The following is a 121,896-nucleotide window of genomic DNA, read 5'->3' on the forward strand; positions in this document are numbered from 1 at the left end:
AAGAGCAGCGAGCTACCCACCACCTACACACACACAGAGAGTGAATCAGAGCCAACACACACACACACACACACAGTTATAATGTTATTCTAACTTAATTGTTTCCACATTATTTTTACCCAGGCAGTCATTTGAGATTAACAACTCTGTGGCCAAGACGACAGCAAATAAACAAACCTAAAAACTCACCCCCTTGTTAAAGCTTCCTATTTTAAAACTCACCTCGTGCGATTTAAAGAAGTCTGATTTTTCTAATGCTGTTCGGAGTTCTTTCAGTGTCACTAAATATTTTTTCTGAAAAAAACAGAATAATAAAATTGCCAGTGAAATTATGAATCGAGGAGAGGGAGAAACACACAAGCAGTGACGGGAGATATTCTGACGTGTTTGTTTTTAGTAAGAAATTGGAGTTAAATTGTACATTAGGATTCTTTAAATCTGGTGGTACTTACTTACAGTATTTGTAGATAGCAAAATAAACCCATGAATCTGATTTGCACTTCCACATGCAGTTTTGAAAGCCCATGTTGTAGCACACATTTGAACAAAGTAGTTTTGCTGTAAAGCATATCTGGTAGTACAGTTAGAGAAAGCTGTCAATCCTAGGACACCTCAGCAGTGTCTTCTGGATCATGTTACGGGCTGAAAGCATGTCAGCCAACAGAGGGAAGCAGCTGATTGGTTAATAAAGAAGCCATTGTATGAAGTACAACACTATCGGAAAGCATGGCTTGATCATTACTTTTATATACATGGTGCAGTACCATGTGTTTCTTTCAAAACTACACGTGTAAACGAAAGGCAATGCACAGCAGGTCAGGCTTGTGGCGCAGTCTTGCTTGTTACTGGTCTGGACAGTCTTCCTTGCTCCTCGCTCACACTCACCAGGACGCTGGTGTTCCCCTCCACAAAGTCCTCAAATGCCTGCTGCACCTGCTCTCTGTGTTTGGTTTTCTTGAAGTTCGTGTTGCACGTGCCATCTGCTTTCTGCAAAACAGGAAGCGTTTCAGTAGGCGTGGTCTTCACACAAACCAGCTGGGCTCTGATCAGCACAGCTCTTAGTAGATAGATAGCTGACAGGTTACTGAATAAGAGCCAGGGCTTCGTGAGGGGTTGCAAAACTGCAATATTTTGAGAACTCTTATAGACTGAGCACATCTAAACATTCATTGAAGTAAATATAAAAGCACCACACTGCAGAGTATCCTACACATTCCTAAATTCATTTTGACCTGCTTTGTTTAGAAGTGAACCTGTGCGTTTATTTCATGATTGTCCGTAAATAATGATGTTTTCATCTAATTTGCTTTTGGGGATGATTTGTATAAAATTGCACCAACATTGTGAATTTTACATCCCTAGGGCTCAGAAGGTGCTTTCTCCTCCCTCTTGGCCCAAGCTTGTAAGTCTCATCATAGTCTTAGCAAAGCACAGTATAATGGCCACTGTGGGAGTAAGAATGTCTGTGTTTGTGTTTTATTCCAGTAACCAATTCTAGTCCTGGAAAAGGTCAAATGAAATCATGAACTGCTGTGGGATCTGAATGGATAATTAATTAGTTCAAATAAACAGCTTAGAATATAGAGCATAGAGTAAGAATGCAGCAATGTCCTGTCTGTGTATCTCCCTGCCTGTCTCTCTCTCTCTCTCTGCGTATCTCCCTGCCTGTCTCTCTCTCTCTCTGCATATCTCCCTGCCTGTCTCCCTGCCAGTCTGCGTGTCTCACCTTGATGCCCTCGATGCGGAAGCCCAGTGTGGCGGTGGAGCTCAGGGTCTCTCTCCACTGCATGTAGCGGGGTTTGAGCACGGCTTGCTGGCTGCGCTCCTGCGGCGTGGGGGCCTCCGGGTCCACAGCGATCATCTTCTCATACATGTCGGGCCGCAGCTTGGGCTTCTGCCGAGCTTTCACCAGCTCCTCCTCCAGATAGGTCCTGGAACACAGCACACCCTGCTCAGCACAGCGCCCGGACACTGCGCACCCTGCTCGGCACAGCGCCCGGACACTGCCGCCAGATCTCCCACCTTACTGCTTTTCCAGAGATACTTTTGCAGCCATCGCTGGTGTTGTTACATGGATGGAATCTAGCAAGCACACATGCGAGCCACAGTAAGGTTCACTTCATAGCCCATCTGATTTGAATCTACTTCCACTCTCCCCCACTAGGTGGCAGAAGCAGCCTGCATTTTAAAAAAAATTCTCCATATAAGCAGGGGAACACTTGCATTGCAATACTAAACCCAAAAATCTCTCTCTCTATTGGTTGGTAATATTAAGCAAGGCCAGGTCATCTAAACAAAATAATTTAATCTATTAAACATTCAATAGTGCTACATTTAGAAATACTTTGTCTTTCTTAAACCAACTAAAACCACTTGTTTTATCTGTAATTATTTACTTTATCCGTTTGATATAAAATCATTTTATTTACATTTCCTCATTTCCACTTATTTCCACAGAAACACTTTTCCCAGTGAATTGCGGGATTGCAGTCCTAGGCAAAATCTAACCTCTGAATAAACTTGGGAAAGAAACGCATCTCGCAGTACAGACAGCAGGAGATTACTCGGTGATTAGCTCTTAAGGTAGGGCTGAGGACAGGTCGTGTGTATGATGAAGACACAGACTTTGATTCACAACGTTTGTCATTGAATTTATTGAGTTTCTTTTAGTATTTCTATAGAAGACACTGAGAAAGACTTCTAGTGGAAACGCTTGTCATTGAATTTATTGCCTTTCATATTTATTATTATTTGGCAGATGCCTTTATCCAAGGCAACTTACAGGTCAGTAAAGGGTTACAATGCAAGCTTAATATATACACTATAGTTGCAAACTATACTACTAAAATACAATATGAACTAGGATGCAACAAGTTAAGATTACAAACAGGTGTTTCTAAAGAGAATGACTTTGTGTCAAGGCCCATGGCCAGGTTCTCACCGTGTGCCCATCTTGCAGTCCATGATATTGGGGGAGTCGAAGTCAGCCAGCAGGTCCTCCATTTGATTGTAGGTCTCTCCCTCCTTCTCCACCCGCCCGTAGTACCCCGGCACGTAGGGGCGCAGGCTGTCCAGCATCAGCCCCTCCAGAGAATGATGCTCGCACTCACAGTACTTCTTCAGGATCTTCCCAAAGTCCCCTGCCTTGAAGTTCCCTGCACAGAGCCCAGTAGAGACCATTAGCCATGCAATCACCGCCTGCTGGAGGAATCCGCTCCACCACCGCTCTCTGTTCAGGGTTTCAGTGGGACTCAGGAGCACTCAGATTCAGAAACACCCATTCCTCACGCCCCCGAGCTCTGCACACTTGAGTTTGGATTCAAAACCGTTCCCAAAGGATCTATTCCTTGTGCACGTAAACATATGACATTTTCAGTTATAGTCCTTCCTCTCTCAAACACCTTTTTCCCCTGTCTGATGGCATTCTGCTTTTTCAATAAAGCCACACCACTGTCCCCCGCTGTTCTAAGTGACTCTGCAGCTGATGCATAGTTCACACACCCTAATCTCTGCAAGTCACCTTGGATAAAGGCATCCTCTAAATAAAGAAATAATAACACATGGAATCTGAGTAAAGCAACTCTTTAGAATGGAAGGTAATTGGTTTGCTAAGATGGTACGAGTCTTGATGGGCTAAATGGCCTCTTCTCATTCCCAAACATATGTTCTTATGCAAGCTACTTGACTTGATAGTCTTTTCGTCTACAGTATGATATAACTGGCTGCTGTTACAAGGCACCTGCCTGTGATTGGCTGGGTTTTGCCAGCCCCTGCCTGTGATTGGGCTTTGGTTTACCTGCATGCCCTGCCAGCTGCACCCAGGGGTATCTCTTCTTGAAGGACACGACGAAGGGGGACCAGTGCACCATGGTTTTCAGCTTCCTCCACGACTTATTCTACAGAGACAAGAAGAAACACACACGCCCATCAGGAACACTGCAGCACTGGACAGCCCTGCCTCCAGCACTCCGCCCCGCACTCGTTACAAAACACACACATCCTTCCTGGCTCTTTCAAGTCAAAACAGACCTTGCTTCTGGCTGCTGGCAGCAGGAATGTCATCTTTCTGCTTGTTCAACTTGGGAATGCAGCTCATTAAAACACGGCTTCAAGTAATGCGCACAACTGCTGATACCAGTGAGACTTGACAAACAGAACACATCAGTCACTGCACCTTTCAGGCACCAAGAATGCCATTCTAATGGTCTAGCTCTGTCCTACAGCACAGGAAGAGATATGGTAAGGGATAGAGAGAGAGAGAGAGAGATAGAAGATAGAGAAGGGATCTCTCTCTCTAGCACTGCACCTGCCTATATGGCAATCTGAAATAATGTTTATATAATATTTTCATCAAAAGTTAAAAGGTGTCCAGTTGTATAATACAGTGCTCCCTCAATTCACACATTTTGTTAATTCACAAGTACTATATTTTACTGTACAAGCTCACAAGCGTTCTGTATTGCATTGTTATAAGTCAGATTGTGAAATAAACAAGCAGCGCCCAGAAACGTCCCTTTGATAATTAAGCAACAGGAGCGACGTCATTCTCCTAGTTATGTCGTGTGGTCACACTTTGTTTTCTGGGCATGTTTTATAGAAAAACAAAAACAGTAAATCTGACCCGTTATCATTCTTACCCAGGAGTTCACAGCTCCAAAGTCCTCCAGGTTTTATCATTAAAAATAAACTGATGAAGACCTGGTTCAGTTAAGCAGTTTAGTGATCAAGAACTCCTCACCCCTTCTCTAATCTGACCCCAAGCTCGGACCATGGCAACACTGCTAAGGTAGCAGCTCCCGCTCCTGCAGGCAAGGTGAGAGTTAACAGCAGAGGGAGCAGCATGGAGGCTGATCAGCACAGGCGGAATGTTATCTCCGAGAGCATTTCGATTTATGGGCTGCGCTGTTGAACAATCCCCAAGGACAGGCTGTTCTGTGCAAAAGGATTTTGATCAGATACACAGACACATACAGAGACACACGCACTTCTGTTGCTAAATTGAACATGCACAGTCATTAACTATCCTGGTACAATAGAACCTCAAAGTCAGAAGCACGTCAGGAGTACAGAGTTTTTAATGCAGGTGCAGAAGTACTGCACTTCTGTAATTCAAGACTACATTTGATCATCAAAATAATAAATATCATACCAATACTGTATTGTTTAGAATGCTTTCCATGTAGGTTTTGCTAGTAAAGGGATGTGACACAGTGGTTAAGACATCAGCCAAAAACTCAAGTTTAAACAAGGTGAGCTTTGTTGATCATTGCATCATTCCTGAAGGCTTGAAAAAACAAGTCAAAATCTATCTGAGAAGAATGAATCAACCAGGTGAGCTGTATTTAACTGGTTAAAACACTGCAGTCCCAGTTCATGCTCTTTATATGAGTTTTGCAGACTGGTCTGGGGCTTGACACACAAAGCCTTGCTGCACCCACTGCGTGATTTCAGAGCTACCTTTAAATTCTATTATTGCAATGATCAGGAGCCGGAGATCGATGTTAAGTACCTTATATAAAAATAGGAAAAATCTGGTAGAAAAAGTCCTCTAGGGATGGTAATAGTTTAGAGTTTGAATGTTTAAACATTAGCCAAGTGTTTCTATACCTGCAGTACAGCCCAGTTCATTTTATAACTCGTATTTCCCTGTCTTTTCTGTGTACGGTTCGATGTGTACACATGCAGTCTCACATCTAAAAAGGGATGCAGGGTTTCTCATGCTTGTTAATCTTTAAAACATTTTAAAAGTTGTTGAATCCAAAAGTTTAAAAGTTTAGCAAATGAAAACTGAAACTAGCACCCCTAATTTACTAAAAATAGAAATTCGCCTGCTCCGCTGTTTCCAAACTCAAATTTCAATAAAAACAACAAAGTGTTTTCTGCAGAAAAGCAAAACTCTCATTACAACGTTCAGTTAACCATATGACAAGAATCACTGTTGTCCAATACAAGTGCAAATGATCAAATGTACAGTCAGGCCACTACAGCAAAACAAACCACTTACCTACTTAAGCAAAACTGGACACAGCAATACAGTGACTACACCACCCTTGGCAATCCAAATCTGAAGAACCCCCAATCCAAAGAAGCCTCTCCGATCTCTACGCTGCAAACTGGAGTGTTTCACACACAGAAATTAAGAGTGTTGCTTAGAAGAAGAAGGTGCATGCACAAACATTCACTTCAATCTCAGACATCAATGTTCCTCCCTGAAGCACAAGAAAGCAATCAGGGCAAAGTGCGCCCAGCCGCTGCCAAGCTGAGATTAGATCTGCCGAGTGAGAACACACAAAGGAGATGCTGACTGGCTGTCTGGGAGGCAGGCAGCTCCTAATCCAGTCAGCGCCTCCTACTGTGGAAGGATGACTAATCAGAGCAGGAGGAGATAGCAAAGCTTCCTTGAGGAAACCTCACTCACTGGTTTTCAGTATAATGCATTGTTATTGAGGTGCACACACACATAGCATTTACACAGTGGGATGTGTACAGTGTAAGGTTATTGATTCAACATGTATTCCATCCTTTCAATGTTGTACACAAGTAGTCTCATTTATATTAACGTAGTACAGCATGCAAAAATGTACAGCGCTCTAATGAAGGGCTCCTCATGATTTTTTTTGGTTGGTCACAAACATGGTAATTTGTTTAGCATGCTAAATCTAAACTAAACGTTTAGGAAACTAAACAGAGTAGAACGTCACAAATTTAAAAAAATCAGCTCCCTAAAGTTTGAAACACAAAGATATTGAACAATCATGCAAGGATCTCGACTGTCACTGCCCCGAGGAACACCACAGAACGAGGACCTCGACTGTCACTGCCCCGAGGAACACCACAGAACGAGGACCTCGACTATCACTTTTGTTCAAAACCTCATTCACGAAACTCTCTGGGAGCACAACCATGGTACTCCATTGCTGGAAGGCATACAGTAAAAAGAGCAATGGTTCCATTAATTTCTGCTCCAACTGCTAGTCTCAAATGTGTCTTGGTTAACTTGGTTGTTTTTATATTTGATATAGTGCATTTTATAGATATTAAGGTGGTACGTCTAGACCTGCTGAGAATCTGAATGGCACTACAGTATTTGGAATAGCAGCGGCAATAGCACAGATGCCGTACAGTGGGCCGTTTCTCTATTTTAAATAATTGTTCACATATTAAAATGTTAATTAATGATAAACATAAGAATAACTCATACTAACTGGAGATCACAACACCAATAGTACACCACTGTACCATGACCTGCATTATGGTACACACTGTACAAGGACATCACCATTGCATTCATGAAAATGAAATACTAAAAAGATAAACAAAAACAACAATAAATCTGTTACGCTGGTGAACCACCCTCAACATGATATGAGACGCATTCAAATTTAAAGGCAGATTACTTCAGGAGCAGCCCTCCAGTTGAATCAATACCCTGGGGCAATATAAACCTCACAGCAAACCGCACCAATGTACAGAGCAGCCACATCTAGTATGTTGGAGGTCAGAGGGAGTTTGCTCACGCTTTAAGGAGGTCTATACCACCTTACCTCCCCCATCTGCAGTGGACTGGAGTTTCTTTGGTCCTTGTGAGGCAGACGGGAAGGGCTGTTCCTCGCAGGCGCTATAAGGAGCGCCACTGTTTGTTTCCCCACACAGGATACACACTCAGGTACCTTGATCCCTAGAGATCGGAGAGGGATATTTTTGGCCGTCTGAAGTTAAGGATAAAAACTCTGAAATTGAAAAAGCCTGGCCCTGCTTTTTACAGCTCTTCCCAAAAAGGGCGGGGCAGGTCAGGAAGGATCATGGATGATGGGTGGTAACCCATAAGAAAGGGACGTTATTATCCAGGAGATCTTAGTTTCACTTCAGAATTCCGGTTGCAAGTTTTGAAGTTATGGATGACATTGCCTAGGAATCGTCAAATTGAAATAACATTGTAAAAAAAAAAAAAAAAAAAAAAAAAAAAAATTAAAAAACGTGATTCTGGAAAGATGAATCGTGTGGCTACAGTATGGTTACATACTTCCCAGCAGTGCTGCACTAATCCACCCCACACCCAGTCCTGGGTTATGAATACATAGTAAAGATGCAACAATTCATTCAAGTCATCCATTATTGATAGTTTTGCTAACCTCAGCTAACCATTCATTGAACACTGAAGAATCACTGTTCGCTATTTGGCTAGCTACCCAGAATCCCCTGCTTTCCTTGCCATTTTTGTGATGAGAAATGGCAGAATCTAATGCAATTCACCAACTGTCCAATATTTATTTTTGCTTCTTGCCTTTGAATACTAAAGTGTTCTCAATGCTGCTCCCTGTACGATCTTCATGCAGGGTGCAGAGTGCACCTCTAATACACAGGCTTCCTATTGTGAGCCCGGTTTGAATACATTGTCCTGTGACAGTAAACTAGCAACTAAATAAGATATGCCATCTCCTGCAGGTTCTGTGCAAAATGCTTTCTGTTTTATTAAGCAGACACCCTCCACACACACACCATATTACCTGGTTATAAATCACAAACGAGGAAAACCTTACACAGAAACTACTATTCAACATAAAAATGTTTCTCAACTTACAGCTGTGCCACACGTTCTCTGCACGGGAGGACAGGTACTGAACAAGACGTACTGAGATTTTGGATAGCGCTGTGCTACAGACATGTACGCAAATGCCTTTTTAAAATGCCCTGGTTAGTGTATCCGTTCTAGAAATATAGACGTGCTTCTGTAATGATGAGGCGGTACTGCACTGAGCCAAGCCGCACCTCTCCCCTCCCTGCCCCGTACGCTGACACAGTTTTTCCATTGCCTGTGGTTTGTTCTGCTCTATTGAGAGCATGAAGTAATGACAGCAAACCACAACACACACAGAAAGGAAGAGAGACTCTCACACACACACACACACTAGACAGAAACAGAGAGATGCAAACACTAGGGATGTAAGATTCTGTTTAAAATGCATGTGTTTAAGCTTTATGATTAGAAAATGTTTATTTATTTAATAGGCACATTTTTTGTCAATGGTCCAAGCGTTAAACTTGGATAATGTTTAACATCTAAGCTAATAAAATCCTTAAACAGACCATAATACATGATCAACACAGCGCCTTTCAAACACTCCTTCAATGTGCTTCACAAGAACAAAAAAAAAAACCCAAAATAAAACGCAGCAATTCAAAGAAAACGCTGTGCAAGTTAAAACAAGAAGGGCCAATTTACTTCAAATTAATACCGGCTCTTATTTTCAAAAAGGAAAAGCACGCTCAATACTGTTACTAAATCACAAATGAACGTGAACTATTTGGTTGTTTACTTGTTTTTATAAAAACATTTTTGCCAATAGTGATTTTGAATAAAGCCTACCTGAGGATAAAGCCTTAGGATTGTTATTTCAGAGTACCTCTACATTCAAACGTGTAGAAGAACGTCTTTGGGGAGAGACGCTGTTGTGAGCGACTCTGCAGCTGATGCATAGTTCACACACCCTAGTCTCGTATCTTGTAAAGCGCTTTGTGAAGGTGCTCCACTATGAAAGGCGCTATATAAAGATTATTATAAGAATGATTCAACCCCCACTTTCTTTGTTCACATTCCCACACGTTTCTGGGCTTGTTTTGACAGCAGCTTGTTAGCGTGAATTCAGCACATGCCCTGGAACGCATCACAGGCCCTAACATTGGGCTGTGTGTGTAGAAGGGGGTAATGACCGGTTGAGGTATGTGACATTCAGCTTGTAAAGTAGATAGTGAGGAGAAGGAGAGGAGACAGTGGAGGCAGGGAGCAGATTTAAAACGTGGTTCTTTTTAAGAGAGCCGAGGCAGAGGAAAATGGTTTTGGGTGCAACTTACGTGATTTTCTGCACGCAGGCTTGAAATGATTGTAAAGCTGATATTCTGTATGTTGCTGTGACTGCTCAAAAATCATCTACACTGACGCCAGCTCAGACACGCCATCTGATGCCATGAGGGCTCAGAACAGCATCAAGCAAGATCACAGACTGCTGCAGGCGGAAATACCATCTACTCTGAAGCCATGGCTGCTGGAGCCACTGAATGAGTATCCAGTATCAATCTGCTCTCTGCTGTTTTCACAATAAATACCTTGTTAGTTTCGACAATCTTTGTCCAGACTATTTTACTGTTAAGAAAACTAACCTTACATTATACATAGACTAGTTAAATAAGAAGTGGAATTATATTTAAAACAGGATAAGTGGTATTTAAAGACCAAGATTTTGCAAAGAGGGTGTTGGTATCATGGTAAGGTATGTCACAATGATTAATTTACAGTATGTGGAATAACTTTTTGTGCTCAAGACAAATGTAACATACAGGCGGCCAGATGTGCAGACAGAGACTCTTGCATATGTCCCCTTAACCTGACCATCTTAATAACTCAATGTTAATGCCAAGTTTCATCAATTGAATAAGTGGTTCTCCATACGCAAGGAAAAATGCAAAGTGCGACCTGCTCATGTGCAGCAGGTAAGACAGCCTCCACAATGTCCCTGTGGCAGGAGTGGACCCTGTTGAGTGCCAGTCAGTCAGTGGGCTCCACACAGTCATCGCTGTCAGCAGCCCTCTGTGACATCAGAGCCCAGGCCAGGAATAACAAGCAGCCCTCTCCTGCCCGGCCTGCAGCTCTGCTTTGTTCTTTTCAGGAGTGCTTCTGCATGCTGCAAAATTACTGCAAAATACAGTTTGAAGTTCTCTTCTGGAGGGCTGCAGCAAGCTGTCGAGCTGGGAGAGTCCCGTTTAAAGAACCGTTTTACCTGCTGACACACAAACACACACACACACACACACTCACAGAGCAGCTCAATCCGCACTGTATAAAACCTTGTCCATTTCATTGTGTCCATATCTCATTTAGTACAACTACACAGTGCAAACAGGGAGTGCTTTTGTAGTGAAAGCTCTGTATATTATACAGAGAACAACTTGCGGTAGGCAGAGTTAATATTGTTGGACAATACTAAGCACTAAAATCCGGGTAATTAGGACACCATATCCAAAATCCCATTGGCTAAATATGCATTTCTAGATCTGGTATTTACACAAGAGAGCAGTACTGCGTGTTACATATTTACAGGTCAAGGCATTGAATTTGATCATGAAAAAGTACTTCAGCACATCCTACATGCATGTTTGACATTCACAGAAATGTCCACCTGAAGAATGTCCCATATCACACAGGATAGGCAATAAGGGTGCAACGATTCATTGGGTATCAATGCAAAGTGATACGTTCTCTACATGATGTATCGCATTGTAATAGATGGAATGTATCACATGTTCTGGGTTACAAGATTAAAAGCACACAACATAGCTTGTTGTATTTCACCAACTGGCTCTTGAATTAATTGTGCTTTATAATTTGTGAGAATACGTACTCTCTTAACTTATTAAATTAACACAATGCTCCATTATTAAATGATCATCTTATTACGCACCATACTAGAAGCCAATGAAGACCATCTCAAGGAGCCATACCTTATATGGGAAAGACAATGCATTTCTGTCAGCAATCTTAACGCCATTAAAAAAAATGACAGATTAGCCCTCCTTGTGACAGTAGCCATCACAAACTATAAATATCACCTACAGGAAATATTCAAAAAATGCAGTTTAGCAGCTAATCAGCATTGATAAGGGTTGGTAGCTATTTATACCTACATTTTTCAAAACATTGTGTCAAGCCCTGCTGACAGCCTGAACTGCACTGGTACAGCACTGTACACCCACAGACTAGCATTGCACAGCACTCCACAGTGTGGGTATACAGTGCTGTACCTCAGACTAGCATTGCACAGCACTCCTCAGCGAGGTACAGCACTGTACACCCACAGACTAGCATTGCACAGCACTCCACAGTGTGGGTATACAGTGCTGTACCTCAGACTAGCATTGCACAGCACTCCTCAGCGAGGTACAGCACTGTATACCCACAGGCTGTGAGATGAGCTTCAAGGTGGAAAAAATAACAAAACCCCAAGATGACAGGGATGCTGCACAACCAGTAAAGCAGGATCAGACATCCCTGATCTCTGCTCTCAAGAATACATGCCACAGCCACAGCATGGCAAGACCAGGGCTTGATGCATAAAGCCATCTGTGCATGTGCAACAGTCAAGCAGATGCAAGGTTTGTCAAATGCCTTCCTCAGCATTAATGAGGCAAGTCTTCTAATAAACAGCGATTGTAGCTAACAAATTAATTCCATACCATTTTCAAAAGGTGTAGTTTTGACAGAAATCTGTTCCAACAAGCATTTTAAAACAGGACACCTGGTACAAGGTAAATACACCTCTCTGCAGGCCTTGCTTTGTGACACTGCTGAAGTGACCTGTGCCACTGCAGATGTAAGCATTGCTTTTTAGAAAGCAAGCGAGGCAAACTGAGAAGTTTCTTTCCGCTACTGTAGTACCAGATGTTTAAAATAAAAATACATGCTTCCAATACCATCGGTGTGGTTCAAGACTCAACATTAGTAACATATATAGTGATTGGAACATGCAAGAAAGCATGTTGTTAGATAGAAGCACTGCAAGGTAAACACAAAATCTTAAATCTCTTCATCATTTCATTGTTTTATAGGATGGAGTGTTTTGTTCAGCGCCTCTAGTTACCTGCTTTAGGCGTGTTAATAGTTTAGAGTTTAAACAGCATCCAAGTTTTAAACGTTTACAAAATGACCTCAACTAGTTTTAACAGTAAACCGTTAAAGGCATAGGCTTACCCTTGATAGATACCAGCAATAAAAGTCCCACTCAAGCCTGTTAAGTGTCGTAATACTGCAGTATTTTTGCCCAGCCTGTTGCAGACTACGTGAAACCCGAGCTGTCTCAATACCCTTGTCCTCTCATTAGCTAACCCCCACACTCTGCTCTCTGTCATCCCTGACTGCTGAAATATTCATGGATTATTTCAATAATATACCAAATGCAAGCTTTAAACCCTGTGTCACAAAGTACGTATCCATGAGCTGCATTCCCAGAACTAACGACTGCGCACAGAAGATATTGCCTTAGTCATGTTAGTCTGACCTGGATTGCGAAACCCTGAAGAGACTTCATCCATTACACAGTCAGGAAACCTGAGACCAGACTGCTCTGCTTCTCCATATTCCACTGCACGTTTTCTTTTTCAATATAACTGAATGACAGAGGCAATAAGCAGCCATTGGGCTTAAAGGACAGGACACAAATCTCAGTCATTTTTGCTTAATATGCATTAGCATCCTATTTTCTTACACAAAAGACATAGTAAACATTTAGACAAAGTTTATCATAATAGTTTTTCCATGGTTATGCATTCAACATAGTTTACGATGTTTTTATTTTTTTTAACATGCTTTACCGTGATTACCTATGCTTTCCTATGCTTTTACTATGGGAAACTTTTATAAAGGAACAGTCATTATCTTAAAATTAATAATACAAAATTCTTTTAGAAGAACTTTAACTTCCAAAAGTCACTGCAAGTAGATTAAAATATAAAGCTTCCTGTTTTGACAAAAGTATGATAAACCCGGGCTTCTGCTCTGTTTAAACATGTGTTCAGATGTACTGTAAAAACTTTAGCATCTCCAAATCACAGAAATAATAATAAACTTTATAGAACTTCAAATTCTCACAAAATCAAAAGGGGCCTAATCTCTACCTAATCCACAGCTATGGCCAAACGAACTTCAAATTCTCACAAAATCAAAAGGGGCCTAATCTCTACCTAATCCACAGCTATGGCCAAACGAACTTCAAATTCTCACAAAATCAAAAGGGGCCTAATCTCTACCTAATCCACAGCTATGGCCAAACGAACTTCAAATTCTCACAAAATCAAAAGGGGCCTAATCTCTACCTAATCCACAGCTATGGCCAAACCTTTTGCATCACCTAGAATTTTAGGACCGAGACATTTAAAAAATATATACGTGAACATAATCATAAAAGACAATGATATCGCAAAAAGGTCTACCGGAAGCCATAATAGTAGCCCAGTATTTCATGTTAGATTTCGAAATGTCACGTTTTAAAAATGTTGTTAAGTATATGGAAAACTTCAAAGCAGTATGTAGTTCCATATGTTAACGTAACATATATTGCAGGTTTCATTTGACTTTATGAAGCAAAATGAGTTAATTGTAAAGGGCGATGCAAAACGTCTGTCCATAGCCGTAAAGCAACACAAGGCACATCATTCTGCAGCAAGCTATACTGTCTACTGTAAATCCTTTAAGCTGTAAGCTTTGCTACACCCAATTCATAGTAGTAAACACAGAAATATAATGCACTACTCACCGTACCAGCAGGCTATACTTCTAGTATCATAAATGTGTCACAAGAGCTCTACTGCACAACAAACTGTTGCAGTATGTCTCCAAGTCAGCAGCAATGCAGTGTGCTTCTCCACTCATTAGTACAGACTCCACAGCCAGGGAGATGCACAGACAATAAGCTGGCAGGGCAGGAGGCACAATGGCAGCGCTGCCCCTCTAATGCTCTCAGAGCAGGAAGGGGGGAGCCACAACAAAAGCAGACAGGCTCCTGGTGCTGATGGGATCCTCCCAGCCTCCTTCACTGGCTATTCAGGGCTGGGGAACAGAGACTGTGCGCTGACTCTCGCACAGCGGAGATTTACTGTTCGAAACCCCACAGGTGCACAGGTTTTAACATGATGATGAAAGCTGGTGCTAAAGTATGTTGGAAATATACAGGATTTAATACTACAAGGAAGTGTCCTCAGGTTTTGTCTGTATAAGCGAGGCCACCCTTCCCCTCCTCTAACGTTTGAAAGAGAGAGTAGCTTCAAGTTACATTTTCACTCTCCAGGAGACCAAGGAAGTGCAACGCAATCTGAAAGCTTGGCTTCATTTCTTGACATATTAACAGATATGTTTACCACTATTGTAATAAACAACTACTTCTAGAATCACTGTGTTGGCTGCACTTGGAGAAGCAATTGGAAAGCCTGCTCTGCCTGGCCGCTATCCACAGGGGGGCAATCCCACATTACAGTGGCTGCTGAGAACAGCTTTGGCACACGGAACCCAGTACAAGAAAGTACAGTTACTGAAATGCAATGCTTTTTTTTTTTCTCTTGATATACAGTACAGAAGCTGGAATTTCCCTCTGCCGTTTTTGGAACAAATTCAGCACATGCAAGCTTGTTTACTGGAGTTGAAAACTTGGCTAAATGATAAGACGCAGTGCTGACGTTATACACCGTTGAACTGCCCACATTTCCCATCCTGTTCCTGACCCGTGCATGGGCAGGAATTTCAGGGCACATTTTTGCAACTTTGTCATACTTCCAAAACAGCTAATCATTCACGCTTGTACTGCACCAATACAAAGGACACTTCAAGGCGGCAGTTTATTTCCTAGCAGTTTTTTTAAATCCGGTCTTTCTCCTGAGAACTTTTTTTCTCCTGGACTTTTTCCAATACTGTGCTCATGCATTAGGAACAAACCTTTGCTTGCAACTGTATAGTTAGTTTGATGCATTTACATTATTATCGATAACCCAGGCTAACTAGTAACAACCATGTTACAGTTTGTGTTTAAAAATTGACTGGTTTCACAGACCCAGAACAGCACCAATCCTGTGCTACCAAATGTTACTTTAATTACTAGAAGTTAGTCCAAGATTAATGGTAACTAGCCACTGTGAAACCAAACATTACTCTTTTGCATGTAGATTTCCAGCCTGGCACACTGATGAAGACACCCGCTGAAACATGGGTTTGCTTGACCTGGCGTCCCTACGACTGTCGCAGTACCATACGGGCAAGCCTATGTCCCCCAGGGGTTTCAACTAAAACCGAGAGAGCTCAGCATAGGGAACATGCAAAATGTCAGATGGCACTGAAAAAAACTTCCAGTGGAAAATGTTTGCCATTGGATTAAGCTTCTCTTAGTATTCCTAAAAATAAATCCAGCATGTTTTTATTGAACATCCAAGTTGCAGCGGCATGTCTCAACTGGTCGACCAATGCATACACTTATTGCATAATTTTGGAACAGGCAGAATTGGTACCATATTACAGTAATAAAATAAATTTAAAAAAAACCCAGTAGTAAAATAACCCTGGTTCCCCATCGAGGAAACACTGCTCTGTGCAGTGGAATGCAGCACTTACCAATTCAAGATATCACTGCTGCTTTGGCTTGCTTTGCAGGATACAGTCAGCTATACATTCTGTTGCTGTGCAGGAATTCAAAGAGCAGCCTTTCAGCATGGAATACATTTTAAACACTACAGTAAATCGCCATGTATCAAATGGCTGTTGATTAACGAAACGGTATTTATCATGGACGGAGTGTTTCACCCACTCCAGATTTAACTATGAGCTTGGCTAGCCCCAGTGTATAGGTAACATGCTCAGGTGAATATTAGACTCCTAGTAAAACCAGGAATGGATCAAACTTCTATGCAATGGGAGTCTTCTCACCTTCCCTGTAATGTGTTGGGCAGTACTGCTCGATAAATAAACACACAAATTGAGAGAAACATTTCACGACAGAAGGTAAAAGGCTCACCATGGTGGAATCAGCTGTGAAAGACAGACTTGCCAGCTCATCATCCTCGCCCCCTAGCATCGGAAACGAATCCACTTGGAGCCAACAAGCAACCCCATTCAACTCAAGTACATTATTGCCCAAGGCTTTTTTTTTTTTTTTGCAACTGAAGGATCTCAAAAGAAAACGTTCTGAAGCCCAAACTGATATAGCAAAAAAAACGTCTTCCCTACCCTAATGCAGCAGCTCACTGAAAAAAACTTGCAAAAAAAAAAAAAAAAAAAAAAAAAAAGCAGAAAAACTCAAGACTAAGGCAACGTCACCCGGTTGCCTAGCAACAGAGCCACCTTCTTCTGAATTTTCCATTACACATGCTTAGGACCGCCGCTCTTGTGGTTTCTGTCTGTCAGTTTAACTAGACAGGAGAAAACAAACAAAATAATTCTCAACTTCTAGAAAAACTAGCTTAGGGAAATACTCAATTTTTTTTTTTTTCTTACCAAGGATTTGTTATTTATAACGCCAACGGTAGTTCTAGATTTCATAGGCAACAAACCTGCTGGTCACAGCTGCAGCACTTCCTACATGCAGTCAAGTAAAACTTGTTGATACTCCAGTTTGTTTACATCCCTCCCCCTCAAAACACACTGCCACCAATTCACAACATGCATGCTCCTGCTGCTAATTGCAGCAGTATGTGGTTATATATTACGCATGGTATTCATTACTACTACAGCACATTACTTAAAAATGCCATTAAATTTTCTCACCCACATGCAGCTGTGAGTGTTACACTGGCCATCTTAAGTACACTACACCCTGTTCGAGTTGGACTGGGACTTTTTGTTTACACAAACTGAAAACGTGAGGACAGCAATTTAGCTAAGATCTGAATGAGACAAGAGAGGAAGAAGTGGTAAAGAGAAACAGAAGAGGGAGATAGCACACCTCTACACTCCGACCTCAACATCCCTGCCTGTCTGCCACGCCTGGACTCTCTGGGGCTTCTTAGACAAAGATTTGTATGGAATCCATTATACAATTATACTAATCTCCTCTGGGGGACATTTCACGTCTGAACGTGAGACGCTAAAAAGCACAGAGGCTAGTGAATTAATCCTTCGCACCACCTAGCATCTATTAACAGAAATCTCCACACTGTATATCCCAAGAATCAGACCCCCAAGGATGAAAGACAAGAAATTTATCCTGCTAACATCTTATATGCAAGACTTCTTTTTTTTTTTTTTTTTTACAGTACTCTCTGTGAAATGTACCCATTGCTGTGCAATATGCAGTTCCTGTGAAAATTCCCATTTTTGAAAGTAGTGTAAATTTATATATGTTTTATTACTTATATACACTGCATTCAAGAAACTGGCAGCTAGTTCAGTTTGCTTCCAGTTAATGATTGAACACACACTGCATAGAGCTGCGCGATTTCTTTAAAAGGTCTTCAACCAAAAAGACACCAGCTGCATCAAAGATCACAAACCTTCCTGTTAAAGATCGCTCTGTCCCGTGCAAGAAGGGGACATTTCACGTGTCTGGTGATATTTTTACGCCTATCTATGTTTTTTATTTTGTTCGGCAATTCATTGACGGTGAAAACAGAATCTTCTCAAATTAGAATCGCAGACACGCAATGAGCACAATTAGAAGATGTGCCATACATCTCCCCTGTCAGGACCTTTAGCAATGCATTACAAATACATTGACGCAAGTGCTGCGCTTTACATGTCTCTGTTTCTTACACTGTTTTTAGCTGTAGTCTTTAATACTGTCGCTCACCTCTGAACATTATTAGATGCATCAGTACTGTAAATACCCCCTGAACTAGAACATAAAGAACGCATTGGAGGGGTCAGTACCGTTTCAGCAAAATCAGACACACGGTTCCCAAGATATAGTTTTTAATAGTTCAATTCCCTGCTGTTACAAAGATCATGTCATGTATGCGATTGTACACTGCTGTATACAGGAAGGGATTACCTTGCAAAACGTCTGTGCCAAACAGAGTTCCACAAGTTCCATGATTCAAGCGATTATTATAATGCAAGCAGCTTCCTAAACATGGGCAAGGTAATAACTGATGCACTGAACGCTGCTATTCAAAATCAAGAACTCTGTACAAAAGCTTCAAACACAACCGAAGACAAGAATGTAGTATTAATATAACACTTCAGTTGTGAATCTCCAACACCAGATTAAATCTATCAGTCAGCTTCTGTAACTATCAAACACGCAATTACTAAATGAAACTTAAAATGATATCACAAACGTTTCAACTAGAATTGAAAAAGACTTTGATAAATGTTGATAAGTTTCTCTTAGTATTTCCAAATGTTTAATAGAGGTTTGCAAAATAAAAGCCATGGTAATTAATGTTGAGTTAAAAAAAAAACATCGATGAATCTCTGCGTGGTAATGAGTACTATTCATGGACTGGACAATCTCAATGCAACCCCAGCAAAGGCGCATTAGCAAGCCAAGAAGCCCTGAGCAGTATTGTCCATCACACAGTCAACCTCGAGGCTAGTTTTGTCTTTCAGCGTCTGTGGTGTCGTGGATACCAGTATTAACACTTACAGCAAAAAAGGTGTCCGAAAGTTGCCTTGTATTTCACAGCCTTCACAAAAACATGCAATGGAAACTCTCCAGACGAGCTTCAATCATGTGAAGTTCCATCCGTGTGTCAGTCAGTGAGTCAGTCTCACGTCAGTGCAAGTCACTGGGAGACAGCTGACATGGTCTGGAACATGGCTTTTGTTTGAATCTTTAAGAGCGCTGCAGAAAATACTCGCTTTTAATTTGGCGATTAAGTTCTTGTAAATGAAAGGGCCACTGGTTGCCAAGATGCAGCCCCCATTAACCCAACCTCTCCCAGTTGCTGTACGATAAAAAGTTATATTAAGTGGAGACAGACTTGACAGAGGGTCAGACACTTTTTTTTTTTTTTTTTTTTTTTTTTTTTACAAAGAGTGGCGAGGGTACGGAATGGGCTGCCTAGCTTTGTTGTTTATGCTGAATCACTGGGATCCTCTCTGTGCTTTACAATGCTTCCCTATGCTTTACCATACCTCTCTGTGCTTTACAATGCTTCTCTAAGCTTTAGCATACCCCTCTGTGCTTTACAATGCTTGCCTATGCTTTACCAGACCTCTCTGTGCTTTACAATGCTTCCCTATGCTTTACCTGACCTCTCTGTGCTTTACAATGCTTGCCTATGCTTTACCAGAACTCTCTGTGCTATATTATCATTTGAATGTTGCAACACCTTCGTCAAAAATTTGAAATATGGCAAAAGTTTCATCATCATTTCCATAACACAAGGGGGAGTTAAAAGCTCAAAACTACTCAGACTAGAGCAAGCCAAAACACAGATGATAGGTTTAACATTACACATTTTTCATAGATATGCAATTTTAGAAGCAGGACACATGATTGTATTTTATTCACTTTTTGTTTGTTTGCTTATACTGTAGCATGGGCTCAGTTTCTCAGATTAGTTTTGCACATTTTGATTAAATACAATTGTAGTGTTTGACTTATCAAAGAACAGAAGAGGTATACTGCTTCACAGTTTGAGGAGTGGTCCTTGTAAAACAGCTAATGATGACAGACACACAGAAGTACACTCGCAGCATGGCCCTTCTTGTAACAAATACCCAAGTTTGGTCAAATTTGAAGAACCAGTTCCCAAGACACAGCCTTTATTGGCCCACCAAACCCAGCTTTCAGGAAAAAGAAGAAGCAGTGGGAAGGATATTAGGAAATGATTGATTTAATGATTGTCACATCCTCACACACAGAGGAGAATGAGTGAGCCTGGCCTCCCAGAGCAGCAATGAAACAGCTTCACAGGGAGTGCGTGCTGCCCTGCTCACAACTGGTATTGTTTCAGGACAAAAGAGAAAGCAGTCTTGCTCACATCACAGCCTCAGATGCTTACAAGTTAGTTTTTTTTTTTTTTGTTTGTTTTTTAAAAAAGGGTTTATCTTCCCACGGCGAAAATCGCTAAACAGGTTTGTCGGCATCTTCTACCTTCTGGTTTGTTTATCCTGCTAAGTCCACACAGCAAGGTTGTTCCCTGTGTGTAGCGAGCTCAACATTTCTGCGCATTCAGTTCATTCCTGGTGAAGCACAGACAGAGTCTCTGCAAGAGACATCCAAAAAAAAAAAAAAAACACCAAAAATCAGACAGATCACGTGACTACGCAAGAGGTCTTTCAAGGAAAGGAGTGCAAGAGGTAGCACTCGGTACTCCAGGATTAGCGCTAATCAGGTCTGCGAAGCCAGCTGAATTATTACAGCATTCTGCATTTCAGGGCTACCTTACAGCTAGAGTTCACTAGAAAAGAATGGGGTAGTTCAACCCCAATTAGCACCAACCTAACATTAGCTAGTATAACATTAGTGCTAATCAGGGGTCTGTGAAACGATAGAAATACATGCATGTATTCGTTAATGCTGCACGGTCGATGGGCTCCTGCAGGGCAAAATCCCAGTCAAGATCCTTTGAAGGCTTTTCATTTACACATCAGTAAGCGGAATTTCTCAGGGGGTGGGGGGGGTGTGCAGGTTCCAAAGACACTCTGGGCCTGAGAAGAAGGCTGAGGCACATCAGGGAGGGAGAGGGAGGAGAGTGCGAAGCTAGGAATGCAAAGCTCTTCACCCTCAGGTCAGACAGGTAGTTAGCAAGTCAGAGAGCACCCGCAATGACATGTTTGCACTGCCTGAAGCAAGCCAAGGCTCAGGGATCCATTCCCATGTCTTCTCATCTGTGAGGTACTGGGGGTATCGGCTGCTGTGATCCAATCCTCTCCTAGTCCATGCTGCTGCTGTGATCCAGTCCTCTCCTAGTCCATGCTGCTGCTGTGATCCAGTCCTCTCCTAGTCCATGCTGCTGTGATCCAATCCTCTCCTAGTCCATGCTGCTGCTGTGATCCAATCCTCTCCTAGTCCATGCTGCTGTTGTGATCCAGTCCTCTCCTAGTCCATGCTGCTGTGATCCAATCCTCTCCTAGTCCATGCTGCTGCTGTGATCCAATCCTCTCCTAGTCCATGCTGCTGTGATCCAATCCTCTCCTAGTCCATGCTGCTGCTGTGATCCAATCCTCTCCTAGTCCATGCTGCTGCTGTGATCCAATCCTCTCCTAGTCCATGCTGCTGCTGTGATCCAATCCTCTCCTAGTCCATGCTGCTGCTGTGATCCAATCCTCTCCTAGTTCATGCTGCTGCTGTGATCCAATCCTCTCCCCTTGTCCACACCCTTGCTCTGTGATCAGCAGAAGCAAGGGAAACTTTAGTCACTGTTTTCAATTCTCACTTTTTTTTTTTTTGCCCTAGCATAGTTTTTCCTCAACCCCTGGTGCAATAACTTTCTAAAGTATTTTTAGTACAGGAGGAAGGGCATGACAGGCAATGTTCTCAGCAGTGAATATCACAAAGAACACGAACACATTTCATAATCTCTTTTATAAACGTGATGCCATATGACTAAGCACTGTATTTGCTTTGCTGAATATGTTCCATTGCACAGCAGTCTGTGAAGCACGTCAGCCCAGGGGGCACGCAGGATGGGGACAACAAAGCCCTGTGTGATGCGGCTTCCTCCAAGTGAGCCACACAGCCCTCTTCAGTTTACATTCAGGGTTAGAGACTCCCACTAGCCCCGTGTCCAGACCCGGCTTTCCAAACTAACACCAATCAAGTATATTATTGAAATGATTCCATAGCTAGGAGTTTGACCCGATTAAACATAGTGTTTCTTCCCTTAGAGCTGCATGAACAACTCCGGACGGTCAACCTGCGGACGCAGGAGAAACTTATTCCAGTGTGACTGAGCAATCAGGCCCCTGCTAAATCTGCTCTAACTCCTGCCACCTTTCAATACCTAAACAGGGGGAGGTCTGAAACCCAGGACTGGGTTCATGTCTTTAATAGAGCTAACCTAGAGGTGCAAACAGAAATCTATTTGCTAAAAATGGACTGGTAATAACAGACGCACTGAGACGCACACACAAGCCTTCAGACACAACTGAACAGAAGCTGGGCATTTAATTTAGTGCTGCCTGGGACAACTACTCAAACAAACACTGCTTGTGACCACGTTCATATACGTTAATATACAATCATATCAAAAAGTCACCGTGCCTGTTGCAATTGCTTCTGTCAGCGGGTCTGTCTATTCTTAAGCAAAGTAGTTTCATTCACTGTGTACTGAAGACATACAATCAGCTGGTGTGATTACTTTGTTGGTGCTTTCTGTGAGCACAGTTATAATTGGCTACGATCATTCCACTGGTGTACAGCGGTGTCCAGTGCAACCTTTAACCTACTTCTCACTGGCACGTTATAGAGACCTTGCGGTTATAAACCAGTTACGTGAATGAGATGAAGAGTGAGCAGGGCTAACCTGAAGTGTGAAAATCCAGTGAAAAATGTCCAATTTTAATAAGATAGATATGAAAATATTGCTGTTGATTAGGGGTGCTAGTACATTACAATAAATAAAGAATCTGTTAAAACAATTAAATCTGTTTTTTTCTCCCCCCTGCGATTTAAAATAAAAAGCTAAAATGTAGTTTCCCTAACAATCCAGATAACACAAAAAAGGCAATTAACACAGGATACAGAACAATATCCTATTTGTGTCACAATCCTCTGTCGTCCACGACCGGGCGAATCGCACTGCTCCAAAATCACCTGGGGCGGGAGGGCATGGCTTAACACTATATACTTTCAAGTAAGACTGAGCAAACGCATTAGAACAACAGAACCATGTGAATGTTTGAAAAAGGCTGATAAAATGCCAATTACAACCATCTATCTATATATCTATATCTACATATCTATATTTACCATTTCCGGAAACAGAATGACAACGATGTGATTGCGCAATCATAGAAAAATAAATCTAAAATATGTAGGCTAAAAAAAATAATAAAAAAAAATTGAAAATAACACACCGTACTATTCCATACATGGGTTGTGTTTGAATATTCCTTTCAAAACTGAAACAAATATTCAGATCTTCTTAGCTATTCAATTAGCATTGTGGGTTTGAATATTCAAATGAAAAACACAACTGTAAAATATAAATACTGTACAAAATTAAACAGATCTGGAGACAAACATTGCTTGAAATGCATTCCTAAAACCATCTACAAATAAGGGCTGTGTCTCCAAACAGCTATCATGGAAAGAAAGAAGAGAGATTGAGTGTATTAAGTACAGAAAGACAGGACGGTCCATTCATGGCAAGTAAAGTGACTGTTTTAGTGCATTACAGGACTTTCATGATAGTTTGCAACCAGTATTGCAGGCAGTACTTCTGTCTTAACTACAAGCTTGTCAGTAACATACAGTCCCTGCCCAGCTGCCAATACAACATTACTACTCTGCATCACAACCTACATGCACAGCACATGGGCACAATGGCAAAATGCAAGTGGATCTCCCACATTGTGAAATGAAAAACTTTAGGAGGAATGTCATGACCAAGTTTCATTAAAACTGTAAGAGTACGGTCCCCATCACCTCCAGGACTGGACACCCCCTTCCCTTGCATTAGACATACGCAGTGACCCGACTCTTCTCATGAGTTTCACTGGGAGTTTATTAATCTAGCTTGCTCTCTGCATTTATTAGACCTGGGCTTGTTGAAAGTGCTGTGCTGTGAGGGAGTGGTGTTACCAGTCCGGTCTGCTTCAGGTCCGGATGAGAACTAACGCTGCAGCACCAGAAGAGGCATACTCCCACCCTAGCATTCCTGACACAAAATCCCAGTGATAAACAATCTTCGCTCCCAGTCTGACCAGCTCTCTCTCACACGGTTTCACCACATTTGGCAGCCACTCATAACCACAGGATTGTTGTATGATACTTTCCCAGAATCTGAAACACTGGTTTGTCTGCTTTGTGATTGCCAACTCCACGTTGATGTTTACAACTATCACAAGCATCACAGTTTTACTTCATTATTAAATGTTTCAGACAAGAAGCATCTGTAAACACAATCTTACCTACATTTAGAAATGCAAAAACAAGTTAAACACCAACTAGAAGTCTTTGAAATTTGTCACTGAACCCAAGTTTCTTTTAATATTTCTATCTTAAAACATGGAATATTTTTAAACATATTTTTCATAGCTGTACAAAGCCAGACGAAACCCCGCAACCGGCAAAGAGCCGAATTAGATTAATAATGATGTACTTTGGAAATTCGATAATGCAGAATGGTATTTTGTGAAATCAAACTGCATTATAAACGTGAGAAGGTTTCTCCCTGGTATGTCTGAAAGTCTTGCCCACATTCAGAAACACCACTCCAGTATACAAGTGTGCTGCGTTCATGTTTGGTTTTTTTTTTCCCATGTTGAGAAAGCGCTCTCCAGCGAGTGTTAAATGCAGTTTGTGACCGACTGGCTATTTTCGAATACGTGTGCTTATTTCGTAGAAACAGCAGTGACGTTGGGACCCTGGAAATGGTCAATTATAACCGTACATAGGACCTCTATTCTACATGAACGGTGCTGCTAATATACCCCAAAATAACAGCACACTCGCACAAACTTTAAATAGCACAAGCAATGCATGCACTGCATAGGACTGAGCAGACGTACTCCATAAGATGAAAAAAAAAATCATTTTAACCCGTTTATATAAATGAGGATATAGCTTAATTGATTGTTATACAAACACAGTTAATGGAAATAATCATTGTGAACTTATCACATCACGATCTGAGCTAGCCGCCTTCCACACATTTCTTGTCGCTTGTGTGGCTCTCCCTGCAAGACAGTAAACCCGGCTTCTGCACGGCTGTGACCGCTGGGGTGATCTATGTGTAAATGGCTCGATTGTACACTTAATAAAATACATAGATAAAGGTACTTTGTGGTAATTAGTAGCACCCCAAATGAACGGCCAGAGTCTGTAACATCGCTACGTGTAAACAGCTTACCCCCGTTGTGTCGTCGGGGCTCCCCAGGGTATTCTGCGGGCTCAGGCTGTTCGGTTCCATGTCGCTCCCGGTGAAGTCGTCCTCCGACTCTTCAAAAGACGAAGCCGAGGACAGGCCGGCGGAGGACGAGCTAGAAAACTTGCGGAGAAGCAAGGAGGGGGACGGGGACCCCCCGCACCCACTGTCCGAGCAAGGCGACTCCACGCCCGGGTGCGAGTCCGACGCGTCCCCGGCGCCCCTGTACCCTTCTTCCCTGCAAGGGCTCGGCTCCCGGGTCACAATAAGCCGCGGGATCGTCCCGGGGAAGCTCAGGCGTTCAGGGACTTCACAGATTTTATCTGCAACCCCAAACTGTAAGTCGGGGTCTGCGTTTGGGGAATCTCCACTACCAGGGCATCTTAAAGCGTCACCATTGCAGGGGTTCACCGCGCACCCCCGGCTTTGCGCACTGCTGCCTGTCTCATTTTTAGATACCGATGGACACGTCCCGGTGTTTTGTACCTGGTCAGAGTTACAAGTTTCGGGCACAGGCGAAGTAACATCACCGCTGCGCTCCACGTAACCACCCTCCACTCGCAGGCTGCGCCGGAGTTTATTTTTTACTTCAACCTCTTCCGAATTCGCGTCCGCGGCTCCCCTCACTGCTTCCACGCTAGATCCCGGTTCGAAAAAGCTGACTTTATTTTCCATGTTTTGCTCCAAAGCGTTGCGCTCATGGTCCCCGCATTCCCACACGGCACAGCGGCCACTCTCCGGATCTGCAGAGCTGGCTCCGGTTGTTGCGGCAGTCCCCGCGTTATTGCTGCTTTCAGTTTGAATTACTGAACCCGAGTCCGCTGGCGAATCCCCGCAGGTGGAGACCCCCGGCTGCCCCCCGATGCCGCTCCCGCTGCTCGCACTCTGGGAACCCGCAGTGCTCTCCCCGGCGACCCCGCTGCTGTCCTCTCGACTGGAGTCCGCATCGCCGGACAAACCCGTCCTGGTCAGCTTGCTCCCGATCTCGTCTGCTGTGCAGGTTTTAATATCATCCGAGGTCGCCTCCGCCGGTCGCGGCAGCTCCTTATTTTTAGTTATATCCCGGTCGAACCGGTCATCCCTCCGGTCCTCGCTGGTGATTCGGCGGATTTTCATCCGCCCGCCTGCCGTAGCCTCCCTGCTCGCAGCCTTGCCGGAGGATTTCGCTTTCGCCTTCTTCGTCGCCGCCACTGTGGAGTAGGACGATGAGGATTGGCCCATCCTGCTGGCCGTAGTAGCCCCTCCTCCTCAGGGGGCCAAGTTGACGTCCCCCTGGCAACCGATCAATGAAGTGACGTCACTATGATATCGTCGGGGATTCCTCTGAAGCTACGCCTTCCGATTGGTTCACTGGCCTTTCGTCCCCGCCCTTCCAAGAGATACACCGACTCTCTGTAAAACTGCGCCCCCTTGTGGCTCTTCAATTCCCACACAGCGCCGCCGTTCATCGCTCGGTCACTTGGTGTAAATCCATCGTGGCTTCTCAGACTAACAATAGCTGATCCTGCCAAAGGCAAAAATAAAACACGTTAGTTTATAGGAGATCAACGCACTGCATAATAATTGTAAAATATGTATATAATACACATTTATGTTTTTATTTGTATATTAATCCAAATGTGAGTTTGTAATAAAGGTATAGAGCCATATACCACTTTTCATACAGATAAGAGGTTTAAAACACGTTTAGTGAGTAGAAAAACAGCAACGTTTTTTGCATCCTCTCTCAATCCCTCTTCTCTCCTAAAAGGTAGCGGGCATGAACGCCTTCTGCAATTTTCATTGGTTGGTTGTTGAAAATATCCACTATTTTATAATTGAATGTCAACCTTTGAATGCAATACAAAATGTAGTTTCTCATACAATACTTCTTTTTAAAAAAATCTATTCAAAAACGAGATCCCTTCTTTCATTGCGGATGATGACATCACACAGGCAACGGCAGGGCAATGACATCACACAGGTAACAACAAGGTGACAGGAGTTTAGTTCTCAGAAAAGAGATGGCATGGCCAGTGCCAGGCCGGTGAAGCTACCGCTGTTGGATTTATGCAAGCTGAACAGCAAACAAGGCCTGCACCCCAATGCAGTATATAAAGTTCATCAAACCCCATGGAAGAATTACCTGAAAGAGTGCACCCCAAGCCTGACTGAACACCTATTGCCTGCCAAAGTTTAGCCCAACATATCTGACTTCATCTCTGACCTGAGAACCCATGCCTCTACAAGGGAAAGGCATACATTGGCTCGGAGTTATCCAACCAACTGCATAATGATGAGGCAGTGCATTTAAAAACTATGCAGCTTTAGTGGTATGAATGCCCACCAGAGGGCTTCATTGTTATTTATTAGGCAATGGACATGAGAAATACAAAGTCTCAATAACGTACACCAAATAATTATTGAGAACATCAGCCTCTGGGGATGGGCGAGGGGCTGTCTGCCTGACCGTCTGTATCACGCTTACAATTCCGTGTACATCTGGGGAATCGCTTTTGTGATTAAACTGTTTTTTTAAAGTGGTTCTATTTTTAACTGTTGCATACTAATACTAGTTGTCTTCAATCTCTCGGCTACCCAAAGTAGATGATGCTGGCTCTTGCTTCTGTAAAGATGTCATCTGATCTAGCCTAGTTACACTTGACATATATCCATGCTGCTCTGTCTGTGTGTGATCCAACGGCACTGACCAGCCCTGCTGCAGCATTGTCTGTGTATGATCTAAAAACACTGACCAGCCCTGCAGCAGCATTGTCTGTGTATGATCTAAAAACACTGACCAGCCCTGCAGCAGCATTGTCTGTGTATGATCTAAAAGCACTGACCACACCTGACACATCTACATTTTTCAGACATCAAGGCCCTTTCTGATTCTATCTTTTCTACAGGCATTATCTAATTGTACCAAGAACACGTGCAATTAGTGGGTATAGGATGCATTTATTTTTGTGATGATAGTCACATCCGGGATGCAAATCCAGCCTCTTCTGTTTACTCTGTGTGTCGAGACTTTGTAAACTGTCAGTTGGGTGAGCAATACAAGTGACTGGTAAGTGACTCGTGAGCCTGTGAAATTGGTGACTCATCTCATTCTGCGAGCATGGAACTGTATCAATTACATTTACTGATCTATTTGTTTACAGTTTCCTCATCATTTCAAGTTATTTCCTGCCTAATTACTCAGATATTGTGTTTTCGTTCGTGTTAAGGTTTTAAGATGAACTCCTATGAAATATATTGTGTTTTCAGCATTACAGTTCACTCATATCAAATTAAGTTTCCTTGGAATTAAAATAAAAGGAAGTGACAACAAGTTGAATCACATGTAAGGATATCCTGTGATCTTCCAAGTTATCAGCAATGTATTGAATTCAATGTCTTTCTCAATGTCTTTCAGGAGGCAGTGTGGTCCAGTGGTCAAAGTCCAGGGTTTGTAACCAGAAGGTTACCCGGTTCAATTCCCACCTCTGCCACGGACTGACTCACTGTGTGTGACCCTGAGCGAGTCACTTCACCTCCTTGTGTCCGTCCTGCGGATGAGATGTTAAATCAGCATCCTATTGGAAGTGACTCTGCATATAATGCGCAGTTCACAGCCTGTCTCTGTAAAGCGCTTTGTGATGGTGGTCCACTATGAAAGGCGCTATATAAAAATTAAGATATTATATTATTATTCAATTAATTGAAGACATTGAAACGACTCCTAGTTGAAACGTTTGTCGTCTGTTTTACAATTTCTAAATTCTGCACTTTCAGCAGCTCCTGGATTCATTGTCAAAGCACCTTAAACAAACTATACTGACAAGTGGAAAAAAAAAAAAAACCCTATTTGAGAAACAGCAATACAAACCACTAAAAATGATTGTAAACAACATGAAAAGCTAAGGGAATAGTAAATGAAGAAACTATAACTAGATGCTATTTAATCTTTAAACTTCAATACAAAACGCTTTTTAGCATTTAAGCACAGCTGGAATGTTTATCAAGACAAACTATCAAGGACACACCCACACCCACTCACTGATATACACACACCCACACCCACACCCACACCCACACAGACACTCACTGATACACACACACCCACTCACCGATATACACACACCCACACCCACTCACTGATACACACACACCCACACAGACACAGACACTCACTGATACACACAAACACACACCCAGATACACAAACACAGACACACACAAACACACACACAAACCCACTCACTGATGTACACACAGACACACACCTTGATACAAAAAAACAGACACACACAACCTGATACACAAACACAGACACACACACGAACACACACACCCACCCACTCACTGATACACACACAGACACACACCCCGATACACAAACACACCCACAAACACAGACACACACATAGAGACACTCACTGATACACACACACAAATACAGACACTCCCTGATACACACACACACCCCCACACACAAATAAAGACACTTACTGATACACACACAAAGACACACAGACCCCCATACATGCAAATAACACCAAATATTGACTTCCTTTCAAAGGAATGCTAGTTCTGCAAAACCAACATGAAAACACATTGACATTTAAAGCTTCCCTTTAAAATAACAACAGCTTGTTTAAGAAAGAAAGAACCTGCACTTGGACCACACTGCAATGCTAGCATATTGCTCTAAATAACCTTTCTAGAACAAAAACTGCTAATAGGGCTGTCTGACATGTTCAGGGAATCTGGAAGACTGCTTCATCCTGACCGACCGAGATAATGAACACATTCTTGAAAGATATCTACTTGTGTGCTTCCTTCTACCTTCCTGATAATTTAGGGTTTTAATTCCCTGTTGGTGATCAGAAGCCCCTTCAAAGGGGATACAGTGAATGCACTTATATTTATATCTACCACACTATCTATCTGGAGAAGCCAAAAACTAAACATTGTAGTTGAATCATTTATCACTTAACTCAATGTTTGTAGTGAATACTCAAAGATTCTAAATATATCACAATTACTGTACGTGTTTAATAGTTATGGTTGATTTTATGATAAGCTGGCTGTACTGTCTCGATACGGGCTTCGAGACGTTGGCAGTACTGTGACGTGATTCTCATCAAGCGTTTAAAAGGTCAAAATCTTACCCATAGTTCAAAGTTTCCTGAACTTCAAAATAACAACTTAGAACGAAAGGAGCCTTTGTAGAGGCGGGGGCAATTCAGGTGAAACAACCAAGGAAGCGCAACACAGTCTGAAAGCATGGCCTGCAAACAGAGACTTCTTAAACTTAGTGTAGCACCAGTGTTTTAAAATGGAAATGTATGTTAGTTAAAATGTTTCTTTCAAAACTGTAATTTTGAAAACTACATAGAGAGTGCATGATGTAAAATGCATGGCGTGTTTCTGTTAGCATAAACCATGGCTTTCCAGTGCATTCTCAGCAATGCTAAAGATCGTCTAGAACAAGTTTCATCACACAACTCTAAAAAGCATGCATAGACAGCCACCTCATCCATGTGCCCGTCACAGGGGATAAAAGAGGTATAGAATCAAATTAGAAACTTGTTTGACATTCGTTTAAGGGCTCCGCCACACAGCTGAAACACATGTAAGGGTCTCTTTTAATAATGTATGTTTCTGAGTGTTTGGTGGCTACCTCTAATCCAGTTGAAAGAGTCATACAAAGAGTGCAAGAGAAAGTACCCTCTCAGCTTGATTAGAGGGACCCAACACAAACGCATTAGAGGGTATTAAATCTAAAAGAACAGACGGAAATCTGATAATCTGTTTTGATAGAACCAGTTGTGGTTTAAACATTTTAAATCGCTGACATTCTGAGAGCGAGAGCAACACATTCAGAGAAATTGTAAGTGTAGTCACTACTAATAGGTTCCAATTGTGATAGGACATAATGACATACGATGACTCTATATCTCAGTATTAATTACACTCATGTTTTCCCCTTGGGCTGGTTTATTAACCCACTTGTTAACATTACTATATAAAATAACAAAACAACAAGGTCCTCTGAAAATCATAGCGATTTACAGGTGGTGGTATTAAGATCCACCGCTGTTTAGATCAATAAAATAGAGCCAGCCCTTACATGATTTGTCCTGTAGAAAAACTGTGTCCCTTTCACTAGGTTTCATTTGAAGACAATAAGCACAGGATACAGACGAGTTGTATTGTGTGTGTGAGCGAGCAGCGAGTGCGCTGCGCAGAGATTACAAGGAGACAAGTAAAACCACAGCTGTGGAGACATAACACTGCATAGTCAGGCAGCCATGTTTCACAAAACAAACCACAACAGCAAAGTCAACCAACCAAGAAATTTTTTTTTTATGGGGGAATTTAAAAAATACATCTACAGTACACAGCGCAACGAAAGTGAATATTTCTAAGTGTATTTTATAATAGAACACTGAAAGAGTAACCACTGTGCTTTCACAGACAGAAACAGTAGAAAGCGAATTTCCCCACTGCTGAATTCAAATATTCCCACAGTAAAATTTGATTTCCTTGGCTATAGTGTGCATTTACCATCGGTTTTAAAATAGGCTTTAACACACCTCTCTGTGCTTTACAATGCTTGCCTATGCTTTACCAGACCTCTCTGTGCTTTACAATGCTTCCCTATGCTTTACCATACCTCTCTGTGCTTTACAATGCTTGCCTATGCTTTACCAGACCTCTCTGTGCTTTACAATGCTTCCCTATGCTTTACCAGACCTCTCTGTGCTTTACAATGCTTGCCTATGCGTTACCATACCTCTCTGTGCTTTACAATGCTTCCCTATGCTTTACCAGACCTTTTTGTGCTTTACAATGCCTGCCTATGCTTTACCAGACCTCTTTGTGCTTTACAATGCTTCCCTACCAGACCTCTCTGTGCTTTACAATGCTTCCCTATGCTTTACCTCTCTGTGCTTTACAATGCTTCCCTATGCTTTACCAGACCTCTCTGTGCTTTACAATGTTCCCTATGCTTTACCAACCTGCTTTACAATCTTCCCTATGCTTTACCAGACCTCTCTGTGCTTTACAATGCTTCCCTATGCTTTACCTGTGCTTTACAATGCTTCCCTATGCTTTACCAGACCTCTCTGTGCTTTACAATGCTTCCCTATGCTTTACCAGACCTCTCTGTGCTTTACAATGCTTGCCTATGCTTTACCAGACCTCTCTGTGCTTTACAATGCTTCCCTATGCTTTACCAGACCTCTCTGTGCTTTACAATGCTTCCCTATGCTTTACCAGACCTCTCTGTGCTTTACAATGCTTCTGTGCTTTACAATGCTTCCCTATGCTTTACCAGACCTCTCTGTGCTTTACAATGCTTCCCTATGCTTTACCAGACCTCTCTGTGCTTTACAATGCTTCCCTATGCTTTACCAGACCTCTCTGTGCTTTACAATGCTTCCCTATGCTTTACAATGCTTCCCTATGCTTTACCAGACCTCTCTGTGCTTTACAATGCTTCCCTATGCTTTACCAGACCTCTCTGTGCTTTACAATGCTTCCCTATGCTTTACCAGACCTCTCTGTGCTTTACAATGCTTCCCTATGCTTTACCAGACCTCTCTGTGCTTTACAATGCCTGCCTATGCTTTATTACACTTTGCTGTGCTTTTGCTGAATCAACAGGGTCCGGACCCAAGTGGTTAGTCTATTGCTGTTTTTTTTTAAGTTTTTAAATACAGTACTAGGGTGTCAAGCGTGCTGCTTTCCTTTCCATGGTGGGCAGGTGGTGAAGGAGGAGGGGTTGGGACTTTTTATAGTCTCTACAACAGAACATGAGTGGAGGAAATTAGTAGGGTAGCATTGTATCAGAACCCTGATCATTTCACCACAGTACACTGCAGGCCATGTTTAAGCATGTTTTTATAATGTTTTACCAACAGAACACATGTTTAACATTTGTACGGCTTCAAGGTATGTTTAACAGAGTGTGAACCAAAGATGATCATATTCATTATGACCCCGTCATTCAACCCCCTTCCAGGTTTACATACATTTAGAATACAGAAAGAAAAATCAATGACAAACTAGATGTATTTCTCTTCAATATACATTGATCTAGAAAGCACTTATCCAATTGTCATGAAACTTCCCAAGGACATTCTTTGGCTGTCTGTCTGACTGTCCATCTGTACGTCACAATTTAACATATCAATCCAGAGAAACGTTTGCTGCGTTATTGACAGCATCAGTCTGGTGGTATATGAAGGTTCACATTTTATGATGAAACCTGGTTATTTCATTCATATGAACAGTTATGAACGAAGCAAGGCCATGCAGCCCAACAATGCTCGTCCAGTTCTTAGTAGCGGGCTGAGCTCAGAACTTTTTCAATCGCGGTTTTAAAGGATCAAAGCGATTCTACCTCCACTACATGACTGGGTAGCCCATTCCATATCCTCACCACTCTCTGTGTGTCCGAAGTCTATCGCCACTTAATTTCCACCAGTCTGCTCTGGTCCTGGTTTCTGTGTTGGTTAGGGTCCACTACTGTGTGTCAGCTCCTTTGAAGATGTTAAAGACTTTGATCATGTCTCTCCTGGTTCTTCTTTGCTCCAGGCTAAGAGATTTACGTCTCATCTTCGTAGCTCAGTCCTTTAATCCTGGCATTAGCCTGGTTGCTCTTCTTTACTCTCTCCAGGGGCACAATGCTCCTTTGGTGCTGTGGTGACCAGAATTGGGCACAGTATGCAGTCGGCATTAGTAGGAATTCACCAGCCCCTTTGCAAAGAGGGATATAGTGAATGTGACTGTAGTTATTTCTATCAGAGTAAAACAATGAACAATTAAAATGATAAGTGTGTGAGTGATGCTCGGTGCTGGTCTGCAATGTGTGTGGTTAGAATAGAAAGACACTGAGAAGCCCTTCCTGTTGTGCCACACTGTCAGTTTGCTTTTGGAAAGCTGTGTGTGCACTGTTAGAGCAGGGAGGGATTGAGCTCAGGGCTTCAGACAGAATGAAACATACTGCAGACTGTTTCAATGATCCAGACAGCGCCAGATCACTAAAATAAGCATCTTTGTGTAAGAAGGTGGTGGAAAATAACCGTGTATGAAGTCCCTTGTGTGCACTTCAGTCAGTAAAAATGATACTAACTGCAGTATTGATCCTATTAGGATGGTGCAACCCAGGTGATGCAGCAGATTTCCTGGCTGTGGAAATGGAAGCAGAGAGGGGAAGCAGTCCAAACAACTTGTAGAACGCTTGGCTGTAAGGTAACAGTATACAGCAAAGAGAAGGTCATACAAGGTTGTATAATGCAATGGTGAGGCCACACTTAGAATACTGTGTTCAGTCCTGGTCCCCACACTGCAGAAAGGACACTACAGTTTTGGATAGTCTAGCGAAGAGTGACTGGGAGAGTGAGGTCTTTAAAATCTTAAAAGGAGTTCATAACATAAATTCTACTCCGTTTTTCACAAGCAATAAATGGAGACTTTAGGACAGAGGGTAGGAGACTCTTCTTCACACAGAGTGGTGAGGTGATGGAATGGGCTGCCTAGTCATGTTGTTGAAGGAAACTCTTCTTCACACAGAGAGTGGTGAGGGGATGGAATGGGCTGCCTAGTCATGTTGTTGAAGGAGACTCTTCTTCACACAGAGAGTGGTGAGGGGATGGAATGGGCTGCCTAGTCATGTTGTTGAAGGAGACTCTTCTTCACACAGAGAGTGGTGAGGGGATGGAATGGGCTGCCTAGTCATGTTGTTGAAGGAGACTCTTCTTCACACAGAGAGTGGTGAGGGGATGGAATGGGCTGCCTAGTCATGTTGTTGAAGGAGACTCTTCTTCACACAACAAGTGGTGAGGGGATGGAATGAGCTGCCTAGTCATGTTGTTGAAGGAGACTCTTCTTCACACAGTGAGTGCTGAGGGGTTGGAAGGGGTTATGATGTTGAGGCAGAATCATCGGGATCCTTTAAAACCCAATTTGATAAACAAGCTTCACTCCAGTCTATGAAAAGTCTTAAACAAGAATGCTGTTTTGCTGATGAGAGATCATGGGAGACTCTGCTCATTTCCTGTTGTTGTCACCTTGAAGACAAGTGCTGTTCACAAACTCAGTAAGAGAGCGAGCTGACAAGCGCGTGTCTCAGCAAGCAACAGGAAGAGCCTGGATAAGACTCTGTACCTCTGTGGCTTACCGACTGCTCTCTGACTCATCAAACGGTGGGGGTATTCCAACAACAGTCAAGTTTGGAGACTTGGAACAGAGGGAAGGAGACTCTTCTTCACACAGAGTGGTGAGGGGATGGAATGAGCTGCCTAGTCATGTTGTTGAAGGAGACTCTTCTTCACACAGAGAGTGGTGAGGGGATGGAATGGGCTGCCTAGTCATGTTGTTGAAGGCGACTCTTCTTCACACAGAGAGTGGCGAGGGGATGGAATGGGCTGCCTAGTCACGTTGTTGATGCTGAATCACTGGGGTCCTTTAAGACCTGACTTGATAAAGTTTTTAGATCCATCAGCTGGACTAGCACGGAGGCCTCCTCTCATTGGTCCATTTTTTTATGTTCTCACATCAAATCGTTTTGGGCACATGGCTGAATTGTTTCACAGACCCCAGTAGCACTTTAGTAAAGAAACAGCTGTAAGGGATTCTAGCATTGCATCACTAATGTGTGCCTATCAGTTGTATCCACCACAGTCCTGTTTTTCAAAACTTTGGTAATCCGATTTCCACATTTGATCGGGATTATATAGTGAAATGGGTTTTTCCAAAACCTCAACATGCAATCAGGATTACTACGGTCCGGACTTTGCTTTGGTAATCCAATCGCATTTTTAATCATGATTAAATGTTATAAGTGGGTTTTTCAGAATTTAAAAAAAAGATTAGGATTACTTTTATCTGAAGTATCAGGATCATTTTGATCCTGCCTGGAACGTGGATTTAACTTTTAAATAACCATTTTAACAATAAAAAAGTACGGGAAGTTTTGTTTTTTTAATTCCACGATATCGCGATATGGAAATTATTATCGATATTGGTGCCCATCCCTACTATAAACTATTAGAATTACTTCAAAAATCAGGTTTCATAAACTTGATTATTTGTAATCTGGATAAATGTAATCCAACAGTGACATTTTCTGAATCAAAAAATCAAAATGATTCAGATAAAAGTAATCCCGATCACAAAATATAGGATTAGAAAATCCAGATTATTTTGATCCAGATTACAAATTTTGACAAAACGACCCCAGGCCTCACCACTGTTAGGTAGGGTTAGACGACACCACTTCTTGCCTAAAATGATCACTCTTGCCAAATGTTCTACCTCTTCTCACACACTTTTTTTCAGTCTGCTATGTGGCTGTATCAACGGTTCTCTCCCACATGGGATGGAGAAGCTGAATTAGTTCTCTGATCACAGAACACTCAAGAGTCCCCCTCCAGCATCTCTTTAGAAAGAGAGAGCAACTATACCCCTCTATAACAGTGGCCCCAATCTTTTACAGCCTTCGCAAACACGATGATCACCTGTTGAAGGATTTTCCATAACACTTTTATAGTGCAATAATTAAGACTAAACAAAATATTGATAATAGCAGGATAATATTGTTCCATTGTCAGTAGCTGAGCTGAGCTGCCTTCCTGACTGCTAGGTTACACTCCTTCGGGTCTCACACTGTGACACACTGTCCCTTCACTCAAGCTGACCACCAGACCACACCAGAGACAACAATCAAAATCCAACACTTTTAAAAACTAGCAAGTGCCACAAAACCCCAGTGCACAGAAACAATAAGAAAGCATGAAGTCCTGCCAAACTGGATTTCCAACCCTGTGCAGCTCCAGCCCATCACACACATGTGCCATGTATATATATAGGCATATATCCATATCCATATATATATATATATATATATATATATATATATATATACCATACGCTGTTTACTTAAACACAAAAGTTCCAGTTTTTTTCTCACTAAGATATTATTCTAGAATGTTGAGTACCTCATTTGCATGACCTGTGTGGTTTTGTACAGAGAAAAAAAAAAAAAAAAAAAAAAAAAACTATAATAAGATCTGAGTACCTCATTTGCATGTACTGTGTGGTTTTGTACAGAAAAAAAACATAATCGCTTTTTTTTATTGCAACCATTATTAGCAAAAAAACATTGTCAAGTTTTGCCAGAATACTTGCTGTAGACACTATACTTAGTTTTAAATCCTAATCTATTAAATTTGAATTTTAACAGCGATGCCATTATTGAAATACCAAGAAGACAAGAGTGCTTGCGTACATAAAGTTTCATCTGATAATTATAAAATTACATTCATAAGATGGGCTTAAGCGGGTTGACAAAAAGGAGTGAGAGGTTTAATTGTCTAATTGTTTTATTGAGGCACTAATTTAATGAGGGACACCTGCCTGGTAGTTAGACATGCAGGTATATAAGCAGGTCAGAATGTCTGGTCTGTGTCTGTGTTAAGAGTAACATCTGAAGGATTCCTGCGTGGTCAGACCTGAAAAGGTATCGTGACACTTGTGAAGTGTATTTGTTTTGGTAACCGGTAGACAGCAGATATAAGCTTAGTTAGGACTCCCTTGTTTGTTTAGTTTGTAAATCAATAAATATACAGGCGCTGTCCGGTTTTATGTCCTACCTGTGGTTTGGAGTATCTGTTCTTTTACACAAGAATTTTACACAGTGGAAAAAGTCCTGGAGGTGGCAAAGAACTCTCTCTCTCTCTCTCTATCTCTCTCTCTCTTTCTCTTTCAAACGCTGGACAGTTCTGGCTCAGATGGTTCATCAGTCATCAGATACAATGCCACGCATACAAAGAAATGTCCTGGTCTTTTTCAAAACCTCTGCTTTTTTCATTTGGAAGAGTGGAGGGTGTTTCGAAGCCTTCAGCTTAAACCCTATCAAACTATCTAAAACAAACCTTATAACAGCAACACAGGCTTAGTATCAAATGCATTATAAAAGTGGAAAGCATATAACTGCTAAATAAAAGATAAGCACTTCCAGGGAAATACTCCCAATTAAAAACCTCACTGTTAGAGCACACCTTTGTTTCTTACTTGCTCTGTAATTTGAATGTCACTGACAGCTGCATATACAAGTGTAGTGAAACTGACCTATATCCATCAAATGCACATGTAACAATGACTTGCACAAGGGTTGGCACAATCACTATATCGTGGTATCATTGATAATTTCTTATTTGACTTGATTATTAGACTGAAAAATAATATTGAGCAATAAAACATGTTTCTGAGAATCATCTAAGGCTTTTTCTGCAAACATTTGGTTTGTCAATAGAGAGATGCCTGGGGAGTCCGGTCAAGTAATTAAACAGAGGGTTACAAAATTACTTTAAAAGAGTAAATAGAGGGGTTCAGAAAAACATACCGTTACACCTGTAACTTATTTTCACTGTCCCGACAACTTTTTACACTTCTAACTTTAAAGTCTGTTTCAAAGCTCTTTTCAAAATGTCCGCTCTAGTGCAGCGACAGCGTAAGGATTACTGCTCGCACTGTCAAACAGGTAACATGATGTGGTACGGAACAGAAAAGCCAAAGCATTCAAGTTTTTATTTTATTTATTTCATTTTAATCGCTTTTCCTGCGGATAGATCTCAAACCCCAGTGCACCAGTGTGGCCGCTTTGAAAAGAGCTTGTTATCAGTGTAAAAAGCTGTCAGGATGTTAATGAAAAGAAGTGACAGGTACGTTATTTAAACAGTTGCAGCAGCACGTGATGACGTGCCACATTATATTTTTTGGAAGCCCTCTGCTTGCTCTTTCATTCAATCTTAACTGTTGGGAGAACAACGGAATGCCTATTTTAGAAAGCTAGCATAAGAAACAAAATGAGAAAAGGGTGTGTGACTAGTAATAACATGACAGCTGCCTCCTACACCTCCCTTGACTCTCGATAACTTGTGATAAAGGTGCTTGGCCAGTTTCAGCGAGAATATCCTTTCATCCAATAATATTGAAAACTTAAACACTTTATTAGATAAAAAAAAAAAAAAAACTTGTTCAAAATATCAGTACATTCATTTCTCCTAACGCTAAAAGAATCCATAAACAATCTTTGACAAAGTTTCAACAATAATAACCCTTTTCTTTTAGCACTATCCTTGAGTGTGTTATATTTAATTTGTCTCTCACAACAATCACTTGAGTTCCTTAGTTCACTGCTTCTTTGTAATTCTTGCACTGTTAATCATGTATGTTTTACAGCTTGCTTGCTTGTGGGTGGCTACGTGTCATTGTTTTGACCCCAAGCAAGCTTTATTCACAGCACAGACATGACAAAAGAGCTGTGCAAGTCTATATTTTTTAATAAACCACATTTAAATGAACTCATTAGACGCTGCGAGACACTGAATGAAGGAAACGCCATTTCGTGAGTAACCCACAGTGGGAGAGGGCTCATCTTTAGTATCACTCACGAGAACAGGCAGCTAAACTGTCAAAACAACCTGGCCCTTGGCAGAGCGGCCTGTCTGTTTCTCTGAACTCTCTTAGGTAGCTGTGGCACTGCTGAATCATTACCAAACACCTCCAGCTTTCACAGCACCTAAAAGAGGAATGGTAACCTAAAACACTTCCTGGCACTTGGCAGTGCTAATGATGTGAACCCTACAGAAGAACACCAAGGTTACAAACCCGTATAGGTCAGAGGACACAGACTCAAATGTTATTTGAAATGTTTTGATAACGCACGGGCGATGTGTTAATGTGTGTCAAATATGCAGTTTGGACAGAAACCCTCGAACGCTAAATCAAGTATTTTCATTTTGAAACATCAGGGGCCTTATTTTCAAAGAGTTTCCTCCAGTCCTTAATTTTTTTTTTTTTTTTTTAAATGCACGTACATGTTACAAAATGAGATGCACAACACACAGAGGATATTAAATATGCAGTATAACTTAGTCAGTTTGTAAAATGGCCATGTGCTTTACCTCTTTCATAACATAGGAGTTCGTTAAACACTGGAATACACACAATGTCTGCTACTTATCATCCAAACTTATCCCGCTGTATTTAAAATTAAGTCGCTAATAATGCATGATAAATACCGCTGAAATCAAAAAAAGCACCCTTGCCTCAGTGTTTCACACTATATACTTTTACATCGTTTTTAATTAATCATATTTTCTCACCATTAAGAAAGTAATGTGCAAATATTTATCATCTGCAATACCCTAGGTCTTGTAAATATGCTTACTTGTGCAACTTTGAAGTGGCGTATCATTTTGGCTTGAGCAGCATGAATTGTTTTTTTAAGAGAAACTGGTTGTCTGGTTCCAGTAATTTGCAAAAAAAAAAAATTTTATATATATATATAAAATATTAATTAACTCGATTTGCTTTAAAATGTTACTGCAAACCTTATGATTACAGTAATTGATTGCACATGTACCAAAATCTGACATACCACTTTCTGACCTTGCATGGTTCAAGTTTTGGTGCTTTCCGCATCCTATAGATCAGGGGTCTCCAAACCTGGTCCTGGCGAGCCCCTATCCACAAGGTTTTCTAGGTGTCCTTACATTAGCAGTGGCTAAAGATAATCCTGAGTAATTAAGCCAATAATCGGTTCAATTAAGTAACAGATTGGTTGAAACGAAAAGCAGCAGGCCACAGTGTCTCTCCAGGACCAGGGTTGGAGACCCCTGCTATAGATGTATGACTTTCTGGCCCTTCATCGGTAGTTTTAGTACTTCAAAAGCTGTTAAAATGATTACATTTTATTGCCCTCACGTTTTAGGTAAAGGGAATGGGTTGTAAATGAACTGCATAGTAACAGATATACAGTAGAACGGGTGTGCGCATCACTGTGGTAAGATGCATTTCAAATGCGCAACAAATCTGGGACTAAAAGAACAGCCGCCGCCTGGGGAGCGGAACGTTTCGCTTGTCGGTATTACTCTTGCGTATTTGGTTGATGAAGAAAGTGTTCATTCAATTAATTGATAATTGAATGTGATTGATAATAAATTAGAGCCGGGCGCAGTGTATATTCCTACTCTAGATTTGTACTGAATATAGACCTCTGCTTTTGGACTAGTGTAGCCTACAGTTAAAGCTATATTGTACCAATAACGATGCGCAACTTTCTCACCAACAGCTACAAGTTCAAAGCACACGCAAAAAAATTAAAAAAAAAAAAAAAAACCTTCCTGATAACACTACCGAGAAATGACGTGGTTTACAGAGTTCTCCTTACCTAAATTCGACTTTCCAGGATCCCTGTGAAGTTCAAAAGCACGCAGCAGCTCTGTAATACAGGGCATTTAAACAGCCACTGAAAATGCAGGACACCCAGGCGCAGCAAGAGAGACAGTGAGCACTTAAAACCGAGTCGTCTGGCAACGGCACCTCCAGCCAACCACACGAATGACGTCATCCTTCCTCTCACTCCCACTTCTAGTATTCAGAGTAGCCACACAAGGAAAACTTCTGCAGAAAGCTTGCCCGCCCCATGGAAACTGCTATATTTGGCTTTATTTATATTTATTTATTTATTTCACATTTACCCAGCTGCCTACTTACGCCAGTATATATTGAAATGATTGCTTTGTACTGTTTCAACATACATTTTATGGTCAAGTAACGGTAACACATTTCTACGTAATAAAGCGGAGAAAAATCTAGTATTTTTTAAGCACATTTTTTAGTAGTCTTTATTTAAAGCTCTTTACTGCCTACAGATATAATGATAAGCTATTATTAACTATTTCATTTCAGCTGTGTTTAAGTAGCTTCTGATTTGTATTTTTAATTTTTTTTTTTAACTACCCTTATTATAAGAACATAAGAAAGTTTACAAACGAGAGGAGGTAATTCGACCCATCTTGCTCGTTTGGTTGTTAGTAGCTTGTTGATCCCAGAATCTCATCAAGCAGCTTCTTGGAGGATCCCAGGGTGTCAGCTTCGACAACATTACCGGGGAGTTGATTCCAGACCCTCACGATTCTCTGTGTAAAAAAGTGCCTCCTATTTTCTGTTCTGAATGCCCCTTTATCTAATCTCCACTTGTGACCCCTGGTCCTTGTTTCTTTTTTCAGGGTGAAAAAGTTCCTTGGGTCAACATTGTCAATACCTTTTAGAATTCTAAAAGGTCTTCTTTGTTCAAGACTGAATAGATTCAATTATTTTAGCCTGTCTGCATGTGACATGCCTTTTAAACCTGGGATAATTCTATTCGCTCTTCTCTGCACTCTTTCTAGAGCAGCAATGTCCTTTTTGTAGTGAGGTGACCAGAACTGGACACAATATTCTAGATGAGGTCTTACTAATGCATTGTAATGTTCTAGCATTACTTCCCTTGATTTAAATTCAACACTTTTCACAAAATATCAGAGCATTTCGTTGGCCTTTTTTTATAGCTTCCCCACATTGTCTATGATGTTTAGCAGTCATTCTGAGTGGTTGATATTGACATTACTCAAAAACTATATTCTTTCACAAGACTTTGCTAAGGTGCAAATCGTTTTAAAAATTGGTGCTAACTGTTTTGAAAGTTTAACACTAGAGAGCCAACTGGAGCTAACTGATCAAACCCTAACCCTAATCAAGCCCCTGGCTCTTCAATTAATTTTTGGTGTTTTATGTTACAGTAAATATTTATAAAAAAAATGTACCCCCATATCTAATCACACCCATATTTATATCATGCTAAGGATGTTTGTTAAAAAATAAACTTAAAATGTCTACTGGCGCCAGAATTGAATGTTGCTGGGGCTATACGAGGTACCCTGGCACTGAAATCTAGTGCCATAGTACCAAATTTGCACCCATCTTCAGTTCTAGTTGTCTGCCATAGAAATATGTAGCTTAGGTTATATGGTTATTGACAATGTGACCTTTCACCTCTGCCAGACCACTCTCCTTGTAAATGTAGAGCTGGTGGGGCTGGCAGGGTTGAAAGGTCACATTGTCACATGATATGAATGGGAGGAGAAAGTTTGTTTAGTCCCAGATTCTTCAGATGAGCTCAGAGACAGATTTCCAGAAAAATGTTAATTGCTGGATACAGGAGCAACAGAACCCAGGACCACTCCGAATGAAATGAAAAAAAAAAAAGTAAAATGAGATTTGAAGCTGCTTCCTCTTTCAAAGATGCTGTTGTTATGTGGAAATGAAAATATCTTCTAAAATGGAAAAGTGGCAGTCAACCTCCGAAACTGTCAGACAACCAAGCGCAGGCTTCAAAGTGAAAGTGGCAGCAGCAGCACAGTAATGCTGTGTGTGTTTGAAGTGGATACCAGCAGCGAACCAGCAATGCTGGTACAGTATTCAACTGTTACAATTGTGAAATGTGTGGTTTCAGTTGCAGTTCATTATAGTTTTGAAAAATGACAAGCCGTTTTTAAAAGTAGTGAACACAGCGCTACAAAACTGTACGTTCATAAAAAGAGCACCACACCAGCATATAAATATATTAATAAATCCAATACCTGATTTTATTTTAATATTGTTTTTAAGTGACTTCAATTTTTAACTTGATTATTCGGGAAACAAGTCATTCTCCCCCTATTCTGAAACTCTTGAATCTATGAGAAAACCTCACCTTGCCTTTGCAGTTGCCTTGAATAAGGAACTCATTGTATTGTGCTGTAAAAATGAAGAAGTTGATGACAGAAAGAAAACAGGGCTCTTGTGAGACTGTGGTTACATCGATCATGACAAGAAAGAAATACTTTCAAAGCCTTGGTTACTCCAATGATAGCACAAAGCAATAAAGAAATATAATCTTCAATGTATTATTTATATTGAAGTATATGGAAGTGACACACATTCCGAACTGCTGGTAAAATTTCCTGTGTGTCGGGGATTATTGTCTACAGCACAGAAAGGCTTGGAAAATCCCATTGATTTTTATTCCCAGTGTATTAAACTGAGGAAAACAATTCAATACACTATCACCTTTCATCCAGCTGTTTAATAAACTGTATATCAAAACAAAAATCTATTCATGTAAGGGTCATTTATAATATTCGCCATTTGATAATTCACTAATTGGGTTCATTCACGGTTAGTCCATGCTGAGAGTAAATTGTAAGTCCTGTCTTGTACCCTATAACTGCATGCCTCTGCACTGACATCACACAGGAGCAGGGTCTCCCTCTGCACTGACATCACGCAGGAGCAGGGTCTCCCTCTGCACTGACATCACGCAGGAGCAGGGTCTCCCTCTGCACTGACATCACAGAGGATCAGGGTCTCCCTCTGCACTGACATCACACAGGATCAGGGTCTCCCTCTGCACTGACATCACACAGGAGCAGGGTCTCCCTCTGCACTGACATCACACAGGAGCAGGGTCTCCCTCTGCACTGACATCACACAGGAGCAGGGTCTCCCTCTCACACACTGACATCACACAGGATCAGGGTCTCCCTCTGCACTGACAGGGTCTCCCTCTGCACTGACATCAGACAGGAGCAGGGTCTCCCTCTGCACTGACATCACACAGGAGCAGGGTCTCCCTCTGCACTGACATCACACAGGAGCAGGGTCTCCCTCTGCACTGACATCAGCAAGAGCAGGGTCTCCCTCTGCTTCCAGTTGGCTGTTGTAAAGCAACAGTAGCTGACAGAATCATCCCGTAATTCTCACAGGTTCCTTCTTCCATGTGTTGTTTGTCCTTTCATGGTTTTCCAGGACCCCCTTGTAAACGAGGCCCCGGTTTCAATGGGTAAATGTGCTGGTTGAATAAATAAAATGACATGGCAGTGTTCTGGAATCAGTAGGAATCTCAAGAGAAGGCACACGTCTATTAAATTTACATGGGGAGGAGAGAAGGCAGGTTGCTAAGTAGCCTACAACACTGATAAAACTACTGGTAAAAAAGGCTGTCATTAAGGTTATACTAGTTGTATTTTCGTCCTTCATCCATAATTATACCTTATTCAGAAATTATAAAATTACCTTTGTAAAGTCAATGACAAACATTTTGATTATTACTAGTGCCAGGGTGCTTTTATGTTGAAATATTCTTTCATGATTTAATATCTGAATATTTTACAATTTTGAATGATTTAGTATAATTCAAACATATAACAGTAAAAAAACAAATCTCTCCTCAATAAAATAAATCATCTATTAAAGAGAGGAGAGATCTCCAGTGATGCTATCCTGGAAAGTTCCCGGTTAAGTGATTCTCTTGTAAAGACTGAATAAGCTCTTTTCAGTAAGTTTGCAGATTTGATCTCTAAAACAGTGGGTTCTTTGATACTGACTTTACCCAGGGCTCTGAGTTTCATCTGATTGAAAAATAGGTTCATAAGTTTTTTGTTTTTTTTTTCTTAATAGGCAAATTAGAGTGACCAGTTTAAAGACAGTCAGGATGAGGGCCAGAGATTTGCATGAGCTTTTAAATGAACACCAGCCTGTATATCCGGCTGTGGTATTGAGATGAGATCACTGGAACCTGGGGTGTGAATCCAGCCGGATCCAGAACACCACTGGGGCTTTGAAAAACATGAGGTCACCGGTAAAGCTCTTTCCAGCTGCTCAGCGGCACCGCTTGTCCCGCGGTGGCCCATGCAAAGCTCGATTCCGGGGCTCGTAATACCAGTAATACTGCTCTAAGATACCACGACTTTCAAACAGGGCAACAACGACACTATTAAATGTATTGCATTTTACTACAGCAATGGCAAAACACACACACACACACACACAGACTGCTAGAACTGACCCTTTTGTGATTTCGAGTCTGCAATTATAGCTATAACCGATCGATCAATATTTCATGTAGCTGTTTTATGGGGGGATGTCAATGAGACAGACAGTTATGGCTCTATTACCTTTTCTGTTGCAAACGCAGCCATTAAGAGAATCTTGTGCAAGCACACACGCTAGGCCTCTTGTATTTTGTGATAATCCTGTATTACAAAATGCATCAAGTAGCTGATCACATTTACACTGATATAGCAACACCTGTTAAACCAGCCTTCTCTTTCAGGTTTTTTACACTTTAAATACAAATAGTATTATATATACATATTTCAAGGGGGCCCAAATTTCGCGTGACAACGGCACCCGTCAACAAACTTTGTTTGTAGTGTCTCGAAATTAGTTCATTTTTAAATATCTTAACGTTTTTAGCTTAAAATAACAGTAAAATAGCTAATAGGCTAAGTAATTAATTCTGGTGTAGACTTGAGATGAATGCACGCTTCTTATAGTAACCGAGCCACCACAACAGAGGCGCCCTTGCTGTCCGTGTCGCCAAACAATTGCACGGGTTGCGTGTTGCTTAAACCCGCTACTGCAACCGGGGCACCACGTCCTTTAAATATTAACAAGCAACACCGACTAGTCGCGACACAGCGAGAAACGGGCAGCGGGACAATCGCACGTCACACGATTGCGAGGTCATAGGCTTGTGGTTTCAGAGGGACGTAAGCGCGGTTGTGTTTGCAATCCGTTCACGTCATTTTAAAACAGCGATACATTGTTTTAGAACATTCCAAGCTCTTTTAAAATATCAGTATTAAAAATAAATAAATAAATAAATAAATACAAAACGTCATAACACTTCGTGACGTAAGCATTTCTCTTTTGGTCTGATTATTATTATTATTATTATTATTATTATTATTATTATTATTATTATTATTATTATATTTATTAATGGGTTTTAACCAGTCCATCTATTGGACTAACTCAAATATTGAGTTGTCGTTCAACCTTTTTTTTTTATTGCTGCTTTATAAAATCTAGTTGTCGGATAACTCCAGACATTTCTGGAGGGTAATTGGCAACTGTCTCCATAATTTAGCAACCATATAAATAATAAACTGTGTCCTACAGAACCATACAGAACTACACTGACAAAGTTCAACGTGGAGTTCCAGTAGATCTGAGGGGGTTTTTAAGTTCTTTTTTTGAACCGCAATATTCACGGCGGATGATTTGCATGCTGTTTAGAAGAAGAAGAAAAATCAACACACAGCTGAATCCAATGCACGTGAATGAGAAAACACTCCCTTTTGTCTCGGACAGTCTGCTCCGGTTCTCTGCTGTCCCCTGTCAGAATACACACCCCTCGCTGGGTTCTCAAAACTTACTTTTGCATACATCTCCCTCCTATCTCAGGATTCAGCCAAAGTATTAAGAACCGGCAATCAATTCACGAACGTCTCAGCTGTTTGCAAATTCACATTGAAAGTTTCCACATGGGAAGGCAGTCAACAGGACTTCTGTGGTCTGCCAAGGACAGTCAATGGACAAGTGAATGAAAGTGTGTTATTTTTTTCAGTGGTCGCTCATGGATTGGTTTGATCCAGTCATTTATAGATTCAAGCGTGTTCAGTGGGTTTGATAATGTTTTCGTAGAAGCATTGCCTTCTGTCCAGCGCCTGCCTGTTAACAGTAGACAATGTAAGTATAAAACATAATTAGTCCATCAGTTAGTTTTAGTACATTTGAGATGTTAATGTACCTATAATATAATCCATACTCCATCAGAACAGACAATCGCAGAATATATAATCAATACTTCATTCGGGCAGAAAATCGCAGGTAATATAATGAATACTTCATCAGAGCAGACAATCGCAGATAATAATCCATACTTCATCAGAGCAGACAATCGCAAGTGACAACCGTGCTCTCTGATTGGCTTTGTGCTTTAGTTTCAGGAGAGCTGGAAGACAGACGGGAATCACACAAAGCAAAACCAACCCTTTCTATCTGTGGCTGACAAAAAAAATACCAAGCAAACAATGTTTAAACAAAGTGATCCAGCAGAGTGATTTATTGAACGTTACAGGCACTGTGACAGCACATGGAGCTGAAAACATCCCCTCAGGTCCTTAATGAACTCTTGTTTTTTGAGGTAAAGCACTTGTTCATTTTAACAGCTAAGTGGTATATTTCAGGTCCAGTGGTTAAAGAAACAAGCTTATAACCCAGCGGTCTCGGGTTCAAATCTCAGCTCAGCTTCTGACTCTGAAATATATGATGCTTTCTCTTTGTAAAAAATAGGAGTAATTAAAGGCTGGAGGAAACACTTTTAAAATATGGCCTGTATCACCCCACTTTCTTGTGTTAAATTTGCATTCTCAGATCTCACCACATTGTAGCAAACTGGTCTTTCTGTGCCCTGTGAGTGGCGAGCACCTTTTTTTTTAATTCATGCGGTGAACCACAAGTTCAAACCTTGTGAAATTAAACTGCAAACACAGACATGATATAGGGGGCTTGAAATAAACAGAGCTAGATGTCTTGCATGTTTCTGTTCAAATTCGCTTGATTTGAAATGTGCACATCTAACTAGATTAACCAATAACCTTCCAGCTATATCTTTTGGTGTTTCTAAATTCAGCACTAATGGATGAAGACGTGGAAAAAAAGACTTTCAGCTTCAAGTATATTATCCGATAACCTTACAGGAGTAATGTAAAAATATGTAATGACTATAATGACTTATTCCTGTGCTATAATAAAACAATACTATAATACACAATTGTTGACAGTTCTAGGATCGAATACCATTTTCATACTGGAATGATTATTTTATTTATTTTTTTAAAGCAGATTTGGAGCTTATTTAAGGAAAAGCAATTCTCTGATATCAGTTGATTAATTCAGGTTTAAAAATATTATTTTCCCTACAATATGCTTGCTGTTTAAATGGAATAGCCCAGGAGCGCTCCTTGTGGGTATGTCACTGTGGAGCAGATCAAACACCCCAGACCCCTGCAGTGTGCTCTGAATGCTCACGCTGTACCCTCTCCCTCTAACACAGGGTGAAGATCTGACTGGGCTGTGAACATGCAAGGCAGTCACCCCCTCCAAACCCCCTCACCCACTCACTATCTCCAAACCACCTCATCCCCTCACCCCCTCCAAACCCCCTCACCCACTCACTATCTCCAAACCCCCTCACCCCCTCACCCCCTCCAAACCCCCTCACCCACTCACTACCTCCAAACCCCCTCACACCCTCACTACCTCCAAACCCCCTCACCCCCTCACCACCTCCAAACCCCCTCATCCCCTCCATCACTTCCTGCAGCACTTTCTTCAGGATCAAGCATCTTTACTGGCTGCAAAGCATGTCAGTCATGAGGGGCAGCAGCTGGTTGGTTAATAACAGGAGAGACGGTGCTGAAGGGGATGGGGACATGAAAGTGAATCTGAAAGCAATTTAACCCAGTGTGTGTGGTAGGCATCTATTTTAGAAAAGTACAAACTCCAGTATATAGTGGACAGATGTTTTTTTTTTATTTTTTATTGTATTTCTTAGATTAACCCAAACATTGCTAATCGGTTATGTAATGTTTGGGTTCATCGTTAAGACTAATGACTTTTATATTAGAATTATTTTAATGTCTAGACAATATCTAATAGTAAATAAACAGTAAAAACTTTCCATTCCTGTACAATGTTTAACATCTTTCAGTTGACAGAGCCAACCTCCTGGCTCCTAAGAAACAACACAGCTCATTTATTATCGGACTGTAATGTTAGTGTATTTTTTATATTAATACTAATATTACCAATAATGCTAAGATAAAAACAACAACACTAATAATAATAACATGCAATCAGACCTCACAGGTCAATTGCAATGAACTGAAAGGAGCGTTCTATCTGGGGATGACCCCGTGGCTAGTATGGAGGACGGTACTAAACCAGCACGCAAGTTAATACCAATTGCAATGAGCTTGGCAGCTCAAGAATCCCCAGCTGCATATTGAAATGTTTCCAAAATGCAACGAACCCAAAGTGACTGCTGCTGCCCTCTAGGATACTAAAACACATTACAAAAGCTCCTTTCACACTGGCACTCCTACCCGGGTCTGGACCTGGGTTCTGGCTACCCGGGTCACAATCCTGCATACTGTGAAATCACGTACTTGGGTCGTACCTGGGTCCCAGCGAAGCTTGGATTAAAGCGTCAGTAACAAGCTGCTTCCAGGGCACTGATAAGTGCATTGTGTACCTACGTCTGTCACCCAGGTCAAACCTGCTCAAGAGCAGTGTGACATCACATACTTGACCCACATGACACCAGGTCCTGACCCAGGTAGGTTCCGACCCCGGTAGAGCATGCCAGTGTAGACTAAAGACTTGTGGTATCCTACTAACTGGCATAAATATGAAAAATCCCACATATTGCCAAGTTTTATGAAACAGTGACTCATAACCAGCTGGTATGCAACTTAGTACACAGCTCCGTACTGAATCTGCAAGCTTGTTGCAATTGACCCCATGTGACCTACAGCACAGGAAGTACTTAGGTACCAGGAAGCAGAGGTTTAAACTTTTAATCTACAGTATAGATTTATATTATTGCAAAAAAACCCACAAAATCTCCATAAATTTAAAATGATACATATACACAATCCTGCTTAATGTGAAATCATGTACTTGGGTCGTAAACCTGGGTCCCAGAGAAGCTTCGTTCAATCCAGAGAAGCTTGGATTAAAGCGTCAGTAACAAACTGCTTCCAGGGCACTGACACACGCATTGTGTCCTTGATCTGTCACCCAGGAATTTCCAGTGAGACATTATCTTTATAATGGTTTCCCACAGTAAAAGCAAAGTATAATGAAACACAGTGAAACCATGGCAAAGCACAGAGAGGTACCGTAAATCACAGTACAATGCATGGTGTAGCCATGGGAAAACTGTGCGATGGCTGTGTGAATGTACTGTGTTGAACTCTTCTAAGAGAATGCTGTTAATGCTCTAGAGGTAAGGAATGGATGGTAAACCCTTTCAAACAAGCTAGATCTGAGTGTACAGCCTCTTTCGGTTTCACTGCCCTCACCCGTGAAGCAAGAGGTTGTGTGGTTCAGTGGTGAAAGAAACAGGCTAATAACCAGCAGGTCCCTGGTTCAAATCCTGGCTCAGCCAGTGACTGTGTGTGACCCTGAGCAATCACTTCACCTCCCTGTGCTGCGTCTTTTGGGTGAGACGTTGTTGTAAGTGACTCTGCAGCTGATGCATAGTTCACACACCCTAGTCTTGTTAAGTGCTTTGTTATGGTGCGCCACTATGAAAGGCACTATGTAAAGATTATTATTAAAATGAGTTTGCACAGAACTGCTAACCACATCGATATACAAAGAGTCACACAGGGCTCCTGGTGTTGTCTGTTTCGGGGAAACGCTTTGTTATAACAACCTGCAATCGGGAGTGCTTCGTTCACTATGACGGCTAAGCAAGAGCGCAACTCATTCCAACAACTTTTCGTTATAAGAGTGACTGTTTTAACAAACACGTTTCAAACACTGAAAATAACACGTACGCGCCCGGGCACAGGCACGCATTAACAGCGTGTCAATGTCTCCACCTTGTGGACAACACTGGCAAAGACAGGCTGTCCCAAAAAGGTTAAACATTTCAATTTCAACTTGCAGCTTCGCCAAAAAAATCGTAAACTGTGTCCGACAAGTAACTATTTGTAACTAACTAACAGTTAAAATAAATAAATACATAAATAAATAAACTAAGTTAGAAGTTATTGTAAATAGTTAAAAAAAAAAAAAAAAAAAAAATCAAGTAACGTATAACTCAAACAGATTGCTCTTGAAAAGTAACTTCTCCAACACTGTCTGTAAGACTGAAACTCCGTAGAGAATAATCTTAAAGGAAAAATGTCGCCATCTTGTGGCCTTTAGAAGAACTTGAAACGGCACTTGTTTGGAAAAAATAACCATAACGCGTACCTAGGGCACTGACAACCTCGCCTCAGAAATGCTGCTGTGAAATTGGAAGCCACATGTGACAGGCGTCAGGAATGAGACTCAGGCCGGGAAGCTGCAGTGAAATGGGCCGGCACCTTTATTAACAAACAGGCCAAACAAACCCCCCCCCCCCCCCCCCCCCCCACAAAGTTACAAGAGGCCCCCCCCCCCAAAATAATTAAAAAAAAAAAAAGATTTAAACAAAACACATTTGTGAAACAAGCACACCTGCGTTCTCCCTGCTGGTCAATCGCCTTCACTAGATTCCAACGTTTTCCCTCCCTGTATCTACAGGTGACCATTCCCCACAGCACTCAGTGACTGTTGGCGGTGATAGATTTAACCCCATCCCTGCCAAACTGACGCCCAATTACACCGGCAGGGCTGCCCCTTTCCTCCTGCCACACCAAGCTTGTATAAAAACTGTTGACGTGGGAGTATCGAACTTGTGACAGGCAGCTCCCACCCTCTGCTTTATCTGACAAGAAACACGTTGTAATGACAGTGTTTGAACACAGGAGGACAGCGTTGCTCAACATGACACAGAAGCAGAATAAAATCTTAAAAGGAGTTGACAGAGTGAACCATAAGCAATAGTGTAAGCGCAGCACAGAAAGCAGGACCAGGGAACACAGCTGGACATTAGGTGCAGTCTAAGCTTAGCACAGAGGCTAGGAGACGGTTCTTTACACCGAGAGTGAACATAAGATAGTTTACAAACGAGAGGAGGTAATTCGGCCCATCTTGCTTGTTTGGTTGTTAGTAGCTTATTGATCCCAGAATCTCATCAAGCAGCTTCTTGAAGGATCCCAGGGTGTCAGCTTCAACAACATTATCGGGGAGTTGATTCCAGACCCTCACGATTCTCTGTGTAAAAAAGTGCCTCCTATTTTCTGTTCTGAATGCCCCTTTGTCTAATCTCCATTTATGACCCCTGGTCCTTGTTTCTTTTTTCAGGTCGAAAAAGTCCCTTGGGTCGACATTGTAAATAATTTTGAATGCTTGAATTAGGTCGCTGCGTCGTCTTCTTTGTTCAAGACTGAATAGATTCAATTATTTTAGCCTGTCTGTACATGACATGTCTTTTAAACCTGGAATAATTCTGGTCGCTCTTCTTTGCAATCTTTCTAGAGCAGCAATATCCTTTTTGTAGCGAGGTGACCAGAACTGAACACAATATTCAAAATTAGGTCTTACTAATGCATTGTACTGTTTTAATATTACTTCCCTTGATTTAAATTCAGTACTTTTCACAAGCACCTTGTTGGCCTTTTTTTTATAGCTTCCCCACACTGTCTAGATGAAGACATTTCTGAGTCAACAAAAACTCCTAGGTCTTTTTCATAGAGTCCTTCTTTAATTTCAGTATCTCCCATATGATATTTATAATGCACATTTTTATTTCCTGCGTGCAGTACCTTACACTTTTCTCTATTAAATGTCATTTGCCATGTGTCTGCCCAGTTCTGAATCTTGTCTGTCTCCTAGGATACTGTTACCATATAGTTAATTTTCCATTTTGGATCTTATTATAATTTCCATAAGTTTGCATATAATAGAAGTCAGGTTTACTGGTCTGTAATTACCTGGTTCAGTTTTGTTTCCCTTTTTGTGGATCGGTATTACGTTTGCAATTTTCCAGTCTGTCGGTACCACCCTGTGTCAAGAGACTGCTACATGATCTTGGTTAGTGGTTTAGAAATAACTTCTTTCATTTCTTTGAGTACTACTGGGAGGATCTCATCCGGCCCAGGGGATTTGTTTATTTTAAGAGCTCCTAGTCCATTTAACACTTCTGCCTCGGTTATGCTAAAGTTATTTAAAACTGGTTGACATGTGGGGCATGTTGTCCGTATCCTCCTTTGTAAAAACCTGTGAAAAATAATCATTTAATATATTTGCTATTTTTTTTTCTTCATCTATGATTTTGCTGTTTGTATCTCTTAAGACATTTAACCTCCTCTTTGAATGTTCTCTTGCTGTTGTAATATTGGAAAAAAACATTTTGGAATTGGTTTTAGCCCCCTTAGCAATGTTCATTTGTATTTCTCTCTTGGCCTTTCTAACTTCCTTTTTGCCTTGCGTTTGCAGTTCCGTGTACTCTTTCTGTGTGCTTTGTTTGGATCCCTTTTAAACGCTCTGGTGCCGGTGTGGAATGGGTTACCTGTCCTAGCCATGCTGGTTAAGGTGGAACAGACTAATCAGCCATGTGAGGGCCACCCCTTTTACATCCAAGTCTGTGCTTCATATACTGTAGGTGTTCTTGAAGGTACTCAGAGAGATGTTGCCACATATCAATAGTTTCACAAACAAGGTAATCGGTAGTTTGAGTATGTAGAAAAACACAAGCAGCTACCATGGGAACAATGAGGCTTTAAGGTTAATGACAGGAGAAAGCAAACACGCCCCCACTTTCCGGTCTCCACAGCACAGTGATTTTAAACGAACACTGAAGTGGTCTGAGCTGATTCAGTAATTCAATGAACCCATCGTGCACTTTCATTCTCCAGCAAGTCACAGTTTTGAAAGAATGCAAGCATGCATTTTCAATTAGAAATGAGCATGCTTCTGTTTGCAAGCATTGCTTTCTGGTGGTCTTGTGCTTCCTTGGTCATTTTACCTGGAGAGTGAAATCCCCCCCCCCCCCCACACCTTCTGTGCCTTTTTCCTGTCATTAACCAGCTATCTCTTAATGACATGCTTTCAGCCAGCGACATGCTTTCAGCTAGTGACAAGCTTTCAGCCAGCGACATGCTTTCAGCCAGCGACAGGCTTTCAGCCAGCGACATGCTTTGATCCTGAAGACACCGCTGTGGTGAAAAGAAATGTAAAAGATAACCTGGAAGTAAGACATGCAACCTGAGAAACCCTGTCCCTCACACTGTCCACTGAGAAACCCTGTCCCTCACACTGTCCACTGAGAAACCCTGTCCCTCACACTGTCCACTGAGAAACCCTGTCCCTCACACTGTCCACTGAGAAACCCTGTCCCTAACACTCTCCACTGAGAAACCCTGTCCCTCACACTCTCCACTGAGAAACCCTGTCCCTCACACTCTCCACTGAGAAACCCTGTCCCTAACACTCCACTGAGAAACCCTGTCCCTAACACTCTCCACTGAGAAACCCTGTCCCTCACACTGTCCACTGAGAAACCCTGTCTCACACACCACTGAGAAACCCTGTCCTTCACACTCCACTGAGAAACCCTGTCCCTCACACTCCACTGAGAAACCCTGTCCCTCACACTGTCCACTGAGAAACCATGTCCCTCACACTGTCCAATGGGAAAACCTGTCCCTTACACTGTCCACTGGGAAACCCTGTCCCTCACACTGTCCACTGAGAAACCCTGTCCCTCACACTCCACTGAGAAACCCTGTCCCTCACACTCCACTGAGAAACCCTGTCCTTCACACTCCACTGAGAGACCCTGTCCCTCACACTCCACTGAGAAACCCTGTCCCTCACACTCCACTGAGAAACCCTGTCCCTCACACTCCACTGAGAAACCCTGTCCCTCACACTCCACTGAGAAACACTGTCCCTCACACTCCACTGAGAAACCCTGTCCCTCACACTCCACTGAGAGACCCTGTCCCTTACACTCTACTGAGAAACCCTGTCCCTCACACTACACTGAAAGACCCTGTCCCTCACACTCCACTGAGAAACCCTGTCCCTCACACTCCACTGAGAGACCCTGTCCTTCACACTCCACGACTAGAGTGCCTTTATTTTGTTTTTTTCAAACATACTACACACTCCATAATTATAATTTTAAACAATAGTAGCGTGATTATGAGTTTAGACATGAAACGTAATAGTCAGTGTTGATAATTGATTGAAACTGATGTGAAATAAATAATGTACAAAATGGGTGTTGAATGCAGAACACGGGCAAGGGTTTACTCACGCTGCAATAAAATTCATTGTTTGAAGTTCGAGGGATCAGGTCCGAGAAGAAAGCTTAATATAAAACCTGGTTAAACCAAGGATATTTTAATCTATCAGCGTAGTCATCATAACAACCACTCTGTCTCCTAGGTAACCCACACAGCAGGAGCTCATTCCCAAACACTATGGAAACCCACACTGAACAAAAAGCATTGCCATGCTATTCAGAGTAATAGAGAACAAAACAACTGATGAAGTGAGACCTCTGGGAATTCGTGGCTGAACGGACTGTCCTTCCTCCAGGCAGCTAAAGATTTTATTGTGGTCGCAGAGAGGTTATACAGTATTGTTCATGACAGCATCCAGTTCTTGAAGGATCTGATAGTCTCTGCTTCTACAGCTCTGTCCGGCAGCCTGTTCCAATGCATCACCACCCTTTCTGTAAAAAAGCTCCTTCTCCCCTTAGTTCTGAATATGCCCTTCTTCAGCTTCCACCCAGGGCCCCTGGTCCTGCTCTCTGTGACCTGTGAAAATAATTCTTAGCAGTTACTTTGTTAAACTCCTTGACAGCTGTAAATATCTCTATTAAGTTGCCTCTGGTTCTCCTGCTTTCTAGGCTCTACAGATTCAGCTCTTTCAGCCTATCCTCATATAACATGCCCCTCAGTCCTGGAATTAATCGTGTTGCTCTCCTCTGAGATCTCTCCAATGCCTCAACGTCTTTCTTATGATAATGGGGACCAGAGCTGCACCAGTATTCTAGATGTGGTCATACCAGTGCATTGTATAATTTTAATAGAACTTCTCTAGATTTGAATTCAACAGTCTTGGCTATATAAGCTAACATTCTATTTGCCTTTTTTATAGCTTCTCCACTGTCTAGTTGACTTAAGAGATTCATCCACTACTACCCCAAGTCCTTTTCATCTAAAAGTATGCAAAGTGTTTTAGTAATGATAAGCCTCGACACATTACTGAAACGGAAATAAGTGTAATTTGCATTTATAAACATTAATATATATATATATATATATGGCTAGACACGCACACACACACACAAACGCGCGCGTGACATCGAAAGGACACGCACGTATAATTATCAAATCGATATTTAGCTATAAGCATTTACAATGTAAAAACGTTCTGATGTTGAAGTTGCTTTTCGAACGAAAAGGACTCTATGTAAAGTCACGATTTTTACTTTAAACGGATATTAGATATGGAGGTAACGACCTCCATTACTAGTTCAGTTAGTTAGTTAGATAGTTAGAAATAAAATATATCACGGAAAGTATCGTTCGCAAAGTGTTCTACGTTATTGTTGTTCTCTTAGGTATTATTAAACAATTTGTGAAATCTTTACGCATGACGTACATAATGCATGATATACAGTAAAAAAAAAACAAAACAAAAAAAAAACAATGCATAATACATTAAATACAGTGGAAAGTGCAGAATACATGAAATAGTGACCTACATTATCGTTTAAAAAAAAAAAAAACTTGCTGTTTGCTTGTATTTAAATCCAGTGCTTGTCTTCATAAAGTACTGATAATTAGTTTACTAAATATTTAAACAACCCTTACTGTCCAGATCGTATATACTGTATTGTTGTTATTATTGGAAGATATTCTAATGGAGTCTGTAATGCTTTATCACAAATTGCATCTGTCTTAAAGGAACATGTCTGTTTGAACGAACACTGCTCTTCAACCTTTAGTTGTAGAAGTAAATGGTTAGAACAACGGCCATTAATAGTGTGGTTAAGGTAGCATTGTTTTATCTCATTCATTATTACACAGTGACATTTTACAATGAGGACATTTCACAGCTTGTAATTTACAAACTCCGTTAATGGAATAGACGGATTTGTTTATTTACTTGTTCATTACGTTTGTGTAACAACTTTATATTCATTTCTATTCTGTTGTTATTTGTATATTCTTAACTGTATTTTCTACATGTATTTATATGTATTACTATTGTCAATGGTGTGACGACAAACGTAAAAGTAGCAGTGATTCAAACTAGTCTAAAACGTGTACATGCATAGAAACTTGATATACAATAGCTAGCCTCTTGTTTTACTCTCTGGGTAGGAATAGACTTGTGTTACGAGTTTTTTTAGCCGACCTGTAAGAATGCAATCATAAATGCAAAACAGCGCCTCAGCATTTTGCACACGGGAGCGATATTTCTGAGTTTTGTTTAACTGTGTAGAATATATGCTATTAAAATTTAACAAAACGGTTCCATGGCGTGATGGTAAAAGCCAATTCCTTCCGCGCAAGGAGCTATCCTCCGGGCAGATCGTACCGAGTCTCGGCTGCTGGTTACCGGGCTGGCGGTAAACTTTTAGATTGGGGGTCGTTCTGTGCTTGGAGCACCCTAAAACGCGTAACGTGAAAAACGTGTAACGTGGCGCATGTGCTCACTGTAAGCACGTATATGTAGGGTTTAATTACTTTGTGTTCATGACAACCCCACCTTTTGGAGAAGCACTGGGAAGTGTTAAGCTTATTACATGTGGTTTCTATGGGGATCGGTTCTAAGCCAAGCGTTTTTTTCACACTGAGCTCAGCTTTGAGCCGGTGTTTTGTTGTAGGGTTTAACGTGATTATTGTGTATGATAATGAAAATCCTTTTCTTTTTTTTTTTGTATTGGAAAGTGCTGGGATTGCCATTTGCAAAGTATCTAGGGGGTTTGGTTTGAATTGAACTTGTTTTCACATTAAGCCACATTGAAGAGGTTTTTTCACATCGTTTTAGGATGTCCCCTGCCCTTTACTACACTGTGTTGTGCTTTTACCATAACATGACGAAGCCGTTAATTTAAGGGGCTGGTTCACTGTCTTCTGTGTTTCACTTTACTGTGCTTTAGCAGGGGAGATACCAAAGCAGTGAACTTTGAGAAGGGACTGGCGCATTACCCTCTCCGTGCTTCACTACATGTTAAAGGCAGTGCATGTTTGAATTTCAGTACTTTATTTCACTGTGCTTTACTGCACGTTGCTATGCTACGCACGGTCAGCTATTACAAGGCTTTTATCGCTTTGAAATCTAATTAACTAAATACCAGCAGCCGGTTCCCAGGCCTTCTTTCAACGAAAAACAAAACGCATTACTCGACATTCTGTGGGATGTCATAGGGGCCTGGTAAACAAAAAGCCCTTCTTTGGAAAGTGTGGGACTGCCAGGAGAGCTGAGTCATGTGGCTACACTCTGTTGAAGGAGCTGGTCTGCAGGAAACTGACCTGCATCAACACCATGAGAACCAGCATCGGCCCTCTGCCAGTCCCGACAGGACTGATCTTTGTCAAGTCAGGTCTTATCCAGTGATCCTGCCTCAACTGTGTGGGTCTCCTTCCCTCTGTCCTTAGCCTATCTCCACTGAATTTCCAACTGTGTCCTCTGTCAATGCCCAGGGTTTGCGTGCTGGGGTTTATTGGTGGATTACAATAATCCAACATAGGTGGGCTAGACTGAGACACCAAACCCATTTTACTGTCACAACAAAGACTTTCACTCAAACAGAATTAGCAGCTGACATTTGAAGACAGTGCATAAATCCTGCTGATGTGTTTCAATGTGATGGGTGAATAGATTTAGCTCCACCCACACAGCCAATCAAAACTGACCACAGCAACGTGTCTTTTGCCACATTCTTATTTTTCCACTGTATTGAATTCCATGTTTGCTCACTTGTGCATTTGAATGTAACGGTTCTACATTACATATAAAGTCGGCCTCCTCTTTAAACAGACTCATCTTCAAACAGACGTGGTTTGAACTTTGTACTCACATAATAAAATAACAAAAAATGTGCCTACAAAGATACACAGATATATTTGCACAATTCATTTGCGCCGCTCGTTTCGCTTGAGGTGTGCCTTACCCATTTAAATCAATAGTTTTCGTTATTTTTTACTCGCTCTCCCGCGTCACTCGTGTGTGCCCACAGCCCTTTAGATGCAAGCCCACCCTCGTTGACGCGTTTGATTACACATTGTATGCCGCAGAGCTGCGCTTGCACTCCGACTTTTACGAAGGTGTTTGTTAACATTTATGTATTTAGCTAAATCTGGACATTTTTATTTGGTTAAATCTTGGAAAGAATATGCGATTTACATTAAAATGTTCTATCTTTTTAAAAAAAAGAACTGGCCCTTTAGTCCTAGTCGCGCCCCCTTATTGACTCCCCCCTCGGCCCCCGTTAGCAGGAACGGAAGGTGTAATTGAATCCTCCAATAGCAAGCTGCGTTCCTCGAAGAGAGATGCATGTTGTGGCAGGCTGGTTGGAGCTTGTTACCGTACAGATCAAAACGACATTTTTTGGGGGAATGTAAAACAAACAAACAAACTGTAAAGTCAGTGTTCAATTAATTTAAAAAACTGCTGTATATCACGAATTTGTGCTTGCTTTAAATAACACAGATGATATATTCTGGAATATATTTTCCTAAACAGATATGTGAACCCTGACGTGTCTGAGTGTGTGTGTGTTTTACACATTAACTCTATACTACAGAATTGCATTCCCATTAGCTGCGTGATGCAGTTGCTTTGCCCACAATACTGCATTGCATTAGGGCTAGTTTATTGCGTTGATCATAGCAAACACTGTGGTTTATTTAGGGCTCTTACTCAACAGTTTATTCCTGGAATCTGGTGCCCTCAAGGCAAAAAAACGTTCCACCCACTGGCACGGCAACAGATATCACCCGACACTATTATTCACGACTTTTTCGCTCACTGCGTGGTTTATTAATTACAGTGTATACAAAGCTGCTGCGGTCTCTGAGGAGCTACAGGACGAGTTCTTGTTTATTGTTTGAACAGAGCCCGGTCACACACATCCACGCAACTGATACATTGTAGTTGTGGCAACAAGTAATGCACGCTTTCGCTGTTTCTTTAAACGCAACACTTTCAGCGCTGCACAAAGGATAGGGGATGCTGCGCGTCTCCAACTCGGCGCTACAGCGCTGCTATGGAATCTGCCATTCAGCAGCCAGGGGTGCACGTCAGTTCCTGTTTGTGTTTCTGTGCCGAGAGAGGTAGGTCCTTTGTGGTTCACCAGCACTAGAAGTGGGGCCTTGCTTGCTGAGTCAGGGAAAAACATTACAAAAATAATAGCCTCACGCGTCCGAGGAGCAACTGCAAACATTCAAAATACAAAGACAACAGCGCCTGGCATCCCCGTCTGAGAGAACTCCTGCCCGGGCGGTGGAACGCGTTTGGGTGTATGAAGCCGAGGGATTGGATACTGCCGTCAGTTGCACAAGGTAAGGTCTGCGTAACTTTAAAATTAGGTATACGATCTCCCCTTCCCCCGTGGCCCTCGATCATACGGTGTGTAGGTAACATTTTTTGCACCAACGGTGGGAATGAGCCTTGCTTGTTCGAAGTGACACGGTTCTCTCTCTCTCTCTCTCTCTCTCTCTCTCTCTCTCTCTCTCTCTCTCTCCTTTCTTTTTTTCCTCTCCAAAAAACAACCTCCACCTTTGGTTTGCTGGTGCTGAAGTCAGGTCGGTCAGTGATAAAGTTTTCGCGTGTCGTGGGTGGTGTTGCTGCTCCGCAAGACCCGTTTCACGACACGTCTGCATGTGTGCATTACAGCACTCGATCCATGTACTGTCTGTGATGGTCAATTGTCTGGAACGGCTAGCCAAAAACTGGCCAACGAGTTGATTATTCAAACAGCACGATTGCATTGTCTGTTTCTTTAATTACACCACGGTAAATAACATTGTTTAAACCTCTTCGTCTACCGTTGTGTACAAACCCGCTTGCGCTCTATTTTTAGTTTCAAGCCAATTCATGTTTGTTGCGATCATCGTCAGATAAATAACTTCCGTATATGTATGTATTATATTTCAAATGTTATGCTTTTAAGCAATTCATCCGTTTTTTAAATTGTGTTTTAGTTTACAGTAGGTTGAAATACAGTTCATTTACAAACACTGCTTTTTTATTTGAACATTGTGAACGAAGGTATTGTTTTATATCGTGCACTTTTTTGTAGTACGGTGTTATTGTAAATATAACGGTGTAACCTGCGATCTCCACGGAGTAGCTCCCTGTGTCACAACCCCAGACTGTACTATAGCGAGCAGTTTCACTCAATGCATTGTACACCCAAGTAATTATAGACAGATTCAATATATAGACATTACACTTTGATATTAAGCGGGGGTTTGCCCATTAGGGTATATTTAAGTGATTCTAAATGGGTTTGACTAGTTACGTTCTTGGTCAGTAAAACCATTTTCGGTTTGTAAATGAATATGTACAGACGAACGCGTTTTATATCACCTCGCGTAATATCATGCCCCGTTTATTATTAACGGGTTTTCAAAATACACTCGCCATGCACCTCAGAGAAATGACCTCCCTTGATATCATCTGGCAAACCCGCTTATTGTCACGTTCTGCGCAGCCTGTCAAATTTTGTGTAGCCGGGCTGTGCTAATGCCCCTTTCACGCTGGCACTTATACCCAGGTCCGGGCTAACCGGGTCACAATCCCGCCTAGTGTGAAGCCAAGTACCTGGGTCCCAGGGATAACGGGTTCACCCCCCCCCAGGTACTGCGGTCCCAGCGACCCCCCAACCCTAACCCTAACCCTAACCCTAACCCTAACCCTAACCCCCCCACCTTTGACCAGAGAAGCTTCAGGGCATTGACGCGCTCATTGGTGTGCCAGCGTCTGTCACCCAGGTCAACCCTGCTTTATCAAAAGCAGTGTGAAATCACATACCCGACCGACATGACAGCTGGTCCTGGTTGTGACCCGGGTAGATCATGCCAATGTGAAAGGGGCTTAAGCGAACACGGGATAGAGTTAATTTCCAACGCAACTAACAACCAGTCATCTCGGCTCATAAACTGAAGTTTTGTGCAGCCTGTCAAATGCTTTGCGGACGGTCTTAATGGGATACATTTCAGTTACAAAACACCAACGTCACCAAAATTCTGTTTTAACACAATCTTATTCCCCCCCCCAAAAAAAACAAGTGCAACGCCTGATTGATGGCTGTCATCAGTCAACAAGTTATGCCTTTTTAAGATAAGGACACTGTTTCGTTACAGTTAATGATACCCAACTTGTTAGCCCTGTAGTGAACTCTATGCATGTGTTTCATGTGAAGAACGACTAAATGTACAGTATTGAAACGCTGCTCTTTATTTCACTGTTAGTTTTCTCTTTTTTTCTTGCATTCGTAATGTGCTGTCACAGGCCAACGTGAAACCCAGTTTATACCATGACCCGCCTTATATAACGAATTATTCCTGCACGGCAGTCATGATTTTGAAGCGGGTTTTAAAGTTAGTCCATGAAAATTCAGGTTAATGCTTGTGGCATTGGAGTTGGCACGAATCTCAGACCTAATGGCATTGCTCAGTGCTTTGATGTTTTATCTGATATTGTGTCCAGTACTTGATTTCTCTAACAAGCTTTGTAAGATCAACACATAAACGAATGATGTAAATGCCTTAGAGTTAAGGAGAGTTTAGCATTGAGCGATTGTATCAGAGGCGAGTGGAAATACACACGGTGCTTGTTAGTGATTTATAGCAAGTTCTCAAACAGTTCATAAATCAATTTAAACACCATAGAAAACATCAGGTAGCTAAATGCTTTAGACATGATCAAACAAACGTCAAAATGTCACTTTACACTTAACATCATATTAATTAAAGAAAACAGAGGAGTTTTTATAAAGTTTATAAATGCACCTTTTATACATTATAAGCAGTGATTAAATTAAAGGGGGCATCTGTTATATCCTTGTTTAAAAAAACACACAGACAAAGGTTTAGTTTAGCCATTCCTTAAAAGTACAGTCAGATGTCAGTCACTGCAGATCTGTCACAAATGTTAATCATTTCAAATAATGCGATTCCAGTACTCTTCCTGTAATGGTTACAAACATTCAGATTATGTGTAAGCCCGTTATGTGAAAGTGTGTGTGTTTAAGAGATGAAACTCAATCAGAGAGGAATGCTTTGTGATGCAATATTCCACAAATTGCAAAGAAAAAGGTGCAAAGACAGCAAGGTGTCCTTCGGACAGAGGTATAGCATACCACACCTGGCACTGCTTTCAGACAGAGGTACAGCATACTACACCTGGCACTGCTTTCAGACAGAGGTATAGCATACCACACCTGGCACTGCTTTCAGACAGAGGTACAGCATACCACACCTGGCACTGCTTTCAGACAGAGGTACAGCATACTACACCTGGCACTGCTTTCAGACAGAGGTATAGCATACCACACCTGGCACTGCTGCTGCATCACCTGGTTTGGTTTCTCTCACATTTCGCACAAATACTTCTGTTGTCTCCCATTCTCAAGTGGTTTTTGTATCTGGAAAACCGCATATCCACTTGGAATTGATATTTTGGTATCTCTTTTTTTATCACACTTACATTTTTGCATATCTAGAGATACTGTACACATACCCAATTGTCATAAACTTTGGTATTAACATTATCATAAGTATCTGGGTATATGTGGGAGGGTCTGTCTGTAAATTTGTCCATCTTTCTCGGGTGCTACATTTCAAGTTCCACAGCAAAACAAGCACATATCTTGTGTCTTTTAATGCTTATTTTGCCTGGTTATTAGTGAACTGATAAGCTTTGCTCAGTCCTTTTAAAGTGCTGTATTAAACAGTGTATACTGAGGATAAATGCAAAATAAATTATGTAAATAATGTTATGTACTGCAGACTAATAAAACAGGCTTGAAAAAGAGCTTGAATTCAAAGCAGAAAGGGTTCATTCCAGTAAGTCTTACCTAATATGTATTAGTTCATAGGGCTGTCTAACACATTATGGTAAAGGTTTATTTGATTTTTTTTTAGATGGTAATTTATTTAAAGCTGTTTGTGAAAAAATGTATTGATTGTTTCTTTCAGATACTTCCAGTCAATTGAATTGAAATCGCATTAGTCAGGAAACTAGTGCTGGGACTTGCATTTCTTTAAAATGAAGTACATGGCACACATTTTTTTCTAGATTAGTATAAACATTCTGATTTTTTTTTTTTTTTTCAAAATTCCCAGAAGCCCCTCTCGTGTCGGCTGGGTTCCTTTGGGAGTTTCCTCCAGTTTTTTGGTTCACGTTCTGTAAAGCTATGGGAAAAAAAGATATATTTAGGGTTCAACGTAATGTGTGCTTCGTTTTTATAGGAAGTGTGACAATAAAACGTGTTCGATAAGATTTAGTGGAATTATTTTGTCAGTGACGTACTTTAAATTCCTGAAGATTTAAGTATCCTTGGATAACGTGGTATAATCTAAGAGGAGCAGAATAAACTCTGTACCCCTACACATTACAAAAAAAAAAACTTTCCATGTGCAGGACTGGAGTTGGGTTTCATTCAAACCTTCATACATTATCTATTAAAAAAAAAAAAAAAAAAACATGCATGTGTTTTATTTGCAAAACTGCTGTGTATTGATATGTATGGTTTTGCATTTAGAGCCGTTACTGGCATACCTTGACCCACTCTCCTTGAATTAACATGTGAAGGGGAACATACTCAATGTTCTCACGGGACAGAAGTTTGTGTTTTTGTGGTACGCCAGTTTTGTTTGGCATAATTATTTACATAGCACGGTTTTCTCGTCCGGTTCCTCAAAATACTTCCAAACGTGGCTTCACCTTTGTTTGTTCACGTGGCAGTCTGTCATTATGAAACGTTTAACCACAAGTTTAAAAATATTTTTGCATGAAGCCAGCATTAAGGAGCAGTATGGATATTCTGGTATTGATTTCTCAAACCCTTGCTCGGAACAATTAATATCACACAGATATCTTTACCATTCTCCACAGATTGTGTTTACACAATAGAGAATACAGTGTGGTAGCTGTCTCTAGTGGTCTGGATATATTTTAACATTGTAACATTCTCTACTTACTTTACTATAATATACCTGTCTGTTCCTTTCGTGTCACCAGTTGAAAGGGAGCCACACCTGTGCTTTCGCAGAGGTGATGTACCAGTTTGGTGGCTGTCGTTCACAGAAACATTATGACAGGTTTTGCAAGCAACGGATCCAGTCCTTTGTTAACTATTTCCATATACTGCATATTCACTACTATCCACTACATGATATGAACGTTGCGCTATCTTTTGTTTCTCCTCGTCCACAGGCATTTTTAATATCGCCAAGCAGATGTGATAAAAGGATCTTGCGCCGTGTCAAACAAGACACAGCTTGGTCGGCTGACTCCCTCCCTAACCGCCTCCTGCTTTAGTGCAGGAGATACTGGTACATTTACCTTCTAGTAGGTTATTTGGGAAAGGGTTACAGAGAAGTTCGCTGAATGGACAGAAAAACGTTTTTGGTGATTCAAGTTCAGACTCGAGCCTGACCCGAAAATTACATTTTCCGACCCGATCCGTGAAAAAGTTCACATTGCGACCCGAACCCGACCGGGTGCAGGACCCTACCCTGTGTAGCAGATTAGCAGCAGCTGAGCTTCTTGCTTTGTGTGACTTGGAATGGCTACATCCCACGAGGTGCTTACAATCTGAGTGCTATTCGGTGTTGCCTGGGACAAAGAAAGTCTTCTCCAGCAGTATCAAACGTGAGCTGTACATGATTATACCTCCCTATCTCCATCTCTCTCTCTCTCTCTCTCATGCATCTAATGAAAGTAGTTCTCTAAATTCAGCTGCTTAATTTAGGGTTAAACCATTTTCATGTATTGAATTGTTAATGATTGTTGAGGAAGTGCTGTGGGTATTTTGCTTTCGTGATGTGTGCTCTATTTATAACGTAAGTGGAGCTCGCCCTGCAAATAAATTTTTTTTTAACCCAAATCTAGATTCTTAAAAGGAAACCCCAGCACCCTCAACACAGTAAAGGAGGGCTTTTGTCTACGTACGTCCCTTTCAAATGTGCCCATTTTTGATAGTGAGAGTATTTAAATCTAGGGATATATAGAGGTCTGTCTGTCCATCCTTACTCCGCTTATCTGTATGCTCAGAACAGTTCATTCAAGTTTAATGAAACGCACTACTGTGTGCTTTACACTGGTAAGATCACACCCAAGCCTAGGACTTTCGTGTAGGAGTACTAACACACTGGCAGTGGATACAGTAATCAAGGCTTACTCAGTGTTGCAAACCCTACATTATCATGGAATGGCCCCTTTTATGCATTGCTTATTTTAGTTTACCGTTTACATTTCAGCCTCGTTTGTTGGTGTAACAGTGTGAAGTTACTCAATATGTTAATCATTGCTTATGTAGCATGAGTATGACTTTTTAAAGGAATCTACAGAAGTCTTTACCCAAGAACTGTTTGTAGCATAGCAATGCTTGCAACTCGCACTAGCCCTGCACCCAGTCCTGAGTTTCAGAAAAGATTTAGTGCTGAAATGACCAGGTTTCAGGAGTTTGAATAATCAGCTCCCTGGAAAATCTACTGTAATGACACAAAGCTGAAGACCTCGTGCTAGCTGGCCGCTTTCAGCTTAGAAGGAGAAAGTTCATTCTGGCTGGCTTCAAAACAACATTTTAATTTTTAATTAGCTGGAAAACAACTACGGCATATATGTGTCATGTTACAGTAAACACGGTACCCTATCAGTTGATCTATTAAAGAACGGAAAAGGATCGCTCTTCTGTATGGTAGAATGTATGTTATTTATTTAAGACGTCATTTTATATGTAGATTTGTTTCCTTTGCGTCTTTTTGATTCAGACATTGATAGATGTATACATTTCAAGCAGTGTTTGAATTTCAAATGGCATGTATTTATTTTCATGCTGTGTTGGGGAAAGTGACTGTTTTTAATATGCCCAGTTATGTAACCTCAGTCTTTAACCCAGTTTTTGAATGATTGTCCTCCTTCGCAGCCTCCATCCGCTGTAGCTCAGAAGTGAAGGTCAGTGGGTGTCCTTCACTCTCACAACCAAGCCAAGTACCTCTTTGTACCCACAAGCTCGAGAGCAGATGTCAGGGAGCCACCGCCCTCTGGAAGACAAAAGCCAGCCCCGCAGGTGTCTGCCTGAGGTCCCCAGGCTCCTGGCCAGTAGGGTCTGCTGTAGTGCGATGAAGAGAAACAGTCCAGACGGTTTTGCCTCCCTAACCCAACATGCACCTGTCCATTTTAGAGTGCTAGCAGCTTGTTCAAACCCCACCTGGTCATTTCAATACTATACCTAAACAAAGGCACAGGTGAAGCCCAGGACTGGGTGCAATGCTAGTGCAAGTTTCAAGTCCTGCTGACCCTAGCATACACACTTGCAACTGCACAGTCAAAGTCAAACAACCCTACTCAGTGAAGATGTTTTAATCTGCGCCCAGTTTGCTAACAGAGTATTGAGCGGGTAGTCATCGATGCTCATTGCTTTGAGAACGCTTATTGTAGAGCAAGAAGAGATTCTTTTCATTCGATTCTTTCATTTCCCAGCACAAAACCGATCCAAGCAGAAGAGCTTTAGTGCACAAACGCTCAACGAAAGCACGTGCACCTGGCTTCCAAATAGAGCACAAGGGTGATTAATGAATATTTAATTGAAGCCAGCAAAATAAATCTTATAATTAATCTGATTTACCGAAAATCTCGCTCTGTTGTCCACCATACCTCAATAGAATCTTCCAGTCATAGCTTTAATTTAAAAGCAGACGTCTCCCTGTATTTACACAATAGACTGGTCCGGTTCCATTATTGAGCACTGTGCTATGTGGTTGGGGGTGGGGGGCTCGGCTCGGCTTGTTGGCCTCTGTGTCTGCTCCAGGTTTTACCCCATGACTGGGAGAGCTGCCAGGAGGACTCATTTGCAGGCCTCTTTGTACAGCGCGGCCTGTAGTACTGCAGGAAAAGAAACAAGCATGTCAATACACCTGAACAACAGAATAACTGGGGTGGGGCATTGATTGTCCCTTTCATCGCACTCAGACCCACGTACTTACTAAAGATCTATCACCTCTTTAAATTGGAATGATCAGGCTCTCTCACAAGTGCATCAGTACCCCAGCACGACCAATAAAATTCTTTGAAATATCTTGGTATCCCTGAATGGAAAGTTGCCACCTCTCTTAAAGATAGATTTTGAGTTCATTTTATTTAGGCTACCACCATTTCAAGGATACTAACACCATGATTTGGACCGCCAGTGTGTCTGTAGAGATTGATTTATCTTTCAATTGTATGTGCAGTGTGTAGGTCGTCGCTGAGTAATACTGAGACAGACACAGAGCATTGGGTGTTGACACGACGCACAGGTGCGCAGATTTAATTACAACACAGGCCTGTGGTAAGGGTATCAACGACGGTAATCCTAACGCTGGATTTAATAAAGAAAACAAAGCTGAAAACAAGTTTGCCACACAAGGCGAGTGCCAGTCTCGCTAAAAGAGACGCCCTGCTCCAGGAACCTACTACACTACGAAACCCTCTCTATACTTAGTTGGGATTGGTGAGCTTTGGGCAGCCTCCCCGGGCACGCCCCCTAGTCAGTCTCCGGACCTCCCTGTCACAGCATGAAACAAATGTAGCAGCTGCTGTCAGCCAGGTTCCATACACATAAAAACGAGATCGCTTTGAACCAAACTCATGTCTAGTCGTTTCAAAACCAGAAAAAACAAATCAAATTTATAAAGATCATTATGTATATTGCCATGTGTGCTGAGCAACATGAAAACCGCACTTAATGCTGGCTTGTATACTGTATGCAAGTTGACTTATTTATTTTGACTACGCACTTTACATTGACGACATGCAGCTGTTAAACTGTGTGAATATAACCATCCCCCGAACACGTCTGCATCACTTTATATCTCATTACTACTACTACTATGACTATTGCTGTAACAACAGTTTGTAAGTCAACAGCACAGCAGAACCTTTGAGTGGGTGGTCTGTAGACCTCCTCGTTTGAATGAATGTGGCGGAGAGAAGGTGAAATGTATTGATCGGTTTTTTAAATTATATTTGTATCGTTGTGATCGTGACCCCTGGCTATTGGTATCGTAACATATTTCAGAAAACCATTGAAAGCGTTTTACAGCAATACAGAATCCTCCTGGATTGCATCGGCTAGTTTAGTGGTGATCCTGGGTAAGCACCGATACTTGGTTGATGCAGTCCGGGGAGATTTTCCCCAGTGCTGTAAAATGCTCTGAAAAGCTATCTGTGACTTATCGGGGTATAGGTGGATCAGCTCCCTAGACACTTCATTGTGTTAAATTGTGTGCAAAGAAGTTCAGACTAGAGACCGACTCTCACAGTGAGACTCATTCTTTGCATCACTACAGTGCTCCAAATTTAGTAAGCATTGCAGACTCAAACTGGCAAAACATTTAGTAACTGAACTCGACACCCAAACTCAATGACTAATGCCTTTGCAAGCTTCCTCAGAATCTGGTCCTGTTCTGTGTGGAGTCGGGCCATAGCAATTAATAATGAATCACACAAGGGACTACCTTAATGGGACAAAGTATGTGCTACATATTTCAGCCATTTGTGTTTATTCCAACCCTGGATTTTCTTAATTAATGCACTTGAAAACCAGTCCAGGCATATACAGAGGGTCCTCATAATCACTTAACGATCACAGTGTCTGAAAGTCTTTATAAGATTGACAGTGTCTCTTCTTATAGGTAAATTCAATTAGAAACTAGGTGTATGTTGTCTGCCTTGATCAGTCTTTCTCCACGTGTTGGAGAAACATACACTTAACGAGAAATTAACAGAATTAACTGGGTTTAAGAATCTGTTAGTATTTGGGTTTCAGTTAATGAGTCACTTTTGGGTTTAGTATTGATTGTTGGAGCAGGAGTCTGGTGGCAAGGAGAAAGCTTTGAGATGCACCATATGGCAATTTAAAGGGGACCCTCAGAGATAACATTCTATGGCTAAAACCATTCAAAAGAATTACAATATCCTTCCGTCCTTACATTATGGTTTCCTGAGTAAAACATCAAAGAGGCTTCGATGTTACATTCAGTTAAGCTAATAAAAGGAAGGTGGACCCACGTGGTCAGTGATATGATTGGTTGATAAAAATATGCATCTGTATTTAATTGTCTTTTCTGATTGGTTAAAGTGTACATAAGGACGTCTTTATTTTATTGTGTTGCATGTTCCCATATGTTGCTACAGCTGTTTACGTATGATGTGTGTATTGTTTTAATTTTTTTTTTTTTTTTTTACCAGTTTTTTTTAAACTTTTACATTGCATTCCCAGCCTCAAGGTGGCTTCACATGTACCTGCATGGACCTCTCAGAACTACATTTCCCATCATCCTCCTGCTCACATATGTAACTGAGATGGATTTACCAGTGAGCAGAAGGATGAGAGTTCCACATTGGTTACATATGGAGCCATCTTAAGGCAGACAATGCAATTTAAGTTTAAAAAAACTGGTCAAAACTTAATTAAACAACACACACACCTTATGTAAACAGCTGTAGCAACACATGGGAACATGTAACACAGTAAAATAAAAAGATTCTTCTGTACCCTTAAATGAATAAACATTATAACTTATGCTTAAGGAAAAGAATACCCAGTTGCCCTACTGTATCTAATAAAGTGTCTTCATTGAAATCTACAACGCAGTTTGGAATCGCAATCATTTTATAGTCCCGGATGCAAGAAGGAAAAAAAACAACATTAACGAACATTTTTAATTCTTTGTTACTTTTTCCAGCACACACCCTGCTGCCTGTGTAAGGGTGATGCAGAGAGGTGATGTAAAGGCAAGACAGAACGTGCAGATTGAGACAGACAGACGGACATGCTAAGCACAAAAGGGTCCCCCTTCTTTGAATAAGCAAGAACTGTCATGTTCAGCACTGTGCAGAAATCACCCAACAGAGTGCTGTCAGTGGACAGCATGCTTCAGTGAGTCTTAGGTGGTCAGCCCTGAACTCTGGTTGTCTGTTCCCTCTGTCCAAAGTTCACCGTAACCAAGAGAGCTTTGTCTTCTCTGTAGATATTCCCGAAAGAATTCGGTCATATTCTGATGATAATATTCCATTGAAAAAACATGTTAATTAGCACAATGTTAGCTGGATTAATATTCATATCCCCGGCGTTTGTACGTCACTCTGATAATTAGCAGCTAGATGTACCTGCTTGTTTTTTCTTCTGCACATTTTCTCGGGAACACAGAAGAACCCTTCAGCCGCCCACACAAGCCTTTCATCTGCTCTGCTTTGACGACAACAGCAGTTACTTTGGATAATTTGCACTCTCTTTTAATGACGCTCTGACGTCAGTCCCGGGCTTACAGAGGTGATCTAACCAAAGCTTTCAAATCCCTTTCTCTGGCTGCTCTGGGTGCAAAAGGCACCTGGCATCTGAAAATCAAATGCATTGCAACCACACCATCCATCTGAAACCACACGCTGCGCAGTTACTTTAAATCGCGTGACGTGCGATCGTTCGATTAGTCACTGTATGTGTGTCTGCCCTGCTAGCACACTTTATTATATCTAGAATTATATTATTTAGCATTAGTTATTGGGGGTAATAGATTGTGAGAATATCTTAAGGTACCTTTGTCTACATGTCGCATTTTTATATGCACCTTGAGAGCAGTTATTGCACATTTTAATATACTTTTACGTCTAGAACCTAGAATTGAGTACTACGGTAGGTATTGCATTGATTATAATTAGTGTTTGTCTGCATAATTAATATATGGTCTATTGTTCATTGTAGTAATTAAAACATTTAAAAGCTGTGTTGTGCTGCTTTTAATGTGTCAGGACATGTGTAGCTCTACAGATTTAAATGTAAAGCTTCCAAAGTAATATTAAGTGGAAATGTGTCGTATGACTGAGATTGATATTACTAGGAGCTTCCCATTATATTCAGACAAGGTAATGTTGATAATAAGTGATATGTGTTGCAGTAGGAGTGCCTGCATCAGAATCTATGCACGGCTCTACTCTGTTGTAGGCAGATGTTTTGTTCTGTAAATGTTTGTGTTGAACTCTCAGTGAGGCTGTGTGCGAAGCTTCTCTCCTGCCAGTAGGCGCGTTACATGTCAGTCAGAAGGGGAAGCAGCTAATTGGTTAATGACAGGAAATAAGCTGTTGAAGGAGTGGGGTACAATTTCACCCACTAGATGACCGATAAGGTGCAACACGAAGTGAAAGCATGGCTTGCAAACAGAGATTTCTTTAACCAAGTGTAGAACTCTAAGTCGTGTTTTAAAAAAAAAAAAAAAAAAAGTTTGCCATGAAATGTGATTCTTTCAAAACTGCACATTTAAGACCTGTGTAGGGAATGGAAGCGCGCAGCAGGTAAGATTTATGAAATTATTTTGTTCCGATCATGTAGGTAGAATAAATAGCTGTTTGATAAAAGCCCATGACTGCTGACTGCTGTTTAACCCAGTGCAGGTGCACATGCTTTACATTTTTTAAATGTTTCTTACATTACAGCAAGGAGAAGATTGTATAATTTTTTTTTTTTTTTTTAGCTATTCCGTTCTTGAAATTCTTGTTTGCGTCAGTGTGTGTTTTCAATCCCCCAGCAGCATTGCTGCTTAGCCTGTACCAGTCTCTGCTGTAACACAGACTGTGCAGTGCCTTATCAGTGGATACATCGGACTGGGCTGAGTTCTCTTCTGTAATTCAAGTTCCTTGTCTGTGTTTGCTTGTCAGTCAGCTGCGTGATGTTTGTGTTTTTGTGTTCTTGTGCTTTGGAAGCAACATACAGAGCTGATCCAGCCACTGTTCCATCCGGTGTTCCATGTAGTTCACGTTGGTCCCTGATTGGATCTCAAACGCTCCATTGGGTGTCCTGTATAGTGCATGTCAGTCCCTGGTTGGATCTCAAGTGTGTATTCATTTTAAAACATGAAAGAAATTGAGCAAGAGCAGGCCGTTCAGCCCATCTGTGCTTATCCAGTTCCTAGTAGCTGATTGATCTCAAAACTCTGCCAAGGCGTGTCTTGAGAGATCCCAGTGATTTTAGCATCAACAAACAGGAAACAAATGAGGTTAAAGAACTCTCTGTTTGCACAACTTGCTTTCTGAGAGTCTTACACTTCTTTGTGGTCATTTTACCTGCAGGGCCTTTGCTTTTGGTTAGGAACCAACTTGTTGTTTCCCTTAATGACTCTGCGTCCTTTGCTTGAAGTGGCTGTGGTGAAATCACATGGGAAGACACTACAAGCAAACCCAGAACTTGTTTTGACCTAGTGCAGTACCTGATGTTTTAAAACAAAACGTTTGCATTGTCATATTTATATTTGGAACCTGCGGACCAGTATAGTGAATGAAAGGGCAAGATAGCCGGTATTCACGAAAGTATTTAGTTAGATCCACTTCGAAGCATGCGATCCAATGCAGCCCCCCTGCCCCCCCTGCCCCCCCACCTGTGCTCCATTCCCTGTGGTATGCCACCCTGCACACCCTCCTGATTGCTGATTTACTGTAAACCCAGCCTGTGGCATCCCTGAGTGATCTTTAGCAGGAGTACGGTTTCATGTGTGCGCTGGGCTCAGCTGGAGTGAAACCACAATGCAGGGAGCAGAACTTTTTATATACAGTCAGGAAGAGAATCACTTTCATGTCTCTGGCCGTCTACCAGACCACAAGCGTTTGGGAGCCTGCCCGCCTGCCTGCCCTGGGTCCCTGCAGCGCCGTGTCCAGCCTTGTGGTCAGGAGGCAGAGGAGGGCAGGAGTCGGCCAGTCTGCCATTCTGCTCTTTTGGCTTATTTGGAAGTAACACGACTCACTGGTTAAACTGGTATTCTGAGAGGAGCCCGAGAGGCCTGCTTCTAAGAGACACTGATTTGCACCATTTATGTGCAGTTACAATAGTGTGTCTGAAGTGACCGCTAAATCTAGAAATGCTTAGAGTGTGCAGAATTCATTCTGAATGCATGCAGAGCTGTTAAGTGTCAAAGTGGTGAGCACCCGGGTTGATCCCTCAGTATTTTGCTAGGAGTCGTAGAGATTAATTTATTTCAGTTTTAAATGATATATCTAGATATTGTCCATAATCATATCACTTATAGAAAACAATTGTCACATAGCTATTAAAATGGATGACCATACATTCAGAAATCCTAAAAGAAACTCTGCATTAAAGACAGTGAGAAATGTTCTTTTTAACCAGTTTGATTCTTACTAGTTGGGATTCATTTCGGTTGTTGTTTTTCTTTCACAAGTAGCTTCCAGTGTTATGCCCTGGAGTGAAAGCTGCTTTGGTAAATGCAAGCTTGTGTGTTGAGTGCACTTGATGAGACTGCTCTGTGAATGAGCAGCCTCAGCAATCCCGGGTTAATGGGTTCATGTGACAATACATGGAGTACCGGTTGTTATCAGAGTTTACTGCGCTGGCATGCACGGCACCACAGAGACGCATGAAGCTGCAGTGCTGAACTGGGTGAAGGCCGTGGCATGTTTCCATCTTGTCTCGTGCCAGCATCAAACTAGGGCCAGTTCACCTGTATCATGTTTTTGTATAACTGCTATAAATTTGCCAGCCTCCAGTATATCCCTGACAGTATAATATAGTCCCAGCCTGTTCTTTTTCTGCACTCGGAGTCTAAAACCCTGTCTCTTGCTTTCTTTGCATTGGGGGTTCCACAGAGTCTTTCAATCCTGTTGACAGTGTTTCAGGAACCAATCGTGCAGATTTGATTGTATGAAAGCAGCGACACAGGGCAGGGTTTTCAAATATGCACCAATATCCGCACGCCTCGGGGTGTTGACGAAACCAAGTGCAGTTAATTAGCACAGACCTGCAGGTACTGCACCATATTTGAACACCCTGGGTGTGTTATTGATTTTATAAAATGTTCCGAGCAGTTTCATGGTGTTGGCACTGCTTCTCCCTGACTCTGTTTGGCTGTGCATTGTAATCCACTTGGCTGAATGTGTGTAGGTCCAGTCTCTGAAGTGAAAGGTTGGGATGCCCTGCCCCTATATAACACCGATGTTTGCCCCTCTTGTCGCGCAGGTCCCCCCCCCCTCCCCCGAGACTCTGTGGAAGGTCTCCTCCCCTCTCTCCGTGACGCTGTGGACGCGCTGACCAGTGCTTGACCACACAGAGGAGCAGACAGCGCACTCCGGCCGCAGCATGAACGAAGTGACCGTGGTGCGGGAGGGCTGGCTTCACAAGAGAGGTGACCGTTCACAACTTCAAACATTAGTGACCCAGTGGGGGGGGGGGGGGGGGGGGTCTGCGAGGCAGAGAGCTGGCAGTTAATTGAGCTGAGAAGGGTTTTAAAGTGGCTTCAAATGTTATTTTTGCTTTTTACACTTTCCTGGGGTATCGCACAATAGCAGGATCTACGATGTGTGTGTGTGTGTGTGCGTGTGCGTGCATGCAAGTAGAGTATGTTGGGCTGGCAGAGTTAAAGACACATTGTAACATTTAAATAGAACGAGGAGGCCGGTTCAGTTAGGGTTCTCCAGACGAGCTCAGATCAGATTTAGACCAAAATGCTCTTAATGGTATTTTGATTCGTAAAGGAAATTACTTTTGTGTGTGATGAAGACATTTGAAATGTTTCATTTCTTTTTCCTTTACTGGATAACCTTGCTCAGTTTGAAAAGCCTTTTTACCCAGGGAAGCAATTCCTTTTTCTAAAAGAAAATGCAGGAATTCACTGACAAACGTTTCGTCTAGCAGACTTGCAGTGCAGCAACGCTTCGTCGAAACGTTTCTTGCTGAATTGTTGAAGCTTCTGCAATAGTTGCGGATGAAGCATCCAGTTTTGTAGAAACTTAAAATGTCACTGTCTACAAAACAGAAACAGTCAACACTTGCTTCATTTTATGCCGTATGCATGTTAGTGCAGCAAATGCTGTTGGGACTGGATGTTCCAGTTTTTTGTACAACACCCAGGTCTCATTTCAAACCACTGTATGAATTCATACTGCTAATATTTTTGGTGTTTTTGACTGAGGTTGAAATTTGTTTGAATATTGAAGTGAATCTATTGTGGTGCAGAACAAGAAGTGTTGCTCTTTGGTGCAGAAGTGGCTGCCCTGGTAATGGCACGAGATTGTACATTTAGGATAACATGGGGCAAAATATTTGGGCACCCTAAATATTATTATTAATAATAATAATAATAATAATAATAATAATAATGTGTTTGGTTGTTTGTTTGTTTTATTAATTATTTTTACGGTTTTGAGTTATTTTGTAAAAGAAAAAAAAACATTTAATTGTTCGTTTTTCTTCACTTTTTAGTGAAACACTTCCGTTTGTAAATTGAGATATATATTAATCCCAGGTTGGAGACGACTATCCTGGGCATGGGACATTCCCACTCCCCCCTCTCTCAAGGCTCCCAGATTCCTCTCCCATGGAGACAGATATAGCCAGCATCTAGAGCGCTAAATTAGCTCCATGAATCAGCTCTATTTCTGTACCTTTCCTGCTCTTCCAGCACGCTTGACAGCTGTGCAGTTTACTGTATCAGCCTGCTTCCGCTGACCACGTTTGCAATTTCAACTCTCCGAACCCGGCTACAATTACTGGAACTGGAGACTCGAAGGAGGCAGGGGAGTGCGTTTATTTGTTTGTTTTTCTGATGCTTCTACATTTCAGTGCTGGTGAAGGGCAAGAGTCAATGGTACTACAGGCGTGCCCTGTACGGGCTGTCATGCCATGTGCTTTATTACTGCTGGTGGCACAAGATTACCACTGTCTGGAAACGTTTGCTCTAGTTGAAGTGAAACAACAAATACAACACGGTTTAAGTAAATATTGAATGTACCCAAGTCCAAAAGACATAGGATAATGAATAAAACGAACACACTGCCAGTCTGCGATTTCCAAAGACTTCACAAAACCAGCATTTATTAAAACCTTAAAATTCAGTTTCTTTTTAGAGCTGTATATTGGATGAATCTAACTAGCTAACTATTTTATTGAAATAGCTTGAAATGAGCTGGAATATTTGTGCCGGAGGTATTTTGTATTAATACCTTCCAAAAATGCATCACTGTATATATTTTATAGCCATATTATTCTTAGTGGTAAATGTCACTCTGTTATAGTAGAATGTTTCTTCATGGATGCTAGTTGCAGTAAATAGCCAAGCTGTCCTGAGATTTGATTTGCATTTTGCAGTATGAGAGATCAGGCCATTTACAGTAACCCACACTTTTCCCCAACACTAAACAAAACACCACAGTCTCTCACCTCCAGTGATGTGCGCTAGAAATACACTCAGAGTTACACTTGCATTCATGCAATTTAGAAAACAGTGCAATATTCTAACAAACACTGCTTGAAATGTATTCTGTAGAAGAAAACGACCTTGGAACAGAATCTATAAATTACTGTCAAAATGAGGAAACCAGTTGTTACTGGTATGAATTACACTTTTGTTTTCTAGCTAATTCTTAAATAAAAAAAAAAAAAAAAAAAAAAAAAAAAAAAATCATCTATACTTTGAAAGAATATTTGAATATGAAAAACCCAACACTAATATATTTTCATTTGTTTTCCCAAGTGCATTCTATATAATCCACAGAGTGAGCAAGGATTGATGAATCAGAAACGGCATTTTAATAACAAATCACCTGCTTCCGTAAGTAATTATGTTCGTCAAGCAGACTCATTACAAAACAGAACATGCTTCACTGAAATATTCGCCAGTAATTTTGTTCTTCGTTTCACGCATGCACAGACTGGTATTCCCAGCGTGTAAACTGCACTTGCAAATGTAAAAGTAGAGCTGTAGGCTATACCATACTGTAGGCTTCTGTAACGTTTTGGAATGGTGCAAAGGTCAGAGAAACAGCTGGTAAGCTGCATGAAATCCACTGAAAACCCCAAACATGCCCCTGTCGATTTACAGGCTACCGATGCTCTGTACCAACACTGATTAGTTCCACTGCTTATTCAAAAAAGGTAGCCACCGTGCCAGAATTGTGTGCGACTCGTTTGAGGAGATTGATAGAGACCTGAATAGATTTACATCCCTCGAGACCTTGCAACACCTTGTGGAGTCTGTGCCATGTCAAGCCTGTGATCGGGTCAAACAGTGGCCCAACCCAATATTAGGCACTGTTCCTGTTAAAGTGGACAAGCAGTCCGTATTGGTCATACAGCATTAACACTTATAAAAGTTTACAATAACTATCAACAGCACTGTACTGTATGTGCACAGTGTTGTACCTCTTAAATGAGATGCCACTGACCATACACAGCTACACAGATACTATGCCAAGCTGCTTCCTTTTGAATGGGGGAAACAAGGTCCTTTCTACTTGATTTGATGGAGTAAGAATAGGCACACAGCTGCTATTTGAATGAAGCTAGAATGGGGAAATTCACATTGGAAATCTTAGATACATCCACATTTCAGAAATGTATTGCTGCGTGGGTTGAAACTCACATTCGCCCTGCACCTAGCCCTAGGTTTCAGAACTAGCCTCAATTAAGTCTGTTATTGAAATGACCACAAGCCCGGAGTTTGATGTTAAGTGAATTGTTCCTTTTATAGATATGTCAACAGCTGCTGTTAGTAACCCTACAAAGGCAGATGTATTCATGCTCTGATGAGAGTCAGTTCATTCAGGGCTGATTGTTCAAACCCCTGGCCATTTCAGTAATACACCTAAACATAGTTCTAAAACTCAGGACTAGGTGCAGTGCTAGTGCAACTTTCAAGCCTGGCTACTGGACGTATGTATACCACAGAATTCTGACCGCCGCACCCTTAACCCCAGCACATATGTCAGCGTGGGAAACTGTTTTGTTGTCGCCGTCCCAGGTTCACAAACCCCTTGTGTCACCACACTAGTCAATAGCTCAGCCTTCTGTTTACTGAGCTGTGACCTCTTTAAAACTGTTTGCTGAGCACAGGCGCTATTTTGTCATTTATTGAGAAGAAAGTAGCGGCATATTGAGATTGTGTGTGGAGGTATTTAAAACCTGGCAGGACTACAGCAAACAAAATGTACAGTCACAGGACAGTCTTGCTCTGAGGACCACAACCATACGGAGGTCAGCAGATCTGTTGTTCCTCAATAAGGGAACAGCAATAAAGAAGCTGTTCTAAAATCAGGGTTTACTGATGAAACGCTTCACAGGGACCTACCATGATTATTTCAAAGGTAGAAAAATAACGTCAAGTTGTTGTGCAGCAATGATAATGGCATTGCTGTGGCCTGTTCCTCGGCTGGAACTCCCATCCAGCTGTTTGTTAATTAAACAGATGAAGGTTCATGTTCTGTGATTTCAATAGTGCCTTTTTGGGGGCTCACAAACTACTGCATTAAAACCACTCGCCTTCCACCAGCTCAAGTTCTACTGAAACCTCATGAAACCTGGGAATCGTGCAAATGGTTGCAGCAGCTTTGCCACATTTGGTCAGATCTCCAGGCTTGGGAAAATCACAGCAAATGCAGCGGGGGTCAGACCATGCCTGACGCTTTCCTGCTTTTGACTGTGGATATCTCCTCCCCACGCAATCGCAGCGTGTCGGCTCAGCTGGTCAGAAACGACTCGTAAGCTGAAAGTGGCGAAACCTGTTGCAATGGTGAACAAGTTTCTTGGTGAAGAACCCTGGTCAAGTATCTACTCTAAAAGGCGAGTGATTTTATTACAATAATTGGAGCCTTTGAAAAATTAATGTTGAAAAGGAGAGTCTTATTATAACTAAACTTTTGAATGGTGTCATTTTTCCTGGCTTTTACAGGTTCACACGTGCATTGCCCTGTGTACGAGATGATAATTGCAAATTTGTATGTTTGGTTGCCGTACTTCTTCTGGGTTACTTAGTATCTTCATGCAAGGGTTGGCTCGTGTACAGGAAGTGAAGTACTGCCGAGTACACAGCAGGCAGTGCCAGATCCCAACCCAGCAAGACCTGACCTGACCCTGCTGCTGCATAGCTTTCCCATGCTGTGTGTGACCACATCCCCATCCAAAACGTTCTGACTGGGCCGAGCCAGTCAGCTTTCTGAGACATGAGCGAGCCCTGCTTACCCTGAGCTGACACCCCCAAGCTTGTTGTTCCCTGAATTCCTATGTTAAAGTCGGCATGTTTGGTCTTGCAGGAGAGTACATTAAAACATGGAGACCCCGTTATTTCATCCTGAAGAGCGATGGCTCCTTTATCGGCTACAAAGAGAAACCAGAGACATCCGACCACATCCTGCCCCCTTTAAACAATTTCACAGTAGGCGGTAAGTGTAATCTTTTTCATTTTTTTTTTTTTATTAACCCCTCATGTATATCCCTGGTAAGTATTACAAAAGAGGACTATGACTAACTCTGCACATTGCAGTCAATCAAATAAACTCTTCAGCCTGTTATGTTTTGTTTGTGATTTAAAACATTCTTTAGCACAAGTTCTGACCACTAAGATCGGGATTTGTAAGCCTGTATCTTATGGGCTGAATTTGATGTGGTTTATCCTTGGTGGAAGTTATCCGTAGTTCTGACGTTCTGCTTAGATTTATTATTGTTTATTTCTCATGTGTTGATTACCAGTCGGGTTCAATAGTACAGTGATCCCTCATGATAAGGCTGTTCGATCATGGCTTCCCACAGTGCCAATATACTAGCACCTCCGTTCTTGTTGCAGGCAGAACACAAAGGGTTATACGTGCTATGAATATGGGTTGAAAGAACAGTTTCCTAGAAAAAAAGATAAAGAACACGCATTTAAGTGAAGTGGGTAGATGTTCTTAACCCAGGTACTGCTGTATCTCAGCACAGAGCTTCGCCCCGACATTGCGCTGTGATTTGCAATAAGAGCTCACTTATTCTGACTTTGTACCTACTGCTGTCCAGAGGCGTTTGCCACCTTGTCGCAAGAAACTGCAGTTCTGTGCATGCCGTGCCAGTCAGTCGCATTCTCGCACGTTAGCTTGTATGCTGCACTGTTGGCTTCTTTGGGCTGGATTGTGTGTTGGAGTTTCTTTGTGCTGTAGGTTACAGTACTATATTGAGAACACAAAACTCACTTCTGACCTCGTATCAATCTTCAGGGGGCTAAATTTAAAACTCCTCAATGGAACCTAGGACGTGGGTACACACACAGTATATAATTTCCTTCAGCTAATATCATTATTCAGAATGTATTTTCCAGTGTTGGGGTCTGTTTTCCACTGTGCTGTAATAAGGCATGGGTAGAGAAAGTTGTGTTTAAATCACTCTTCACTTTTAAGTGTATCTGACAATTCTTTTTAATGTTGGATGTCCCTTAGACTGGGCTATTTAACTTCAATCAAGAGCCATTTTCAGCACATCTCTGGGTGTACCGATACGCTAATGTCATGATATGTACGTATGTGTAGCTCGTGCTATGTAGTGTACCACAGTACATGCCAAGGTCCTGATGAGCTATGTGTATGATGAATAAGATCAAATGCTCATTCAATGATGGACTATTTTGTTAAGACAAAAAAGAATTGAGTTAACGAAAGCCTGTGTATAGAACACGCCTGTTCTTCATTCAAGAACCACCTGCTGAGTTACAAAGAGCTATGTTGATATGCTTTGTCTTCAACCGCACAGTTACGATACAGTTACGATGTAAAGAAAGTGTCGCGATGAGTTGTTGCACCCCTAAACCTCAAATCTCCCCTCTCTCACTGTGTGACCCTGAGCGAGCCACTTCACCTCCTTGTGCTCCATCTTTGGGGTGAGACGTTGTTGTAAGAGACTCTGCAGCTGATGCATAGTTCACACACCCTCGTCTCTAAGTCGCCGTGGATAAAGGCGTCTGCTAAATAAGCAAATAATAATAATAACAATAATAATATTAATAATAATAATAATAATAATAATAAACAACTTAAGGCAAAGCGGATAATTTTGTCAAACCAAATTGCATTTTAAGATACCTTGACATATTTAGAGATCTGTAAATCATTTGCAGATATCTTTTAAAAGAATTTGAGATATCACTTTCCACGGTATTTAATGTATTATGCATTGTGTTTTTTACTGTACCATGTGTAAGACAGGATATATAAATAATTTTTAAACACCTAAGAGAACAACAATGAATCAATGATAACTACCATCTTGTAAAGTGCTTTGTGATGGTGGTCCGCTATGAAAGGCGCTATATAAAATAAAAATTGATTCATCTCAAACTGATTTAGAGATATCCTTAAAAAAATGTTGTGCTAGCATGGTACACCAAACAGTCCGTTTAGAGAGATCTCGAAATTACTTCCTGTTCATCTCCTAAATGACTTCCTGTGAAAACACTTTATGTTTTGAATGGCGTTTCTGGACATTTGGAGATATCGCGAAATGAACAGGAAGTAGTTTTGAGATATCTTAAATTTAATATCCTGAAAATTATTTCAAGATATCTGTAAATGTATTTTAGATATCTCAAAGTGGCAATATGGCTTGCCATAGATAATCTAGGTCTAAAATTACATTTAAAAAAACAAAGCTGGCTCCAGCTGGCTACAGCCTAACAAGTTTGAAAGCCAGGGCTTCAGAGCTTAGAGCTGGCGCATTCCTCTGCCCTTCTCTTCACTCTTTCAAGGCCTGATGCAGGTTTAATTTCTCTTGCCATGTTTCTGTGTCAACAGAATGTCAGCTGATGAAGACGGAGCGTCCAAGACCCAACACCTTTATGATCAGGTGTCTTCAGTGGACGACGGTCATAGAGCGGACCTTTCATGTGGACAGTCCAGATGAGAGGTAAAGCCGCCTTGTCATTGCATTGGTGCAGAGGAGTGCTGATCCAGGAGTGAGGTCTGTGCAGCTGCCTATGAGGCTGATCCATTGATCCACGAGTAAGGTCTGTGCAGCTGCCCCTCATATCCCCTGGAGTCTCCCCTGGTAAAGGCATGGCCACTTAGTTTGCAGGGTGAGACACCCAGTCAAGGGAGTGTAGGTTTGGGGGAGCTCAAACAGTCACCTGCAGGGTCGGCCTTTCTCCTCCAGGGGCTGGTCGCTTGGTCGTGAGATCACAGGATCCTCACTGACGCTCAGTTCTCCAGAGCTGTTGCTGTCATAAGAGAACACAATTAGGCATTTAAAACAGGGTTCCATACTTAATTCCTATCCATATATAGTTATTCTACTTGACAACCACTACTCATTGTTTCACAGATCTGTTTTATTTCTACGTTTACCAGCCATTCTGTTCTCTCTTGGGATGCCTTGTATAGGTCTGTGTATGTCCTCGAATTGCCTCATTGAGATACAGAGTCTAATCGGATTCAAGCTACCTGTTGGAAGAATCGATTCCTAAATCCGCTATCCATTCTGCATGTAAATTTGTTTGGAGCTGGGGTCTGGGTTTTTATTGGGACGCATTCATTGTGGGGCTGTGCAGATACGCATTTTCCCTTAAGATGTTTTAATTCGTTTCTTGTTGTGAAAGTTACACAGTTAATCGATGGGCTTTCTCAGTTTTATTTAGTACCTGCTGACAAAATACATCTTTAAGGAGAATGTCTGAAAATCCGATCTGCACAGCCCTCCTCTGTTTCCTGCCCTTGTGAATGTAATGCCTGCCCTGTTGCTGATCGCGTGCTTGCTGTCTGGCAGGGAGGAGTGGATTCGTGCGATCCAGACGGTGGCGAACAGCCTGAAGAACAGGGTGCCGGATGAGGAGCCCATGGACATCAAGTTCGGCTCTCCCAGCGAGAACTGTGGCGCAGAGGAGATGGAAGTGGCGATCTCCAGGACAAGATCGAAAGTGGCAAGTCTCCTTCCCTTCTCTCGACCTGCTCACAACTCGTTTTCAGAGACGAGTAACATAATTTCAAAGCATGCTGCTTATTTTACTGCCTTTTATTTGATGATTTCAATATAGTTAGTGTTTCCGAAAATAAAAAAAATAGAAAATATTTACTCTATAAACGCTGAAAGAAAACGTGGAGGTGCTACTACTTTTATATTGGTATGTTCATGGTGCAATTTACTGCATGTTTTTTCAATATAGGAGCTGCATGATTCTCATCTGTGCTTTGAGCTCAGTTCTCAACCTTCCTCCACACATCAAAACTCACTAAAAAATACTTTGTCATTAATATTTGAGACGTGACAGGCCTCCCTAACTGTATTTTCCTTCAGTCTGTCACTTGTTTGCAGCCACAGCTCTCTCTCTACTTTCCATTTGCCATTGCTGATCAACTCTGATGACTCCTGGAGCAGCCTGACCAGCAGGACTGCCCTTCCTACTGTGGCACCTGCTATCACACCTCTTTCCAATAAGATCTATCCCCATTTCTGGTAGACTGTTTGCAATTGTGTTTCTCCCACAGCTTTATAGTGCTGCAGGGAATCCTACTATAACCTAATTTCCATCTGTAACTCAGAGTGGTGCCAAATTGAGTCGGTGTCCAGGGCAGTGCAATTGTACTGGTATGCAACCCCATTCTGTACTGTAGGTGTTGGGTACACTGCATCGTCTCTATGGCTGTTGGTGATAGTGCTACGATGAATCTCTACAGCAGCTGTGTGAAAGAGCCAACTGGCTTAAACACATTTTTCGCTTCTCAATAGACACCACAAGCTCGTGGCATGAGACGGTACATTGTTTAGTTTCCTGAGATGAGCCTCCTGATGCAAATGAGTTTACAGGCCATTTCATCTGATGTACTATCAGGGGTGTTTTTGTTCGTCTGGTTTCTTCCCTAATTGAGGGTAGTTCTGAACTCCAGGATTGTTTCTAACCCTTAACAACACAATTTCTTGTGAAGAGTAAATAGGGGAAGTGTTCACACTGTCAACAGTGGTTTAGGTATCGGTTCGAAATAGAGAAAAGGAAGGTGTTTTGCATGTTTTTCTTTGTTTTAATAAAACAAGGAACAACAATATGCAAATCCCCATCCAAAGTGTTTGTTTCTGCTGAAGCATTCATAAAATAATGTTGGACTAAAAGCTGGGCAATTGTTTTCCTTCTAAACAAAGCAGGAAAACCAGTAGAATGGAATAACTCTTATGAAACTACATTCATTTCTCCTTGGGCAGGCCAGATGTATTGTAGTACATTGGGAATTGCCCAGAATAACTGGTTGTAATGATGAGCTTAAGAAATATATCCTGTTACCCTATAACAAATTCTTATTATTAATTATAATATGTTATTAATTATATTGCTTGTACTGCATTGCTGCGGGTCACATTCTGCTGTGGGTAGCACTGAACAGTCGTCTAGTCGACTCTCCGCACATTGCATGCTTGCAGTTGTGAAGCGTGCCGTCTCAGATGGCCAGAAGTGCAATTGTGTATGCAAAGCATTAACATGTAAATTAAACTTTTAGAACATTTGCATGCTCGTGGACAGCATTGGGAACGTAAATGACATTTTAAGACTTCCGAGCAGTTTTAAAATAAAGTGCCCAAACAGAAGTGTTACAAACCAGTACATTTCCACACAGAGCACCAGACGGAGTTATTAAAGGGGTGATTAGTCAAACTGTTTGACTGTTTTTGCCTCTAATCGACTCTGAAGTTAGTAGTCCCTCCACCCCTAGGTTCTTCTGGTTTATTTGATTGCCCTGTATTTTCTCCTTTGTTTCGCAGACCATGAGTGACTTTGACTATCTGAAGCTGCTTGGCAAGGGTACGTTTGGGAAGGTGATTCTGGTGAAGGAGAAAGCCACCGGGATGTACTACGCCATGAAGATTCTCAGGAAAGAGGTTATCATTGCCAAAGTGAGTTTTTACCAGCTGTGGGGTCCTCTACTTTATAGCTTCGTTTTTGAGTTGACAAACTTTGAGCGCAGGATCAGAGGTGGCGCAGTTGGAAGTAGACTTGGGGTAGGAGACTGTCCAACGAAGAGCAGCCAGACTAATCCCAGGAATGAAAGGGAACTGAATTTATTTAGCCTAGAAGAAGCATTATATCGTAAAATAATTGACAACCCATAAGCAGTACTTTTACAGCTGGAGCGGAACCAGAGGACTCGGTTGGAAGTTAGTTAGAGATGAGACAAAGTGAAGAAGACACCGATGAGGGGATACCTAGCCATGTTCATGCTGAATCTTTGGGATCTTCATCAGCTGACATAACATCTTAAGCACTTCTGTTGCCTCACTACAGCTCCCATGTGTAACCTTAAAGTTCATAACCATTGATCTCTTCAGCACTCCACCAATAGTACAGTAGATATTATAAGTGACACCTGGAACAAAGGTGGTGGTGCTTACAAGCTAGGGGTGCATCTTGCACTCTTGTGTTCCAGGTGTACTTAAAGGTTAGATTTTTTTTTTTTGAGACGAGGTGCCTCTTGAGTTTCAAATCGTCACCAGGACGTGATGTCTGGAACAGGATTAAGGATATTAAAAAAAAAAAATAAAAATTTTTTACGGAGTGTTATATTGTAAAACTATTGCGCCTTTAGCTTTTTAGATCAATATAAAGCACATGGATTAAATGCAGTGCCTGTATATTTATTTATGCAGTGGCATTACCACTAATTCATGCAAAATGGTCTAAGTTCATCTCTCTTGGTTCAATGTTTACCTCCTATGTAAAGTTTCATCTCTCTTGGCTCAGTGTTTTGTGAGAGACACACCGCAGATGTGTGGCAGATTAGCCCTGTCTTTCCTCCTTGCTCATGTTGCATCTCCTGAACCAGTTAGCGTTTCGATTGGTTTAATCGCTCAAAACAAAGCTGTGGAAGAGAAGATTGCATGGGCGCTAGTTACAGCTGTTCAGTCCTGCAAGAAGAAGATCAAATGTGGAAAAACCTTGGAAAAAGAAAAGCATGAGAGGATACGATTGGTTGATTTGGTGAGCTCTTGAGTGGGCAGTATTTTCAGGTATAGTGGTGCTGTTTTGTTTGTTGCGAATGTGATTGGTCTCTGTGTTCTAATGGGATGTCTCTTGTCTCTTCCCTCCAGGATGAAGTCGCTCACACAGTCACTGAGAGCAGAGTGCTACAGAACACCAGGCATCCCTTTCTAACCGTAAGTAGCTGTGCATCCAAGGGCTTGAAATAAAATAACCAAGGACATGGCGTGCAGTTGATCGTACACACGTGTGTCACACACTTCTTAAAATATCTGCAGAATCGCTTATCTGTCGTGAAACTTTATTAACATTATTTAGCATAAGATTCTGGGACATACAGGATTTGTCCATCTGTATGTCACCTATACGTTTTTGGATATGTCTGAAAAACTCCTTATCTTATTGTCGTGAAACGTTATTAGCAGCATTTAACATCAACTATTTCATGATACTGGCTGGGCTGGCTGCATTTAACTGACGTGCTTGTTGTTTTCTTGTACTGCACTTCATAGTTCCTCATGCTATATTTTTGGGTAGTTTTATTATCTGTGCAACAGCTATTACTGGGAGCCCTGGCTTTCACTGTAGCACAGAACATGGGTTTGAGGATCCGGTAGGGTTGTAGTACCTGCTGCACAGCAAGTGGTTCGCTGGTGTTATGGCTGGATAAAAGAACTGCGAGTCAGTGAGAATTCTGAAAAGAGCATTTACACAGACTTTGAACTTTCTAAGTGTACAAAACTGTTGGGATGTTAACATTGAAAAGAGAAATTACAGGTGCATTTATTTGAACAGCTGTAGCAACACGTGGGGACGTAGAATGCTATATTTTTCAGAACCCTGCTACTTGCTCTTTAACCCAAGATAGTACTTTTTAGAGCAGGAGAGAGGGGGGAGGAAACGTGTCTGTACTCTGAGTGGTGAGGGTATGGAATGGGTTACTAAGCTAGGCTGGCGATTCTTGAAGAACCGACTAGGCACAAGTTTTGAGATTTAATGGGCTATTAGGAGAAGCATTGATGGGCCAAAGCGCCCCTGCCCCTTTGTAAATGTCTTCTACAACATGAAGCAGAAACTGGACCGTACTCTGCTGTGAACACAGCTTTTAATTCCAGACAGGATCTAAAAATTCCAAACCGGATCTTTTCGTCATCTATTTGTCAGAGCAGTCCTTGCATGTTTTTAGAGAATGATTAAGGACCTAGTTTTTTAATGTTTTTACAAATGGTAGATTAAACCTTGAAAGTAATGTGGACAGATCTGTGTTAGTCACAGAGAGAGATGGAAAAAGAGAGTCGCTGTGTTCTGGGAACTGATTCAGGGTTATTTCAGTCATTCGTTTGAATGAGGAAGCTGTGCGCTGGTGCGAAATTTCCAGGCTGACACTGGGTGGGAGGGGTTGGCCTCTCGCTAGTCCTCATGCTGCTTGCATTGCCCCTGCTGAGAGTGCATATCCCAGGAGTCAGTGGCTGATCAAATTCAGGACCACTTATCCAATTGTGATCAAACATTCTGTAGCATATCGAGAGACATGAATTTATGTACAATATGTGTGCCTCTTACAATTTTCCATAACGATTATTTGCATAAACGCTGTTGAAATGCTTTTACAAAAATGACCTGTTTGTATTTGTTCATATAACGAAATGAATATTTACTGATCGAAATACCACTGAGGCTAAAGGCAAAGCTTCTCACACAGTTCATAAAAGGTTAACAAAAAAAAAAAAGCAAAATAAAGTAACTTCATTGGTTGTGTTCGTCTTGTGCATTCACAAAGCTCTACCATTGTGCAGTGAACACCAGTTGTGTTAGCCCTGGGACAAATATGAATTATTCGTGTTCAAATATTTTAACATTTAAACTAATACTGCAACATTCTTTCATTTTGAATTGGCTCTGAAATAAATATAATTCGTACCATATTGCAGTAAAACAAACCTCTCTGTAGTAGAGAAAATTGTATATAATAATGCATTATGTGACTGCAGAGAGAGATCCACAATGTGCTGTTAGGTATCTCTACAGTGTAGTGGGTGCATGGCTGCCTCCCCAGTCCCTGTACTGAATCACATGTCTGTTTCTTTTCAGACACTAAAGTATGCTTTCCAGACGCACGACCGGCTGTGCTTCGTGATGGAGTACGCCAACGGAGGAGAGGTGAGCTAGCGCTCCTCGGCACAGCACTAACTAATACACTGTTTAACAGAGGCAGTGCCTCCCACAGCGCGCTCCTCGGCACAGCGCTAACTAATACACTGTTTAACAGAGGCAGTGCCTCCCACAGCGCGCTCCTCGGCACATCGCTAACTAATACACTGTTTAACAGAGGCAGTGCCTCCCACAGCGTGCTCCTCGGCACAGCGCTAACTAATACACTGTTTAACAGAGGCAGTGCCTCCCACAGCGCGCTCCTCGGCACAGCGCTAACTAATACACTGTTTAACAGAGGCAGTGCCTCCCACAGCGCGCTCCTCGGCACATCGCTAACTAATACACTGTTTAACAGAGGCAGTGCCTCCCACAGCGTGCTCCTCGGCACAGCGCTAACTAATACACTGTTTAACAGAGGCAGTGCCTCCCACAGCGCGCTCCTCGGCACAGCGCTAACTAATACACTGTTTAACAGGAGCAGTGCCTCCCACAGCGCGCTCCTCGGCACAGCGCTAACTAATACACTGTTTAACAGAGGCAGTGTCTCCCATAGCTTGCTCTTCAGCACAACACTAACCAATACACTGTTTAACATTTTGAATGAATATCAGTTGTCTGAGCAGCTCGAAGCGCTACACCGATTCCATATCTCTAGCTGTTTCTTTGGTTGCTCTCTCCCCCTTTGTGCAGCTGTTTTTCCACCTGTCCCGGGACCGTGTGTTCACGGAGGAGCGAGCCCGGTTCTATGGTGCTGAGATCGTGTCTGCACTGGAGTACCTGCACTCCAGGAACGTGGTCTACAGGGACCTCAAGGTGAGCGAAGCGTGGTCTTTGCCCTGGAATTTTAGAGCTTTGCTGTTTTGTTAAATTCCGTAAAATAGAAACGTGACTAACGGATCTGTGCAATGCTCTGATTTAATTGAGCTTCAAGACTAAACCAGCCTGTCCCTGCACAGCTGGAGAACCTAATGCTGGATAAAGACGGCCACATCAAGATCACAGACTTCGGGCTTTGCAAGGAGGGCATCACTGACGGGGCCACCATGAAGACATTCTGCGGGACCCCCGAATACCTGGCACCTGAGGTGTGTGTGTGCAGACTCTCATCCTGCAGACATAGTATTGAATATATATCTGGGAGTTGGCATTTACAGTTAAATACTCACGGATTATGCAGTAATTGTGGTTCTGTAAATGCTGTGCGTGTGTTTGGCACTAAACCCTGGGTGTGTGTAAATCCCTCTGCGTGGCTGTGTCTCCCAGGTGCTAGAGGACAATGACTATGGGCGGGCGGTGGATTGGTGGGGGCTGGGCGTGGTCATGTATGAGATGATGTGCGGCCGGCTGCCCTTCTACAACCAGGACCACGAGCGCCTCTTTGAGCTCATCCTGATGGAGGAGATTCGATTCCCCCGCAACCTGTCCCCCGAGGCCAGGGCACTGCTGGCAGGACTGCTCAAGAAGGACCCCAAGCAGAGGTAATACTGACCCCATCACTGCCCTTCAGGGAGAGAGCCACTCACCGCATCATCACTGCCCTTCAGGGAGAGAGCCACTCACCCCATCATCACTGCCCTTCAGGGAGAGAGCCGCTCACCCCATCATCACTGCCCTTCAGGGAGAGATCCACTCACCCCATCATCACTGCCCTTGGGGGAGAGAGCCACTCACCCCATCATCACTACCCTTCAGGGAAAGAGACACTCACCCCATCACTGCCCTTCAGGGAGAGAGCCACTCACCCCATCACTGCCCTTCAGGGAGAGAGCCACTCACCCCATCACTGCTCTTCAGGGAGAGAGCCAGTCACCCCATCATCACTGCCCTTCAGGGAGAGATCCACTCACCCCATCATCACTGCCCTTCAGGGAGAGATCCACTCACCCCATCACTACCGCTCTGAGGACCCATCAGAGCCAGCTCTCGTAGCGCAGTGGAGAGAAACCTTGACTCAGAAGGTGGGGGGTTTACATCCCGCTCTCTGGCAAAATGTATTTGAATCCCCAGCTTGGGGTGCATGAGTACAAGTGAATACGTTGTGTGCAGAGTGTCTCCTATTATATAAGACATGCCTTTTCTTATACAATAGGATTGTATTGGTTGATTGCCAATGTGTGATTTATAACTTTACATATAGAGCATCGCTTATTGAGTTGTGGTGAGATCTTCTAAGGACATTCTTTAGCACATATAGAATTAGAACTGTAGACTTTGAGAAAAAAACAAAAACAAACAAGAACCCTCATCTCTCTACACAGTTAAATGGGGTTCAGTGATTCTGCTCATGCTAATAAGAGGTGCTGGTTTCAGGATTGTCTTTGCTGTAATATTGCAGTGTCTCTGCAGGTTGGGAGGTGGGCCGGACGATGCTAAGGATGTGATGACCCACAAGTTCTTCACTGCCATTGACTGGCAGGACGTACTGCAGAAGAAGGTAATGGCTCTAATGCATTCCTGTCTCTGCTTTCCCCTCTAACGCTTTGGATCCTTTAAGAATGAACTTGACCAAGTTATCAGCTGCTAGGAACCAGGTGAGCATAGTGTATGTTCTAAATTGGCTTTATCTGTGGCTATTGCCCATCATACTATTGATTTGATTACAGGTCACATTTTATTTTATTTGACTGGGTGATGTGGGCTCTACTCTGTATTGTAAAGCCCCTTCAGGTGGAATGTGTGTGCTGGTTTTGTATAAGAAATTAATCTTGCAGATGTGTCCATGAATTTGATCATCTTTGCATAGACAAGAAAATATTCCATAAGCTGGTGTGAAGACTGTATTTCAAACTGTCTAATCGGGTTTGAATTGATTCAAGTTCTCTTGAGCACACAGTTTGTTTCTCATTTTGTAACCCTAACATTAACTTTTTTCTCATTAAAAAAAAAAAAAATAATAGGAATTAATTAAAGAATGGAGGAAACTCTTTGAAAACATGGTCTATAGAGTGTCCTAACACACTGTGTAACCCTAACATACGGCAGGACAGAACATAGTTCGCCAAGCGGCAGCAGAGATTTTTAACAGTCATTGAGGACAGTGCGGAAAGCTTGCAGCTCAGTAACACGGTCGATATTGGCGGTAAACACATAGGTTGAAGAAACTAAACCGGTTTAGCCCAGAAAAAAGAAGAATTAGGGGGCACTTGATTGAAGTCTTTAAACAGAAACCAGGACCAGAGGACAAGTTAACTTGGAACCGGACGAGCATTGATGAACTGAACGGCCTCCTCTCGTTTGTAAATGCTCTTCCGATCTTCTGCAATAGCTGCTTCCTGAGGAGGTCGTTCTGATTCTTGGATTCTCTTGTTTCCTTTCCCCCTCCAGCTTGTCCCCCCTTTCAAGCCCCAGGTAACGTCGGAGACCGATACGAGATACTTCGATGATGAATTCACAGCGCAGACGATTACAGTCACCCCCCCAGACAAATGTGAGTACCTTTCCATGCCATGATGCTTCTTGCTCGGAGGAAACGGACAACATCAGCCCGCGTGTTTCCCTGCAAATGTCATCATCTGTACAAATTGCTGGCACCCGCAGGAGGCAGCGAGTGTCTTCTGGTTTAGAGACCAGCACACACTCTGTCTGTCTGCTGTCCATTGTTTGGCCAAAAGCATATAGGAGGCTTGGTGGTCCAGTGGTTATAGAAAGGGGCTTGTTAACAGGAGGTTCCCAGTTCAATCCCAGCCACTGACTCGCTGTGTGTGACCCTGAGCAAGTCACTTCACCTCCTTGTGCTCCGTCCTTCAGATGAGACGTAAAAACAGAGATCCCATTGTAAGGAACTCATCAGCAGCAGTTGTTGATGCATAGTTCACCCCCTATACTCTCTAAGTCGCTTTGGATAAAAGCGTCTGCTAGATGACTAATTAATAATAAGACTTGATTGATGCCCTTAATCTTAAAAGGAGTTGACAACATTAGCCAATGCTTTACACAGCTGAAAGTAAAAATGAAATTAGGAGGGGATGGAATGGGCTGCCTAGTCATGTTGTTGGAGGAGACTCTTCTTCACACAGAGAGTGGTGAGGAGATGGAATGGGCTGCCTAGTCATGTTGTTGAAGGAGACTCTTCTTCACACAGAGAGTGGTGAGGGGATGGAATGGGCTGCCTAGTCATGTTGTTGAAGGAGACTCTTCTTCACACAGAGAGTGGTGAGGAGATGGAATGGGCTGCCTAGTCATGTTGTTGAAGGAGACTCTTCTTCTGCTGAATCACTGGGATCCTTTAAGACCCAACTTATCAAAGTTCTGGGTTCAGTCAGCTACTAGGAGCTGGCCAAGCAGTGTACATGTGCTTTTGTTTTGTAGGTTTATTTGTTGGCTTTCTGCGGGTTGTGTGTGTTTCTGACCTGCTTGTTTGTTGTTTTGCAGATGACAGCATGGACTCTGAAGACCCCACTCAGAGGACACACTTCCCACAGTTCTCCTACTCTGCCAGTATACGAGAGTAACCAGGCGGGGGAGAAACTCCACGAAGCAACAAGAACAGGAGACAAGACAAGACGCATAGACTGGTCCGATTCACAGGACAGCTTCGCCCCATAGCCCTGCCTTAATCGGATACTACACTAAAAACAAACCCAAAAAAGAAAACAACACACACACACAGACACCCCAGAGACTGCAGGAATCCTTTCAGAAACCCTACCTGAAATCTTTTCTTCTTTCTTGTTCAAGAGGAAAAATCTTTTTTTTTTTTTTAATGTTTCTGAATGTTACACCGTTTTAAGCCATAGTCCTCGATACAAGTGCTCTTTTTGGAAAGCAGCTGTTACCAGTGGTGTTGAACTGTTCCTACTGGGCACGCTCAGAGTGATGTTGCAACGACGGGGGGGTTCTGTCTGCCCGCTTTTTTTTTTCCCCGCACGAGAGGTAAAAATAAATAAATAAATAATGAATGTGGAATTAACATCCCTTTTTATTGATTCCTGATTTTTACTTGCGATTCACAGTAATAGTGCGATTGCAAAGTGGCCTGTAGAGGGTGCAAAAGTTGAACAGAAAACTACAGAGTTGAAAAAGGTTTTATCTTCTGTAACTTTGTTTTACTTTCTGTAAAATATCAGACCCCATTTAGGCAAAAAAGACGATCCCCTTTTTTACACTTCTTTCCTGCTCCTATAAACGGACTTTGATATCAATTATAACCACCTGCTGTTGCAAGTCAGGTCAGGTCCTAGAGTGGTGGTTTCAAAAGGGGCTTGTGTCCCAGCTTCCACTGGGCAATGTAAAACAACTGGACTGTCAAGAAGGTCTGACACAAGAACATGCACAGAAGGTTATGGAAGTAAATGGACAGCAAATTTTTTTTTTTTTTTAATTGAAAATTTAAAAGTTAGTAGAATAAAGAGAAGTGGTCTGATGTAAATGAATGTGACAGTTTGCAGTCACAAATGTATCTTTATTGCAAGAGATGTTAATACAGTTCTTCTGTGTGGGGTTGGGTAGGGGGGAGGGGGGCATTGTAAAGTACTCAATCCACTATGCTGTGGACACCCTTCTCAGAAGTTTATTCAAGCTTTCTTTAAGTGCATGACGGATGCACAGGAGATCATGGGAGCCTCTGTTACAAGGCTCTGATTTAAGATAAAAAGCCTGTTTTATGTGATAGCCCATTATTACATATTATTATATAGAAATTCTGTTTCAGTAAATAATGATGCTGACTGAACACGTTCCTAGAAAGTCTTGTCCAATCTTTTGTGGTCTCTTTTATTTTTTGTAAAGGGGTGAAGTTTGTGGCAAGATCGTTTCAGAGCCTTGCTGTACTGTTTGCAGTATATAACTGGGCTGTGATAAATCACGGACCTGACCGAGGTTCTTCATTGCAACCCTATCAGTCCTGTTCAGTATACAGAGTCGTGTCAGATCAGCAGAGCTGCTGTGATTGAGGGGGGGAGATATTGGTATCCAAAGTCAGTAGATGTGAGGTATGACTGGCAGCCATTTCATTTGCTGTGATTTTCCTAAGCTTGGATATCTCTGCCCCAGCTGTATTTGGTCAGCTGACAGTCAGAATGAAAAAATAAATTGATATGATTGCATTGAGTTGCAGTTTGCAGGTTTTCTGACTGTCCATTAAAGAACCAGAGTTTTAATGATGTTAAAAGGCGAGTGGTTTATTGTAGAGTTTGGTGAGCCACTGAGAAATAAACAGAGTAACCCTATATACAAACTGATAAAACTACAGCAACCAAACCTATGAACTGACCTTGCACACGGACTGGATGAGAACCCCAAAGAATGGGCTGCATAGCCCACAGTGTTCAGCTGCCTCACTGACCCAATGGAAACAGGTTATCCAGTGTTATAAAGATCCTGCAGCTGGGAACTACAGCCCCCATCATGCCCCTTGTGAAGTCACTGAGATCACCGCTTTCCCATGATTGTTACTGAATAGTTGCACACACATCTTGTACAGCTCAAACAGGTCTGTTGGTTCACCGTTCTCCTCGTGTGCCTACGTGGATTTACGTACAGCTATGGCCAAAGGTTTTGCATCATAAAGTCAAATATAATCTGCTGAATCATGCTACGCTAACCTATTGAATTACATACCGTTTTGTAGCTTTCCATATACTTAACAAAAAACTGACAATGTGACATTTTGATATCTAACATGGAATACTGTACTACTGGCTTCCGGTAGACTTTTGTGACATCATTTAGTAGTTTATTTGATAACGTGATGTAAGTTAAAAATCACAATTATGTTTATATATATATATATATATATAATCTCAATGCTGACATTTTAGCATTACATCTGTTTTTTGAATGTCATCTTGAAACCTCATCTGTTAATATTTATCACAACACACTGAGGTATTTTGAAGATTCAGCTCACATTAAAAAAATAAATGCAAACTTTAAAATGACCCTAAAATGCGCAAAATCACACAAGTGGGCCAACATAGGATTCGGTACATTAAAAAATAATTCAAAGTGTGGCAGTTGACAAGTTCGTAGTTCCATTAAAGCTGAAACAACTGCACGATTCTAATGTATTTTTTTGCTCAATTGTAGACAAAGCTCCCATCTTATAGACCCTTATACAGCATAACAATTTCTCAGCACTATAACCCCAATCGAAAATTCTGCCATATATCGCAGTATTTTGCACAGAATTGCAAATATTTCATATTGCACATTTCTTCTGACTTCAAGAACAATTGAGAAGACCCTGCAAATCCTTTCTTCAGAACATCTACGAACAAGAGGCCATTCTACCCATCTATGCTTGACCAGCACCTAGTAGCTGATTGATCCCAGAACTAAGTTCTAATGATTCAGCATGGCTGGATAACCCATTCCACACTTTCACCACTCTGTGTGAAGACGTGTCTCCTCTGGTCATGGTTTCTGCACTGACTTGAAAGTATCTGCTGAACTTTGCAATGCTGCACCTGAACTTAGAATTTGCTAACTGGTCTAATCTGTTTTATACAGCCGCCTAAACGAATCTTAAATGTAAATCAGAAATAGTATGAAAATATGTCTAATCATTTTGAAATGACACAATGCAGCTCTTGCTATCAGGAAGATGGTTATCCCTGTACACTTTCAGATTTCCCTTTCTGATTTCTACTATAGAGTAAGCATCTCTTTTGGTGCAGACTGTGCATATCCTACATTGCGCTGACAGCAGAGCGGTTTGTATTTATGTGGTACAAGGTGCTGTGCAAAGGTGTACAAATTGGGTGAATAGTTGAGGGAACTTGTAAGCTCATATTTTGCCTTTCACATGTGGAAACTTGGGAAAAAAACTACTCCAGTCTCCGGGGAAACGAATTTGCTGGTCTCACGATACCCCCTAGTGGACATTACTGTAATTCCTAAAAGCCATTATCTCTCACCTTACAGGAGAGCTACATTCACAAATAAGTGTTTAGTTAACTCCTACCGTTGGAGGAGAATGAAAGCTGCTTATTTGATAAAACTAGACCCAAACAACTGCTGTGCTACACAAATAGGAGTTAATTAAAGACGGGAGTAAACGTTTTGAAAATACAGCCCCATATCTGGTACTCAGCTAGGTGAAACAAACCTCGCAAGCCACATCATCACTGGCTTAATTCTGGCTCTAACCAATCAGGTGCTTCCCCCACTTGACTGACATGCTCTCAGCCAGTCACATGCTTTGACCCAGAAGACACGGCGGAGGTAAGACAGTAACAGACTTCCTGGAGGGCAAGGCAAGCAAACTGGGAGCTTTACTGTGCAGCTCTGCCCAGAAATGTTGTCTCAGCTAGAATTTTTAAAAGAAAAAGAAAAACTAGATGAACATAATTTAGATCTTTTATTTAACATGTAATTGAAGAAACTGCAAAAGGCTACCTGAAGCCATTATTCAGCAGTTTCATTCAACTTTATGAAGTAAAATTTATTATTTCTCGAGGGTGATGCAAAACTTTTGGCCAGAGCTGTTGCACCAGATATCAGTTTTACAATGAAAATACATGTTTGCTGGAACCTGTTTCATTTAAAAATTCACATTTTAGACCAGTGTAGCGAATGGAAGTGTTAAATGGGAAAGATGTATGCAATTATTTGAACAAGCTTTAATACAAAATGTTTTGTGTTTATTGAATCAGACTGTACCCTTACAGTCCTGGGGTTAACTCTAAAAATAGCGGTGTGATACAATCCAGCTCCATTTCCCAGTGCTGTAAAATGCTCTAAAGTAACCCAGCTGCTTACTAGCCAGGCAAGGGGCAGGTTGATAAAATGAAACCCTTTTTTTATGTGTCTCTTTACTTAGAAATCTGCGATGAACTCTGTTGTGGATGGTGACTGTTGCACTGGGCAGTGCGGTACAGTTCAAGTGTTATTACACAGAACTACAGGTACCAGCATGCACAGCAATGTGATTTACAAACCGCACCGGACTGTCCTAGAGCAACACGGTTACCTCAGAGTTAAACCTTCTCCCTCTGTCTTTTAAATTCAAACTCTGAAAGCGATTTCAGGGAACACCAGTGAAAAACAACACAAATAGCAAATACAGAAATACTCAAAGAAATTCAGAGTTCAATGACAAATGTTTCTAAATAGGGTTAGTAGAAGAGACTGTTTTGCTGAACTGCAGGAGGTCTGAATGAATATAACTACCTAGTGCTGCAAGTAGAAATAGGTGTCTGCCTTTTTGTGAGCTGGGTAGCAAGTGTCAAAGGCAGAGAGCAGGTTTTAACATATCAGCCATGTGGAAAAATCTCCATCCATCACTAGCAACTCCCCACCGGCAAAAACGTGATCAAGTCGATTCACCACCAGCACCCCCCACCTCTCCTCCCGCCAGTGTTATTAACCATCATCCAAAAAATCTCCATCCATCCTGAAACTGTGTCAAAGCATCTGAATCTAGGCTTCGGGTGTTTAAATAAACTGGGTTGCCAACACGCTCATTTTGCCCGATCGCAAAGTAAAATGAAAAAAGCATTTGTGTTAAACAAATGAAAGTGGGATTCTTCAGCTACATCGTCGTGTTTACTGTTGAGTGGAGAGCTGGCTTGCTGGAAGTTTGTAACGCATTGTATAAAGACAGTATAGTCTTTCATTTATCGATAGGGTGCGTGATTTGTGTGAAACGAAAAATTGTGATTCCGGTGATTTTTAAAAAAAGAAAAAAATACTCCTCATATCGGAACCCTTCAATTACAAAAGATTTGTTTTTTTTAAAGTAATTCGATGACGTATATAGTTTGATTGACAGATTGTCTCATCAATTACGTGCCATTAATTAAACCATTAAAACCTGGCTTCGTGATTTAGGTTAAACCTGTGTGGGAAAGGGAGGAGGGGTTGGCGTGTTTGGGGGTTTTTTTTTGGTGGCGTTCGTAAGTATCGGGACGGTTTGGAGTTGCTATTTCGCTTCGAGCCGGGCAAGATTGACAGTTTTGCTGCAGCGAAGAGCAAGCCATGGCACGAGCCAGTTACTGCGATGCCAGAACAACGCTCGAGCTCTATAGAAAGGTAACTGGGCTCAGTCCGTTTGAAAACGGCGATGAATTTACATGCAACTTTTGTATATACAGTAGTTTATCCATCCAGACTGGCTACTTTTTTTTTTTTCGTGCATAGTTCCATTTAACAGGCAACAGTACTGCAGGCGAGTTCGACATGAGCTGTGACCCAAGATTTAGCACCTGAACAGTTGTGTGGGACTGTGCTACTGTTGTTAATAATGTTTTAGGATATCATTCAAGACATGAGCGGTAATCCCACAGGCCCGTTGTTCGCCTCCATTTTTCGGCTTCCTGGTGTCTGTGTTGTCGAGCTGTTAATTGCTGGATATGGTAAAAGTGTGTAGAAATCTGCATTATATTATAGTTTGCAAGCCCAAAGAACACGTGTTCCCGGGAAAGTTATGGACACGATTACAAAGTTATGTGTATACTCACCGTACAGCTCCGTTTGTTTTTGGTGTTTATTTTTGATCACGTGACTTTTTTTTTGGCGCCGACTCACTAAACTCATGGAAAAGGGTTGACTTGTGAAAAGTTCACTTTTTTTAGTTTTTTCTTAACTTGATTGAGACTATGATTTTGTTACATTTATGATATCTATCTATCTGTCTATCTAGATAGATGGATCGTAATTAAGAGGAAACTATTTGCAAAACGGGTTATAACATTTTTGCAACAAGTCCTTATTAATATTTTTAATCTGGGAAAAGTAATTTAACTGAACTCGCTTTTTGTCTTCTGTTGAATTAAATAAGGTGCCAACCCACGGCTCGTTCCACAATTTATAAATGACTGCACTATATTGGTGGATAACGCTGTGTGTACAGCATTTAATTAAATATGGAAAAGACATTGAAGAAACATTGACTGTGAAATGAACTGGAACACAGTACACTTGTTTGTGTAAACCCTGAGATTAGCCCCTGGGTTCTCTTGCTTATTGCAAGTGTTCAGGTAACATTCTGGACGACCCTAAACTGCTAATGCTCCTAGTTCAGAACCTTGGATGTTAACAGGAAACCCTGCAGATCCACTTGCTTTGTTTTATAGCCAGAAGAGAAGAGAGTACCACTGAAAAGCTGGGGCAATATCTGCCAAGTGTCCAAGGATCGGAGACAGCAGCCTGACGAGGAGGAGGAGGAGATGAAGATCCGCAGGAAGCCGGAGACGGAGAGAAGAAAGGTAGGGGGAGGGTTGAAGAGCCTGGAACAGTTGAAGCTGTACTGTACTGGGGAATCGGAGAAGCCCTCTATGGGAGGTAGAGATGTTAAGTTTGGTGTCTTAACTCAACACTGGCCTTAGTCCCTCGTGTCCTGGGCAGGCTTGAGGTATGGAGCATGGATTGACTTGGAAAATGATCTCTGTTGGATTGATGGTTAGTTCTTTGAAGTGGCTTGTTTATGGCTATCCTCAAAATATACACAGCACTGAATAAAGATGTTCCCTCTGCAGCATTGATTATGAAAATTACTCAACACGAGAACTCCCCTTGCTGCCATCTTTTTTTTTTTTTTTTAAATGTTCCCCCATTTTTAATTTTTTGTGAAAACATCCAGTAGGAATGTAAATTTGGATTGTGTGCGTGATCCAGTTTATTTTAGTACTGTTAAAGGTTTTGGCAGTCGTTAAACTTGCACCCAGCGGCCAGTCGGTTATTTCGGTTCGTGAAAGTTTTTGTTTAATAGTATATGTACTTTGCTTTCTAACGAGGGTCCACAAGTTTACACATCTTCAATTGTGGGAGTGCATGGCTGGAAACGTACGCTAGACCTGCAGCCAGTGCTGGGTTTCAGAGCCCCTCAGTCAGGTACATTTTAAAATAGCAGGTTGCAGGAAACTGATGTTTTAAGTACATTGTGAATTGTTACAGCTGCAGGTACAACTCCTTTTAGCAAGCCTGCATACTTAGGCATGCTGTGATGAGAAGCGAGGTCGGTTTGTTCTGAGGATATGTACCAGGGGTCTGATTGTTCAGACTCCTAGTCAATATACCCAAACAAGAGACGAGCTGATGCTCTGAAAGAAGCAGCATAGATTTCATGCCTGTTTTTGTTTTTTTGAAGTTTAATGTTAACTAAAAATGACTGTCAAAGTGTTTTAGAATAAACTTGTGCTCTGTCAGAGCTTGTATTTCTTGTCAAACTGGATGTGGTCTTGCAGAGCTCTGCCGTTGACTCTGGTCTGCACAGAGCGGTGGTTGGATTCCCGGGAGTTCTACCATTTTACATGTGCACCTCATATGAATATTTACTTTAAACGCTTTCTTACAACTTCCTGTAGCAGAGGCGGAGGCTGGGGATCTGTGGTGGGATCGATGATGTCATGGCAGAAAGTGTGGAAAATGTAAAGATCCGCCGGAATCAAGCAGGTACTTCCTGCTGTGTGCGGGGAAATGGGGGGGGGGGGAAATGCATTTGGAATGTATGCTTTTAAATGGGGAAGCCCAGGATAGTGCTGCGTGTTTTATACTTGCATGTTTGACTACAGCACGTATGGAGGGGGAGGATCATCGTGCTTCCATTATAAAAATTGAGGTGGAGAGGGGTGTTAAATAAAACGAACAATTGTACAAGTGCATAGGATTTGCTATGATTTCAAGAAGTACATTTCTGCAACTATACCCTAAGGTGAAATAACTTCCACAGTAAGCATTTCATTTCTGCCAATTTTAGTAAATTCACGTCTTGCAGACCCAGTGTTTTGCCATGTCAATGGAGTGTCCATCCCCTGATTGCTGAGTTTCCTTTCAGAGCTTTCCGACGGGGAGGAGCAGTTGAGCTGGCTGCGCAGTGTCAGCCTCGCCCCGGTGCCCCGCACCCTGCTCAGAGCGCTGGAAGAGGCCATGGTCACTCTGGGGTTGAGCTACGAGAGGGAATACTCCTGGGATATCTTCTCAGCCATGATGGTAAGGGCAGGAACGGACTCTTCAGCAATGATGAGAAGGGCAGCATGGGTCACAGGAAGGGACTCTTCTGTGTTATTAGGGTACTTGCAGGGACTTGTCAGCCATGATAGTAGGGGCAAGGCTGCTTAAAGGAATTGACTCTCGGCCATAGTAACCATGATGGTAAGGTCAGATGGTGAGGCCAGCATTTCAAACCCCTGTGGATATATGTGCAATCCACATCATAAAACACAGACTGCATGATGTTTGGTGGTCTCTGCTTGAGAGAGGCCCAGGACTGAAGGGCAAAGGGAAGTTCTCATGGTGCCTCATTATGGCCAGTGCCATTTCCCCCTAGTCTGTGTACAAGGTGATGCATAACCACACTAAACAGAATTTGCGGATTGCTGGCTGTACAATCGATGCTGTGATGAGGACAGTCAGGCCAGGGCAGATTTAGCAGGAGTCTGACAGGCTGCAGGGTTGGTGTGGGTTTCTAACCCTGCCTGGGTTGATTGTGTGTTTGCTGTCTTGCAGCGGAAGCAGTCGAGCTGTGCATTTAAGAGCTCCGAACTCCCCAGAGGGTTCACGGACTACATGCGGGCTATACTGGTGGACTGGCTCATACAGGTGCATGTAAGTGTCCATGCAGGTTATACTGGTGGTGACTCATACAAGTGCAAGATTCCAGAATGAGATCTAGCTTAAAGATAAACTATTAAATTTAATAAAAAGTTGCTTAATACGTTAACTGGGGATGTAGCCCCCTTTATCCATTCTTCTATTACACCAGCATTGTTATCCAAAGAGCTGGAGAAATGCTTGTGTGTTGATGAAGAAACTTGAAGACACACCTTGAATTTTGCATGTACTGATGGCTCTGATTGTGTATCTGTAGTGCTAGGATGTTTGTTACTGACTCCCTGTCTTGTTCAGGAATCGTTCAAATGTACGGAGGAGACCCTGTACCTCTGTGTTCACCTGCTCAACAGCTCCATGCGCCTGTCTAAAGTGAACATCCCCACCTTCCAACTTCTGGGAATGACCTGTCTCTTTGTGGCCTGCAAGAAGGAGGAGTGTCTGTTTCCAGAGGTACAACACTCCAGGTTTACACACTAGAGTGAAAGAGCCTCTTGAAACAAGCAGTAACAAAGGACATGCTTAACAGGACTGCACACTTCCAGTGGTGAAAGACTTAAGGGGTTAAAATTGCCCATTGACTACTTCCCATGTAGGCAGTGACCTAGTTCAATAACTGTCACTAAAGCTTGTTTTCAGGGGCTTTCTGATGGCATTAATTAAGGCTAGAGGTCTCTCATCCTGGTGAGAAATGAAGTCACGGCTGTTGGTGTTCTCTTTCCTGCCAGTCGACGGAGCTGTGCTTCCTGATGGAGAACTGCTTCACCAAGAAGCAGCTGCTGAGGATGGAGCGCAAGGTTCTGACCTGCCTGAAGTTTGACCTCTCCTACTCCCAGCCCCTCCACTTCCTCTACATCGTCCACACCGTGTCCCAGTGCAGCCAGCAGGTGAGCGAGAGAGGCCACTCCTGTAGACCATGCAAGAACTGCTGCTTCTATGCCTGCGCCCTTGGTATTGTTTGCGAGAATCCGTGGAACATGGTTGTGTTATTCTTAGTATCCAGACTGTGACAGTGATTATTATCTTAAATGCCATCTCTAAACTTTGGATTAAAGACTTTGCGAAAGGACAAAGGGCATGCTGGGACAGTTCAGCTCAAAACCGTAGTCACGGGAGATTGGTAGAATAAAGCAGAACTCGCCTTTACTTGACATGAGAGAATTTCTGAAATCCTCCTCTCCTTCACCTGTTTGTTTAAAGGTACTGCATCTGGCCAAGTACTTCCTGGAACTGACTCTGATGTTCATGGAGTGCGTAGTGTGTGAGCCGGCCCAGTTAGCTGCTGCTGCCCTCTGTCTGGCGAGGAGGGTACTGCAAGAGAGGAGCTCCCCGGAGGCTGAGGCGGCCTGGACCAGGGCCGTGAGCCTTTACAGCGTCAGGTAAGAGGGGCCCCATCATTCTACAGCACCCCCTACTGGCCAGGCTCCTGTTGAGCTGGTGCTTTTGTCCTGGGTGTAAAGAGGCATTTGCTCGGGGATCAGAGGACACCGGCTGACTTCAGCTCACCCGAGTAGATGTGGGGTATTGCTGCTGTGAGGGAACATAATTGGTTATTCTAAATTGGGGTGTGAAATGGGGGTACAACTGGGCGAAACAATGTTTAAGAATTTGCAAGTCATCTTGAATGCATGTTTTCCCGACTGCATAGTGTTTTGCCTTTGTTTCAGTGAATCGGTACTCTGCAGGATCAAAAGGTGTATGTCCAGAGCAGCCCTCAGTGCAGGAAACTCTGAAACTCGAGCCACGTTCATGAAGTACTCTGTCCCCGAGAGAATGGAGGTCAGCATCAACCCCATCATTCTTGGCTCACGATTTCTCATGGACTGTGTGTAGCTGACCACACCACCCTCACAGCAGTGACTAGGGTCTCCATGCAATAGCTGTCTGTGTCGCTGCCGGAAACCAAGGACCAGATCATATCTAGGTCAAATCAAACAAGTGTCTACAAAAAAAAAACAAAATCACAATTAAAGGAAAAAAGGACCACAGATTAACTTCTCTTGAGTGAGGTCTGTTTGAAATCAGTGATGTAAAAATTGAAATTTACTGCACTTTTCAGCTTAAGCAAATACCCAAAATGCTGTCTGACTTAGTCATGGTTTGAAGTCTCCATGGGAAATATTGCAAATAAATGATTTAAACGAATGGTCAACGGAAGTCATTCAAATATATATATATATATATATTATATATATATATATATATATATATATATTATATATATATATATATATATATATTATATATATATATATATATATATATATATATATATATATATATATATTCAAAATATATATATATGGTAATTGGTAAATTGTTGGTGTATAATGTAAATATTTGTTTTTAAGTTATTGTATAACCTGCCTATAAATAAAAAATTTTTAGAATTGTCAAAATAAAGAATATTTTATAGGATGTTATTAAAATGTCATTAAAAGAGACTTGCTGTGTACACACAGATGTGTTGTGTGATTTTGATTTTGCATAGTAACTAGGTTATTGGCAGGATTGTATTACATGTAGTTAGGTTAAAAGAATGGAATCTCTAGCCTAGAAAAGGGAATTTCAGTGAAGTTTATGAAACTCTAAATGTTACTACTCTAAACACTAGCAACATTAAATTAAAAAACAAAACTGCAGCATCTTGTTCTCTCACATATTGTGCTGGTCTGGCAACATCAGCAAACGAATGAAGGTTTTCTGTGTTACTCCAATAACAGATATGATTTCTACAAACTGTCGTTGTATGGCTTTTGAAATTCAATACATGCCAACAGTCCTTGTGTGGCCGGGACAGTCCTCATTTCCTAGCAAATGTCTTGCGTCCTGGTGCATAGGAAGAGCATCCAGATATTTATCCTTGAAAATAGAATTTTAGAATTCTGAGTGCTTGAATCTGATCGTCACGTTGTCTTCTTTGATCAAGACTGCATAGATTAAATTATTTAAACCTGTCTGCAAATGCTATGCCTTTTAAACCCTGAATAATTCTGGTCTCTCTTCTTTCTACTCTTTTTAGAGCAGCAATATCCTTTTTCTAGCGAGGTGACCAGAACTCAACACAATATTGTAGATCTAATGCATTGTAAAGTTTTAATATTACTTCCCTTGACTTAAATTCAACACTTTTCACAATATATCTGAGCATCTTGTTGGCTGCTTTTTTTTATAGCTTCCCTGCATTGTCAAGATGAAGAAATTTCTGAGTCAACATAAACTCCCAGGTCTTTTTCGTAGATTCATTCTGCAAATTCAATATCTCCTATATGGTATTTATAATGTACATTTTTATTTCCTATGTGCAGTACCTTACACTTTCCTCTATTAAATGTCATTTGCCATGTGTCTGCCCAGTTCTGAATCTTGTCTAGATCATTTTGAATGACCTTTGCTGTGCAACAGTGTTTGCCACACCTCCTCTCTTTGTGTTGTCTGGAAATTTAACAAGTTTGCTTAATATACCAGAATCTAAGTCATTATTGTAGATTAGGAATACTGATCCCTGTGGTACTCCACTGGTTACCTTGCTCCATTTTGAGGTTTCTCCTCTATACTTTATGTTTTCTACATGTTAACCACTCCCTAATCCATGTGCATGCATTTCCTTGAATCCCTACTGCATTCAGTTTGAGAATGAATCTTTTATGCTACTAATTAAATGTTGCTAATTCCAATAAGAACTCTATTTTACTGCTTTAAATGTGTTGCAATCATTGTTAATCTGTGACACCAGACACCTTAATTAACATGACTCCTGATTATCATGGAACAGGGAAGCTGGTGTCCTTCACACTAATGATTAGGTACATCCTGCTTTCCCAAAAGGTGGGAATTTCATAAAGACAGACTCCCAAAACAGCTGAGCACCCAGAGATGTGTATCAGTAAATGTCGATAGTAATGTTTTATATAGCTCCTTTCATAGTGGACCACCATCACAAAGCGCTTTACAGAGGTAGTCTGTGAACTGTGCATTATATGCAGAGTCACTTACAATAGTGACATTGATTTAACATCTCGCCCACAGGACAGAGCACAAGGAGTCAGTGGCAGAGGTGGGATTTGAACCCATGACCTTCTGGTTACAGGATACAGGACCATTTTCTTTTATTGTTTGCTGACTACTTGTGTGATTTTGTTAAATGTGTCTTGAATTGTTTTTGTTAGATATTTGATATTTGAAAATCTAAATATATATTTGCATTTAAAATATTGTGAACTGTATTTTGTGTTTTGCGTGCTTAAGCTTTAAGATAACAGTTTTGAAGGTAATTTACAATCAAGGTATTTAATTATTTTGGGTTTAAGTTGCTGAATTTGAGGTTGACAAGGTTTCTCTAGGTAATTGGACTAATATACATCTTAATTGGGGTGTTTTGCATTACACTGGGGGCTCGATACTTGAAACTGTGAAATATTGAACACCGTGCATTAGTGAAGGACCCTGAATAGAACAGAACAGTACATACTAAGAAAACAGCTACTGGACGGTGCATACTAACGGCTGGTTTCACAGACCGGGATGAGTACTAATATGGGATTACTTTACATAAACTAACATTATAGTCCAAGGCAAGTGATCAGCCCGGGCTAGGAAAGCAGCCACAATCACTCCACCCCAGTGTCCGTCTTTCTTCGGGTTTCTCCGGCTCGGCTCGGCCCGGCCCCGCCCCCTGAAACTCCTGGAAATTGCGTCATCACACCGCGGACGCAGCAGCTGCTGAGGGTTAAACATGGCATCTGTGACCAACGGTGAGGAGAATTGTTTGATTTTTTGGGCCGATTTAAAGTGAACCAGCTCTGGTTTCTGTGTATTTAAAGGCACGCTGGCAGTCTGCGATGGTTAAGAGTCGGTAAGCGTGTTTAGAGGCTGCCCGGTGCCGGTGGTAGCCGCAGTGATCGTGTCTGGATGAACCGGGTGCATGTTTCTGCCGTGCTTGGTTAGGCCGTGCTGAGGAGTAACTTTCTATTAATAGTTTATTTATGCTGCAATATCAGATTACTTTACTAGAATGTGAAACACAGACCAGTCCCGGGCCCCCCGGCGTTTATATTACGTTTGAAAGCGTTTTCATTTCGCAAAAGTCAGCATTGGAGGGTGTGATTAGGATTGTAAGTGGTATATTAAATGTTGCCGGCAGAAACGTTTTAAATGCCCGAAAGTGCACTGTATTTGGAAAATTAGGAAGTGCAGTACTGCTAAAATTAACTCCCATTAGACGTTGCAGTCCTGCATGACTAAGCTGTAAGAAGGGGTTTAAAGCCTGGCATTTATGGATTCCAAGAAATGCACATATAACCCTGCTGTATTACTGTTCAACTGGGCTAAGGAGATACAGTTGGATTAAATATCTCTGGACTGTGCTTACTGTTGAAGTGGGTCCATTCTAAGGTGTGTTTGTCATCTCTAACAGGGAATGTGTAGATGTATTCAGGAAAATGTAAACTGTGTTGCCCTACTAAAGCGGAGCTAACCCTTTGCATGCCCCTCTTTCAGCTACATCTGAGTGGATCCAGTTTTTCAAGGATGCTGGCATCCCTGCTGGGCTGGCTGTTCATTACGCAGTCTCCTTCATTGATAACAGGTACTGTGTTAATGGATTGGAATTATTAGCTCGAGAAAGATGTCTAAAATGGTGCTTGTATGTGAGAGCACTGGGTTAACATTTCTATTTATTACACGTCTAAATTTTAAACATTTAAAAACAATCAAATAAAAAGCCTAAACCGCATTTACATACTGTACGGTTAACTGCAAATGAGCTGTTTTATGAGGATCCCGCATTGATTTATTTTTACAAAGTTTATTATAAATATCTTTATGCATTGTAATCTACTGTATTAAAGATGGTTTACAAATACAAGGTCAAATGTTTTTATCGACCGTTTGTATGATAGTTTAAATGGTAAGCAACATCTTGCAGGGTTAGGTGTTATTAAATGTTGGTTTGCAGCCTTAATGTGTTTGTGTTCCCTGTTCAGGATTCAGAAGAACATGCTGATGGACCTCAGTAAAGAGTTCATGATGGACCTGGGGATCACGGTGATTGGGGATATCATTGCCATCCTGAAACACGCCAAAGTTGTTTATAGACAGGTACAAATCCAGCTCCGGGCAGGAGTATGTGAAGTAGTGAATCTTACTGCGTTTCACCACCAGGCTTCTCAGAAACAACAGGCAATCGACAGCCTTCTGATCTGTAATGATTATTAATGCTGGACAAGCATGGCATTTTCATGTTCGGATGTCCGTTCAGGATTCAGACAAGTATCGAAGCCATTATGTGTAACACAAATATTTCAGAAGGAAGACTGAAATTATAAAATCCTTGAAAATTGCCTGTTTGGAGCTTGTTCTGGGACTGATGAAACCAAACAGGACTGATTTTTCAGATCAGTTTAGGTGGCAGATAGAAACCTAGCAAACAGCCCAGTGTTTTTGTTTCAGTGTTATTCTAATAGAATAATCACCACGCAATCTCTGAGGCTCTGTTGTTTGACCTGCACTGGAAATCGGCTGCATATTTCAAATCCATCTTTAGGTCACGACTGAAACAAAATCTTGTATGATTACAAGTACAGTTGGGTGTGAACTCTTGCGATCCAAATTATCAATCTGTTTAAAAACGTCTGCACCTCGGAAACATGCATGTGGCTCTGAGATTAAATCTTAACTTCAGCAAATTTGAACTTTAGATTTTATGAAATGTATTGTTTAAAGTTTTTAAGTGTTCATAAAATGATTCTTGGAGTACTGGTGTAGGGAAGTCTATTTTGTCCCTGTGCTTAACCCAAAGAAAAAGAATCACCAGATTTCAATCCTGATGGTTTTAAGTCTTTGTGTTCTCTTTACTGTAATGTTTAATGCACTGGAAAAGTGTAATTGGTTTCCTACATCTACTGTTTGGTTACCTCCTAGCACCAAAAGCTCCTGTACATCCTGCATCATTTTAACTTGGATTTATGAATGGAAGAAGGACATTTTTACTATTGGAATCACTGTCTGTCACTGAAGCGATCTTTTGGCTGTAAAAAGGCAACAAGATGTGTTTCAGCAAATGGTGGCGTTCCCCTTGAAATGTGTGTTCTCACTTCACTTCCACCAGATAATTATGTTCTGTACTTTTTTGGAATTGTTTTGTGAAGATGAAAAGTGCAGACTGGAACTCTCCTCCTACTCAACCCAGCATGGAATCCAGGACTGGAGGCACTTTCAGGAAGAGAGCAGCTGCAGATGTAAGTGCTTTCTGAATTACCCTTCATCTTGTGTTTGACATTCTGACCTTTTGTGTTTCATTGTCGTCAGGGGAGAGGGGAGAGGGGAGAGGGGAGGAGAGAGGAGAGGAGAGGAGAGGGGGGGGAACCAATACATGCTTTTGAACTGTAACATGTTACATATAATGGCTTCCTTCTTCCTGGGCATAGAGAAACTGGGCATATGAGCTGTAAACAAAGCTGCTGTTTGGTCAGATGAAGACTGGTGAAAGACATGGACTGCACAGGTTTACGAACCTCTGTTTAGAAGTCTGTACAGCTGGCGTTTTGTCTTTCAAAGCATGGAATGAGAAATCTTCAGGGGGCTTCAGATGGTAACCACCCTGCTGTGCTTCATCAGCCAGCCCAAGAAGAAAGCCTCTCCACAGCTGCTGCGACAACGCAGGCCCTCTAGAACTTCATCCCCTCCCGGCTTGCCCCAAGATCATCTCAGTGCACCACTCTAATCAGCTGGTGTTAACTGCTTCGGAAGTCATGTGGTGGCATCAAAGCTACCTTTTCCACTTAGATTGCAGCACTGCTGTTACCCAAGACAGAAGGACTACACTGCAGCAGCAACCCAGGACCTCGCAATGGATTGTTTTTTACTGAAAAGGAGTTGCCGCTCACATATATAACCGCATAGATGGTAATTGGTAGTAGTGTATATGCACTCCAGAAACTGGTGTTCAGTTAGATCAGTAAGTGCAATGACCCACATGCGACCCTTTGTTCATAAAATAACTTGGCATCTTGATGATCTTGTCTTCTAGTGTGTGCATATACTGAAGATCTTAATGATAAAGAAAAAAATCTGTTTTCCATGTGCAATGGTATTACCCACGACTGGATGGCATTCTTCATTTTACTGTAAACAGACAATAGTTAATGCGCTCCAAGAAAATGCATGACGTTCTGGTTTACTGCTGCATTTGTAAGATTAAAATATTTTCAATCCATTTGTAAATGAGATATCTTCGTGGATACCAAAAAAAGGTAGGGGGTGGGCAACAGACCCCGTTTGTTCCGAAGTTATAATTGTCTCACTGCTAGTTAAAGGCTAATGCACATCATGTAAGGTTATGAGGCTGAGCTCTGCGGTGGGACAGAAACCCATCCAGTGCACCTAGCAGGCGTGCGTCTGTTCAGAACCATTCAAGAATTGCTCTGTTAGCACCTGGGTATTTCACACTCGCATTAACAAAAGGCTTTTCTTTTCCTCTGTACAGGATATGTGTAAAATGGCAACTGAGGCAATATCATTGGGTCAAACCACCATTCAGGCAGAGCTCAGAAGAAATGCCAACACCCGTGAGTAAAGCTCTCTGTTTTAGAAGGAAGGACTGCATTATGTGACAGCTATCCTGTAGTGGATGTTCAGGGTACAACTCTGTTTGTAGATCACGTGCAAAATAACTGAAAGGATGAATAATGACTAAGAGGCACTTTTGTCTTTACTCTGAAGTTGATAATTTGACTCGCCCATGAAGAACTGTTGTGTGTTCAGTTTATGCCAGGCATAATTGGACATTTACTCATGATGATAGATTTCATTAAGGGACGAGTTGCTGTGGGAAATTCAAAGCTTGGCAATTCATAGCAGTTGAAACATGAAAAATAAACACCCACTCGCACGGTATGAATTCTCTTCAGATCTAGCGCTCCTGTTCCCCACAGCTTGGTGTTTCTCATCTATGATTTTGTCTTGCAGCTGCGACCCGGATGATCGCAAACAGCCTGAGCCGAGACTCTCCTCCACCCACCCCCGTCAGGAAACCCGACAACAGACTGTCCGTCACTGTGTCCAACAAGCAGGCCAAAACGGGTATGAGTGGGGTGCTGTACCGCACACTGGCCTTTTAAAATCTTTAAAGAGCTTGACAGCGTTAAGCAGTACTTTTAAGTGCAGCGCAGAAACCAGGACTGGAGGACACAGTTAGAAATTAGCTGGAGGTAAACTTAAGACAGAGAGGAGGGGGCACTTTACGTAGTGGTAAAGGTAGGGAATGGGGGCACCTAGTCATGTTGTAAATGCTGTATCGATGCAATGCTTTAAGGCCCAACTTGACAATCAACTACTAGGAACAGGACAAGCATCAGCAGCTAAATTACCTCCTTATTCATGTATTGTTTTCTTATTTCTTTCTTGGTGTTTTGAGTTTAGTGGTCGGGAAAAGTAAGGGACAATTCGTGCACAAAAAAGAAGGGAATACTGAGAAGCAAAACCGTGAAAAACAAATTGCATACCAGTTACAAAAGTATTGCATCTTCACCTTAGACTGTCAGAGCTTTGCAGATACGAGACGCTCCTATTCAGGATTTTTTGGCTGCCAAAAATGCAACGCTGCAACTACTGTGCAGACCAAAAAGCTACAGTTCAATCTGCCTTCTACATTAGTTGTGTAAAATAGAATTAAATATATAATAAACGCTTTTAAACTGGCAATCCACACACCTGTCTCTTCCTCGATGGTTCAGTTAGTTGTAAAATGGTGAACAGTAATGTCCAATGAGTTCATTTCCAGACCCATTAACGGGGCGACTCCATTGCTACTGCAAAATAGAACCCTTTTGCGTGCAGGTTAGGGCATCTGAAGAGGATTGAAAGTAGGAGAGAGGGACTGTATGGAGTGATTAACACCTTGCTCTGCTGCTCAGTGCTGTCCTGTATGAAGTGATTAACTCCCTGCTCTGTGCAGACGCGGGCCCCGCTGTTTCAGTGAAGCGACGGCGGGTCACTGCGGAGATGGAGGGTAAATACATCATCAGCATGCCGAAGGGGACCACGGAGCGATCCAAGAGGATCCTGGAAGAGCAGGCAGAGATAGGTACTGCGGGCTCAGCACACACACACACACACACACACGTCTGTTTGAGTGACCATTTAGTATGTGGCTTCAGGTGTCATTGATGTTTTAATATTTTATGGCTGTTTATGGGTTGTTTTGCTCCAATATTACTATGAGTTTTCTTTAAATGTGCCTTGACCCTCCATTCAAGTCATGTGACCAGCACCACATTTCTATAGAAAGAGATTAGTAGACTACCAAATGTTACTTCAGTTAAGGTAATCTGTAAAAGATTGTAGATTTTGTTTATATAGAAAGTACAGAATGCATTTTGTTAAATAACCTTTCATTGTACACAACACTGTGTAATCACTACATCTGATCTGTATGTTTCACATGCAATTTTGTGACTGTCAGTTTCAACTCTAAACTATTAGCAACCCTCACTGCTGTCTTGCCTTTGGAGCTGCTGCTACTAATCGGTAAATCCTTTCTGAAATTCCATTTGACCACTTGGTGGCACTGTTCACTGAAATTCAAATCCCAATCAGCCACATGCCACCACCATCCACTGTAGCATTGTATGCTATGCAAAAATCCAGAGTTTCAACAGCGAGCGAGCGTTGCATCATGTTAATCCAGTTTGTGCTCTTGCAGAAAAGGGTATTTATCGAACCTCTGTGTTTGAGAGACTCGGAGCTGAATCCAAGGCTGATACCACTATGGGAAGCAAGGTAAGACATGCTTTACTGGTTCTTAAGTTGGAATATTTCTCTGGATACAGTAACATTTACAGGTTTTTTTAAATGTTTTAAAACATTTTTAGGGATCTTATTCAAAATGTGTACATTATGGGCACATCTATCTATCTGTCTATAATTCTGTCACACAATAACTTTTGCAAACTTTGATCAGACTCCTTGTCTCCTATCAACCTTTTGCATTGAACTTGTGTGTTTCAGATTACCTGCTGTAAAGCATTGACGGGGCCGCTTGTATGTAATTGTCAATCTGCCACTGAAATTTGAACTACTGATATCACACTTTTTGATGTTCAGCCTTGCAAATTAAATACTATGTAGTCATGTGTACAAATTCGTTAAGTGTATGATTTATACAGTTTACTCATGGTTAAATGTTTAGTATAAAGTGTAGCTATACAGCCTTGGGATCCCAAGAATGCTTTTCTTACATTTCCAAAGATGAATCCCCTTCCCTTAATTTGCAGCCCACGGGGGTGTTCAGCCGATTAGGAGATGCGACGGGCGAGCGCAGGGAGGAGGAGGACGAGAAGGCAGTGGAAAGTGACGGGGAAGGCTCTGTGCTTCAGTACGCCGGGGTCCTGAAGCGAACAGCACAGCCTGCCAGGAAAACCCCAGCCAAGGCCAGCCCTGCCTCCCTGACCCCAGCCAAGGCCAGCCCTGCCTCCCTGACCCCGGCCAAGGTCAGCCCTGCCTCCCTGATAACAGCCAAGACCAGGACTACCCTCGCTGCTCGCAGACCAGCCATCGTCACTTTGAAGCGCCTGGGCAAGCCTGCCAGGGCCCTGGCAACCTGTGCTGCCCCAGACAAGCCTGAGCCTGCTGCCAAGATCAGCGTGCTGCAGAGGCTGGGCAAGCCCTCCAGCCCACAGCCCGACACTCAGGACAGCAGGGTGACCAGCACCAAGAGCAAAGGGTTCACTGTCACCATCAATCGGGGGCTGGGCAGTGCCAAGGTGAGCAGCAGCACCGGGGAGTGCCAGGGGGCGCAGATGGACAGTGCCGGCTCTGTCAGCGTCTTCAAGAGATTGGGCCTGAAGAACACCTGACTGCCTCGCTGAGTCCTGCGCTTTTAATAATGTTTGTCGGTTTTACGAATGCTTGCGTTTTTTTTTTGTATGAGGGGAAAAATAAACAAAAAAAACATGCAACAATAACTGTACCACTTTTTAATTTTTTACAACAAATTTGGATTTAATGGTCGTATATATCCAATACAGTGACACGTCCCTGTTGTCTTGTCTATACAGCTACCCCCGTGGGAAGTTGGCTGGCTCACTATTTGAAGCCATTTAACTAGTAGTAAATTGAAACCCTGACAACAATTTACAACACACCCTGTAGTGCACCAAGTCTCAAGTTGCTACTTTTTTTTTTTGGTTTGATTTCCCCAGTTGTGGTGGTGTTTCTGTTTTTATACATTTGCACTGTAAAGTGTCTTGCACAACGTGGTATTTAAGAGGCTGTAAAAATCAGCTTTGGAATCTTCCCCATAAGCTGCAATGAGTGGCTCGTCAAATTGTCCTGTATGTAAAACATCACTAACTCTGATAACATTGCATGGATTTCAAAAAACCCGTCAGTTTCAAGACATCATTCAAGACTCCATTTGTATAGCAATGCAAGACTGAATCCCCCTCTACTGGCCTAAGTGCTCAAGTGGGTATTTAAGCAGTGATGAACATTTTTAGCTGACTCACTGTCAGTTGGCTCTTACGACCTCCTCTATCCGAAGGCATTCACTTATCTGCTTCCACATCTGAAGTACACATTGTGCATTCAGAGCTGAGTGCTGTGCACCCCTTTGAATGACGTTAGTTTTCCTAAATGCAGGTCTGCATTTTTAAATTGCAAGTGGTGGCTCATCACCAGAGCCTTGCTGAAAGGGTTCCTCTTAGCAATGACCTTAGAGAGGCGTATACAGTAAGTGCAGTCATAGTTACACTCATTTAATAGTGTTTGTCTATTGAACACACGTCTTGTTACAAGAAAGTAATTCCACGGATGTCTTGAGTCTGCCTCTGTTTATCTTGGAGAGATGCCTCCTGTATGTTCTGCTGTTGCTGCTTGTGTGTTTGTGAAGAAGAGCTGGAGTTCTTTGGTGGTTAATTTTCTTTGTTTTTCTCCAGAAATGACCCTGGGAGCACAGACTTTTCACGTTAGCAAGTATTGGAACAATCGCCTGTGACATGTAAACCTGCCACATTCACCATTTACAAACATAATGGAAACACTTTACAATGAAAAATACAAGCTGTTGACTTCCCAAAGAATTTGAATAACTGCTTACTTTTTCCTGAGAAATTAGTTCTACTGATCACTTAAAAGTAGCCCAGATTTACAATGAATTCTTGAATATTATTCCATTGGAATTCACATGGATTTGCTACTATTGTATTATGCTGTAACCAATATAAATTATATACATTTTGTATACCAACAATTATAACATTTCTGCCCTTGTGAAGTTAGACTATTGGTACCAGGTTTTACAGGATATGTGTTAAACACCTGTAATATTTTTAAAAACACATTATGTTGTAGAGAACCAGACATCTCTTGTTTTCAAAGGTAATTTGACTGTAAAACAGTGCTAGTCTGTACCTTTTTGAAATAAGACTGTTAGTCTAAATTGTAGATAAATGTTTAAAGATCAGTTTTAGTTCCAGCACTAATAAGTGATACATTACATATATAAACACAAATTGCTTGTGTTGGTTACATAAAATTTGGCACTGCCAATTTTAAACATACAGTAATTGGTAATAGAGGTAACACTTTAGGGATCTGATATGAGTGATTATAAACATTATTAATTATGCTATTAATAATTATCAAATATTAGAACTAAGTATTATTATACACTTGTCATTGTTTTTTGCGCTATTGTTTATAATCGCTTATAACGGATGTAGAATGTCTCCAGGTCTGTTTGTCTTTCTATCCCCGTCTGTCTTTCTGTCTATTTTTTTTTCACCAGTTGTATGGGGTTGCTTTGTTTTTGCAATAGTGATTATAAACTTTTGCCATTGTTTTGTTTCTGCTATTGTTTATAACCACTTATAGCAGATTCCTAAACTATAGTTACCCAATAATCTACTATATAAAGAAACCCTGAAACGTATAATCATGTAACTCTATTAGAAACAGAGTTGTGTAGACAAAAGTTTCACCGGAATGCGTCGTTCAAGTGTACTTTGAAGAAGGCATTCGCTGACGCATTACTCTATTTAGTTTCTTATAGTTGTAGCTTAGTCTTAGTTCTGAAGTTACGAAAGAGAATTCTAAGAAACGCATTGCCTTTTAATCTGAGTATTTATCTGGTTTTGTCCACTTCACGGTGACTGCATTCCTTATCCCTGCTATTAATCCATCAGATCTTGATAGGAACCACAGATGACAATCTCCCGATCCAAGAACAGCTGCTGAATTTAGGAAACTGCTATCATAGAACAAGGAGCATTAGTGTAGCATTAGAGCACTAGTGTTGACATCATCCTGCAGTCAGCACTGCTGTCATACGTGGATGAACGTCATCCCTCAAACACAGTGTAATATTAACATCATTCTGCTGTAGGAAGAATTAACAAGTAAATACATGTACAATTCCCAATCAACAGTAATGATATGTGTAATGGCTTTAATTAGCACTCTTAATTATGTATTACTTCCAACGAAGTTCAAGAGCATGAGGAAACAGTTGCATGATAAAACACAACACTGTTGTATCTTTTATAATTTATCAGAAGCTTGTGAATAAAATACATTACAAAAGTAGAAAGACAGTTAATATCAAAATATAAATTGGCAGATTAATCTCAGTAGGCAATCCTGGTTAGGCAGAATCTCGCTGCAAATGTCGTTAATTACAAGAGGAAGCAATGCATTCGTTGTCTCTAATTGTCTATTCTGTAAGACTAATTATATTAAGTCAGTAACTAGAATAATAAGAATATGCAAGCAATATCATTGTGTAAGAAAATAAAATAAATTCAGTGAACCCTTAATGAGGTATTACAAAATGGTTCATTCTCTGTCCATCAGTTCAATATATATCCTTTAATTAAAATCATGACACACAAATATTTTAACATTCATCTGTTTAGGGAAAATAAGTTTCAGTACCCCTTGTTCAAGTTCATCGATCACCTTGCTGTAATTCACTTTCATGGAAAATTAAAATCGGCTTTCTTTTTGTAAGAAAACTAAATGTAACACACACCTTTTTACATTACACCACTATCCACTTTTCTGCAAATATGCATTTATTTAATTCCTCCCCCAGTAGTTTAATTGGCAACGCTCAGGTCTGCAGTGATTAGCACGTGTGTCGTCTTGTACAGTGGTGTCCCCTTTCCTGCTTTTGTTTAACAAAACATTCTTCCAGTAAAATCTAGGTCAGTTCAATCCCTTAATTGAGTCTTTAAATCATTAGTTGTCCTCTAATGACGATTCCAGGTATTGAAGTTACTTGTATTTTAATATCCATTAAATAATCTTTGAGTCTTTGAGTTTCTTAATTATTAGATGTTTTCTAGATGTTACTCAGAACTTGCAGTCCGGTTATTAAAAGCAGTCGCCCTCGAATCTGGTTTATTCGTTCATGTTTGGAGCTGTTGGTTAAAAATGTTACACGCACGCTTCTCTTTTCTGACTTTGCTTGCTAGATGCTGATAGCAGCATTGCTGTTCAAGATATTCCCTCTGCTCTTTCTTTTCTCTGACTGACTACAAAAAACACTCTAAAACAAAGACAGCTTCTTGGTTGTCCATGAAGATTTCCAAACTTACAATAGCTCTCATTGTTCACAGTAACTATATTGAATTAGCCACAACACCTGGCAATTCTAGGGAGTCAAACTTGGTCGAGCTGTGTGCCTCTCATCAATGTATCTATGGTTACTGAGCTAGGCTCACTCCCGCTTACCTCTTATTACAATTTTGCGGCTTCAGTACAATTCAAAATGAGTTTAAAACACAAAGAATAAAAAGCTACACACCCTTTCTGGTTGTCACGGAGACTAGTCCAGCTGCCTCCAGGCCTATGTCAAATCCTGTTAACATGTTATGTTTCTACACTGCACTCAACACTGCTGTCATACAGGAAGGAACAGCAACCCTCAAGTACACTCCAGTGTTGACATCATCCTGCCCTCAGCCCTGTGTCATGTCTTGAGTGCTACTCCTGTACAGGTATTCATAATGAATCTTAATCTAATCTAGATCTGATACTTTGACTAAGAGAACACTTTGTTTGCTTCCTGAGGACTGTTCTCTTAGCTGGAGACTACTGTAGTACCTGTCTTTCTTTAAAAAAATTGTACTTGTAAATTTAGAGTCACCAAATTAATGTAATTTCTGGCCTGACCTGGATTGGATAGATATCTTGATGAGAGGTGCACAGCTCGAACCCAGGATCAGAGGCAAGAGAGGCACAGTGGATTAGCCTGCTACACCCCCTCACTGCATGGTACACCTCGCCCGCATGTCATTGTGCTCACCCTGTTCATACTCAGTAGCCACAAGGTGCAGTAATTGGCATTTCGTTCCTATTTTGCTATCAGCTTTCGTCAGCTTATCCTCATGACTGGAGAAGGAGGTCAGCTGTCAAATGAACCGTCATAAACTAGGAGCTCTCAGCCAAAGGGATGAGCAGCGGCAGCAATTTGAGAGGAATTACAGTCTGGAGTCTGACACATGCTGAAGCCAACAGAAAAATACTCTCAAATAATTAATGCTTTATAAAAAAGAAAATAGCAAAGTGCCATCATTATCACAGTAGTGATCTACAAATCACTGCACTGCTCCATAGAAACACCAGCAAGACTAATAATCCTGGTGGATTGTTTAGAAGACAGATGATGACTTGAGGAGGACCTTTGGTATATTTCAGCTCTAGCTTGATTCCAGATAGAGAACAGAGTAAAGTTTTGTATTTTATAATGTACATTACAATTTAGTCTTCAATTAGTTTACCCCTATTTTCCACCTCAACTATGTTCGCTCACTGCAGCAATTCCCCAGAAAAGCTCAAGAGAACTGAAGGTCAATGGGCATCCTCCGATCCCACCATCAAGCCAGTCAGCTCTTACACCAGGAGTAGATATCAGCTCTTACACCCAGGAGCAGATGTCCGCTGTTACACCCAGGAGCAGATGTCTGCTCTTACACCCAGGAGCAGATGTCTGCTCTTACACCCAGGAGCAGATGTCAGCTCTTACACCCAGGAGCAGATATCAGCTCTTGAACCAGGAGCAGATGTCCGCTCTTACACCCAGGAGCAGATGTCCGCTCTTACACCCAGGAGCAGATGTCAGCTCTTACACCCAGGAGCAGATGTCAGCTCTTACACCCAGGAGCAGATGTCAGCTCTTACACCCAGGAGCAGATGTCAGCTCTTACACCCAGGAGCAGATCAGCTCTTACACCCAGGAGCAGATGTCAGCTCTTACACCCAGGAGCAGATATCAGCTCTTACACCCAGGAGCAGATGTCAGCTCTTACACCCAGGAGCAGATATCAGCTCTTACACCCAGGAGCAGATATCAGCTCTTACACCCAGGAGCAGATTTCCGCTCTTACACCCAGGAGCTGATATCAGCACTTACACCCAGGAGCAGATGTCAGCTCTTACACCCAGGAGCAGATGTCCGCAAGATACCGACCTTTGGAGGACAGAGACCAGCACAACTCACCAGGCTCACTGGCCAGTTTGGGCTGCTGAAGGGCGGTGAAGGTGATGAAGTCATGGATGATTGCTCCCTCCCTCACCTCCTAAGAAAAACTAAACATAATAAATAGAATACATTATATGACAAACATTTCCACTACAATTCTTTCTCAATATCTTTACTTCTAGTTTAAATGTTTGTCATTCTCATGAAAGGTATCTCAGTATTTCATTAGAATAAATCAAGTAAGAAAAGCAATATATCCTTTTTACTGCCCACGCTGATTCTTTAGCAATCAGATGTGCTCCCTGCGGTTAGAGTTAATATCATGTAGAATACAGATGGCTACAAGCACAGAATCCATTAAATGCGGCATTATGTTCAGCAAATGAATGCGTCCTGCCCTTAGCTACAGTGCCTTGTGAGCAATGTAGATCAGCTTTCATAAAACAGCAGCCGTGATCAGAGAAGGGACAGCTGCTAAATTAAGAGCATGCTTGCCACTGGGACTACAAATCATTCATTTTAATTTGAATGTATATTTCAATTATTACAAGATACTGCAGCAAGGATATTGACTCACAGTGCTTATATCACCTCATTGGCTAGAACCCAGACCAACTGCTAACAAACAGACAGCTGCTCTGTAGTGGCAATGGGAGCACATGCACAGAGAATCTAAATGGAATGAGGCTGCCATTGGTAAAATAGTACCAGAGTGGGTTATAAACCCTTCCCGAATGCACTGCAAGGGCAAACAGACGCACCTGCAAAGAAAAAGTCAAACATGGAAACTTGAGGTTAAAATTTTTTAAATGGAGAGAGAGGATGGGAGAAAAGTGCAAGTTTATTGATAACTTGTTTTTGGTGTTGTGGTAATTCTGAATGAGATGCATGCGTGTTGTTTTTGGTAGTGTGATAATTCTGAATGAGATGCATGCGTGTTGTTTTTGGTAGTGTGATAATTCTGAATGAGATGCATGCGTG

The 121,896-nt window shown here is 41.8% G+C and overlaps 4 protein-coding genes across 6 annotated transcripts in view; 3 read left to right on the forward strand and 1 right to left on the reverse strand.

Annotated features, from left to right (window-relative positions):
- Positions 1-41,815, reverse strand: part of itpkcb (inositol-trisphosphate 3-kinase Cb) — a 46,078-nt gene extending 4,263 nt beyond the window's left edge. The window contains exons 1-8 of the mRNA XM_041236361.1: positions 41,720-41,815; positions 25,492-27,010; positions 3,797-3,896; positions 2,942-3,155; positions 1,727-1,931; positions 886-987; positions 223-294; positions 1-23 (exon numbers count right to left, since the gene is read on the reverse strand). The exon at positions 1-23 is cut by the window's left edge and continues 4,263 nt beyond it. Of these exons, the coding sequence (XP_041092295.1) occupies positions 1-23; positions 223-294; positions 886-987; positions 1,727-1,931; positions 2,942-3,155; positions 3,797-3,896; positions 25,492-26,727 (1,952 nt within the window). The 5' untranslated portion in view covers positions 26,728-27,010; positions 41,720-41,815. The remainder of the gene's footprint in view (positions 24-222; positions 295-885; positions 988-1,726; positions 1,932-2,941; positions 3,156-3,796; positions 3,897-25,491; positions 27,011-41,719) is intronic.
- A 19,076-nt stretch (positions 41,816-60,891) lies between these two features.
- LOC121304828 (RAC-beta serine/threonine-protein kinase-like) lies at positions 60,892-96,054 on the forward strand. 2 transcript variants are annotated; one of them, XM_041236237.1, is made up of 14 exons: positions 60,892-61,388; positions 76,061-76,226; positions 81,127-81,255; positions 83,629-83,740; positions 84,596-84,749; positions 86,579-86,710; positions 87,902-87,967; positions 89,883-89,951; positions 90,636-90,758; positions 90,902-91,030; positions 91,209-91,423; positions 92,292-92,379; positions 93,270-93,372; positions 94,317-96,054. In XM_041236237.1, the coding sequence occupies exons 2-14, from the start codon at positions 76,181-76,183 to the stop codon at positions 94,394-94,396; spliced, it is 1,446 nt and encodes a 481-aa protein (XP_041092171.1). In that variant the 5' UTR covers positions 60,892-61,388; positions 76,061-76,180; the 3' UTR covers positions 94,397-96,054. The 2 variants fall into 2 exon arrangements, with proteins under 2 accessions (XP_041092171.1, XP_041092172.1); XM_041236238.1 differs by lacking the exons at positions 60,892-61,388; positions 76,061-76,226 and adding an exon at positions 78,527-78,650.
- A 3,809-nt stretch (positions 96,055-99,863) lies between these two features.
- LOC121304856 (cyclin P) lies at positions 99,864-105,294 on the forward strand. Its single transcript, XM_041236266.1, has 9 exons — positions 99,864-99,917; positions 100,961-101,092; positions 102,191-102,278; positions 102,661-102,815; positions 103,332-103,430; positions 103,731-103,886; positions 104,162-104,320; positions 104,634-104,812; positions 105,101-105,294. Exons 1-9 carry the CDS (start codon positions 99,864-99,866, stop codon positions 105,264-105,266), a joined length of 1,188 nt encoding a protein of 395 aa, XP_041092200.1. The 3' UTR covers positions 105,267-105,294.
- Positions 105,295-108,110: 2,816 nt separating this feature from the next.
- LOC121304912 (uncharacterized protein C19orf47-like) lies at positions 108,111-118,432 on the forward strand. Of its 2 annotated transcripts, XM_041236339.1 has the most exons (10): positions 108,111-108,187; positions 108,933-109,020; positions 109,418-109,532; positions 110,582-110,671; positions 111,919-112,000; positions 112,401-112,514; positions 113,389-113,517; positions 114,136-114,212; positions 114,707-115,195; positions 116,369-118,432. In XM_041236339.1, the coding sequence occupies exons 1-10, from the start codon at positions 108,169-108,171 to the stop codon at positions 116,372-116,374; spliced, it is 1,209 nt and encodes a 402-aa protein (XP_041092273.1). In that variant the 5' UTR covers positions 108,111-108,168; the 3' UTR covers positions 116,375-118,432. The 2 variants fall into 2 exon arrangements, with proteins under 2 accessions (XP_041092273.1, XP_041092272.1); XM_041236338.1 differs by having other exon boundaries at positions 114,707-118,432.
- The last annotated feature ends 3,464 nt before the right edge of the window (positions 118,433-121,896 follow it).

This window comes from Polyodon spathula, chromosome 40 (genome assembly GCF_017654505.1).
Source record: "Polyodon spathula isolate WHYD16114869_AA chromosome 40, ASM1765450v1, whole genome shotgun sequence".
Lineage (NCBI taxonomy): Eukaryota > Metazoa > Chordata > Actinopteri > Acipenseriformes > Polyodontidae > Polyodon > Polyodon spathula.

Coding starts and splice junctions, on each gene's coding strand:
- LOC121304828 (XM_041236237.1), top strand. CDS start 76,181: ATGAACGAAGTGACCGTGGTGCGGGAGGGCTGGCTTCACAAGAGAG. Junction 87,968..89,882: donor CCAGGCATCCCTTTCTAACC/GTAAGTAGCTGT, acceptor GTTTCTTTTCAG/ACACTAAAGTATGCTTTCCA. Junction 93,373..94,316: donor AGTCACCCCCCCAGACAAAT/GTGAGTACCTTT, acceptor GTTGTTTTGCAG/ATGACAGCATGGACTCTGAA.
- LOC121304856 (XM_041236266.1), top strand. CDS start 99,864: ATGGCACGAGCCAGTTACTGCGATGCCAGAACAACGCTCGAGCTCTAT. Junction 99,918..100,960: donor CGCTCGAGCTCTATAGAAAG/GTAACTGGGCTC, acceptor TTTGTTTTATAG/CCAGAAGAGAAGAGAGTACC. Junction 104,321..104,633: donor TGTCCCAGTGCAGCCAGCAG/GTGAGCGAGAGA, acceptor GTTTGTTTAAAG/GTACTGCATCTGGCCAAGTA.
- LOC121304912 (XM_041236338.1), top strand. Junction 109,533..110,581: donor CCAAAGTTGTTTATAGACAG/GTACAAATCCAG, acceptor TGTTTTGTGAAG/ATGAAAAGTGCAGACTGGAA. Junction 113,518..114,135: donor GGAAGAGCAGGCAGAGATAG/GTACTGCGGGCT, acceptor GTGCTCTTGCAG/AAAAGGGTATTTATCGAACC.